This window comes from Acanthochromis polyacanthus, chromosome 5 (genome assembly GCF_021347895.1).
Source record: "Acanthochromis polyacanthus isolate Apoly-LR-REF ecotype Palm Island chromosome 5, KAUST_Apoly_ChrSc, whole genome shotgun sequence".
NCBI lineage: Eukaryota > Metazoa > Chordata > Actinopteri > Pomacentridae > Acanthochromis > Acanthochromis polyacanthus.
Genome location: NC_067117.1, coordinates 14,806,713 through 14,950,891, shown reverse-complemented (window position 1 = coordinate 14,950,891; position 144,179 = coordinate 14,806,713). Strand labels below are relative to the sequence as shown.

At 41.1% G+C, this 144,179-nt stretch overlaps 2 protein-coding genes and 1 non-coding gene across 3 annotated transcripts; all 3 read right to left on the bottom strand.

The window, feature by feature from the left end:
- Nucleotides 1-9,108: 9,108 nt before the first annotated feature.
- On the bottom strand, nt 9,109-9,181 carry trnaf-gaa (transfer RNA phenylalanine (anticodon GAA)). Its single transcript has one exon. It is a non-coding gene; the product is annotated as a tRNA-Phe (tRNA).
- Nucleotides 9,182-14,823: 5,642 nt separating this feature from the next.
- On the bottom strand, nt 14,824-30,002 carry LOC110949170 (G-protein coupled receptor 22-like). The gene is made up of 2 exons (XM_022191062.2): nt 29,533-30,002; nt 14,824-15,959 (listed from the first exon to the last, which is right to left on the bottom strand). The coding sequence occupies exon 2, from the start codon at nt 15,833-15,835 to the stop codon at nt 14,948-14,950; it is 888 nt and encodes a 295-aa protein (XP_022046754.2). The 5' UTR covers nt 15,836-15,959; nt 29,533-30,002; the 3' UTR covers nt 14,824-14,947.
- A 17,698-nt stretch (nt 30,003-47,700) lies between these two features.
- Nucleotides 47,701-124,174, bottom strand: col7a1 (collagen, type VII, alpha 1). Its single transcript, XM_051948548.1, has 119 exons — nt 123,684-124,174; nt 115,026-115,098; nt 114,726-114,906; nt 114,490-114,646; nt 114,300-114,393; nt 114,050-114,208; nt 113,600-113,757; nt 113,109-113,238; nt 112,886-113,005; nt 111,796-111,951; nt 111,490-111,609; nt 111,236-111,385; nt 106,904-107,020; nt 105,926-106,072; nt 105,713-105,838; nt 105,467-105,613; nt 105,063-105,185; nt 102,784-103,050; nt 102,527-102,670; nt 102,306-102,437; nt 102,044-102,190; nt 100,764-100,889; nt 100,519-100,668; nt 100,294-100,430; nt 100,042-100,168; nt 99,773-99,916; nt 98,589-98,758; nt 98,296-98,337; nt 98,070-98,096; nt 97,937-97,981; nt 97,638-97,757; nt 97,494-97,565; nt 97,368-97,403; nt 97,222-97,275; nt 97,018-97,092; nt 96,618-96,731; nt 94,803-94,829; nt 94,658-94,711; nt 94,469-94,540; nt 94,326-94,385; nt 93,136-93,171; nt 93,008-93,052; nt 92,187-92,222; nt 92,061-92,105; nt 91,920-91,955; nt 91,743-91,778; nt 91,575-91,607; nt 91,415-91,486; nt 91,255-91,314; nt 91,032-91,067; nt 90,863-90,943; nt 89,875-89,910; nt 89,656-89,700; nt 89,496-89,567; nt 89,314-89,358; nt 89,190-89,225; nt 88,991-89,032; nt 88,696-88,776; nt 88,498-88,533; nt 88,337-88,372; nt 87,947-88,027; nt 87,808-87,843; nt 86,068-86,139; nt 85,878-85,922; nt 85,451-85,486; nt 85,058-85,093; nt 84,432-84,536; nt 84,293-84,352; nt 82,369-82,404; nt 82,248-82,283; nt 82,108-82,155; nt 81,966-82,001; nt 80,961-81,086; nt 80,584-80,793; nt 80,461-80,496; nt 80,327-80,371; nt 80,097-80,213; nt 79,936-80,007; nt 78,481-78,525; nt 77,604-77,639; nt 76,246-76,281; nt 76,098-76,142; nt 75,977-76,009; nt 75,799-75,865; nt 75,634-75,668; nt 74,904-74,984; nt 74,718-74,786; nt 68,156-68,191; nt 68,002-68,061; nt 67,844-67,888; nt 67,724-67,759; nt 63,001-63,036; nt 62,857-62,916; nt 62,621-62,746; nt 62,450-62,521; nt 62,157-62,192; nt 62,002-62,061; nt 61,856-61,893; nt 61,366-61,408; nt 61,187-61,222; nt 60,798-60,854; nt 60,626-60,697; nt 60,123-60,194; nt 59,977-60,012; nt 59,790-59,870; nt 57,768-57,821; nt 57,464-57,517; nt 57,294-57,356; nt 57,142-57,204; nt 56,880-56,996; nt 55,414-55,491; nt 54,928-54,981; nt 54,744-54,792; nt 54,511-54,519; nt 53,398-53,481; nt 52,907-53,032; nt 51,058-51,207; nt 50,447-50,629; nt 47,701-50,364 (listed from the first exon to the last, which is right to left on the bottom strand). Exons 2-119 carry the CDS (start codon nt 115,087-115,089, stop codon nt 50,336-50,338), a joined length of 9,231 nt encoding a protein of 3,076 aa, XP_051804508.1. The 5' UTR covers nt 115,090-115,098; nt 123,684-124,174; the 3' UTR covers nt 47,701-50,335.
- Nucleotides 124,175-144,179: the final 20,005 nt, after the last annotated feature.

Genomic DNA, 144,179 nt, shown 5'->3' with positions numbered 1-144,179 from the left:
ACCATAGTCTGCACTCAATAATAACACATTTGAAAGGAACAGTATCTGTGTCTAGCTCTTTTTGTATGCCTGTCTGTCACTTTCTCTGTTTTCACTTTGTGTGTTACTCTGAGGCACCAGTCCTCTTGTTTCTTACTCAAGCTCAATGGCACTGTGTGTTCTTCTACTGACAGTTTCAGCAGGACAATCTGACATCTGAAAAGAGGAAGTACACTTGGGAGTGGGCTGTGTAAATACAGGAAGTGGGCCTATTCTGAGTATCTGCACAGCAGAACATGACACTCATCCTGTCCTCTATCAGTGCTGACATACAAATATAACAAAACTGCTGAGTGGAATATTCCCATGTCTTCATCACTTGGCTGGACAAACAAATTTTTTGTTAAGGAGGGAAAAGCACAGGTGCAATTAATAACTGTTAACAATGCCTTCACCCAGTCTACCTCAGAGGTCAGACATTATAAAATTGAACTTTCTAAGTTCTGAGTTCGAAAATTTTCCATGCTTCAATGTCTGTGTAGATTCCCATTCACCCAAGTCATGGTAATCCTAGGAGCTTCAGAAAAAAGCATAACAATCTGTAAACAATCAGGCTGACAATGTTAGCACACCGTGTTAGCAGAACCTAACTGAAGATATAATCGGATACACTAAGGAAATAAAGGGTAAGATAAGAGTCTGTTACAGATAATACATGTTGGTTTAGTCAGAATATTACACACAATAGAATGTAGCACTAATGTTGCTTGTTTCAGACAGTCCATGATGTTTTAACATAGCTTTTCATGGCTCAGTCACATGTACATGTGAGAACCTCCCTTTGAAACTGTTAGTCTTTCTAGTGCTTATAAATGGAAGGAGAGTGACCTCCCATACTGCAATGGAAAAGTGAAAGTGTAGTCCAGCATTTAGCTGGTGCCCTAAAACCCCAAATATCTTAAAAACAAAGTATTTTATTTATGTTACTGACCTAATGTATGTGCACTTGTGTCATTCCAGCTCAGTGTCAGTCTCTAGTATTGTTTTGAGGCTCTGGTGTCTGATCCACTCCGGAATTTATGTGTCTGTTTCCACACATAGCTACCAGTTCATCCGCAAGTGGACATGTTGGCTCCACAGGTCTGTTTCAGTGTGACAGACCATGGAAACAGAAACACAAGGAGTGGAGCAGACAGGAGTGAAGATGAGTGATGTGTAAAGTTAAGATAACATTACTGGGGTTGACACCTTGCTATGGCCATGCAACGTATTTTACAGTGCCAGTGTGGGCTGATGTATGTGGCTCAATTATTTTCTGTTCGCTCTCCTGTTAACAACCTTTCTTGTTGTTAATGGAAGTGACGGGAGTGGGTAGCAGACTTGTCCATTTGTTTCTGGTCTGAGATGCTGGGCTTGTAGCGACATCCAGTGGTTCTGAAAGGCTGAACACAGAATGTTTGAACTGGCTTGAGTATCACAGTCTGACTTAAACTTTTCTAAGCTGTCGATCAGAAGTGTTTGAGCTCCAAGTTATCTCGACTGCAGCATCATCTAATGCATTTTTTGGCATGCTGGTCTCTTTGGCACTGCTTCTGACCCACTTTATTGAAACTGAGTCATCATTGCTGTAATTAGTCACACCTCTGCTTTACCTGCCACGACCTGTGACTATTTCTGGTGTGGGAAGGCCGAGGCCAGAAATCACTACTGTGAACTTGCTTTGTACTCCCTTAACACTCAAGCAGTGCAGATGATTACTGATCTGACTCATTCACACACACATTAACAAAGAAATCTACACAAAGTCTATTCAAAATCTTTAGCTGACCACAAGGAATGAAAAAAGGTGAGTTGTACAGCATCTGCATCATCAGTTATTAAACTCAAGAAGGATTTGTAAGGAAACTTAAAGAGTAAATCCAGGTGACGTACTTGTGAGAGATCACATCACGTTACCTGGACCACAGCCTCACTTGTCAATGCAATAATTAGATGATTATAGGTTAGCACAAATCCTGCATTTTTTTTCATGTTTTCCTACATCGTTGGGAAACATCATGGGTTGTGGTGATTGCCTGCCAGGTTTTCGCAACTACTCCTTAATGACAGTTGCCTTCATATTACCACTAAAGCTGAATTTAAAAACTTCTATATAGATATTCAACTATTTCTGTATCATTCATGTGCTGTTGCTTCTTTAGTCTGCATGTCAGGGAGGTATTAACACAAAACATATAACTTAAAACTCTGAATAATAAGAAATAATAAAGTCTGAGGTTGTGTTTTTAAAATGTCTGTTAAACACTGAAAAAAACATTTTTCTGCGGATCACAAACAAGTTGAAACACACCCTCTCCTGTCCGCTTCACGAACACACCGACGTAAAACAACTACATCACGTGTCATGTTCAGAGTGCAGTGGGTTCGGTCTTCCCTGGGAAAGGTGTGTATAAATAAACTGATGAGGTGTCGCTGCTGTTGAACTATCACAAGGAAAGAAACAGGTTTGGGAAATATGTAAACACTGAGAGAGAAGTGAATGTGATTAGATAGTTTCATGTTGCTGTGCACAAAGATCAACACACGGACAAGTGTAGGAGATGGAAGGCAAGTATAGAAATGAATATGAAGTTTGTTATTAAAGTTCTGTTGTGAAAAATAGACATTGAATTAAAAATGGTCAGTAATTTGTCACGATATAACCGTCACTATGTAAAAAAAATACACACATTGTATATATTTTTGTAAAATGTAGGTTGATGTTGTCATAAAATATCTTTCAGGTTCTTTGAAATTTTAAAACCCACCACAAATACCCTGCTGTAACATCACATCAGCACTTCTGTACGGAGACAATGAGTCAGAGAGATGGTAAACAGAGATTGGTGCTGGATGTAGGAGGACTGTCAGGTTGCTGCTGGGGAGGAGAGTGTCATTTGTAAAACATATCTAAGTTAAGGACAAGTCATAATGGAGCCTGTCTTGGTTGTTGTCGATCCATTTAGGATTGCTCTTATTTTCACTTGAGCTCAGTTTACAGTTACACTGACGCACCTTCAGGCATATGACTAAATTGAGTTACTATACAAAACAGGAATCAGAAACTGTATAAAACAATACACAAAAGACTTGCAGACTTGTACTACAAGATTCAACAACATGTTGGAACTAATTCCAGATTCCTCCTCAGTAGCAGTGAGTAGTGGTGAATTCCCATTATCTAACCTTCGCTGAGTGATGTCATACATGTGTCACTGATCACGTGGCTGTTCTGTGAGTGCTTGGTTTTGCTCTTAACTGCTGAAAGGTGGGGATACAATCACCAAAATGTGGGGACAACTATCCACTATCTGCTCATTCACGTGGTCGAGTTATTCTAGAGTAGAAAAGATGTCCAGTTTGAAGGCCATTTAAAGACTTCAGAGGCAGGAAAAAATGTCTACACAAATGTTATAAGATATTCTAATGCTTCTATGCAGGTGAACCATACTGCCTGTCCAAACTAGTTGTTCCAGTTATACTGTACGGGGGGGCGCTGCACAGTGGGGTAGTGATTAGCACTTTCACCTTGCAGCAAGAAGATCCCCAGTTCAAATCCTGGCCTGGGCCTGGGATCTTTCTGCATGGAGTTTGCATGTTCTCCCTGTGCATGCGTGGGTTTTCTCCGGGCACTCCAGCTTCCTCCCACAGTCCAAAAATATGCTGAGGTTAATTGATTACTCTAAATTGCCTGTAGATGTGAATGCGAGTGTGATTGTGTGTCTGTATATGTAGCCCTGCAACAGACTGGCGACCTGTCCAGGGTGTCCCTTGCCTTCGCCCGAGTCAGCTGGGATAGGCTTCAGCACCCCCTGCGACTCTAATGAGGATAAAGGGGTGTATAGAGAATGGATGGATGGACGTTCCCTGGGGTTATTGCAGCAAGTAAGCCAGCTGTGTTGTTACACTGCTCTGTATTTTATATTGGACATCTTTGAACACAGCCCTGTGAACAAGTAACCTCTGAGTTATGATACAGATTTTTATGAGGTGCTAAATACCATGCACTGTCCCGAGCAAGCAGGCAAGTCTTAGAAAGAGAATTTCTTAATTTCCACATCATGTCTTAATGCCTTTGTATGTATTATTAGTACTAATGAAAGGTGGTATACAAATAGACTGACCTTGCCTAAAAACTGTATGTAAAAATAAGAGATGCTACAGTTCCCTCCTACTTTTGTGTCTGATGTTTAGTATTGCATGAAAGGGCCTTTTAAGCTTACATTGTGGCTCATATGTTCATGTACAGGAATCTTTGAAGCACTTGTGTTACTCTGTGTTAAAACCAAGATGTTCTGTGGAACATATCTATCTATCTATCTATCTATCTATGTATCTATGTATCTATCTATCTATCTATGTATCTATCTATCTATCTATCTATCTATCTATCTATCTATCTATCTATCTATCTGTCTGTCTGTCTGTCTGTCTGTCTCTCTCTCTTTATATATATATATATATATATATATATATATATATATATATATATATATATATATATATATATATATATATATATCCAGACCATTTGATTATACACACACACACACACACACACACACACACACACACACACACACACACACACACACACACACACACACACACACACACACACACACACATATATACATATATATATAAAATCAAATGGTCTGATTCAGAAGGTATACTTATTATAAAGTAATATTATAAAGTATGTCAAGTATGTCACCTTTATGGAAAATATAATTTTTCACTATAAACAAAGCCTACATCTCAATTTTACAACTGATTATCTGTGTAAACTTGACAAATTAGCCCAGTTAAGTACCCTGAGATGAACTAGGTTTGTTACGAACCTTCCACAAGGTTTGTTCCTGAGTGATTTCATGTACAAGATCGCCTCCTGGCGAAAATTCCCTGGAACTGCTTTCTTTTTATTTGTAAGCCTTGGAGCTGATCTGCATGCATGCTTGGTACGACTTAGTTTTCGTATCAGGTTCAAGTCTGAATGTATTTTTGAGTATGCACACGTTTTGCACTTTGTATTCCATCGTTTATTATTTGTAAGTGCAATAAATTGCTCTGTTCTAACTATAATTAGAATTTAATGCAGTCCAAAAATATTTCAATTGCTACGTTTACACCATAACAACAGACATTTAAAAATGGCAACAAATATAAGCCACCTTTACTCAATAAAATATGACATTTTTACGTTTTTAAAGCAGTGTTTATTGTACGAGTGATGATGGTGTATTTAACCATTTATGGCACTTGTTAAATTATAGAATTACACTGACCATGCCATTCGTAGCATCAGTGGCAGATCTTCTGTGGGGGTGGGGGTGGGGCGGTGGGGGGGGCTCCCAAAATTCATCCATCCATTCTCTATACATCGCTTTATCCTCACTAGGGTCGCGGGGGGTGCTGGAGCCTATCTCAGCTGACTCGGTCGAAGGCAGGGGACACCCTGGACAGGTCGCCAGTCTGGAGATGATTAGTAAACAGAACCCTATGATGTTTCTGGTTTACAGCTGAGAACTAGTTGCTTAAAGCAGTGGTTCTCAACCCTGTTCCTCAGGACCCACTGTCCTGCATGTTTTAGATGCTTCCCTGCTCCAACACACCTGACTCAAATGATCAGCTCGTTATCAGGCTTCTGCAGAAGCCTGATAACGAGCTGATCAGGCTTGAGAACCACTGGCTTAAAGTACAGAATATTATTTCTTATTTTAGGTGTGATGATTGTCAGTAAACATTATAAGAAGTGGAAATTGACAGGGTTGTATATAGTACTGTTCTTGTACCATATCTGTCACTTAATTGCCCTCAGGATACGGTCGTTGAGCTTATTAGTTTTACACAACAGGCAGATGCCGCAGCTAATGATGCTGTAATTCACACAAACAAGGAAACAAGTCCATCATAATTTGAATGTTAACAGTCCAAAATGAAAAGGTCATATAAAGCTTTCCTATTGGGTTAAAGAGCCAAAAAAACCAAACATGAAAAATCTGAAAGGGAGAGGTCGGCTGCAGCTTTCATTTTTTCTTACAATTTTTCAGTGGCCCCCAAAATATCTGTTGTACCCCCCTGTGCCCCCCACTAAAATTCATCTGGATCCGCCCCTGCTGAGCATTTATCTTTTGTTAGCTTAACATTTCACTGCTAACACATACTTCAAGTTAGGCATTGCTTTGAGGAAAACACGTGTTTTTGAACATGTGCCAGCTGCTCCATTAGAGTTTGTTGTAGTTAATGAATAAAAAACTTCATTGCAGAGGAGTTTGCTGTAACATAATTGTGTTTTCAGCGTCAGCGTGTGAGTTTTGAGGGTGGGAGGCCGCTCGTCCGCACACGGGGGGCCAATCGCGTCGCCGAATTCATCTTTTCCCGACCACTCGCGTCACCCGGCCTTCCTTTTGAAAACCACTCACATCGCCTGTTCAGTCGTTTGTGGACAAATCAGAGCCGCCCGATCATCTTTTGATAGAGAAGTACAGAGAAGGTCAGAAGGAGCTGCATTGTGTCTTTGTAGATCTGGAGAAAGCTTATGACAGGGTGCCCAGAGAGGAACTGTGGTTTTGTATGAGGAAGTCTGGAGTGGCAGAGAAGTATGTTAGAGTGGTGCAGGACATGTATGAGGACTGTAAGACAGTGGTGAGGTGTGCTGTAGGTGTGACAGAGGAGTTCAAGGTGGAGGTGGGACTAAATCAGGGATCAGCTCTGAGCCCCTTCTTGTTTGCTATGGTGATGGACAGGATGACAGACAAGGTTAGACAGGAGTCTCCATGGACTATGATGTTTGCAGATGATATTGTGATCTGTAGTGAGAGCAGGGAACAGGTGGAGGAGAAGCTAGAGGTGTGGAGGTTTGACCTGGAAAGAAGAGGAATGAAGGTTAGCCGCAGCAAGACGGAGTATCTGTGTGTGAATGAGAGGGACCCAAGTGGAAGAGTGAGGTTACAGGGAGAAGAGATCAAGAAGGTGGAGGATTTTAAGTACTTAGGGTCAACAGTCCAGAGCAATGGAGAGTGTGGAAAAGAGGTGAAGAAGCGTGTACAGGCAGACTGGAACAGCTGGAGAAAAGTGTCAGGTGTGATGTGTGATAGAAGAGTTTCAGCTAAAATGAAAGGAAAGTTTTACAAAACTGTAGTGAGACCAGCCATGTTGTTTGGTCTGGAGACAGTGTCCCTGAAGAAAAGACAGGAGGCAGAGCTGGAGGTAGCAGAACTGAAGATGCTGAGGTTCTCTTTGGGAGTGACCAGGATGGATAGGATCAGGAATGAGTACATCAGAGGGACAGCACATGTTAGAGGCTTTGGAGATAAAGTCAGAGAGGCCAGACTGAGATGGTTCGGACATGTCCAGAGGAGAGAGAGTGAATATACTGGTAGAAGGATGCTGAGTTTCCCACTGCCAGGCAGGAGGCCTAGAGGAAGACCAAAGAGGAGGTTTATGGATGTGGTTAGGGAGGACATGAAGGTAGTTGGTGTGAGAGAAGAGGATGCAGAATACAGGGTTAGATGGAGGCAATTGATTTGCTGTGGTGACCCCTGAAGGGAAAAGCCGAAAGGAAAAGAAGACTTTAAATAATGACACATTTTTGTGTTCAATTACTATCTTCTTCAACTAATTGCTTAGGATCCCTTGCAGTTTTATGTATTCATGCAGAACACATTTATTTATGTCTGAAAAATTGAGAAATACTTAACCACCAGTACTTAGTATACATGGCACACATTTTGACAAGTATAAGTCGGGAAAGCACAGGTCTAGGTAATCGTAGGTCGAACTAATTATAGCACACTAACGCAATATTTTAAAAAAAATATCTGATTAAATAGTTATGCAGCAGCCACTAACTGCTACTAACCAGGCCCACAGGCTGCTAGTATTGTGCTTTTAAATTCACCAGTGAATTATGCTTTACATCCATCAATTGTTGAAATGTGTTAACTGATTCACACCGAACACATAACTTGAGTTGCACGTACATGCACCCTGCAAATGTTGACTATTGTGCCTCCTGTGACATCACAGGTTCCTCTTGCTCCTGGTGCTTCATCCACTGCCACTGGCCAGAGCTTGCATTCATCCACCAGTGATGTGTCGAGTCCAGCACACACTTCATCTGTGGTACATTTCACCTTCAAATACTTGTGGGAAGTGCTAACAGTTTCGCACACAAGAGACTGGTCATAGTCAGTATAAGGGCAAAATATATTGCCCAAATACTGAGACTGTAAGCAAGGAACAATGATTGAACATGATGAGGCAGAAAATAAAGCCACTGAACCTCTAATCATTCTGTTGTTGTTTGCCTCTGAGGATTGGCGCTGTGAAGGAAAAGAAGAATACTTCAGGATTTGTAAAGGTATAGTTAGTTAAACCTTCACAAATCCTTAAGTTTTCTTTTTTTTCCCCTTTAATGATGTGCATATGTTAATGTTTCTTTGAGTGTTAGCAGTTTTATTTACAAGGAAGTATCATTATTGTAATTTTTTGCAACTTTTTTATTGTTGTTGTAAAATATGTCCAGTTATGTGAAATTTCAGTAACATCTAGTTTCAAATACATCTAGTTGCATACACTGGTGTGTCATCTCTCTTCTTTGTTGAAACTTTAATGGCATTAAATGTCATAATGTCAACAACAAATGTAAATCTGATGACATAATACAGACAGCATTTGGATGACTTTAGGTACATTACAACAATTAAATCATCGACATTCTTTATTATAGTTCTACATTGTTAGTTGTAGTTGTAAGAATAAGCAAGTTATGAGTGTTTAAAGTTTTAAGTCACTGAGAAAACTTGGAATTCAACACCTAAACACAAATTGCAATTATTATCCATATGGTTATGAGTAGGATTCGAACTCACATCAGGGTTTTTTTCTTCCCCCTTTTCCCCCTTTTCCCCCTTCTTCCCCATCTTATACGGACAATTGTCCGGAAAAGACTGAACAGGCGATGTGAGTGGTTTTCAAAAGAAAGGCCGGGTGACGCGAGTGGTCGGGAAAAGATGATTTGGGCGACGCGATTGGCCCCCCGTGTGCGGACGAGCGGCCTCCAGGTACAAAACCAACGACCTCCGCTGCCGAAACCCGGGATCGAACCAGGGACCTTTAGATCTTCAGTCTAACGCTCTCCCAACTGAGCTATTTCGGCGCGTCTGTGTATACAAGGATATCAAAACAGACATATAGCTATCACGTTATAATAACTGGATATGACGCTATTTGTAGTATCGACGTTTTCTTCTATCGGTCAACATCGATGTAGCTAACCGTACCTTGCTAGCTACCTTACAACTCTGCTAACACCACACGTCGTCTTCAACAGGTCGAGGAGACCGCCTGACGTTTGTTGACCAGCAATGGGACACAGAAAGAAACGATGACATTGCTGTTACTACTAGCACAGTAGACCTGACGAAGTAAAAATAAACGAATTAATAAATAAGTGAATAAAACATTGGAGAAAGATAAGCTAATGCTACAGTTTAGCCGTTTTAAACTTATGCTGTTCCAACACAAGATGGCGCCATTGATCATAAAACGCTGGTCGATGTGTTCACTCACTGCAGAGGTCTGTCCTGAAAATAACAATGGGGTTATAATGAAATCCCACCGGGCCTGTTTTATATGGAAATTCAGTGTCGTAATGAACTTTAACTGCTCATTCTGCTGGTCACTTCAGCATAATCGAGACAGAATATCGACCTAAGCCTCTACTTTTATCAATGTTTACTTTGAAAAGAATTAAACTTTAGATAATTCGTTCAGCTGGAATAACGTTTAATTTATGCGAAATCAGCGCATTTTTCTACAGTCTAATAATCATTGGTTTCCATAAAGTAGATAATCTTATCACATTTCCTGCTGCATCACTTTCTTATTTGTGTCATATGTTCATGTGTATGCATCCTGGTGAGTTTTATGCCCTTAAAAGTGCAGTGTGGCGTGCAGTACTGCACATAACTGCATACAGTACAGTGCATTACTTTTCTGTTACTTATGTTTTGTAAGTCTATGAACAATCAGCTTTCAGTTCTAGCCACTTGTGATGCTTACATTTCACCATACATGGTCTGGAAATGCTTTAAACAGATGACATTCTCTACCAGTCACATATGAAGATCTCAGTTTAAAGCCTGGGACAGCAGATACACCCATCAAAGCACTCAGTTTTTTTTTGTGGCTTTGTTCGTATACATTACCGAGTTCAGGCGGCGGCCAGATTTGTCATAGTTGCTGCTGGCTGAATGTTTGGTCATAAATCATACCTTGTTGTTGACTATTCTGAAAACAAGTAAGTAAGACTTGTATGTTTTTGGATGAAATCCAAATGTGAAGACACTGCCATTAAATTATAGGCAGGCACAATATTGCTGGACTCTACTTCTTTCTCCTGGAAGAAAACAGTAAAGCCTGCTCATCTTATCATTCTGCACTTAGTGTTTGTCTTTCTGTTTTTTTCTAATATGGTTCTGCAGTGATGCAGTACTGTCCCTTTATTAGTCATATGATGTCCCGATGCCAGTTTCTGTGCCTCCCTTCTCTTCTCTCTTTTCCCCCTAATCTCCCCTCCATACTGCCTGTCATTCGCTCTCTCTCTCTCTCTCTCTCTCTACATCGCTCTCTCACGTTTTTGTTCTTCTGTCATCCCCCAAGGTGACTTTCCTTCCTTCACAGACACTGCAGCTGTTCCTCGCTTTTGTTCTGGAAGGCCTGAGTGTGGATAAGAGATGAGAGAGATGCAGACCGGCGGAATAAAGAGGAGAACCAAGGGAGAAAATGAAAGTGTGAAAGAGGAGGGGACTGATGAGATTATCAAGCAGGGTGGAGGAATCCACAGTTTTGATTCACTGCACAAATCAGTAAGGCAACAAACACGCAGACACGCACCACATGTGCAGACAGATTTGTTCTGGTAAATAAAAAAATGAAGCGTCAACACTCAGAGATTGAGCTGCCTCGACAGATGCTTACCTTACTAATGCGTTTCATCTTCATTAGTACTGGTGATTAGCACAGTTGTCACATCACAGTGAGGCAGTGAGGGTTCACTACAGTCAGCACTAAATACTGCAAGTATCTGGGACAGAATTTCTAAATTAGGGATCAGAGAAACAGGAAGTGGAAACAGGAGAAGTAGAAAGGGAGGGACAGCTGAAAAGAGAGAGACAGATTTGGACAGTAATGTCCAGAGGATAAGGGATGGAGGAATTCCCAAGTTGTCCTGAGCCTGCTGATTCCAAGCAGCTCTGTGGTGAAACTGCACATAAAGAGCTGCAATTATGATGGAGCCCAACCACATTTTCAGCTGTCTTTTAAAGAAGGCTTTTACTCATAATGAGAGTGACATAAATGTTATCTTTCATGCTTCCATTTACATATCATATCCATTGTCAATTGTTAAATTGTGGCATGATTTCAAAGGCTTGACTACATGCAAAAATGGACTGACCTTTCAGTCTCTGTAATGAGTCTGGTGAATGATATGGATTATTTCAGGGATTGTTCAGTTTCTTTGAAGTGGGGTTATATGAGGTACTTGTCCGTACTCTGTCTACTACTGGCAGCAGACAGCTAAAAAAATATGTTTTGTTGCTGACGTCTTCCACAGCAGTTCATTGCTTCGCTTCTGTGCCACTTCTTCTGTCTGTTTCTTCAAACTGGGGGATCTACTGTAGGTAAAACACTGACTACTGATTAGAGAACCTCACACAACCCCATTTCCAAGATATCGAACTGTCTCTTTAAGTCTGCAATTGCTCCATGTTGTAAAAGAGTTCCAGATTGTTCGCTTATAACACATATACCATTTCTTCTAAATCTATGCAATTTCTTCTGTATTGCTTTAGTTTCCACTTTACTTTCTACTACCTGAAACAGAAACAGAGGACATACATACACATTTGATTATTTAAAATATAGCAGTTAAAATACATCTCCGCAAACATGTATGAAATAAATCCATATAATAGGCTTTTCAATGTGATTACATTTCTGATAAAAAAAAGTTTAGCATTTGAAAATACACAGCAACCACACATTAACTGACACAGAGAACTGAAATAAATAAATTCTTATATCACCGTTTTAATACAGATTTTGTTCTGTTCTATACAATAACATATATTATAAATCTTATACAATACTAATAGTTCTCTATACACGTATTCATAAATGTACAGTACAGTGTACACACAGTATTAACACAAGTTCACTTACATGTATCTTCTCTTTACAGTAACTTTCCAACACGCTAAGAGTTTATCACAATGGCTGATTTTCTGTCCGGCAGATGATTGTGGCCAAAAAAAAGGCTTTTGACTAATACCCAAATCACACACTTAGTATTTACATCCCTGAAAATGTACATAAATACACAAGAATTATTGTCTTCTGTCTGGCTCACAAATAGTGTAAAAGGAGTGAAGATGAAAGAGGAGACAGCCCAAAGCCCAAGGAGCCCTCCGAGTCTCGAGTCCATATAAAGTTAAAAGTGTTCTCTATCTACTTAGTGACATAATCTTTACTTACTGTAACACCCATAATACAACAGCTGATTGAGGGTTGGTTTATTGTTTTTTGTCCAGCAAGTTTGGAAATGAGACATAAGCCCTGAGGAGAAAGAGAGACACAAGATATAGTGTAACATGTCCAGGACTCGGTCCAGAGGCTGTTTGTCTCTGTAGTCATTCAACATGCTGTCCAAAAGCAGTGACTCTGCCATCCAGAGAAACAAGCAACTAACACAAGGAGATGTCCCACGTCAGTGGTTGTTTTTCCATGTTGGGATTCTAATTTAGGATGCTAGTTAACCTGCAGTGACTTCAGAGACGTTTATAATGAAGTTTTCACAAAATATTGCCCTTTAATTCCCACCTAAAACTGAAGTGATACAATTTCAGTGGTATTACAGTGACCTGTCATATACACATAGTTACAACTGCTCTGTATGATTTGCTTTCTTGTTATGTCCAGCAGCCTCCTGTTGTGAATCAGAACATTAAGTCCTCCCCAACAATCCTGTGTTCACATTCTCTTTGTTCACATCCTAGGGGTCATTGCTTTGCTCATGATTATTGCACATAATAATGGATACGCACACACATTTGTTCATTTACACAACCACACATTTGTTGCATACACACAAACACACACGCAGCCACGCATGCGTACATGCACACGTGCAAACATACAAACACAATCACACAAATGTCCTCCATCATCATGACCAATAAAGTTGATTTTTTTAAAGAGTCATGCCTTTTAGCTTTAACTTGCACACATTCTTCTACAATATGGTGCATGTTGGAAATTAAATCTGAATCTTTTTTTTTTTTTTTGCAGTTTTCTGGGAATTTCATGTGAGCCTGTAAACTTTGAATCTGAATGCTTGCATTTATCCGCCTTTAATTTGTCATATACCATATAAAGTATGTGCAAACACTCTATGTTGATACATTGTTGTAAACATACAGCAGGACATTCAGCACCATGAGAATATACTAATAACTCAATTAAGGCATGAAAAAAGGGAAACAAAGACAAATATAGACTTCCATTAATATTTATCTCACTGAGAATATCTGTGCAGGTAGATAGTGGTGTGCTTTCACAGATAATGACTAAATATAAATCAGTGTGCATTAAGTGTGTGTGTGTGTGTGTGTGTATGTGTCCATTCTGTGCATATTTACATGCACATGCAAATTGAAAGTGCACGCAGGAGCAATATCATATTGTATGCTTCGCAGGTATTTATCCCTTACCCTACACGTGGGGAGTACACTAGTATTTTCAGTAGTCATGGCTGTGGTGTTGTCATAATGCGTGGCTAGTGTTGCCAGGAGACACACTGGCCACCTTGTCAGCCAGAAGTGGTCTAATAACAGCCCTATGTAAGGAGAGTGGAAAGCAAGCTCTACTTAGAGCTCAAGGCTCACCTGTCTCCACGTCTGTGTGGAACCAGAGGCCATGGGATTTGTCCTGACCTTTGTAAACTAACTGGTTCTCATTTTCCTCACACTCATGCACAAATAAACCCAATCCATCTCCATCAACTTGGTAAGATACTTACAGTTCTTCACACACACACTCAGACATGCAAGCATACTCTGAAGACCAGCCTCATTCTCTTACTGCCTCTGTAAGGCATCGATCAGTGCCATCACTGGCCTCTACCCTTGGCTTGCGACTCTTTCTCTGACCTCCTCCCTCCACCCAAGAGTTATGAATAACTGTCCCCCACTGGGGATGGGTCTACCTGCAGAAGCGACACAACCCTTTCTTCACACGTGTTTTGAGGGCACGGCGCAGTTTCTGTCTGGTGAAAGCGTAGAGCAGAGGATGAAAGATAGTGGTTCCATAAGCCATCGCTAAGAAGCACAGACGGAGCCGGACCAAGCTGTCACTGGGACCCATACACAGGATCAGAACATTGACTGCAGACAGAGGGGCCCAGCAGCCCAGGAAAGTGGAAATGATGATTAGGGACATTTTTAAGACACGGCGCTGACGTTCCGACGGTCTCTGTGCCTGCGCACAGCCCGCCTTAAAGCAATGATAGCAGAAACCGAGGCCTGTACACCCATGGAGGAGGCAGGCAGAGGTGTGTTGGCATGGGTCTGAGCTGAAACTGAAGGTGGGGTTGGAGAAGCCGGGGTGGCTGGTGTGGTTGCAATGGGGGTGGTGGCAGCAGTACTGACAGTAGTGACTGTTGCTCCACTGTCAGACATCCCTTGGGGCATTGAGGAGAGCGGTGGGGGTGATGTGGAGTAGGGTGGGAGAAGGAATGAGTGGAGGATGGTTGAGGTTCTGGTTCTGGTTGGGGACACTACCTCTGTGGGCAGGCTCAGGTCCTTCTTCCTCTGCCTCAAGCAGCGTATCCTGCAGGTGGTGTCTTTTGCACGTGTACTCCTCATCACGTGAGAGCCAATTCGGATGTTGAGGGCTTGTAGGATCCTGGAGTAGGTGAACAACATGACTGCCACAGCGATGAAGAAGCAGGGCACTTGGAGTAACAAGTGGTAATACATAGCCAGGCCTGTGTAATACCCTTGCCCTCCAACACACAGCAGTGTCCTGTTTTGCCATACTGGAGGCAGGTGGTGTGAAGGGGAGGAGGGATGAGTGGAGGGTAATAAAGACGGTGAGAAGGACGAAAAATGGGGGTCACTCCAGTGGTGTGGTCAGAGTCATTGTTCTGTCTTTGCGGCTCCTCATCCTCACTGTCCTCAGCACTTGAAGAGAAAAAGTCCCCCTCGAGGAAGGGCAGGAAGAAAACAGCCAGAGATACAGCCCACACTGCTGCCAGGAGCAGTGCAGCACGCCTGGGGGTCAGCAAGCGACTGGCTGGACGCACTGAGATGTCATATCGGTCCAAACTGATTACTAACACATTTACTGCTGTGGCCACACTGGTGAATGTGACACAGGCCTCGTGAAAGCAGCAGAGTGTTGCCAGGCTGCCCACTCCACTTTCATTAGATGGTAGCAGGATCACGGCCACAGTCAGCGGCAGACACAGCACACAGACCAGTATGTCGAGCACATGAAGGTTGACTGTTACCAGGTTGCTGACTGAATCCACCAGGTTGGACTGAGCACAGTAGAGCACAAGTACGGTCAGGTTGCTGCTGAAGCCCAACACAAGCTCCAGCATGAGCACAGTGGTCAGAGACACCTGGAAGCCCAGAGGGTAGGGTGTGCTCCAGCCCTCCTCCACACCCACCTCTCCCCCTCCATCCAGCAGGCCTACCCCCTGACCATCACTGGTCTCCAGGAGGTCTCGATAGCCTTCGGTCTCCATTGATGCCACAGCAGTCCTTCACACATAGCAACAGTAGCCCCCACACCAGATCATGTTCTATGTCCCCTTTCCTCTGGCTCAAATGAGACAGCGATGAAGATGGCGTCCAGATGTATGGTTGTATCTATGAAAATAAAAAGAGACATAGGAAGGATAAAATGAGAGAAAGACAGACAGGGGACAGAGAATGATCAAGCAGTTTAGAAGTCAGCTTGCCTCAAATTCACTCAAAAGTAACGCTGTGCTACAAGTACAAATCAAACTTGTCAGATTTCACAAGAGAAGTGAGTTGGCGACCGAAGTGAAAGTGATCATGGCTGTCGATTGGAAGCATATGGGTGCTGTTCAAGCTGCTGCTGATGACCCGTGATGCCTCACTGGACTCAGCAGTTAGACATCAGCATACTTCATGCAGACAATGGTAGCAGTTCAGACAGGATTCTGAGCAGGATGTCTCTTTGGGACATTTGCCTGTATGAGTGCTTACACAGCAAAGGTTCCCTGAACTGTCTCGAGTTTAGCAAACATATGAGGATTTATTTCTGTGCTGTGCTTACAGTTCCTATATTATGCTGAATTCTGTTGCACATATGTAAGCTTCTCTCATGAGCATGAGTGGGTGGATGTTTGATTCATTCTTGTGTAACATACATTATATAGGTCAGAAACAAAGCTTGCAGGATGAGGCATGTGCAAACAAACATGAGTCAACCAGTACACCTGTGGTACAAGGTGTCGTACATACTGCATGTTTTCTGTACCTGTTCCTCATCATCAACCACCAATGCTGTGTAGATAACTCAAGCCTGTGCAGATCTGTGAAATGTCATTGTTAAATCTACTGTCTTGTGTTTTCAACAAGCTGTACAAAATTGCCAGCTTCTACCTCCAAGAGAAGAGGTGGCAGGGACATTGGTAGACAGAGAGAGACCGTGCAGTGCATGTCAACATAGCAGGCACCCAACTGAGGGTGGCAGCAGTTAACAGTTCTCACAGGGGGACGTAATGAAGACGAATGGATCAATGATCCACAGACAGTGCCACATAAACAATGCTATCAGAGAAAGACCAGCTCCCCTGGCATCCTCGCTCCACACCCCCTCTTTCTCCTTCTCTCTCCTACATCCTTCACATCCCTTCCTACTCTGTCCCCTTTTCAGTTTACTGGCTGAGACAGACTATTTTGCATGTAGAACATGTTATTCATGGCTGGCTGGATGCTCTCCTATGCATAGGGAGGAATCAAACAAAGTGTCGGTAGGTTCAAGGGGAGACGCCTCCTTGATATGCAGTAAGAAACAGAACTATTCCCTGATTGTCTAAATGAAGAAGAGCTCCATGTGTGCCCTACCAGCAGCATTGACCCCAGCTTTTGCTATCAGCCTTTCCTCTGCCACTTCTTTTGTTCTCACCCTCTTGTTTTGCCCTTTCCCTTTGTTTTATTTCACAGTTTTTCCTCCCATTTGTCATGTGGAAAGGACCTGCAGGCAGAAAAGGACTCAGTGTGGAACAGTGGTCTACCTTAATTCACTAATGGGTTTCATGGGGTTTGCGGTGGTGCTGGAACACTGATTTAAAGCATCATCGATCTGCCAATTTAACAAGCCTGAGGCAAGGGAGCACATAAACACACTCCCAATCACATCCTCTCACAGGTACCTGCTGTCTCATTTTGACTGCTGAATAAAGTAGTTGAGTTCAATTCCTCTCTTTAAACACCAACAACAGTTGAAGCATTGTTTTTGTTCTGTAGTTTTACCTAATTTCATGACCTAATTATTACTTTTACCCAATTCACTGAATCATATATAGTGAGCATAAGAACTGGTTTAAAAAATGCATCTTTTGGAAATGATAGTGTTTCCCCGGGCCCAAAAAATAAACATTAAACAGACTCTGACCTCATAATGTCATCAATATCAATTGTGTTTGTCTTTGTTCAGTATTGTTCACAACATATTGACAACATAGACTTACATCAATCAGAGAAAAAACATACATGTCAATACTGCATCAACCAAGCAGTGTCTTTCAGCTCATGTAAGGGTTGATTGCAGCGCTATGGTCAAGAACTGTGTGTTTGATAGCATATAAGAAGCATAAAATAAAAGGAAGCATAACACCTATTCATTATCTGTACACGGCTTAAACCTCATTAGAGGTGTCGGGGGCTGGAGTCCATCCCAGATGACATTAAGTGAAGGCAGGGGGCACCCTGGACAGATCACCAGTCTATCACAGGACTACATAGAGAGAAAAACAATCACACTGACATTCACACCTATGGACAATTTAGAATTATCAATTAACATCAGCATGCTTTTGGACTGTGAAAGGAAGCTGGAGAACCTGGTGAAAACCCATGCATGCACAGGTGTAGGTGCAAGGCGACAGTGCTAAGCACCAAGCCACTGTGCAGCCCAGAAGTGTAACATGATTGACAAAAATTGAATGGTATAATGCAACAGTCAGCGCTGATCGAAATGTTGCTATTAACAGATACTGTGACAGCAAAACAGAGACAAAAGAGTTTTTGACAAGAGTAAAATTAGCCACAGTATATTGCAGTATCTGAGTCGATTGGTCTCATCAAACATCAGGCGATCATCTGTTTCTCTTAACGCTCTTGCCAATAATTACACGAGAATGATTGTGTGCAAGGCAGGCAATGAGGAGCCAGAATAGCTTTCAACAAGAGTAATTTATGCTATTCTATGACAAAGAAACAATGAACCACAATCAGTCCCATGATAATGGATACTTTGTGCTCTGCGATGAACTGGTAAGAATTACAAAGGAACACAGAGAAGAGAGTGGAAAACGTCTATGTTAGCATGTGGTTGCTCCCAGCAAGACAAAATGTCAGAAGCCCGTTCTATCAACAGCTGTGACTCTGACCTGCGGGCAGCAAAAGCCGCAATGATCTAGTTTTTACATGGACAGAGGGAAGAATAAAATTAAAATGTGTAGACAGGGTGGTGAACTTTGGTTAGATGTCTAATAATCACCACTCTTTCTGTCAGTCAGTGGGAACTGTAAATACAGAAGTTAATTTGAGGTTGCAGATCAATTTTAGGCAATTTGTGGTCCTGCTTAACAGAGAGACAAGCTGCAGAGAAGTCCCTGCTCTGCAGTCTGCAGTAATACCAGTCTTTTTTTCTTTGCTCTGACAAGTGCATTGTGTTACTGTGCCATGCTTGTTGTAATCAGCCACAGTGTTCGGGTGTGTATTTGCAAAGAAGTTGATGCACTGTTGAGTCAGTAGTGGAAACAGAAAATGGCTGGAAACAAAGTGAAATTTTGGTGCTATAAACGACATCCAGCTTGTGATTGACAAGTCAGACAGAAGGGAGAGGGGACAGGGGGAAGCTTATGACTTGCAAAAAGTGTTATATTAGGAAATGACCTAAAGAAACTGCCATTAAAATTAAAATAATGTTAGTTTCAAATGATTCCCAGTCGACCTGTCCAGGGTGTCCCCTGCCTTCGCCTGAGTCAGCTGGGATAGACTCCAGCCCCTCCGCGACCCAAGTGAGGATTAAGCGGTGTATAGAGAATGGAAGGATGGATGGATGATCCGCAGTTCACATGATTCCCAGTCCAGGCCTGGGCCTGGGATCTTTCTGCATGGAATTTGCATGTTCTCCCTGTGCATGTGTGGGTTTTCTGCGGTTACTCCGGCTTCTTCCCACAGTCCAAAAACATGCTCATGTTAATTGGTGATTCTAAATTGTCTGTAGGTGTGAATGTGAGTGTGACTGTTTATCTCTATTTGTAGCCCTGTTATATGCTGGGGACCTGTCCAGAATGTTCCCTGCCTTCAGTTAAAGTCATGTGGGATAGGCTCCAGCCCACTGTGTCCCTCACGAGGATTAGGCGATGTATAGACAATAGATGGATGGATAATTTAAAATGTGTTCTATCCGCTCTGCTTTGGCAGTTAAACCTGAAGACAAACAAATATAAAGCATATTTTTCAAATAAGGACCACTGTTACACTTTTTTAAGTGAGCATAATAGAGAATGACTATTTGAGTCACATAGTTTTAAATTGTTTTGGTAATCCAATGGTTCCTCTCGCAACAGAATAATTCACAGTCTTGCTGAAAGATAAGTGGCGTATTGGGTCAGTATGGAAACCAAAGTCTCATCTAAAGATTTTACTTAGGCTTTGCAGATATTTTCATCACATCTGGTGTACCATTTAGTGCAGATTCTATGATTTCCTCCAAAACAACAAACTGACAGTGTCCTAGGCTGCACAGCTTCCTGGACCCTGCTGTCAGGTTATTATAGGTGTTGGGTAGGAGATGACAGGTTGTCAAGCCTCTTTTCACAACATCAGAGGGTAAATACTGAAGCTGATCCTCCTGTCAGAATGAAAAGTTCAGCTTCTCAGTTTCTTATTTAACGCTTTTTGTAATCTCTTGAAATCTTGCGTTCACTCTCACACACACCTACACACAAGCCATCCATGTATTTAATTTGTACTCTTGAAACACGATTCCTGCCAGAGGCTTAATTACGTCTTCCCAGCACAAAGACAAACAGTGGGCATGCTTTCATCCTAGGCGCCATCTAAAGCAACATAGTGTGAAGTATTTCTTGGCATATTTGCTATATGTCTTTGTAAAATATCACAGAACATTACTAGCTTGAGAGGATGAATCAGAAGAAGAGGACTTCCAACAATGCTGAAACTAATAGTGATGTGCTAGCATGCACTTGTCTTCCAAGAAAAGAACACTGACAAAAAAGATGAAAATAACAAATAATTAAATTGAAAGTACAGGGCTGCACAGTGGATTGGTGGTTAGCACTTTTGTCTTGCAGCTGAAAGATCCCCGGTTTGCGTCCCCACCTTCCTGGGATCTTTCTGCATGGAGTTTCTTCCTGTGCATGTGTGGGTTTTTCCGGCTTCTCCAGCTTCCTCCCAAAGTCCAAAAACATGCTGAGGTTAATTGTTAACTCTAAATTGTACGTAGGTGAGAATGCGAGTGTGATTGTTTGTCTCAAAATGTAGCTCTGTGACAGATTGGTGACCTCTCCAGGATGTCCCTTGCCTTCGCCCTAAGTCGAAGTGATAGGCTTCTAAGTGATAGGCTCCAGCCCCTCATGACGCTAATGAAGATTAAGCAGTACATAGATAAGGGATGGAGGGATGGATGGATAAAAATTACAATCCACTGTTCTTGTTGCTGGCCATCAGGGAGCTGACAAAATCTACTTTACAGAAGTAGCTCAGTGGAAGTCAAAATCTAATTCAAGTTTTAAGTTAATGGTGCAAGTCTTTGTCTCTTGTCAGGCGTATATTTATATTATTATTGATCTCTTTTCATTCAACGACCAGTGAGTAGTTTCCACACAAAAATTTAGAGAATGAAACGCACAAACTTGCAAATGCACTATAATGTCATTTCTTTAATCCTACTTTAACTGACAGATGCACACTTAACTTGACAGGGAAACTGCCCTTCAAGGCCAGTACACCTCTCTGATAAACAACAACACACACATTTCCCAGGCACATCTGAAATGAGGTGGAAACAGTTGATTAAATCTGGCCCTGTGTGTCACGACTGCTGTCCATCGTGCTGCTGAGTGTCAGGGTTTCTACCCGCTGCTCTTGAAAGTGCTGATCCGGGCCTGAGAGCACGCTTCCATTTTCACCTCAGTGCTTGGAAATCTAGACACGACAGTGGCTGGTACATGTGAACTTTGTGACAGTGTGCTTATTATTTAGGTATAAACACTGCCTGCAACCTGTATAGAGAGCTATATGCGTTCAAACTGAAAATCTCTGATGGAGCTGAACTTTTCATAGAAGACCTCCTTGCTGAATCTGCACACAGTGATTTCTGTACAGTGTTTGTAAGTTTGGTTTGTTTCTAGTTTGTGGTTTGTTTTTCTTGGATGATTTGATTGATTATCCCTGTATGGCTGTAAGGTCCATTAGATGTCCAAAAACTTGAAAAGGAAGTGTGAGGACTTCAGAATGACTGATATGCAGCTAAGACTTTCTTTCACACAGTAAATTGTCCTCTGCTCTTTATTATTAGAGCATCCTTTCTTCAGACTTTGACTAAGTACTACAATGAACCCCTCTAAGTTAGTCTGGTTAGTCTGTTTCTGTTGCAACAAACTCTTAATTTTAACCAGTATTTCTTTTGCTGTTGTTATTTACTGCTGTTGGAATCTATCCAGCTCCTCTGAGTCTCTGCTCATGGGTCCACCACAGGGATGGAGACTGGCAGCACTGTTTACATGAGGACAAGAATAGCTAAAGTTAATGTGCATCCATTTACAAAAAAAGGTGTGATTGGATAAAACAGCACTCTGGTAGCAAGCAGTGTTAAGACGACACAGTGTCTGACTACCAAAATGGAAATGTAGCTGCATTGTGTTATGGTTTGTTTTGCTACTATCTAGTAGGAAGCTATCTTTTTCTTCCTTGATGGATGTTTCCTTGTGAAAGTGTAAATGTCAGTACAAAAGGGTGAGATGATAAAGTAGGCTTTGCTCTTTGATTCTGTGAGACTGTCACAAAAAAGTTGACATTTAGGGAAGAAAGGGAATCATAAGCCAGAGATACGGGAAGAAGAGGAGTGAATGAGATGAAGAGGGAAAAGAGAAAAAGCAAACAGGATGATGGCGCATGCAGCACGCTGACTCATGGCTGTCTTAGGTATTCCTAATGTCCGCAGTGAGACAATCGATCAAAGGCTTAATTTTCCCACTCAATTCATCCAGCAGCGCTAACAGCAAGCAGCCACCAGCTGGGCAGCAGCATCCCTGGCAGGCTCCCAACAAACCAGCCTGGACAGGCCAGCAACACATCCAGCTCAGTGAGAGCAGCAGCAACCCAACCTTTCTAATGCGTGTCTGATCAGGAACTTCAGGAAGAAATACAGTTTAAAAGGCACCACCACACACAAAAAACAAACTGAATACTGTACATTTATGCACAAGTATTAACAACAGTGCTGCCAAACACTGTAGTTAACGCTGTAAAATTTTAAAACAGGTTATCATAAATCCTGCTGAGCTTGCCAAAGACATACAAGTACATCATGTAGTCAGCAATGTATTGCTAACTGCCGCCCACCCACACAGCCACCCACTGCCAGTCCACGTCTTTGCACACACTCCCTGCCCGTATGCTCTCCGCAGATACAGCGGAAGATGGATCGCTATCTGAGGTGAATGGCACGTTGTGTGCTCAAGAATTTGCTGAATCCCAACCGCACTTTTGCTGGAGACGAGTTAGGGGGAAAGGGACGGGGGCAACAGGAGGAAAGATGAAATCAGAAGGTAGGTGCGGTAAGGAGTGATGGATTGGAGGGAAGCTTAGGGGTGTGCAGATGGATGCTGAGTCGTGTGCTCGCTGGAGGGGAATGTGTGTTCCCTGCTCACTACCACTATCCATCTCTCTTTTGAATAGTCCCAGTTGCGCCGCCTTGCCTCCACTCTTTGCCATCCATCTTACGACCAGCACATGGCTCTTTGCTTTTATACTGTACAATATCTTTGTGTAATCCCCCAGAATGTCTGGATAGACTATTCTGTGATATTTTTAATATCAGACTAGCGCTTCATAATGCAGCAAGCACAAGTAGCCTCTCTCAGATTGCTGTAACTACATCAGAGACTGTGCAGGTAAAATAAAAACTTGTATTCCAAGCCACTCTATTTCTTTATTTCTGACAGGTTGATGCAAGAACATCGATAAGGAAGCTATTCTAGGCAGGATAATTATCACAGTCTGCAATCTATAGGTACAGCTCTATATAGAAATAAGCCCTCGGTCCCTAGGGTGTGAGGCATCATTACCACCTGACAGTGTGTTCGATGGATTTCATTTGGCTCCACCATTCATTAAAGGCACTCCTCTGTATCCTCTTTCCAACTATGATATCCTAAGCCCGTAATTTTGCCATTACATGCGCCGCCCCTCAATAAGCCCTTATCAAGGCTGCCGTGCAATCACCGCTCTTTAAAACAAGAAGAAATCAAATTCAAGCATGAAAGCAGGCAAATGTAAGTAAAAGTGAGTCAACGCACACAGAGACTTAGCTTCAGGAGGCTGTTCACGGCCCCATTGAACAGAATAGCAATGATTAGCAATGATGTAAGACAATAAAACAGGATGGAATGGAGACATATCAGTGTTCATTATATTTCTATGACACCAATAATTGCGCTTATATTCCTTATGTGCTCTCAAGTGATTGTTTATGATTAGAATTGTCTCCCCTCCATTTCAATAGCACTTGCCATCGGTTGTAAATGGACCGTCCGAATGCAGTCATCAACCTGAAGCAGCCTGCGCGCTGTATCCACCTGTGTTGGTTTATATTCTATTGGAGAGCTGGGAATAAATAGTCAAGTCACAGTGGTATGTGGCCACTTAAATGGTGGACCGGTGACATATCAGCAGTTGTGTGGAAACAGCTCTATGGCTCTCCACGTGTTCAGCAAGAAGCAGCTTTGACCCATGCTCGTGTGCACACAACCTATATTCCTACAATGACCACATCCATACACAAACTCAGAAGATCTCCAACAAAAAAGTGACGCTAACCCAAGATAGTGGAATAAATTGACTTTCTTTACCATTTTTATCCCACAAAGAAAGGGATGTTCTGCTTATTTTGCATGTGAAAATTGAATAAACTCGTACTACACAACTTGTGAAAGCATTTTCAAAATATTAACTCAGGAAGGAGCTTTTATAAATTCTGTAAAATCAGAAATTGGCACTTTGCCTCTTAATAAAGATGCTGTTGAGTTGTCTTGTCTTGTGGTAAATTTCTTCGAGATTTACCACTTGCTTTTTCCTCTTTCATCTTGTGACTCTCCCAACTATTTGAGAAAGCCATACTAAATTGCTGGAACACCACAAGCTGCTTTATACTAGTAAAGCAACCAACATCTTGACAAGTGCATTAGTTTGGACTGCCTTCTTGACCCTTTTATATGTTTACCCATAAAAGCTAATTTCCATATATGACTCTAAAGGCAGCAGATTGTAAAAAAAAAAAAATTTAAAAAGATGAAGTATATGTGAAAAATAGAGTACCCCCATAAATTGCATATACCCAATTAATGTCTAGTAGATTCCCAGTCATGCAAGCCATGGCAAGTGGTTCAGTAGAAAGCAATTAGACTTCTTTTTTGGTTCTTGGAAATGTTTTACCTCTAAGAGATTTCCTCAGCTTGAACTGAGCACTTCATTTAGAATCTAACACATCGATCAGAGATGCAGCGATGGTCTGTTTGATTAAATCTATAGACAGCAATGGAGGGTGTTACTTTGATTTCTTTTCATTTACCGTGTGGGAAGTTGAAACCATTTCATTGTGCTCTGTGGAGTTGTCAACAAACAAAGCTTCTTTATAAATTTAATGTTTCTTACTAAATCACACTGTTTATATCCTTCAGGCATAACAAATATGCTCAATTTGTTTCCCTGCACTTGTCGGCACATTGCTGCGTTTCTTGCCAGATTAGCGTTGTAGTTTAGTGGAACGGTGTGAAACCTTTTTGCAGGAACATTTATAACGGTGCCCTCATGTTTGTGTATGGACTCCTCAGGACACACAAAACGAGAGCTCACTCAAAAAAAACATTGCTTTTTAAAACCACTGTTTGTCAGAACCTTCGATGTGACCCAGTAAAATGTTGCGGCCCCTAGCAGAGTGCTGATTTTAAAAAAAATCCCCCCTAATCAGGACAATTTTGCACTCTTGTAGCGCTTCACCTTCAGCTTACATTTAATCAGACCTTTGTTTCGATTAGTGCCTGCAGAGAGAGAAATCTCTCTGTGCACCAGTTCTCTGAAACAGACTCACATTCACTGTCCATAAATGATTGAGCTTAAGAGAATCGGAGAGCAGATAAAAAAAAAGCTGTGAAAACTTTTTTAAAAATGGCAATAGAGAAAAGGCAGAGGAGTAAATGAAACTGATGAAAAGAAAAGAAGAAAAAGACTGAAGCTGTCTGCACCAGGTTAAAATGATTAAGCTCTTTCACTCTAGAAGGCAATTAGATCTCAATTAATGCCATTTATCGCCTGCAGACAGGACATCATTGGCCAAGAGGGGAGAGCACCACTCACACAGAGACGTAACCTAAGGGAGGAAAGACCAACACATATGCAAATACATGCATATGCACAACAAAAAAATTTATTTTATTTTGCCACATGCGGAGGTTTCATGAGAAAACCACTAGGAGGGGCAATATAAAGTAGACACATGCTATACTTAGGGTGTAAGTCAGACAGCATTTCTACATCCACTGTATATCTGTCAGCTTATAGCTAATGTGTGAGCAGCATTAAAATGTACTTGTAACTATAAAAATCATCTCTAAATATGTCATGTACAACTCAAGCAAGAAAGCAGCTCTTCTCCAGATAAATAACCACACCAGGTCTTTGTACATGGATCTTGTCATCCATGTTCCTTCAGTGTCTCCTCTCTTGATGGAATTTTCCCTCATAATCTCTGCACTTTGCTCTGATGTATTGTTCCATCTCCTCTCTCTTTTTGGCCTTCGTGTGTTGTGCTTTTGACAATCATCCTCCTCCTTTTTGCTCCCACATCGAGAGCTCAGATGCCGCCTTCACCTGTCTTCTTCCCTGCACTCATGTACATCAAGGAACACTGTTATTCACTGTTTTAGGTTTGGGAATTAGGCTTGTTCTGCTGTAAATTTAACACTGTGAACATTGCTTACCAGAAAGGATGAGCAATCAAATCCATTCGTAATCAATACATCCATGGATGAAACCTTCACTGGCGTTTATTACATTTTTACTTTTCTCTGTTCCACTAGTTCTGAGGCTGCTTTTTTTATTTTGTATACTCTATGATTTTCCACAAGGATGTTTGCAATTTTATGTTTAATGATGTGTGGCTTGGGTCAACTGGGCCAATTAAAAAGGATATGGCCAATCTAGTCAAAATATTGTTCTAATTAGGAAAGGTACAAATTTAGACATTGTTCGATTCCCCTAACTAAAGATGTCCTTAAATACAGCTGCTATTAAAGCCTGTTGCTGGAGGCTTTCACAGCAGTAAATGAGGCTGTTAGTGACTACAGAGAGATTTGGCACACATTCAACATCTGCCATACTTGTAAACGGAAAACAAAAAGATTTATGAACATAACAGGTGAAGAATTGAAACTATCATTGAAAAACACAATGTTGGAATTGTTACAACATTCTCATTCCTTCAAAATGCCCGCAAATGAGAGATGTTGTGCTGTCTTTTATCTGTAATAAAAACCTAACATGGTCATTTTCAAAAGTAAGAAAATCTTCAAACCTATAAATTATGTTCAAAATAGATCCGGCACGTACAGAACGTTTTAGGACGTTTTTATGACAATGAATAAAATAATAAATAGTCTCTGCTTTTCACTCTGGTGTTGTCCTACAAAACCTTCAACAAGACTCTCCACTTTAGTGTTGTTATATGAAAGGTAAATAAGATGTCTCAATCAGCGTGTTGGCAGTACCGTACTCCATTGCTCTTTGTGCCGAAACAATGTGTGACAGCTTCCCAGCACCTAACTGGAGACTGACACGTGTGGTGGAATATTTTTCCACCAGCAGCATCAAAGCTTCTCTATAAATACATGAATAGACCCAAACACACAATGACCCATATGCAAAGCAAACACACAAACTGCCACCGTGAGAGTGAAGGGAAATGGGAAACATTAGAACAACCGTCCCTTTGGGATTCGCAGCAGGGTTTCAAACACTCACACGTGTGAGGAGAGACAAACACACAGGCAGCAGACATTACAGGAGATGTATGTTCAAACTCACAGCTTTTAATCTTCTGAATGTTTGTATTCCCTCTCATTAAAAACATCCTAAAGGGTGCTACTTAATATCAGGAGACAGCACTTTTGTGGAGCTTGTTATGACATATTTTTAGAGTGGTTAATTAACCGCAGAGCGAGTAATAATTCCCCGCAAAAGTATGTGTGCAGTGTTTTTGTTACCTTATTCCCCTTTCAAGCTGTATTTTAAACATTTAATTGAGTTTTAACCATCACCGACAGTGAAACCAAAATCATACCCTTATTACATAACCACACTTGCTCAGAAATAACGCTGCATGAGTATTTAAGGTTGAGTTGAGAGTAAAATTTAATTAGCTGGCACATTATTGTTGCATACACAGAGCAGGGGGTTACAAGAGAATACAGTGACATTGAGAATTCATAAAGTATGTGAAAGTGGAATGCAATGCAATAAGGCAACTGAATTTAATAAGTGTTGCAGGGCAGTGGTGCTTGGTACATATTATGAAGGAAAGTAAAGAGAGTAAACCAGAAAGTTATTATCAAAGAAATGTCAAAAGACATAAAATCCTTTGATAAATAAAATAACACATGGCAAAAATACCATGCAATGAAAGAAAATTTTCATGTGCCACACAATTCCTAAGATACTGACTTGTAGTTAATAGTGAAAAACACTTTTACTTCATTCTAATGATGCAGACAGGCAGCAGTTTGACATGAAACCTATTTAAATCAAAACTGTCAGAGAAAATGCTGCTTTGCTGTTGCAAAGTTGATCGGCATGGAATTACAGAAGACCTGCTGTGCCAACATGCTCCCATTTCACATCTCATCAACAGGAGAGCAGCGTTCAGAACAGTCCAGCACTGCTGCACTTTAAAGCAGGTAATGAGACCATCGGATACTAACTAAATAAGAGTGTAAACTTCAGAGCAATTTTCCAATTTTGTCCTCCAGGATACTGAAGGTAGAAATAGAGAGCTTAATGAATACCGCTGTGCACACAGACACCAATCATATATCAGATTTAAAATGCACATAAAAGCACGGGGGAGGCGGGGTAAATGCAAATACGCTATCTCACAATATATCTGTACTATATGATGACAGCAGGCCTTTCTAATGAAGGTATGCAGAGGAGCCCTGATAAACAATCCTTTGAAAGCCCGGTCTCAAGGGTTTATGACAGTTCAAGATCAGCTAATAATGTGCATTGCGGAATAAATGCATCTCATTAAAACATTAAATGTCAAAACATGAGTTTGTGAGCTGAGACATTTGCTCTTACAATGATCAAACGGGCCACGCTCATGTCAAGCGTGGCGCATGCATGTGACTGAAGCACATCAACAATCACTGGGTCCCTGGAAAATGGAAGACAGTTACTATCGGCTCCATATGGATCAAAACTAATCCCTGTGGGTTTTTTTTAACCTTCCAGCTAATATATTTAGATTTTTTGATTGTCAGTGCACAGGACAATAAAGCCAAAACGGCCAGGAAGGATTTCTGTCCCACTGATCAGTCACTTCATATCCGAAAACGCAAACATGAGCCGATTAAAACGAGCCGGTGACAAGTCCTATTCTGATTTCAGGCCCCTTTTAAGTGCTGGTCTTGACGGTGAGCTGATTTGTTATTGTTGTCTGCAATCAGAAGAGCTTTGGACTGCCTTACACCCACCGTTTGTTTCATTTTGCAGAAGACAGTATCCATCTGAAAGCCTTTTTCCATTTCCAGTTGCCTCTATTTAAATGCACATGCAGTCTTTGTCAATGCAGAAATCTTAATTGAATATTTGCCTGAAATTAATAACACAAACGACTCTCATGAGGGGGAGAAAAAAAAAGTGCGCTAAGTGTTAAACTTACCAGTTTGGCTTGTGGGAATTCCCTTTACATCCTACTGCAGGTGTCGGTGCGCTGCGCTTTCTCCAAGCTCTGGACCCCGATCCACTCCAGCGCTCTCCAGGACAGCCGGCTGTCAGCCAAAAACGTGACCAGAATAATTCGCCTCCGTTTTGTCATAAATATTACAGCGGGAGGGGGGAAAGCCCTCCACGGCTGCAGATACGGAGCGCGGCAGTGGCTCCTGTCCGCTCACACACCAGGTACTATCACAGTGTTTGGGCGTTTTTTCTCTCTCCCTGTCTTTTTAATTCCTCACTCAGCACGGTGCGCCTCACCTGTCCACTTTTTTTTTTTACGCCGCGGACTTGTAGCTACAGCAGCATCCCACACACGCACCGGCCAAACGCATGATCATGCGCTAAACAGCTCGCTGGAGCGCAGTCGCTCCATCCCAGCGACCAATACGGTGATCTGCAAGCAGAGGGAGGAAGGGAGGGAGGGAAAGAGGGAGAGAGTTTTTTCGAAGGGGGAGGAGACAGGGATGCAGGAGGAGTGGGGGGCTGTGGTGTGCGTGTGCGATGGGTAGCCTCTCACAAGGACGACCTGAAATTCCTCAAGGGTGAACGCTCCTCTGTAGTAATTCAACGAGATTTACAAATTACTTGCATCTCCTTCCTTCCCTCCCTCCAAACATATTATGCACACTTCACCTGATCTGCCTCAAAGCCAAAAAAAAAATTACTGGATATGAGCTTGACTTGATAATGTCCGTCTTCCTGCACTGTGGAGGAGGCTGTTGTGGGCTCCTGTCTTTGCTGCTCACTGGGGGATATACAACGAGCTCATGTCAGTCAAAATTTCCATGTGGCATCTTCATCGCAGCTGGAGGACGAGCTGGTTTAAAGAGCAGCTTCACGAGCTTTGAAGCCGTATTTTACCTGGGATTACCATCCCATTGTACCGCACATCCTTCCATCTGCTGCACTGTGAGCGCTCTGTCATGAGCCGTGTAGAGGGATCAAGGTCACTGATTGGTAAATTTGTGACCTTGAGCACACAATAAATATAGTGGTCCCTGTCGCTGCACTTCTCACGCTGATTTACAGACGGTTGTTTGAGGCGTAAATGACTGTGCAAGAGAGCATGTGAGATAATGTGCAGAGAGGGATTTCGATAAGAAGGTGTGAACACCTGGAGTCTCTGAGGAGAGTCGGGGAAGCTGATGTCAGCTGTTCACCCTTCAGAGACTCTCATGGTGGAATGCGAGCGAAAAATAGGAAGAATCCACCAGTAAGGCAGTAAGAAAAGTGGCCACTGAATATTACACTTACATTGAATTAGTAAATTTTCCTTGAACCTGTTACACCTGCATCTGAAATTTCTGTGTTGGACTCTCGCATGCTAATCAGCAGATGGTGGAAGAATTTTAGTATATAACCTTGAACATGAAGCATTTAATCGATCAAAAAATAAATTAAATCAAAGTAGACCTCCTTGAACCTCCATTCACCCCCCGAGGTATTAATTTTTCTTTCTAATCTCAATGGTGCATTATTCTTTGTCAAGCCAGTGCTATCACAACTGTCATCATTTAAAAGCCTGTATCCTTCGATTTCATCTACACGATGTATTATTTCTACCTTCTGCACCTTTACTATCAAGATTGAAGATAAGATTTGTACAAATATGGCTGCAGCCTAATATATTGCCAAAAAGACTGGCCAGACCAACCACTGTGCATCAAACTATAGCTTCATATGCATCGAAAAGTGCATGAAGAGACTACATTTGCAGAGGAAGAGTGCTGTGATTGTAGGATGAAAAGTCAGCTGAACTACTTTGTGTGATTTTTCCCAGATTGTACCAAACACCTCACGGCCTCAGCGGAAGGATCTTTAGCACAGTTTATCTGCACCATTGCCACCCTCTTCTTCCAACTCACTTCTCCCCAATCCCCTCTGTAGCACACCTTTTTCCTTTCACTGCACCACACACATTGCAGGACACCGAGGGCACCTGTGAGCGCACAGCAGCAACTTGGTTTTTTCTTTTTTTCAGCAAACGCGAAAACTGTAAATTGCCCTTGCTACCGATCTGAATCTCCTGTGAAAAGAGTCACATACAAATGCAAAGCTGGCCAGCGATTAGGAGCATCTGCCAAACACCCACATACCATATGCCTGTGTCACTTAGCCAAGGAAAAATATCTAAACATGCACGCACAAAACTAGCAAGCGAATAAAATACCTATAATGTCAAAAGTGGCAACTCAGAAACAGACACATGCACAGAAACACTCACATAATACTGCTTAGATACAGTGGGTACAGAAAGTATTCAGACCTCTTGAAATGTTTCATCTCTGTGTCATTGCAGCCATTTGCCAAAATCAAAAAAAGTTCATTTTATTTCTCATTAATGTTCACTCAGCACCCCATCTTGACAGAAAAAAACAGAAAGGTAGAAATTTTTGCAAATTTATTAAAAAAGAAAAACTAAAATATCACATGGTCAGAAGTATTCAGACCCTTTGCAGTGACATTCATATTTAACTCACATGCTGTCCATTTCTTCTGATCCTCCTCGAGATGGTTCTGCTTCTTTATTGGAGTCCAGCTGTGTTTAATTAAATTGATTGGACTTGATTAGGAAAGGCACACACCTGTCTATATAAGACCTTACAGCTCACAGTGCATGTCAGAGCAAATGAGAATCATGAGGTCGAAGGAACTGCCCAAGGAGCTCAGAGACAGAATTGTGGCAAGACACAGATCTGGCCAAGGTTACAAAAGAATTTCTGCAGCACTCAAGGTTCCTAAGAGCACAGTGGTCTCCATAACCCTCAAATGGAAGAAGTTTGGGACGACTACAACTCTTCCTAGACCTGGCCGTCCAGCCAAACTGAGCAATGGTGGGAGAAGAGCCTTGGTGGGAGAGGTAAAGAAGAACCCAAAGATCACTGTGGCTGAGCTCCAGAGATGCAGTCAGGAGATAGGAGAAAGTTCCACAAAGTCAACTATCACTGCAGCCCTCCACCAGTCGGGGCTTTATGGAAGAGTGGCCCGACGGAAGCCTCTCCTCAGTGCAAGATACATGAAAGCCCGCACAGAGTTTGCCAAAACACACATGAAGGACTCTCAGACTATGAGAAATAAGATTCTCTGGTCTGATGAGAGCAAGATTGAACTTTTTGGTGTTAATTCTAAGCGGTATGTGTGGAGAAAACCGGGCAATGCTCATCACCTGCCCAATACAATCCCTACAGTGAAACACGGTGGTGGGAGCATCATGTTGTGGGGGTGTTTTTCAGCTGCAGGGACAGGACGACTGGTTGCAATTGAAGGAAGGATGAATGCGGCCAAGTACAGAGATATCCTGGAGGAAAACCTCTTCCAGAGTGCTCAGGACCTCAGACTGGGCCCAAGGTTCACCTTTCAACAGGACAATGACCCTAAGCACACAGCTAAAATAACAAAGGAGTGGCTTCAGAACAACTCTGTGACCGTTCTTGACTGGCCCAGCCAGAGCCCTGACCTAAACCCAATTGAGCATCTCTGGAGAGACCTCAAAATGACTGTCCACCAACGTTCACCATCCTACCTGACAGAACTGCAGAGGATCTGCAAGGAAGAATGGCAGAGGATCCCCAAATCCAGGTGTCAAAAACTTGTTGCGTCATTCCCAAGAAGACTCATGGCTGTACAAGCTGAAAAGGGTGCTTCTACTCAATACTGAGCACAGGGTCTGAATACTTCTGACCATGTGAAATTTCAGTTTTTCCTTTTTTTTAATAAATTTGCAAAAATTTCTACATTTCTGTTTTTTTCTGTCAAGATGGGGTGCTGAGTGTACATTAATGAGAAATAAAATAAACTTTATTGATTTTGGCAAATGACTGCAATGACACAGAGTGAAAAATTTCAAGGGGTCTGAATACTTTTCATACCCACTGTATACTGCAGCTCATACAATCATATGCCACTGTGACAATTGCAGGGCCCAGAATCAACCACCAATGTAAAGAAAATTTGCTTCATTAAATTATATCATACATTTGTAAGAATCAGGGCTTGGAAGCTTTTCTGATAAACTGCATGTATTTTCTACTCTGATGTATCTAGCTTCTCTTGCATCTGCTGTGTGTACTCCATCAGCTCCTCTATTTTACTGATATTTATATTTCCCACAATGCCTTTCAAGAACACTGAGACAAGGAGCATGAAGTTCCTGAACGCAATGGCGGATTGAGGAGGAGCAGCAAAAGCAGGACAGAATCAGATCTTCCCGTTAAGAAACTCAAAGCATAATATGAGATTTAGTCTACAGACTTACATATCTCTGCTTTACCGACAAAAGATTTTTTTTCCTTATGGCCAATAAATGTCAGTGCAAAAATGATAAGGCCAAAAAGAAACCCCTGTGACTTTGATTTTAAGGGCTGATATCAAAATATGACATCGTTCTCTGATATAAACCAGCATGTAAGCTTTCTGTCACGCCTCATTGTAGCTACCCTGGAAAGATATCAGTAGGAATTTTATTAATTCTCCACAGGAATGAGGGGAAAAAAGTACCACAAAATCACAAGATGCTTGTTAATTCTGATCTTTAGTCTATAAAGCCTGAAGCCTCCAAAGAATGAATCTCAGGATTCAAGGATGCTGCCAGTAATGTATAGTGACCTCCAGGTTGAACCCCCGGAGAAAGATTTCTCCCTACAGGCATCAATAAGGCACCAGATCATTTTCTCTTCCCTGTGGCTTTATTTTTTATTTACAAGGCAGTGGCTGTAAACTATCTGTGTTCACGTTTTCCATAGCAATGTGGAAAGGAAACAGTTATTGGGCTGATCATATGTATTAGGTCGTGTGTTTACTGATGCCTCTGTGGTGTGGATTATTGAGTACATTGCTGTGTCCTGTCTGGCAGCAGGCGGGGCACTGAGGGGGTCTATGTCTCCGTCTGTCCTGCACAGCATCAAAGACTCTGGCTCAACCTCTGGTAAATCTGGACACAAGTCAAGAGCTGGAGCTTAGACTGGCTGCAGCCCCAGTAATGGTAAACGGAGAGAGAAGGTGGGCCTGGTCCTGCTAAACATTGTGGTGCCTCTTGTGGATATAATGGGGATCACCAAAGTCACCATGGTTTATCCTCTGTGGACCATAAATGTCTGTTCAAACTCAATCTCATAGTTTGAGATATTTCAGTCTTGCCTTCTCAAAACTCTGGAAGTAGTTGTTTTGGTTTGACTTACGTTTTTAGCACACCAGAAGCTGAATAGCACTTGTGAGAAGAGGCCAGCTGTCGGCATTCTTGATGATATTATATAGAATTAATTTAATTAAACTTAGCCTCTTTTGTTACTTTTCTCCCCTTGTGCTAATGTAATCCTTTATTGCCCTCCAAAACACAAAGAACTTCTATTAAAGACCAGAGGGCTCGCAGCAGGGATAATCAACACTTTTCTCAAGGTTTTAAGACAGATTTTTTTAAGTGCTTAGAATAATGCTCAATATATTGTAATAACTGAGACATGTTTAAGCACCCATTTATTTTCAGACACAACTGGATGTGCCCTTGAATGTAGAAGAAGCACGCTGTGGACACAACCATATAGCTGACCTTATTATGCTTATAGCAGAAAAGACGGCCAGCTGGAGCATCCCATAAAACTGAGTCTGTGCAAATTAAAATATCACGATGTCTCACCATGTCACCTACTGACTCAGCTACACTTCCTGCTCAGATGATAGGCTAGGCACTCGAACATGAGAGGCAAGATTGATCAGATAGAACTCCGAGGAGAAGAAACAATAAAACCAGTGCGATTAAGGGAGTTCACATTCAGTGAATTTCAACTAATACAGCAAAGCAGAGTGAAGGTGCAGACACATTTAAAAAAAAAAAAAATAGGCACAGGAGTTGAGACAATATTGATACAAAAGAGGAGAAAATGAACCATCCAGCTGTCTGACTTGATAACTGTATGAATAAGATGGTAAAAAGAAGAAAGAGAGGCTGATTAAAGAGAAGACACACTGCAATGAAAACCCTCTGCCACTGTGGCTTGACAAAATGACCTTGAGCTGAGGTTTGAGTGAGGCAAATGCTGAGCCAGGGGCATGGGGCAGACGGAGAGGATTATGGGTGAGGTGGAGTGAGAAAGACAGCCAATAAAAAGAACTGAAAAGAAACAGAGAGGGGGAGCAAAATAGATAAAAGCTGGTGAGAGAACGAAAGGAGAGAGGAGGACAATAACCAAGAAGATCCGCTGCAGCCATTTGATCGGAGTCCAGCCAATTACAGTCCTGCATTATGAATGAGGAGAAACAAATTTACCTTTTGCCTGCATAACGAAGGGGAAGCAGGGCACAGAGAGGTGGTTCAGTAAATGCCACCTCTGAAGTATATTTGTATAAGCTCATGGTGTCCTGCCTAAGGAGGGGGTAGACTGACGGCTTGATTTACCCTCTCATTAGTGTATCCAGGAAGTAGCCCTGGACCTGCACAGTGGGGCTAATATCGACTGTGTGACCCACCACAGCCAGCCAATCATCTTTAGCTGGTATTTGGTGGCACTGTAAACCATAATTTTCTTGACGCTATATGCCCACTGTGAGTCTACTGGCTGCTGCTTTTCAAATAAGTCTAATGGGCTGTGAAATTAGTTTTATCTCTGCACACAATATGGCTATGGAACAATTCTGGACTATCAAGTCCCCCAAAGGCCGGGTCTGGAAAATGCATTTTCACCCTAAATTACATACAGTGCAGCCATTACAAAGACACTCACGTTCTAAATTTACATATACATGGCTCAGTTCTGAGGAAATAGGACGTTTGAAGAGTATTTTTAACTTTCAGTGAGACAGAAACATGTCTTTTCATTTGATTGGAAGATATTTTAGTCTGGTATGCACAAATGGGCACAGGTGTCTGCATGACTACATATTCACCTGTGCTCCTGCAGTCAAATTCAGTCAAGACATTTCTGGTTTGATTGAACCACAAGGGGACTGTGTGATGGATGGAAGATGAGACGTGCACTGACCTGTCACTTCAATCCCCCTGCTTCCTCTGCCAGACCCTTCTTTTCCTGACCCCCGGCCTGTGTGGTTTGCTCTCCCTGTGCGCTGTCTGACATCCACAGTCCTGTCTTCATCCCAGCCCTCCTGTTCCTCGTCCACACGTACAGCCTGTCACTTCCCTCCCGTCCACACTTGACTTCTCCAGCGCAGCAGCACCAGTGGGCTCTCCTGTACCCCACCTGCATGCACAAACTTGATAATGGCTTGTGGTCATTTCGAGCATTTTATACAAGCTGCCACTTCTACAAGCTAGTATCTGTGCTTGCTGTGCTTTTTTTTTTAATACGTGAGAGCCTAAGGGTGCCATTTGATTCAGAGTGAAGATATCACTTGAAGCCTGCCAGATAGAAGGTGCTGAATGAGAGAGAAGGAGCCCTGGAGCCCAGTAATCCAAACTGATACATCCTCTCAGACAGCTCCCATACATCCATCTACACAGACAAGGAGGAAGTAATCTGCTGCCTCACCTCACCAGTTGTCTCCCGTCTCAAATAAATGACAGTTTCTCTGCATCAGTGTCTTCCTTTTCTCTGCTTTGTCCGATGCAACGTCACAATTTTCAGTCAGTGAGGGGCTTAAATGTAGACACATTTTAATTAATCAATAGGCAATTACTCAGGGAAGCTGTAATGGTCACATGAGGTCGGTTAAGAAGCAGAGACTGCTGAAGTCATTCAGGTAATGATCTGGGTCCGGAGCAACGGCACCATTTGAGTAATTAAAGGAATGCATTGAACATTATGTCATTTGAAAGCCATTAGCCCAAATGCATAAAGGAGTGTGGTAGAATTAAAAACTGAGGACAAACTATTTAAAATCAGAACTAAAATGTGAGTTGCAGTTGCAAGTTGCAGCAGGTTCTCACTGACAAGGATGTCTGACAACTGAGGCTTGTGGCTAAAAGGGGTCAGTTAAGTCAACAGGCTGCCCTTATGGCTAAGAGTGTAGGTGACATTGCTCGTACCATAAACAAACGGAGAGAGGGAAGGGTTGTTGGATGAAAAGGATAGGATTACAGCTTTTTGAGTCCTTAGTAAGGTGTCCATGTGAACAATAAAGAAACTGGCTGCTGTGCTCAATCCCTTTATAAAAAGGGCAATCAAACAGTGAAGTGTTAAGAACTTTTTTGGACACTCAAAGCGCTTCACAATGGATCCATTATTCATTCATTCACACATTCTCACTCTGGTGTTGGTAAGCTACATTTGTAGCCACAGCTGCCCTGGGGCAGACTGAAGGAAGCGTGGCTGCCAATCCGTGGCTACGGCCCCTCCGACCACCACCAACATTCACACACCAGTGTGAGAGCAGCACTGGAGGCAAGGCGGGTAAAGTGTCTTGCCCAAGGACACAACAGCACATGACTAGGCGAGAGCGGGAATCGAACCGCCGATGATTGGACGACCCACTCTACTACCTGAGCCACAGCCGCCCTAATACGTTTGGGATCATGAGCCGATCCTTTCTTTCTCCAAACTTCTCTCCATAAAACTTTGTCCCACAATTTTTGAGGCTCATCTCAGTACATTGTGGCAAATTCCAGCCTGGCCTTCCTGTTCTTCTTGCTAATGAGTGGTTTGCACCTTCTGGTATAACCTCTGTACTTTTCGTTCATGAGGTCTTCTGTCAACAGTAGATTGTGATACCTTCACTCCTGCCCTCTGAGGGTCATTGTTGATGTCACTAACAGTTGTTTTAGGGTCTGGACATTCGTTACTTAGTATACCAGTGGTTTCTTTCTTCCTCAGGACATTGCACAGGCAAATGCCAAATCTGAAGCTGAACATAGACATTGAACGCCATTTATTGTTTGAATAATCGGTGTAATAGGACACACCAGGCAACAATACACACCCGTCAGTCACATTTTCCAGTACTTTTGCTCACATGAAAACTGAATGGGTTGAAACAAAAGGTGCTGTCTTCTAAGTTGTGTTTCAGAGCCAAATGTAAATACCTGGAAATAAAAGCTGAAATGTTGATCTCTTGTCTCATATTCATTGTTTGATGTCAAACCCAAAATGTTTTCAGTCTACAGCAAAAATAATGGAAGTGGCCTCACTGTTCCAATACTTTTGGAAGCGAGTGTATCTACTGGGGCATCTCTGTTGTGACGGCAAAGTCTTCTTTCAGCTCAGTGCTGAAAACTTTAGGGAGACATGAATGGACTGGTTTTATTTTTGAACTGAGAATGAACAAGCAAAGCAGCTGAGAAGACTGAAAAGTGAAGTTCAGACAGGTGAGTGTAACCAAAAACTCAGTGACTGTTGTAACTCAACATTCAGTGAAGAATGTCAATAATCTCTCCACTGTAGCCCAACACAGCATTGTGTGTGTGTGTGTGCAGTAAAATGTGTGTAAAAGCGGCCCAAGCCTACTATGCTTTCATAAGCCGGCAGACTTGGCATTTATATTGTCTGTACATGTGTGTGACGTCTGTCATAGTGAGGCTTTTATTCTGCTGTTAATTTAATAGAAGTGGGACATTATTAGATTTATGTAGATTAATATTGGCAGTCTATAGACACATGGCAATTGTAGAGAGGAAGGCGGTAGCAGAGTTAGAGGCCTCTAAATGAGGCTGTGGTTATCACCAGGGAACTGAGTGATGATTTTTCAACATACTGTAATGTATAGAGATATTTCAATACACTTTTTTGTGGGCTAAATGTGTCTTTTTTCCTTTTTTTTAAAAATAATCTGATAGTTTCACTATACAGCTTTTTGACTATTTAACATTTTTACCCCTTGTTACGGCCACCAGTATTGGTGTGCCGTTTGGTTTCTGGGTTGTTATCTGTTGGGCCTTTGTGTGGGGAAAATTGCAAGTGTGGGTTCAGCTGTGGCTGTGCCTGAGTTTCTCCAGGATCCCCAGCTGCCAGCCATTCCAGCCAACGAGCCAGGAGTTGACGACCTGCACTGCAGCCCTTCTGACATCTCTGATTGGGCCACTCTCCAGCTCCCCTCCTCCTAACCAATCGGACCAGCCATCACCACACCTGCAGAGTGTATATATCTGCCACCATGTTCTCGGTCTGGGCGGCTGGTATTTGTGACCCGTCTGTCCTGGTGCCTCTTTGTGTGTCAGGTTGTTATTTGTGGGAGATGTGTCTGTAGGTACATGTGGTTGGGCTGGTGGGTACCAGAGACACTTTGGTCTGTAGACACTATGAGTGAGTGCTACAGACGGCTTGGGCTTAGTGAAGAAGCCATTCGTTTTGAGTGTTCGTGACCTATGTGGTCAAATGTCTGTGTGAGGCACCAGGTTTGTTGAGTTCGTTTTGTATACACTTTGTATTGGTTTTTGTGACTGGTGGTGGGTGTTGCTGATGTAGTTATGTTTTGCTATGAAGTTCAGTTGTTTTGGGTTTAGGATGCTTTTGGGATAATTTGGGAACTCTGTTAGCCTTCGTTTTGTTTTATTCTGATCTTTGATTTAGCAACACTCACCAGTCTTGTGTTCATTGTCGCTTTTATGTTCCCTTTGCCACGAAGCAATAAATCCCTTCACCTAAACCAGTTACATCTGGTTTTGTTGCATCCAGCCAACCCCTAGAGGTTGGATCGTAACACCCCTTCTCCTGATTTTTAATCCATCAGTGTCATGTTCTCAAAATACTTTTTCACTTTTCATGTTTATCCTAGCACATTTTAGACAAATAATTTTCTTTAAACTCGCATAAACTCAACTTACGGCAATTTTTAATTTTTCATATGAACTCTACCTTAGCATGATTACAATTTTTCAGTTGTCTTTCCACCCCTGCTATCATTCTTGTAGATTGATGCACAGCAACTCATTTTGAGCTAAATACTAACATCTTTATATGGACAGAAATATGTGCGCCTACAAATTGAACTTGAATCACATAATTTGAATTGCTTAACTTGAATCAACTGATTACATTTAAAAAAAAAAAGAACTTGAATTGTAGAAAATAAAAACTCATTTAAATTTCAATCTCATAAGTCAATTTGAAAACATGAGTTAAATGATATTTTTTAAAACCATTTTTCTATGGACAGCAATTTGTGCCCCTAGAAACAGAATTTGAAACACAATTTTAATTTTTGTAAATAAAGAATTCATGTATTTTAATGCTTAACTTGAATAATTAAATAAAACTTAATTGCATTATTTTAAATGTAATTATTTAGAATAAAATTGAATTCAGTTACACATCTTTTTTCAAAATTCAACTGAAATTTTTATTGCAATTGTTTAAGTTCAGCAATATAAATTTTATAATTCAAATGTAGTTTAATGTGGCACATATTTTACATGAGCTTGTTAGCTCCGCATGTAGTTTTGTGTGTTAGCATACTATTTGCTAATGAGCACTAAACGTCAAGTACAGCAGAATGTAATGGAAATATCATTAGTCTTGCAGAGTTTCAATCCTATAACTATGTCAATATTGTACAAACTGCACAAAATGTAATTTTAATGGCAATCCACCCAGTGTGATCCAAAACAGCTCAGCATGTCTGTCTGTAAATACAAGGTTGGTCAACTTGCCTCAGCATAAATGCTTGAACCAGTGACAAACCGTGTTGCTATGTGAATTTTATTACATTTGGATAGAGCCAGGCTCGTAGTTTTCTTGTTTCCAGTTTTTTGTGCTATATTCATAGCCTAGCCGCGCTAGACCCATGCTCTGAAGACGCAAGGGTCTAGGCACGCTCGACAGGGAGGGAGGCGGGCTAAAATGTTGTCTATCAAATGACTCTGCAGCAATTGGGTAGGCATACAACCAATCAGCGCAACGAATAGGCTCCGAGAGCGCCTGAAATCAGAGGATGCGGTAGTTCGATGAAGCCTTATTTATTTATACAGTCAATGGGTGAAGCTCAAGTATTACAGACATGTTAATAGAAAGATTATTCAGAGTCGGTGCTAATGGAGCTCAACGACTGTTGTCGTTTTTGTTGTCGACCCAGGCAGAGAATTAAATTCGTTGCCGTGGGTTGTCTAGCGCGGCTAGGCTAGTTGTTTCCGGTTGTTTCTGTCAAAATCGTCGCGCTTCTGTCGTCACTTAGTTACGCCCGCCTTCTGACTCTACACTTCATGGTGATTCGTCCGGCCAGTTTTAGGAGCATCCAACCTCAAACCTTATGGAGGGTAACTAGACCCACCCTGGCAGAGAATTAAATTCGTTGCCGTGGGTTGTCTAGCGCGGCTAGGCTACTATATTCATATATTTAGCAGACAAATATTTGGCATCAGTTCTCACACCCAACTTCTGGTCAGAAAGTGATAATGCATGTTTCCAAAAATATAGTATTCATGTCTGAGTTTGCTGCTCCAATTCTTTGAGAGATTCCTGAAACTGAAATTGCATAGCTATTCATGACACTGTAAATGGTTTTTGACATAGGTGTCTGTGACAAAAATGGCTGCATATGAAAACTTTAAATTGGAAGGCCTGCACTGCAGGGGCAAACAGTGGTTACCTGAACCCATCTTGCCTCACTACTGCACCTCACTATCAGGAATAGGTCTAGGTGTTATACCAGTTCAAATAAATAGGAAGTGCCTTACAGGATCCTATCTTATTGCCATCTCCCCAACTGTTCCAGTAACTAACAATTTCCACCACTCTTTGCTTCCTAGTCAGCTGCAAAATTACAGATTACAGATTTGCTTAGAGTGAAGAGAGGGAAGTGGATTGCTGGAGGAAAGAGAGAGATTGAAGGAGGGAGGGAGACAATAATGGATAGGGAGAGCTCGGAAACTAAAAAAAAATATCTCAGGCCATCGGTAGTTTAAACGTAAACCGAAATGGGCTTCTGAATGACAGCATGGAAAGATGAGAAATGGCATATGCTAATTTAGGCTTAAATGCCTGAGGTATCCCATGAGGGCCTTTTAATAATGCTGAGGCATTGTGACACTCAGGTGGCCTGTGCTCATCACTGCCATAATGAAGAGAATATGCTAATAGCTGACTCATCTGCTGGAAGAAAAATTTTACAAAGTAAACAACACCTTGCTGTTCTATGTTTATGCAGGAGATGGACAGGAGAGGCAACGTGAGAAGGAGGCAGAGAGGGAGACAGATCAGCACTTTGGAAGGAGGCGGCTCTGTGCAACACTACCAGTTGTTCCACGCAAAATCACAGAAATTGGACACAGTTAATACACAGCTTATCCTGGTATGACCTTCATTTTGTATTTTTAAAGGTCTCTTTACAGATTGATTCATTTTTGATACACATCATTAGGCACAAATCTGTAACGCATAAAAATATACACTTGGCACCAGTGAAGGCAGGAGGTGAACAAAGAGAAGATCGTGTGCAATACCCATTCCTAAATGAAACAGCTTTGTGTGAAAGTTCTCAGTACAGTCAGGATTATACAGAGGTTGACCCGAATGCTCAGATCAATAGACAGAATAAATGCTTAGACTGGCACTACTCTGAGTGCTCAAGTGAAAGACTTACAGGACAGAAAGAACTTCTGATGCCCAGTCCACACTCCAGGAGATAAAGCAGATAAAACATGGGGTCAAAGGATCAAGGGAACCTGCCAAGAACAGCACACATAAGCTTTACAGTAATCCCACAGTGTACACTTTAAAAAAAAAATCTTTCAAATTTCTCCTGACACTCACGCATGTGCGTATACACGAGCGAGTGCCAATGCAACTAAGCAGTACCCACACATACAAACAAATGGCTCCTCTGTTTTGCCCGATGAGCAATATGCGCAGGCAAGTAGGATAGAAATAAAGATAGAAATGATATGGATCATATGCTAATATGGCTGAGAGGGTAAAAGTGAGATTGAGCACATTTCTAGCATGTTTCATTGCTATAGCAACAGCCTTTGTACTTGTGGAGGGAAGTGGGTGGCAGAAAAAAGAGCAAGAGTGAGAGGAGTGACGGAGAGAGAGCGCGATAGAGGGAGAGAGACTTTGGCTTGCTCCGCTCTCTTGGCGAGGTTCTACCAATCCAGCTCTCTGCCAACCCAAGACCCTGGGGCTTTAAACAGTCAAGGTCACTGAAAAGGAAAAATGAACAACTCCTAAACACATTTCTGCATACTTCTCATCCAAGAGAGACAATAAAGAGCAGTTCTGTCTCACACAGGCAGAGGGAGCCACTATTGTGTACACGACTTGTACATGATTGTCCTCCCTTGTGCTGGAAGGAAGTAGACCCACTTCATCATGGTGGCTCAGGGTCACGGATCAAAAGGCTAAACAAAACAATCCAATCCCAATTGGACTATAATTGGAAGGCACTGTCTTAAAAGATTTCCAGTTGTATAGGGAGAAGAATCAAACCACCCACTTCTTCTCTACATACTTAAACAGTTCAAATATGAGCAGACTGACTCCTATTCTGTATGCAGAGATTCATAATTTCAATAATATTCCATTACGAGTTCAACTTTTGTCCCAGCAGTACAGCTGCTACAGTGGGAATTACAGCATCAATATGGCGGAACACATAAATGCAGTGCAGCAGGCACTTGGTTGATATTACATTAGAGTTATATCCTACATTCACACTCACACACACATTAGCATAAGTCTGTGAAGGACAACCTTGAGACACAAAATCAGAGTGTGTATATCTGTTTGTGCTCAGTGATGGAGCCCTCAGGGCCCCCAGAGGTAGTAGAGAGAATATCAAATTTGTTATGGTTATTAAACCCTCCCTTGTCTTATGAGGTCACAATTTTGCAGTCAATCTTCTACAACCAAGCTCTGCTATACACACACACACACACACACACACAGTCAGACATACAGACAGCTACTATCTTCACATGTCCTTTCAAAGGCTTGTGAGACTGCTCTAAAGGCTTTGGTGTCTTGTGTAAAGCTGACTGGTTACGGTTGCTGAAATCAGCAATTGCTGCTATTTTTAGGATATGTGAAATGTATCTGTAGCACACGAATCATGATGAAATACACGTGTGTGTGTGTGTGTGTGTGTGTGTGTGTGTGTGTGTGTGTGTGTGTGTGTGTGTTCTTGTACTTGCTACATTGTGAGAACCATTTTCTGCATTTAACTATCAAAGTGAGGACATTTTTACAAAGTGAGGACATTTTGGCCGGTCCTCACTTTGAAACAGCCATGTTTGAGGGTGAAGACTTGTTTTTAGAGAACAGGTATGAATTGAGGTAAGGTTAGGGTAAGGCTCTAGGAAATGCATTACGCCTATGGATGTCCTCACTAAGATAGAAGTACAAACGTGTGTGTGTGTGTGTGTGTGTGTGTGTGTGTGTGTGTGTGTGTGTGTGTGTGTGTGTGTGCCAGTGAGCGTTCACACACACACAGCCATGCACAGAACAGAGAGGAGGAATTGAGCAGAGTGAGGCAAAAGCACAGAGCAGATTTAATGGCAGAAGTATATATTTAAATCCATATGACTGCTGCTTGTGGTGTTCAATTTCCATGCTTTGAGTGAAACAAATCTTTCCCTAAAACCTGACAGCAGAACACAGGTCAGTCATCCAACTGTCTATTACATAAGTTGGCTTGGACCAAGCTTCAGTGCTTTAGGTAACTTACTGTGGGCATTTTCAAATTGTGGTATCATTGGATGCTAATGCTCTGAAACTGAAAAGTATTCAAGGATATTTTCATTTCAATATCACAGACACAGTGAGAGTTTTCTGGTCTTTCTTGGCACATATAGCAGTCTTCTGCAGAACCTGTTTTAAAAACAGCCTTAATTTGAAAATCAATTCACTCATGTGGACTTTATATATAATTTTATGTACTTTGGGGTTTGGGTTAAGCGTACTTACCACAATAGGAAGTCAAAATGCGAAAAGGCTGAGAGTAAGTAAACTTAACCCATTAAGATAAGATAAGATAAGATAATCCTTTATTGATCCCCAGAGGGAAAATTCATGTATTGCAGCAGCACAGGGCAAGTACAAGGATACAAGGGTAGTATCATGCATTGGGTTCAAGAATTACACATAGTTTTAGGACAAACCAAGGGTGACATATAATAAACAAAACAAAATGGGGAAACAATAAACTGACCAGTAGCAGCAAACAGTGTGAGGTATTCACAATGTCGAAAAAGTGTCATCCAGGACAACTGAGCCATGCAGTGCAGTGAAGTAAAGTGACATTACTCTCTTTCAGTACAGTTTTGAGATATTAGTTGTATTTTAATGTCACACTACATTTTGCTTCTTTGCATCTCAGAGATGACGTCTGTAGTATCTGATCTGAGACATGTATTACTTAATAAGCTAGTAGAATAGAATTTGTTTGGCTGTTCTAGTATCTGATAGGAGTTGGTATCTGGGTGACACAAATGTGGCCTAGTAGAATGGAATGTGTTCTCCTGTATGAGGACTCCTTATAAGGGTTCTTCTGTCCAAAACATTGATTTAGGGGCTCTTCAGGAGCTGTAGAGTTTGGGGGGTTGGTTGACAACACTCCCTGCTTCCCTATATGGTAGGCAACAGAGAACCATATGTTGTGACCCCCCCTATATGTTGAAAACCTATAAAAACTGGTCGCTGGCCATTGTTCAGCGGGGAATCAATTGGCAGTCTCCTTCCAGACAACTTCTGTCTGTACTGATGCTGTTCTTTCTTTTAAAAAAACACTTATACAGAAAGTCAGTATCACGGACATTTCTCCTTCACCTGCACATCACGGACATCAGAGAGAAACTATGACACGTCATTTTGGCAACTTCGGTGAATAGTTTCTTTTCCAGTTATGTGAAAATTCTGCTTACATTTTAAGTCATTGGCGCCAACATTTCAGAAATATATATGACATAACATTGTAAAAGGGGTTCTGTAGCGCATTTTGCTGGTAATTCTTTTATACGTGTTCTTAAGTACAACTTTGATTGCAAGACTTTTTAATATTTTCATATCAGAATATAGATTCTCTACTAACACTAACATACAGAGCACAGTGACACAATTATAAGTCAACAGTTTGTGGAAGACCTTTACATTACAACATGACAACCACTGTGCACAAAGTGTGCACAAGAAATGGTTCTATGAGTTTGGTATGGAAGAACTCAGCTGGAATAAATCGCTATAGCTTTTCAGAAAACTGATTGCAGGACCACATACAACTGTAATGCTCTGGTCCTCACATAGTGGATTTTGCACAGATTTTCTTCTTCCTTCAGACTCCAAAGTTTAGAAGCTTTTGAGCTTTGAGAGACTAATTGGAAAGGTTACAATTACAATTGCAAAGCAGCTTTGACATCATTATTCAACTAAATTCAATACTGAAAACCTGAAAATCAAACAATACCAGCCTCCAAATAAAAGGCCAACATGACTTCTCTCATAAAAATAGATAGTGGCAGTTCGGTGTGACAGGCCAACAGCGGCCTGTCTTTGTCCATCGACCGAATGATTTGAAGCCTTTTCCATCTACTCATCTTTACATCTGCAATCACTGTCAGCGTGTCACGATCACGTCTTTGCCACGGTGTGCATAATTTGTTTAAGCTGTCACAGCTCCTGCCAACACATGGGAGCCTACAGCATGATGAAGAGCTGACGGAGCTAACTTTTTTTAAATGAAGCCAGGCAGAGGAAGAGGACATGGAGTCCACAAAGCTGCGTGAGGCCAGCTGAATGGAGTGTGATGGAGATGATATGGAGTCGGCGAGTCTCCAACCAGGGGAAATCAACCGAGAGCAGAGAGCATGGAAAAACCAAGAGAGGAGGAGCCGTGGCCAACGAGCAGAAAATCCTCTCATTAATAAAATCTGCTGATGAAATTAGAACATCTAATCAGTCACACACATCTACACTTGCGCGCACACACACACACACACGCGCGCACACACACACACACACAAATTCCTCATCTCCTCCATTGAAACATTATGTAGTGAATTTCCTTGACTGGGAATATTTTATTCCTGTACGCAGACACAGATTATATCAAGAAAGAGAATGTCAACATTACTCAAATCAAACAGACACCTTATCAGATCTTAGCTGTCAGTGTGTCTACTTATGAGAAGGTCACACAATCAAAAGTCGTGTGGTTTTTTGAAGCATTGACTCTCAAGTATGAAAACCTGCTAACGTCGCAAAATGGAAAAAAACACACAATAACAGTTTTTTTTACTCAAACATTTGATTTTTTAGAAATGTTTAATAAAATGTTCCATAGTAATACAGTTTGTACTGCACAAGCGTACGCCTTCAACACACAGTATAAAAATACCTTTTAAAAATAGCACCTTTTCTCTGGCAGGTAAACATGCAGTCATTAACAGCAACACAACTTCCCCCAAATAATAACATTATGTACAAAATATTGGCAGAATATTGTGCTTGATACTTCATATTCAGTACAAATGACAAAACTATATCCAGAATAATAACCCGATATACTTGTGCCTGCAAAGTTATTTCTGTGTGGAGAAGCGTGAGGAGTTATTTTGGGGATCTGAAGGAAACAGTTCCATTCATCTTTTGCGTAGACAGCATCAGGAAACTTACAGTTAGAGTACCTTGGCAGTTCGGATAGGCATAGATGTCTCTTGCTTGATTAAAGTAATGAATTTCCACTATGCTGAGAAGGGAAAAGGACCAGAACATGCACACAAAAACTTGGGGAGAGAAGTCTGTTTGGAGGGTCACTGCAGTGAGAAAACAGACACTCTCATAACTTAAAGCTCTTGTTAAAGACTGAAGCTAGGTGCATAAATTATATATTTTTTATCCTCATATGGTGTATGTTTACATACATTTATCTAGCTTTATATATACTCTGTACTGTTTACATGAAATATGTCATCTCCTTCTTCTTTAGCAGAAGTCAGCAAGTGCTTGTTTTAAAGGAATATTTGGATTTGTTGTGTTTCTATACTGACAGTCAATAGAAACTTTGAGGTAGAAATGTATGCAGAATTCTACTTGTAGGGGGGGTTGTAATTATTCATTGTGGATTTACTGATTATCTAGTGCCCTGGTAGTTGAGATAATGATCAGTTGTCATTTTGTCATGATTCATTGCACATGGGTTGGTCACTTTGCAAAAGTGAACCGAATACACACCAAGCAATACTCAGTATCTGCACAATTTGAGAATGGGTTTTGAAGGCCTATATAAAGGCCCAAAAAAGGCCACCATTGTTAGTCCAGAGAACAGCATCATGCCACGTCTATCACATGAACAACGTCTCTGGGCACTGGCTATGGTGGAGGCCGGTTTGAGCTACAGTGATGTAGCCAGGCGTATGGGCTGTTCCCAACCCATAATCAGAAGCCTGGTCCAAAGCATGCGCCGACGGATTGCTGCCTGCATCGAAGCAAATGGAGGCCATACTCGGTAATGACTGTTGTGACTTTGTGTTTGGCAGGTGTCATTTTCTTTTGTGAAATTCTTTATTTTGAAATCATTCTTGAAACTTTAGATTTTTGTTTCTGTATGCCAATATGCTAAACAAATGATTCATATGAAGAAAATCCAGTTTCGGGCTTCAAAATAAAAAATATGCTGAAAAATATGGTCTCAAAGTTTTTACTGACTGTCAGTGTATTATTAAAATTGCAGTGTGTGCCCCAAAGAAAAACAGAATTTTATGAAAATCTTTTCTAGAGAAGTGCTTAAAGATAAATGTTAAGCTTTGTAGATATAATTGACTGTTATTAAAGTCTAAAGTTGATTAACCGTCAGAGTTTACTGAACCGATTTCCACCTCTAGATCCTGTCTTTTTCTTAACAATTACTGTAGCCGCCACTTATTAAATACAACAGTATTTAGCACCATTTTCCAAATTGACTAAAAGACAATTTCTTAGAAAGAAGTTCATATAATAAGATAAAATATTACTTCTTGATGCAGTTGACTCATATAAGATAATTACTAGAAGAAAACTTTAAAATGTTCATTTAGCACAGTTGGAAAAAATAGAACCCACAACCCTGTCTACATTTATTATTTACTGAGCTCAACAGTAACTAATAGGTCAGTGATTGTCATAAAAGATGCAGTTTGTCCTGTGCAAAGACAACTTTCATGTATTTAGTTATTATTTTCTAGATCTCCTTTGACCCATTACTGCATGAAAGAATGAAATGGATGACTAATAATGCTGTGTATTTTCTCTTTTCTCAATGCTTTTTAAAGTTTTACTTCTAAGAAATCCATTGTATTTGTAGGCCCCGTATGTCTGTGTTTGGGTGGGCAGTTCAGTTTAGAAACGGGCCACATACATTATATCTCCATATCTACAATTTTATCTAATAAACAAAAAATATATATATGTTTTTTTGATAAAAAAATGTAACCCTCACTTCCAAACAGATGTTATTTTTTCAGTTTTGTTGAATTATTAGACTAAACTCTTGATAAGTGAAATAACAGGATCCCTGTAAAACACACTGTACTGACTGACTGAACTAAAGAAGCTCAAGTACCACAAAACTGTTTCAATGTCACACTTAACAAAATCAGGGTGAAGCTAGAAAACAAGCCACAAGGCACTCTTCTTCAGTGTGCAAATGTTAAATAATATTTTTTTTTACTACTGCATATAAAGAAAATATTTTAAACCTAATAAACACAGTTTTGTCTTTTTTGCAAGAGTAACCGAGGAGCATTCTCGTATCCCCTGATGAAGAGGAGTAAGTGATTGGGCTTAAAAAAACAACAACAAAAGAACATAGACAAACAAAACCACAGACATTTCACAACATGATAATCCATAAAAGTTATATAAAGTCGAACATTCCTGCGGCAGAGGAGGATTTGGCCACAATCATCGTGCTGTCTTTAAAGGACGAGGACCTGCAGAGCAGACCATTTGTTAGTTTGCAAACATTAAACATCTGACTGAAACCAGTGTGTATGTGCGTGTTTCTTTTTGTACCTTCAGCCTCCCCAAGGCAGACCTCCTCACACTCCTCCAGGTGGAGAAAGCGGTTGTCATTTCCTTCGCAACCGCTGTAGATGAAAGGCCTGCAGGCCTGAGCCTGACTGTTAAAGTACCAGCGCAGAGTGTATCCCCCACAGCTCCCCTCCTCCATGGGCAGCAGGCACAGGTCTGCTGGAGCTGCAGCACACATACACGCACGTGAAAAGTTTGCATGTATAGACACGAAGAGAAGGAGAAAAGGGCAGGCCAGGCAAAAAAGGAGCAACGGCAAGGCAGCGATAAGGAGCAGCAGCCTTATTGCGTGCTTCTTACCCAAAAACAAGCACGAAGGGGCACCGAGATCCTCAAACCAACCAGCTATTCTAACATTTTTATGCCAAATAACAGGACTACTATATTATTCTTTTCGTCTTATTTTGCTGCATGCATGCCTGCCTTTCATAACACTAAAAATAACCATAACAGCTTCATTTCACAAGGAAGTGAACGGCTAGTCAGCTAATGCAGCCCGAAACATGCAGAGAGCCAGACACCAGACGGGCAGGACGGCACAATTAACCCCAAATAAATCCCAGAACAGGTCGACAGCACACAAACTGCTTTACCTTCCCCTTTGACTCTCCTCTTGGACCTGACTGATCTGGCCTTGACTGTTTTCTGACCACCAACTGTTGCCGTTTTCTGAGCGACACCACTTGCTGATTTGTTTGGTTCAAATCTGACTGTTTTCTTAGATTCCTTATTGTCGACCTCACCTGGCGACACACATAGAAACACGAAAACATTCACACACAAGCGCAAAACAGACACGTACACACGCACACACACACACACACTAACCAATCAGCCGAGTTGTAGTTACATCCATATATGTACAGACTCATAAATATATGTAGTGAATATTGTGTATGTGTGCAAAATATATGCAAGTTCAAAGGAAAAAAACACAAAGTTTGAGCCATGACCGTGGATATTGCCTCAAATATAGAGGCTACAAACATTGCAAAGTGGGTGCTTCACAAACATTTTCAACCCAGCAGCAACATAAATTCCACACAATCAGCACCCAATGTCACCAACCCTTTACCTGACCACATGTGAAACATGATCACAATTTCCTTTTCTGTTTCTGATTTATGCCTTTCAATAATGTCCAAAAAAAAGCATAATAGCTCATTTTTGCACAATAATATGTCATGGTGAAGTTGACCTTTAACTTTTAGGATACAAAATGTCATCATTTCATCTTCTTATTATGTGAGATATTTGTCTGCAACTCTATCATATTCCTGCGTGACCTTCAATGACCTTTGATCACTGAATATAAATCAGTTCATTCTGGAGTCAAAGTGTACATATGTGCCAGATATATTGAAATTCCCTCCAGGTAGCCCTATTAAGTCATTCCCTATTAAGTACTTATTTTCAAATCTTACCATCAGTTTATTTTGTTATGTGTATTCCACTGTACTTCTATATCTCTCGTACATTTAGTGTATTTACTTGTATGTAGTGTATGTAAGCTGTATATTTTACCAAATTTGTGTATGTGAAAGGCCAACAAGGAACAAAGATTGAAAACCAGCAATAGCTATAACCTCTGAGTAGCTCAGCTTCATGCTATGTATCGCTATTTGCTATCAAATAAAAAGAATTCAGTTCCTTCATATTTTGTGTTTGCAACAATGTGAGGAACATGAGACCACAGGGACATTGACCTTTGATGTTTGGCCTTCAAAATTGTATCACGTAACACTTGACTCTTAGTGAACATTTGTGGAAAATTTGAAGAAATTCCCCCCAGAGATTCCTGAGATGCCACATGGGATGGACGAACAACCCCAAAACATCATGTCTGTTGCCAGGGCAGACGTATAAAAAAATGAGAGAAAAACATTAACATGATAACAGGCTGTTAAAGATCGGCAGTCTACACTATCGGCATGAAAGGTCACAGACTCAGGATGTTGCGTGCTTCTAGTAGGCTGTGAGAAAAATACTCAAGGCCAACACAGTGTCTTTTTTATGAAATGAGCACAAATTGAAAAGGAGATGTTTAAGACTGAAACACTCGACTGGTACAAACTGGTTAATGTAACATAATTGACCGTCATTTCAGTTTATCACTTGAAACAGAAAAATGTGCAGGACATAGAAAATCCAGATCATTTAAAATATTTCAAAGGGACAGCCTGGTTCTTATCCTCATATTTTTGTCCATTGTTGCTTCTTCATAGCAACATTTTGCTCGACATCTGTATTTAAGATAGATGTATTTAGTCATAATGTAAAAAAAAGAAGAAGAAATAAACACCCTGGCTGATGAGTTTTAAAGTTGAGGATAAAGATTAAGTCAAAGTTAAGCTTCAAGTAGAAAAAGACATACAGGTTTTAAGACAGGCTATGCTGCTTCACTGCATGACAGCACTGGACACAATATGAAACACACAGTACCGTCACTTTGGTTGGCAGACGGAGGCAGATAAAGCAGCTCATTCACAGGGTCGTCGTACGCCTCGATGGAGTAGATGTGCTCGTAGTCCGGATCATTTGTGTTCACCACAACACGCAGCTCCCGGCCTGAAAGGAGAGCAGCATCACACAGGTAGAAGATCCTGCACTCGAATCCTCAAACCCTCACATAGAAGAAAGAACCTTGACAATATTTGCTCAACACAAAAAGCCCCCAAATTACAGGTCCAGAAAAGTCACCTAAATAGAGCCCAAACCCTCTCACTGAATTTGTCTTGATATAATCAGAGTGATATTTAGTTTGTCGGTGGGACACAAATGGAGTTCTCTGTTTTCTTGATGAGAAAACCACCCAATGGTCAGAGGTCTCCAAATGCAGCACCACCAGTCGCACCTGTTTGTAAGGGGACGGACACACAGACAGACAAACGGGACTGAGGTCAACAGGCAGAGCGACGGGAGGAAACACTCACCCTCCTCACCCTTCAGTACCAGTTGCTGCTCGGATGCAGGCCGAGCCCTGACGGTGGGCTTGGACCGAATGTTGGGGCCTGAACCTGAGAGAGCCGGATAGGACAGGGAGCAAACAGGGACACCGAAAGAGCAAAGACGGGATTTAGAGAGCAAGAGGGACCAGGTAGGTGTTACAGGGGGGGAATTTGGAGAGGCAAAATGAAGAAAAATAAAGCAAGGACAGAACATTCCAGTAGTAAAACATTCAGACACATGAGCCAACAACAAGCCCAAAGCACCACAAACATCATTCCGCCATTCCAACACAGACACCAGCTACAAGGATCCACCAGGTTTTTGCAAGTCCGATCAAAATGATTCAGCCTTCCAGAAACTGGCTGTGATCCTTTAAAGATTTAAATCGCTGCTATATAGATTTGAGTCACTCGAGCCAAACGTTTTTTGACTTGACTCCAAGTGAAATCTGGGCTGATTCGATGGAGGACAGCAGACTACAAAACATCAGAGCCGTTCATTATGAAGCTCGTAGCTATTTCTTAGGTAATAGTAAATAAATTAAACATGAGTGAAATTTTGCTTTGGCCTCATTATCTGTAATGCTGCATATTTATTAGCAGCCTGCCTCACCAACGCTTATCTCATGCTGCTGCAACTGCTACTTCATAACACTCATGTGGTCGTGCATTGATTAACAGCTCAAAAAAAAAACCCAAACACATTATGTAAAGCTGTGGGAAAGATGAGGTTTCCACTCATTTCTGTTCTATTAATTTACTTTAGCGTATTCCATATTATTTAACATTCCAGTAAATAATTGGTAGTAACTGAACAAAGACCCCAAACATTTATAAAAAAAAGAGTCTGGTGAATCTCAGTTGTTTTACTCCAGCTACCAACTGAAGGATTTTAAGACTCTATTTTGTTTGTGTGCATGAGTTCAACTGCATGTCACTCATTCAAATCAAACACAAACAAAGGGAAATGTGTATCAACCTATCCAAATGTCACTACAGACTGTGTAGCGGCATATGTGGTATAGTATACTGCTGTGACTCATGCTAAATCACAGCCCTTCTGTCCACTTTTCTGCTGCAGTTGAGTGGCTCACTCACCTCCGCACGCTGAGGATCAGACAGATGGACAGGAAGGAAGCAGAAAGAGAGGGAATAATAAAGGTCAGTTTAAAGAGTCACGGCATTACTGTCATCCTCTCAGGCTTCTCTTCAATTATACTTCCATAGAGTTTAGCTGAGGCTGTGACTCATGTGCTGTGATTACCATCTGAAGTTCAACTCGAGGACAGCACTCTTACAAATTAGCAATGCAAGCCGCATGAAAGACTCACCACAGTGCTGACTCATTTCGGAGCGAACGTACTCTCTGATCTCATCCTCCTGAGTTCAAAATAAAGAGGGGAACAGGGCAAAACACACTGATAAACACAGCCCTGGTATCAACTCGGTGTAAATATGTGTGTGTAACATTTGGTGTCTTCAGATTGAGCCCCGCGGTAAGGATCAAGCACTGACCGTCATGCCTGGCTCTCCTCGGTCTCCCTTGGTTCCATCTGGGCCCATCTCTCCCTGCAACATGGACAGGTATTAGGACACAGACGACCCACAGAGAGGCTCGCAGTGCGTCAATTCATGAGGCCGAGACCAGGTGCAGCATATAAAATACCAGCACAATTGAAGAGGAAGGTTGAAGTAACAATAGAAACTTGGCAATGTCCTTGCATGGGATTACTATAAGTCCTAACGAACGGCAAACAAAACCTTAGTAATATCTGCTGTGGTCCATAAAAATTAAGCTGCAACAGCAATGACAAAAGAAAGCGTTGCCTTCTCCAAAAACCTATTGGCATATTAAAACATGCTGCTCAGTGCTACAGCATGATTTTTGGTTGCTTTTAATGAGGGACACTGGAATTTCCTGACCACAGGTAGCAGTTTCCATCCAATACCATTGGCCAAGAAAAGAGCCAAGAGACATAAGAAGACAGGTGCAACACTGACCTGCTCTCCTCGTTCTCCCGGGATCCCTGGGATGCCTCTTGGACCGACCATGGCTGGACCGATAGGGCCTCTCTCTCCCTGACACATAGGCAAAGCAACATTGTAAAACACAACACGTCTATGGTGGCCCTGTCTCACTGCATCTGCACAGGTCATCTCTGGATGTGTGGGATTTGATTGGCTACTTGTGAAAGCAAACAAAGATAGCAATTAATGTTGCATTATTTATACTCTGTTTTCCAAATAAGCTTCTATTAACTGTATTTATACTTCAAATTTCACTGCTCTCTCATATTCTAATATCCTCCTGAGACCTGGCCCATTCATTAATGTCCTCTGTAGTGGGCATTTGTTTTTGATCAATATCTTTTGACTCATTTGAGCTACCCTATTAAATCCCGATGTGCTCCGTAGAGGACATCCCAGCATTTCCAATCATATCTCGTGATGGAGTGGGATGAAGGGCACTTTATCCTAAGACAAAACACAGGCTTTCTGACTGCTGAGAGTTTAATTTATGTTCATGTTTTGTTTAATTAATTTTCTTAACCCTCCTGTTAGGTTAATTTCTGAGGAACAGCGAAACTGTTCCTGGGTCATGTTTAATTACCCAAAGGTTTCAGGAAACAACAAATCTAAAATAAAAATATTTTTATATTGTGAGTTGCCCCAAAAAGGCAGGAAATCCCCCAAAATGTAAACTGAAAGATGTTTTTTTTTCCCCTCGGTTCTCAGGAGGATATAGTATTACACTGACATTCTTAGATGTTTACAGGTTTTGCCTTATTTTATGGTATGGCTTTTCAATCATCTTATCAGCTCTGTAGTCTGCACCAAATAGAAATATCAGTACTCTGGTATAAAATAATGGCACATCCTAAATCAGGAGTGCCTCAGACTGAACAAAAAGGAGCATCCATCGGAGACACTTGATGCGGCCCTGCTCTCCTGTCACCAGCTTTCTTTATTTACTTGATGATGAAGCAGACAAGCCAGTCAAACACAGGGCCCATCAAACTGTCAATCACCATGAAGCAATACACAGCAATAAAAAAAAAAGAGGCAGGTGAAGAAGAAAGAGGAGAACAAAGTAGATGGAACTGAAATAAAAGAAGAAGACAAAAAGACTGTATTCTTTTTATACAAGTCTTACATCATGCTCTTCGTGTCAAAACTGTCAAAAGTTTTTTATCTTTGTTGCCACCACATGGCTCAGACACCTGACTGCTGCTGCTATGTATTCATGTTGACATAATTGATACTTTTGTCTATTCTTGTTTCTATTGCACAGATTATTTTTGCTGCATCACTATATAATGTGAGCACAGTCATAACTGATGCTGCATTCAAATACTGGTGTGACAGGGGACTGCTGGACTGTCACTATCTTATCTGACTCTCTTCTTAAAAGGCCTGTGACCCAAGTGTGGAATTAGCAGCCATAAAGTCTAAGTTAGGATTGTTACCTTCTGTCCCTGGAGCCCCTCGGGGCCTTTAGCACCAGCTGGTCCTTGTGGGCCGGTCAAGCCGGAAGCCCCGTCCACTCCTCTGGGACCCGGAGGTCCAGGCACACCAGGAGGACCCTGCATGAGGCACAGAGGCTGTTAATTGTGGATTTCAAGCTTCCTGTAGTTTTGGGGATGATCACAGAGATCGGGTACAGCATGTAGAATATTTAGAATATAATAGACTTTACTGCAATTCCAGCAGCTTAAGTTAGAAACTCACCCTTTCACCTTTCTCTCCCTGAGATCCTTTGGATCCTGCAACCCCATCAAACCCACGGTCTCCCTGAACCCACAGAGACAAATTGTCACACACCTGGGCAGTTTTTGGAATATAAAATGAATAAACAAATAAGAACCTTCTACTACACATACCTTAGGACCAACTAGTCCCTCTTTTCCAGGGGACCCAGAGGCTCCAGGTGGTCCGACGTCCCCCTGGAAAACACAGAAAGCATTACCAGGCTATGATCAGTCACAAAGAAGCAGACAAAGACACCTAAAACACCTCAGAGAGAGTGTTCTTCTGCAGATATTAGTCATACCTGTTCACCCTTTCGCCCTGGTAATCCTGACCGTCCATGAATGCCAGCATCCCCCTGAACACATACACATTTAGTTTTATTTACCACACAATGCATGACTCATACAAGTGTGACTCAGCTTATTTAAATTTAATATTGGCTTTTATTTTATTGACCAGTAACCTTGCACACATTTCAGTCTGTTGACTCACTACATAAAAACCCCACAGTATCTGAATGAAATGATCACAGAACAAATTGTTCATTCATGCCTATTTCTGTGTCTCTTCCTCCCACTGTTCCTCTGTCTGTTTTACTATCCCACCTTTTCTCCCTTGGGCCCGTCGCCTCCACAAACCCCCTTGGGTCCTCTGTCACCCTGGAAACACAGAAGTTCATCATTGAGAGACACACATAAAGAGGTTTGTGAGTCACAAAATGGCAACAACAAAAAAAAAAAACCCACTAAATCACGCAGACAGAGCCCATACAGCTCTTCTACCTATCACTTGAGCTGAAGCACTGTGCACTTAAACAGATACTTAAACAAATGGTGAACACTTGTGCTGCAGGTCGCCGAAAACAACAGATATGATGAAGGACCAGATGCTATTATGTTCCAATTATAGTCGCAGTAAGATTTGTAGCACAAAACATGTAATGGTGGTAGAAACTGGTGAAGGACCTTAAGAAAAACTATATTTGTAACATTTGAATAGAAAATCAATGTAAATTTGACCATCATCTGTAGTTAATTATGGAGGTGTCTTGTCTTCCAACTCTGCTTCTTTGCAACTTCACGCAGTTTGATTCTGTGTTTCATTCCAGCTGTGCTGCACATTATATGAAAAACTAGGTTAGAATTGCTAGAGGAACTGCAAAATCTGTAGGACCTCACAAAGATGGAAAAGGACACAGGAAAATCTATGACCAACTAAAAATCAGTAAAAATACAGCTGCGGCAGGAATCAAGGCACAGAACAAGGCAAAGTACCACTAATCAGAGCTGCAATTGCCCTCCTAAAATGATGCCATCGACAGTACTTGCACAACCTATTTCTGGCAAAAAGATGGGAAAATGCTTCCTACTTGGCACAGGGGTTAAAATAAGTTTCTGTGTCAGCTCAGATCATGTGAAGGACATTGGGTAGTGTTGGCGTTTATGAATGGCGTGCAAGAAAAAAACATTTGCGTGCTCTTTGCCACATAGCTGCGAAATAAAACTTTGCTAACCAACATTAAACGAAACATAAAAGAAAATAAGCACATTCTATGATCAGATGAGACAAAGATAAATTTGTTGACGGGTGCAGTGTGTTTAGCAAAAATCAGGACTACCACAGTGAATGCATAGTCCTGAAAGTGAAACACACAGGTGGTAGTGGGATGATACTGACCTGCAAGTGTGAAGCAAATGTTGGTATTTAGAATTGGCCTTTATAGAAGTTATCTGGCTTTGTTTCTGATTCAGTATCTAGGTATACATCCTTTATATGTGACTGACTTTGTAAAATCACAGTATTAAAGAGCTTATATTATGCTCATTTACAGGTTCAGATTTGTATTTTTGGGTGTCTGCTCAAAAATGTTCAGATGCTTTAATATTAAAGCATCTGGGGGGGGGGGGGGGGGGGGGGGGGGCACTAAAAAGCAACAAACAAATTACTTATTGGAAGAAGAAAATAGGAACAACCGAAAGAATGCTACTGATGGGTGGGCAAAACTGAATTCATGACTTTAGATTTTAAAAAAAATTGTTAACCATCTCTCAAGTAGTACTATTCAGAAAATCTATAAGTTGTCTCCACATCCTTTCAAAGTCCTCAGATTTCCCCATTAATGCAAGTGCTAGTGTCTGACAGTCCTTGCAGTAAACAACAGTGTCTCTGAAATACCTTCATTATATTGTGGTTGCTGTGTTTCTTCTGTGCTTTGCATGTATTTCTCCCGCTTTATTCAGGTCTCTCTTGGAGAATAAAGGATTACATAAACGTGATAATAACAAAAAGGAAAAGTCTGCCTCCTCACCTCTGCATCACTGCCCACTGTGAGATTTGATTGGTTCAGTGACTCAGATAGATGAATAGATAAATGAATAAGGTGAAAAGATGATGCGAGCAAATCTCCATTTTCAGAACGTAATCATAACAATATTGGGTTGAAAGCAAATATTCGGCATGTATATGTATGACACAATTTGTATTAATCCTCTCCAATTTTATGCTATTATGGAGTTGTGACTGTCATCACCCACCCCTGAAAAACACTGCAAGGTTGAAGCCACAACGCTGTATCTTTAACATTCTCTTCCACACACGCACACACATACACAGCGAGAGAAAATTACCTTGATTCCTCTCATTCCTATGATACCAATCTCTCCCTTATCCCCCTTCCACCCTGGCAGTCCATCTTTTCCTGCTAAACCCTGGAAGAAAATTAGACACAGAAATCATCCCTCCATCCGTCCACTAACAACTGGAAGCAACATACAGGACATGAAGAAGCTGTATTTGGATGGAAGCAACACGGACCGATTCCCCAGGTACTCCAGGTTGGCCTGCCTCTCCCTGCAGAGAGAAAACTGTATTTATAGCGGGAAAATTACTGCCTATGCTGACTACTGACCGGCTTTGTGATTAATTGTGATACTATTTTATCCATGAACAGTGTTGCTTGCCTTCTGTCCACCAGGGCCTCGGGCACCCGGGAATCCAGTGGATCCTCGTTCTCCAGGTTCTCCCCTCAGACCCTGACATCAAACACACAGAACACAGAAATGGATATTGATAATAAATACAATGACATTTTATCTTGGGTTCTGGTTACTGTGATATCATCAAATTGAATCTTTCTGAGGTTGCATTACAGTTGATGATTTCAGATAAATAACTAATCAATGCTTCAGTCTGCATAGCCAGATACGCTTCAGTAATGATTTTAGATTAATCATAAATCATTGTCAGACTAAAATGAAAAAAAAAGAAGATTTCTGCTTCTCAAATGCATCAACATCAAGTTGGTTTCCCTGTTTGATAGCTATGTTCTTGAGTATCTTTGCATATTAGAGTGTTGGTCGGATAAAATCACCAGTAAAAATTTTGGCTTTTGGAAATTCTGATGACCTTCACTATTTTCTAATACCAAACAGTTAAGAAATGAAACTGCAATTATCAAATTCACCTGCTCTCCTGCTGGACCTTCTTGACCTTTCACCCCTTTTTCTCCCTGTACACCTTTGGGTCCTCTGTCACCCTGGATGAAACAATAAAATCAAAAACGAGAAAAAACTAATACACGCTGTCAGAATAAAAATAAATATTTAACAGCGTGACACATGTAGTTGTTTACTGACCGTTTCTCCTTTGTTGCCCTTTTCTCCAGGAGGTCCTCCCACCAGGACAGTGTCTCCCTGCAGGTGACAGCACAACTCTGAACAACTGGTTTCACCTCAAAGGCCCCCCAAAAAAATCAACACCTGAGGCTTTATCCTCTTGTCTTTTTTTACAGACTATGTGATCGAAACATCACAGCTCATTAGCATTGTATGTATTCATATATTCATCATACACATTACACAGTCTCACTGTCAGCAGAATAAGCCGCTGCTGACACAATACGTCTTATTTTCCCTCTTGTCTTCAATTTTGTGTCTGTCGTCTTTACGAATATAAACACACACACATGCAGGAGACAGACAGAGTGAGCGGCGGTAGTGCATATTAGATATTAAAATGCACACACCTTCTCTCCTTTGTCACCTGGTAGCCCAGCGTCTCCCTGGGGGGAAGAAAAAAGATTGAGAGGAAAACATTTCATTCAACCATGTCAATTTAATTCACTATTTTACATGAGCAGAGAGCTCAGGGGACGCAGCTCGCATGATGACAGTTAAAAATGAGAATGAGACTGCTAGTATTCACCTTCTCTCCTCGAACCCCGCGGATCCCGGGGGACCCTGATGGATACAAACACACACCCCATTATAAAAAACATCGATGCATGTTTCTGCCCCTAAGATTGTAATTTTTTTCCTATTGGTCAGACCACAAATTGCATGAAATGATATGGAATTCCAATAATGTCATTACTCTTTAGAGCTCATAGTTTAATTAAACAGCGATCTCAGATAAGAGATTTGTAACCCTTTAAAAGTGTAACACTGAAAAAAAAAAGAGACTTCTGGATTCATGCATGTACAGTCCAGGAAATGCATTGTGCAGCTGTGACAAAGGTGTAACGACCAGACTTTCAAAAATAACTAAGATTAATTCCCTGAAACATGTGTGTCTTGTGGTTTGAATAAAAACCCGTGAAGGAGATCTTCAAAGCTCTGTTTGAAAGGCTCTATATGTGAACATTTTGCATCTGAGTGAAGGATAAAAGAGGAAACACTGGATATTTACTGTTGCTCCTCTCTCCCCGTCTAAGCCAGCTCGACCCTCCTCGCCCTAAGACATGACAGACGAAAGATGTGCAAATATACCAATGTTAGCTTCCATTCTTTGAAGGGCAATTCATAATAGATCAGTGAGACAGCGGTGTAAATGGTGTCTTACTCTGGGCCCTGAATCTCCTCTCTCTCCTCTGGGACCAGGAACGCCAACACCAACTTCCCCCTGGCAACAGAAATAATATCTATACCCTTCAAAAAAGTCCATTAACATTTAAGCAGCAGCACAGAAACACTGTATGCGTTGGCCTAAATAGTCACCTTGTCCCCTTTGACCCCAGCAGCTCCAGGAGAACCCTAGAAAACAATATTAATCATGTAAATCACAAATTCCTTTTCTCGTTACCGGTCGCTGCCTTCTCTCTCTTCCTCATTCAGATCTATTTTTGGAACTAAATTTAACCAAGAGAGCGCACAGAAAAGAAGAACCTTTTTGTCTGCAAGCAGCTATAAAAAACAAATCAGGAATCCTGTACAATCAACAGTCATGCCGATACAGAAGCTCTCAGGAGAACTTAGCTAATTATCACAGTGTAATAAGATCAGGAACTCACTGCCTGTCCAGCAGGACCAGCAGGACCAGGAGGTCCAACATTTCCTGCACGCCCTGCAAAGCCTTGGAGACCCTGAAAAAAGACCACAATAGTTGGAAACTGTACCAGAGGGATGAAGGGTAAAATTATGCTCCCCCCCCCCCCCCCCCCCTTATCAGCGGATGCACCGACCCTCTCTCCCGGAGGCCCTTGAGGTCCTGGTTGTCCGTTTTCTCCTCTCACACCAGGCTGCCCAGTGTTCCCAGACTTTCCCTGTGGTCCTGGAGGACCTGTTGGACCAGGAAGCCCTGGATCTCCCTGCAATGCAGTCACAGATTTTATCCTGTGGGCCGTCTGATAGACCATTATCAGCTGATTGGAGAGATAAAAAAAGATTGTCTTGTGTTGCAGCACATGTTGTTACCCACCTTTAAACCTGCAGGCCCATCCCGACCAGGAGGACCTGCCAGCCCGATGCCCTTCTCTCCCTGCAACACACATTTTGTCATTACATTCAGAGAGAAATTGGTTTGACTTCAGGCATATGAACAAAACACGTGACAAAAGCTCACCTTATCTCCTTTCGGTCCAGGAGATCCCTGTACACCCTGCATGAAAAACAAACAAAAAGGTGCGAAAGGCATCATTCATGTGGATTTTTGAATATATGAACCAATAAGAAATGACCGGAAAGAAAACAGGCAAACATTAACAACTGAATTACTGCTTTTTTGTTAGCATGAATAAAAAAAAAATCTGATTTTGCAGCTTGTTAAAACAGTGCTTCACATTTTGCATGCCTCCTAAATATCACTTCAGCATTCATTTTACTGATAAAGACACGTTCCATCAGAATTGGTATGCACTGTATGCACGGTTGTCATTACAAGTAACAAGCCTCGTTAACCTCAGGGATGACAAATAATCAAAACCTCTGACATCAGAGAAGATTTGGCTCAGTTACAGCTGACATTTTAGGACAGAAAGTTGACACTGCCGCAGAAATACAGTCAAGTGAAGCAAGATTAAATAATTGGACTGAAAAAAAATAGTTCTGGTTTAACATGTGCGGTGGAAAAAGGCCTCCCAGCACAAAAGCACAGACAATAGTAGTCAGACCATCGTCCTGACACTTGCTGCCAAATGCTCTGTCAGTGGTTGACATCCCCGGGGTCTGTCCTCTTATCAGTGTGGTTCTGCTATCAAAATGAAGAATTTATTCATCAGGCTTGGACTGCTAAATAACCCTGGGACTTCATTCTGGCTTTGCTCTACAGCATCACATACTTCACACATTCCCAAGTTAATCTAATCAGTATGTAGCATCTATCCGCTCACCAGCCACAATTGTAGCCCACAAGACCTCACAGAGTGCTTTTAGAATCCAATCTGACAAATTCTCTCACAAGATCTAATCTTCGAATTAACAGCCGAGAAGAAGGAGACAGCCTTGTAAACACCCAACTACTTGTAGATCAAAGCAAGACATTAATTGTGCAAATGTCATTTTTAGCATTAGCATTCATGTTCAAAACTTTCTGAAACCTGGATGATGTGGACACACCAGCAGCTCTTACAGAAACTGACCTGCAAATTGTTAATGTTTCCTACTGCAGAGGGGCAGAAGAACAGTTACCAGATACACTGATGCTGAGGTAAAAGAGTATACACCGACCACTGGCAAGTGAAATGAATAATATTGGTCATCTTGTTACAATGCAGTGTTCTGGTGGGAAACCTTGAGTCCTGACACTCATGTAGATGTCTGACATGTACACCCACCTAAACACTGCAGGTCAAGCAACCCCCCAGCACTCCTTGATGCCAGTTGCCACCCTCAGCAGGACAATGCACCCCGACACTGGGTTCCAGACGCCCCAGATCCAGATCTAATTTAGCATCATCTATGTGATGTACCAGGATAATCTGATCTAGGTAGGTACACCCTGCAACCCACAGAATTCACTGCCACAGGACATCCCCAGAGGTTCTGTGTCCATGCCCCACTGGATCAGAGGAGGTTTAGCAGCATAAAGAGTACCAACACAATATTAGGTAGGTGGTCATAATGATATGCCTGATCGGTGTATTTTTAGATCATTTGAGTATCAGACAGTTACAGTGAAATGTTCAGTACCATTCTTGCAGTTATTGTCCATAGACGCCCAAAGAAGTGCCAAAGTTTCTTGTCTTTTCTATCATTAGTTTAAAAAAAAAAAATCACAATATAATCCTTATTGGTGACTCTAATGTACACATTCACACTAACAGAGGTAAAAAGACTTCTGACATTTCACGTTTATTGGAGGATCAACCAGTTGCCTCACTGGGGACAAAAAAGGAAGCTTCATCTATGCTACTGAACTGATTCATAGCTGGGATTATACCATTAATCTCATCATCACATAGAGACTAAGACTTTTCATCAGGTAAAGATGTGAGTCTGATCAGTGGTCAGATCACCGTTCAACTCAATCCTCAGTCTCTCTTCATATGTTACATTGTACAAAGACAACCTTGCATCTGAAATCAAATTTCTTTTTATCTTGCATATACATAATGTCTTTGACTAGTCTCTTTTCATCTGTTTATGATCTAGTGGATAAATTAATGCAAAACTATAATCAGCTATTGACCATATCCATACCTAATCATATCTAAAACATTCCTCAAAAAACCACAGCAGAGTAAACAGAGAATCAACCAAATCAAAAGAAACACTGTTAGAGCTGGAGACAAAACTTAAGGTCCAATACGTAATCATAAAAGAACCTCAAAAAGAACACAATGCAGCTTTCAGAAACACAGAACGATCTAACTTCTATGACAGTCCTAAGGTTCATAGACTCTGCTGCTAATCTTAACTCTGATCAAATCAATGTTGCTCAAAACATCTAATTTTCTGAGTGTTTTAGACAGGGGAGCCATCAGAATAAATCTCATTCAGTAAAGGCTTCTGAATGTTCCAGAAAATGTGCAAAACTTGAATTACAGACTAATCTCCAAACTGCCTTTTCTCAGTAAGAGAAACAGGCAAACATTTCCTCTGTGACAACCCTGTTCCTAGTAGTCTGGTTTCAGGAACAAGCACAGTACAGCCGGAGCTCAGGATTAACACTGACGACAAAAAGCTCTCCTTGTTTGTCCTGTTAGGTCTCAGTTCTGCATTTGATACTATAGATGACATTATTGTACTGTGTAAACTTTAATACTGATGAAGGAATAACGCACTCGATGCACAGCTATTTATCTCTGTAAGCTCAACTGATTACAGTTCCATCAATGTCTTGATTCCACATATAACTGTCAAGTCTGTGGATGACTCAACTTTTTACAGCAAAAATCTAAAGAGAACTGAAATCTTCTCCTGAGAGAGGAAAACTGTGGGACCACCTTAACTTATCTGCACTGAACACAAAGGACAGGACAAAAACTTCGGTGTTATCACCGTCTTTTTAATGTCAAGAAATGTGACTAAAGGATCCTTCTATTATTTAGGGAATATTGCCAGAATCAGAATTTCAGATGTCTTTCTTGACACAGAAAAGGTGACGTCTGCTTTTATCTCCAGCAGGTTTGGCGTTTGACTATCGGCTGAACAAAGTAGTTTGGCTTCACAGCTGTTGTTTTGAACGTGCTAAATAAATAATGGTGACTTGATTTTACTTATGCTCTTCTGTCCTGTGTGAGTAATTTAGAAAGCTACTGGTTAAATACAGTTTGCACAGGACTCTAAATGACCCTCAGGGGCTCTGAATCTGTCGACACTTTCAAACAAAATCTTTTTATTGTTGCTTTCTGCTGCTTTAGTGTTTCTACCCGACTGTTGCCTCATCCTGCAGTTTTAATTCATTTTTATTTTCCTTACTTTTATCATAAATTGTACTCCCCTTGCTTCCTCTATCTATTTTATTTATATACCACTTTTGCACGTCATAAACTTTGTGTTTTTTTCTCCCCTGTAGTTTGTGTTTTGTCCTCTCTGTCCTCTGCCTCCCTGTACGTCTCTGCAGGTATCTCTGGCTCTGGAGCTGCACGATCTGATCTGCAGTTACTAGCCTCTCAGTGTTTACTGTTATATTGCTTGTTGTTTCTCTCATCTTGTCTCTCTCTGCTTTCCCCTCAAACCAGCCAGTGGAGGCAAATTGTTGGATTTGGTCCTACACTATTTAAATGTCTTGTCATTCTGATGTAAAGTGCATTAAAATGACATGTTGTGATTTGGCGATGCAGGTCAGTTTAAACTAATTACCTGCTTTTATGTTCAGTACATTTATACATGAATTGTACAATAGAAATATTTTTTTATATAGTACTTATCTTAATGTTACAGAGCATGCAAGATCCTGCAAACGGCAAAAAGAAAATAAAGGTATAAAGCCACTAACCACTAAAAATCAAAATAGCAAAACCCATTAAAAGAATAACAGCTAGAATCAGATCCAGTCTGGGGTGGTTTGAGAAAAGAATGTTTTAAGTTTAGATTCAAAAGAACCCACTGACTGAGTCTTTTGTATTTGCTCGTGCAGGTTACTCCATAGCACTGGGGCTGTTATTTGAAAAGCTCGGTTCCTCCTTTGTCTTCAGCTGAGACTCTGGAGCAGATAGAAGGCCCCTGTACAGGGATCTCACAGTGCGGACAGGGTTGTACAAGGATGAAAGATCTGAGATATAGCGAGGAGTCTGACCATGGCATGCCCTGAATCTTAAACGGACTTCAAAATGATGATAAAATGTCCTGGAATCCAGTTAAGAGTCTGAAACTATGGTGGTGTGTTCAAAGCTATTCACTCTGGTAGAGCTCGGGAGACTGAAAGTTCTGCAGTTTAATTATTTACGAAGGCAAAAACTCTGTAATAATAGTGGAAAGTTTATTAATGAAAAGATCACTTTTACATATTTTCCTGTATACCATCTGGACCTTTGATTGAAATCTAATTAACATAAATGTCATGCCACTAAAAAAAGAAGTCTAAGTGGATGTGGTTCTAAAAGCTGTGGAGCAATTGATCTTTTATGACTGTAGTAGCACAATCAGCTCACAAACTAACATTTACCAAGAACATTAAATACAAACTGTAAAGAGGAAACCATTATTTTATCCTATTGGGTTAGTGAACAACAAAATGTGATTAGTAGTTAAAGAACCGATGTTCTAATGGTGGTAGTAAATCTTCCCTTTACAGCAGCACTCAAGAGATGTATTGTATGTCTACACAGCACGAGTCCATTTAAAAAACTGATTGCACACACTAAATCCAGACAATACACAGCTAGTGGAAGCTGATTACTTACATCTTCTCCAGGATCTCCTTGTTCACCAACTGCTCCCTGGGATGATGACAGATCACATGTGAACATGTTGCTACGGTTACATTAAGTATGCACGCTGCTCCGCGTCATGATGGTACTCACTCTTTCTCCTTTGGTGCCAGGAGCACCTTTGTCTCCTCTGTTTCCCTGAATGGCAGTAGTTACACAGTCAGTCATACAGTGTTAATGAAAAAGCACTTAACATCTTCAGCCTGTTTTGTGTTACTGACTGAGAGAGAGTCTTTGGTTTGGTCACTCACCTTTTCGCCAGACAGACCCCTCTCTCCAGCTATGCCTGGCAGCGTTTGACCAGGAAGACCCTGCATCAATCAGAACCAGGAGAGTGCTGTCAGCTGCATTCAGCAACTCTGTTCTACTTTGTCAAAGCAGAAACAGCCAATAACGATGACTCACCCGCTCTCCTTTGGGTCCTTGGGGTCCAGCCACAGACTGGAAGAGAAAAATGGAGATAATAATAGTTATGTGAAACACAGTATAGACTAGTGTTGAAAAAAATGTCAATGTGTATTAAAATACAATTTTTGGGGGGATCAAATCAGCCCTATCAGTGTCTTTTCTGGCTCTTGAGCATTAAGAGCCTTAATGTCCTCAGCAATGACAGAAAACAAAGACAGTCACACTGTTCAGCCACTGCACTGCACTGAGTCTCAAAATCTCCCAAACTTTACTGGAAAAAGTCAAACACCCACTGCTTTAGGAGACAAGACTGTGATATGAATCACATATCTATTGAATGGTATTTTGCAGTTGGTTTAAAAAAAAAAAAAAAAAAGCACCGGGCAGTCTGCATTAATTTAAAGAATGCTGATGTTCCCATTCAGGAGTTACTTCGTGTTCAAGTCAGTTCTCAGTGTACAAACATTCTTCTGCCTAGTCTTGACAAATGAAGCAAAGGAGCAGCCCACCTCTCTCACTCTGAAAAACAAACATCACAAAATGCTTGAAGGTGTATTTTAGAAAGTTTCAAACATTTTTGTCCCAAAGTCTTTCCATTTTTGTGAGAGCATGTGTGTCAGGTATGTTGTGGGGATGTCCCGGTGTCTACATTATCACACTGTGTGAAGAGTTTGTTTCAGGTTAGGTGTGGTTTAAGATTAGGATAAAGGGCAGGGGGAAAATAGTAGTTATGGTTAGGACAAGGGTAAATCCTTCAGGAAATGAGTGTAAGTCAGTGTACTGTCCTCTGAAGTGATGGAAACACACTTATTTGTGTGTGTGTGACAGCAAATGCTGGTGAGCAGATGGAAAAGTGTCGCCTGGTTATTTATCAAACTGCTGTACTCACTGACAGTGTCACAGTGACTCTGTCCGAGGTGCTGAACCTGAGGCTGTCAGCGGTGGGGGAGCTGTTCAAGACACTCGTCACGATTCATGTCAACATTACCAACAGCAGCACTGGAGCTGAATAGTGAGTAACTCACAAACAACAAGCATCTCTGTCTTTTTCTCCAGACAAGAAAACACAATTCTAGCAAAAAGGAGCTCCAGAAAATAATGAGTTAAAAACTGCACACAGAACAGAAATCTGTTAATACATGTTGTTTTACTTGTCGTTTCTTACAGTAAATGCTTCTTCCTCAGGGTCCAATATCATACAGAAAATCTACTACTGATTATTTATTATTATTAATAATAATAATAATAATAATAATAATAATAATTATAATTCATATTTATACACACACTACTGGTCAAAAGTTTTAGAATGCCACAAAGTTTCCCAGTTTTTTTAAATTGAAATTCAAGTAGTTCAAGTCCAATGTATAGCTTGAAATGGTACAAAGGTAAGTGGTAAACTGCAAGAGGTTAAAAAAAATAAAAAAGGTAAGGTTCCCCAAAATTGAAAAACATGTGCATTTCAGAATTATACAAAAAGGCCTTTTTCAGGGAACAAGAAACAAGTCAACAACTGAAAGCTGTTCTGCAGCAATGGAGGTTGGTCAGGCCTTGAAGGTTGGTGCTACCAAATCCTACAGGTGTCCCAACTTTTCTTGATTATTTACAACCTCCTCTGTCTGCATAAAAGTAGTGTTGGATCACACCGAGTCACCAAACCATCCAGAGCATTATTTGAACAGTATTGTATTGCAGAAAGTAGTGTGTGGCTATAAAAATGGTGAGGAAAAGATATATGTGTGTGTGTGTGTGTGTGTGTGTGTGTGTGTGTGTGTGTGTGTTTATAATTCTAATATGGTTTTAAATAACTCAAGCAAGTTTAAAGTCTCTGGGCATTAAGTTTTAATGCCATAACTGCTTGAAAAGTAAGAAATAAATTCAGTTTAGAGGTTTTTTAAATACTACAGCACACTTGGAAAAACACAGCATTTTAGCCTAAAAACTATCTAGTAATTGAATAACGGTTTGCAGGACTTGGTCGTGTTGAATGTTTACATATGTCTCTTTATTCCAGTCATCATAAACATACCATAATATGCTTCTGCCGTTTCTTAATGTAAAATATAACACTGGCACACTTTTTCAAAATAAATTTCTCTCCCCTTTTCACTTTGCCACTGAATAGCTTGACAGGCCGTGTACGCCCGGAGGTGTATCTGTTACTAAATATATATTCATTGCTATCAGAAGGAGAGTGGTGTGTCAGCTAGGAAAATTAATATTTTGTGGTTTGTAAATAGTATCAGTACCGCTCTGGCACTAACCAAATATACATGACCACATTATAAACAGATTTATAATTAGACATGAAATATAAAGAAACATGCGCTGAAATATTACATAAATACTTGTGAAGTTAAATTTTAAAAGGAAAGAAGCAGCAAATAGCAGCATGGTGTCAGATTAGCCTCTCTAGTACAGCATGTAAAAACGAGAGAGCAGCCATCTGTTCTATACATTTTATTACACAGTCATCATGTAAAGGAATATTTGATGTTTTAAATGCATACATTTCCAGGTAGTAAATGTGCTTGAGCAACAAGCACAACTGGAAGCAATAAAGACGTGAGAGAAAGTCTCTCTAGATGTAAACAAAGCGAAGCCGACAGAGTAAATGCTGAGGCTTGTTTTTGTTGCAGATGGCTCTTTTAAGTGGCTGAAAAAAAATGTGTGCTTTGGATGCTAAACCGAACAGCTCGAGCCTTGCAACATGTTGCTAAACTGACATTTCATCTCCGAAATAGCTGTTCCACATCTGTGCTGGATAAGTTGCTAAACTCCATGGCTCACAAGACACTGCAGCTGAGCGTTAACAGCGAGTAAATGGGGCTGCTACTGTAGGTCATTATAAAATCTGGCAGCAGACCTGATGGACTTGCTTTGCATTACAAAAAGCAACGCTCCAGGCTAAAAAGTTTGATGGCTTGTGGCTCAGACAAAGAAGAATCTGCTGTGTCGGCACTGGAAGGAAAAAAGCATCAGTTTAATAAAAGGTTGTGTGATAACACAAAGCAGATTGGGTTTGGAGTCAACAAATACTCGGTGACGTTTTATCTGCAGTATAAATAAAAACACTGCAGCAGAGAAAATGAAAGTATGGGAGAAAACGTTATGTTACTGACCTTCTCTGTCATTTTCAGTCTTATTGAGCTGAAATTTGGCTTGATAGAGATTCTCACTGGCAGAACTGGCACAATATTTGCCAAACCAATACAAGCCAATCGTGATAAACAGATGTCTGCAATCATTCCAAAACAGTCGACTGTAGGGATTAAATCATAGCTCAGGGTCAGAGGGGAGGCGGTTTCTATTTAAGGGCCAAGTAACACTGACAGATCACAGTTGAGCAGAGGTGGTGGTTTTTGTACAGCGTTCATTTAACAATTAGTTTTCCCAAGCGTCTTTTGACAATTTAAGCAATAATTTGCAGAAACTGAAGTCACTGATGTCTTAACTGTCTTCAGCATGGCAGCAGTTAACTGGAACATTCAGTTAACTCTGACTTGTCAATTCACACTACAGCATTTTCTTTATGATGACAAATTACGAGGACAGAGGCTAAACACACACAGAAACAAAAAACTCATCATGCTGTCTGGCATGTATGTGCACATGCTACCCTGTCAACAATCAAGAGAAAACTTTATGACCACAACCTCAAAGGATTCACCACAAGAGCTAAAGTCCAGGTGACTCTCATACACAGAAAGGTAATCAGTTCTGTACCACAAAGCACGATTAACAGATTAGTGACGTAAGTTCACTGTTTTCAGTGTCAATGTAGGTGGCTCTCTATTAACCTGCCAGATCACCATGGCAACCGATGCTGCACACCCAACGTGTTCTAGAGGACGTTCTGTTCAGGGTTTAGGATTTTATATCAGCTGTAAGAAGGACCACTCTTTAATTAATTCCTGTCCTGATGGGATTCTCTGTGAGGGACGAAGATTCTCAGTTGACAGAATGTGTAATGTCTGTAAACCTGTTACACCACATGTTAGCAATCACCATGTTTCCATGGGAACCTACATGGATGCAGTTGGTAATGTGGAAAATGCTTAAATATGTTCCACAATCAAATAACATGTAGAGGTTAATTGGTTATTCTAAATTATTCGTAGGCGTGCATGTGAGTGTGCTTGGTTGTTTGTCTCTATGTGTAGCCCTGTGATAGACCGGCGATGTGTCCAGGGCCTTCACCATAAGTCAGCTGGGATGGACTCCACCCCCTCCTTGCAATGCTAATGAGGACCAAGTTGTGCATAGATAATGGATGGATGGATGTTTTTATGCTTCATGCTGATTTCCATTTTGCTGGGACTACAGTTGATATAATACAGATTAGACAACTGAACACAGAAAATATTCAACTAATAACATTAATTTTACTGACTGACCAAATACTTCAAAGATTTCCACGTATCCTTTATCATGGGACAGTGTCAAACCTAAATGCACTTCTTGAGTACCATGTTAAAATGTATGAAGTTTAAGCGCTCTAATGTTCAGCTGTGATAATAGAATTAAGTAGCAGTCATTAAGTGTGATAAAATAAAAATATTAAATAGCACGATTGACCGTTGTTTCACCAGCATTTCCTCTCTTGCCTTATTTGCTTTCTGCTGGAATAAATTTTTCATACCTTTCAAAGCTCTCTGTTATAACAACCTGTTTCTAGTCGCAGAAATAGGCGGCACGCCATCAGTCCATTTGTGCAGAGGAAGAATCAAATGATGTGTCAAACGCTCCTTTAATAGCAGCACACAGAACCCAAAATCTGGTTAACAAAGACAGTTGATAACCGCTGAAGCGATAGAGGTTCTAGATTCGGTCAAGCCAAACATATGCAAAGGAAGCCTTATTGCGTCAAACTTACTTCGGAGTGAACCCCTAAGGTTTCAGATGACAAAAACATACAACATAAACCCTAAACAGTAAAGTCTCAGGACAAAGATTTATGGAGCAATAGAACACAAATTCAACCTTTATCAAAGTGATGGAGAGAAAAAAAAAGACCCAACATATCTGATAGCATCTGTCAAACATGGCAGTTCTATCATAGTCTGGGCATATATGAATGTATAGCTGCCGATGGAACTGACAGACTGGCATTTGTAAATGATTTCAAACCTGGCAGAAGCAACAGCACGTACGCAGAGATATACAGGATCATTCAGTGTGCTAAAATATACCAACAACCCCAAAACATGTGGACCAACCAACCGCAGAACTGGCCTGTATGTGTCCAGAATGTCACCTAGACTGGGACAGTGTTGAAGCTGTTTACACCTCATCCACTACAACTTACCTTTAAATGAATACAAGGCAATCCAGAGCAGCCTGTGCTATTTGCAGACTGACAGGCTGGCAGAGTGCTTAATAGAACACTCATGGCAATTATTTATGCATGGATTTAGCTGAAATTCATATTCATGGTTGGTCCCTTTTTCATTTTGAGAGAGGGAGGCCTCCGCAGGGCTTTCCCCAATTTAGCCACAATTAAAAAAAAAAAGAAAAGAATCCACGGCTGTACTGCAAAAGATAATCTCTGTCTGCAACCGACATGTGAAAACTAATTTTCTCGCTTAGCTAGTGCCAGAGAATTTGTTCTTTGAATGTCAATCAATAACAGTCATGTAACAGAGAGAGACCACTGAGACAGCTTGCAAAGGAAGATGAACTTCTCAAATTACCACTAAATCCCACCTCAAAACACTCTCCAAATTGCAAGGAATAGCTATGGTGCATATTTGCTGTAAAAAATCTACAAAACAGGCTACATACAGTGCAGCAGGCGTGGTGCACAAACAGAGCGAGAAATTAATCAAGACCAAATATTCACAAAAGATTTTACTTCCAACAGCCCAGACAGCAGCTCTACCTGTGGTACTGCGTTACCACATGGACATGCATCATAAATGCACCGCTAAACATTTCCCAGGTTAGAAGGGCATCTCTGAGCCATCATTTGAACATGCAGAGGCAGAATGAGAGCAGGTCCACAGTTTACTCCTTTACAGAGCTACGGGAGTGTGTTCAACTATGCTTATCACAATTTCCAAGCTGAATAACTCACAACTGCAGCATTTCCCCGGCAGTGTAATGACTATGGATGAGAGTGGAAGATTTAGTTGCCTTCTGTTTTGCAGCTCTGGCCCCATTACTACAGCTCACACTGCTGCAGCCAACTAAGCTTTATCGGCGTACAAACATCAGAGTTTGTAGTGTCAGCTCACTGCAACACATAAACCCCAAACAGTGGGACTCCTGGACAGCTTTAAGAGGAGTGGAAATTGTACGGGAATTTATCTGGAGCACCATTTGGTGTAAAGGCAACAGCAGTCTGACCACGGCCCTTGAAGGAAGATTTGGATTAGGGACCGCCTAGTGCCATGCATCAGATCAAAACTCTTACTAGAAAGAGCAGCACAGAAATGTGTTATTACTCCATACAGCAAATCATTCTGCGGCTGGGATCACATCCAAAAAAGGCACAAAGCAAACTGCATTTACTGTCCTTTTAGCCAGAGGCCACTCAGTAGACACAGCATGTTCTCACCTTCCCTGGAGGGCCGCTATCTCCCTGCTCCCCTTTTAAGCCGGCCTGGCCTGGAGGTCCAGCAATGCCCTGAGGAAGAAATTACACAGCGTTACCACAGAGGATGACTTAATAGGAACAACACAGTTTATGCCGCATGTACACACAACACAGCATAAACACAAGCACACACTGAGACACACATACCTGCTTTCCTGGTAATCCAGGTATTCCTTCTTTCCCAGGGACCCCATCCCTTCCAGGAACGCCCGGTTTACCTGCCTCACCCTGAGGAGCAAGACCAGCTTTGTTACATGTAATATTTAATAACAATGATGTGCAGCCATATTTATACATGCAAAACTGTCTTTAGTTACATGTACAATCCACCTGAAACACTCCCCATGAACAACCAATGAGTGATGGTGAAAAAAGTAAATAAAAGGAATGTTCTTTTGTAATGTAGTTTCTTGTAATTTTGCCAGATTTTCTGAATGCTGAAATACAATTTTCATACATTTTCAGCTCATAAGTATCTTAATATGCGAGACCTTCAACAGTTATGTTATAGTTAATGCATTTGTTCTATAATAATGACAGTACAATACCAGTCAATAATTTATGTAATAGATCAGAGTGCAAATCAAAAAAGTGGTGGTACAATTCTTTGTTGTCGTGGTTATTCTTACGAAAAAGCAGATTTGGTGTTGCACATGCTGTAAAACCTGCTACAAAAAAAAAAGTACAAAATGTAGTGGAAGGTGCCATTTATCAACAAAAGATTGGTGGATGTTTGGGCATTTTTTATTTAATTACCTTCCTATTTTCAGTAACAACTGAAATGCCTCAGGGTCAAAACATTTTGTCAATTTTACACTCCCTCACTGCGCTCCACAGCAGAGCAGCAGCAGCAGCCACATTAGGGTTGTGTACTCACCACCTGTCCTGAGAGTCCTGGGGGCCCTGTGGACCCTGCAGAGGAAAATAAATACAGTGGTAAGAAGGAACACATTCTGATACACACCATGAGACTTTCAGTGAATTTCATGCGAAAACATGAAGGCAGTTTTCCCAGAGGAGAAACTGTGATTTATGGGAACACATACTACAGCTCCTGGAGGGCCTGGAGGTCCTGGCAGACCTGTGCTCCCCTGGGCACCCGGAGGACCCTGCAGAGAGGAGCAGCAACCTCACAGACTGCATAACTGTTGTGCATCTCCACTGTTACATGAGAATAATTCTTGTCTAAAAGTTGGAAAATACCACTGTTGTCAATTTACCTGGACACCAATTCCTGCGTCTCCTTGATTACCCTGTAAGAAACAGACTTTTTATGAGTGTGGCCAGCAAGCAACAAATAACTGGCAGCACACGGAGATAACGAAAATGCAGCGAACTCACCTTGACACCTGGTGGACCAGGCAACCCGTTTGGACCCATGGGACCCTGATTAAAACACACGGCACCGATGTACATAACTTGCAGCTGGTTATAGTTAATAAGAGTCTTTCATTGTGTGCGCACACGATTTCATGCACGTCATACTTACAGTTGGCCCTCTAATGCCTGGCTCTCCTGGGTTTCCCTATAAGCAAAATATGGCCACATGTAGTATACAATAAAACAAGAAAAGAAAAGAAACCTGAAGTTGTGTACAGGCCACATTTCAAAGGACCATTTTGGAAAAGCTCATTGGCTTTCTTGTTCAGAGTTAGATGAGATTATCACTGATGTTTTTGTCCTTAAAACTAATTTCTTGCTGGTGTTTCCTCTGGTATCAATTGTACAAAGATGACAAAACTCCAGGATGTTCCCGGGATAAAAAAAAAAAAAAAACATTCTCCTTCATAAAACCAAAATAAGATGTTGTTACATGCAAGTCTGTACAGATTAAACTAATGAGATGTCACATGTTGATTAGTGACATTTAAATTGTGGATTTTTTCACATTTTGACAGCTAAACTAAGTTGCTGCAGGCAGTAACTAACACATATTAGTGATCTTTTCATTTAACTCTTGGCAAGAAAGTTTATAACTGCTTAACATTTCCCAAAATGTAAAACTATCCCTTTAAGCAACATATTTATGCATAAATATGTTTAGAAAAATTGAGTACTGTAAACTGTATGTATTTTTATGTACTCAATAATGAATGACGCGGAATTGTGACATAAATGTTGTCATTCACAGACAGACAGGAGCTTGTCTGTAGTAAAAATTAATATACAACCATGTTAACGTGTGACTGACTCAGGACAACAGGTAGGACAATACAAACAGAGGATCAACAATGTCAACAAAGATACACTTGCATGGTAAGCTCTGGAAAAAAAAAAAAAAAAATCAGTGCTGTGCAAGGGATAAGCGCACATCCGACACCAGGCACAGCTGCATGCACGATAAGCAGACTCAGGCGAATCGGCAACAGTGCTTTTTGGAGTCCACCCAATTTAATATCCCCCCCTACTATTGTGCACCAGATCCTGGCGAGAGCTCCAGCTCAGGTTGTCAGTCGGCTTCCTTTCATCTCCCCTAATGACTTTGTGGTGTTTTATACATTTAAAACTGTAACTTCGAACTTCAGCTCTTGAGTTTGACACGGATGCTTTGGGGACATTTCACTGGGAACCGATCAAGGTTGCAGATGGATGTTTCCAATACAAACGAATTAAGATTAAAGCGGAGAAATTTGCCTGGGAGGTACATGACAGCATGTGCATCCTGATAAGTTGTTCTCCTGTTGTTAAATCCAGATACATCTTTCAAGCTACCTGCTGTCTAAGCTATAGCCCACTCGCATCTCATCGACTTTGGTCCACTCCCACTTGTATCTGATATCACAGGGACAGGTCCCAACCCTCCCTCCTCCAGAGCTCAAGCATGCCAGCCAGCAGCAGAGAACCTACCGGTCTGCCTAGAACTCCTGGGAACCCAGGCAAGCCCTGGAGAGGATGAAAGTCAAAGGAAAGTGGATGACAGGAGGGGGGAGGGGCAGGTGGGCGGGGAACAGTGTTGGAACGGGGGGGAAACAAACAACATAGAAAAGGAAATGGACAGAAATGAGACACATGAGGAGAGAGAGACAGTTAGAGAGTGAGGTGTTAGCCGCACAGCAAAAGCCTACTATTCAAGGATCTATGAAGCCTCGGCCCAAGGAGGGGGGAAAAAAGAGCTCCGTTGGCTTTGTGCTCACAGCCGACCCAGTAAATTATCTCTGCAGTTCAAGCCTAAAAGCAGACTGGGTTACTGGTTACTCACTGGTTGGCCTCGAATACCAGCAGGCCCTGCTGTACCCTGCTCAGACATTTAGGGAAGGAAAATAAAGAGCGTGAGGAAAAGCTACATATCTCTCCTCCTCTTCTCTCCTTACATTTAATTACACCCACACAAGCAATCGAGACTTACAGAATTGTGTGTGTTCGGGCGTTTACTGATCAATGTGAATTGTAAAGAAAAAAAATACATCTTTAGTGAGTCCTTTGATGGGACCTGGAATTATTCTGACTTCATATTGTCAGTAAGGTAAGAATTTGCAGTATGTCTGTGGATTGATAACTGTACAATGAAATACACAAACCACATATGAAGCTAACTAGCAGATTATATCATTAACTCTATATGATTGCTTTCATAAGAAATCAAAGCATACTTACCAAGTTTGCTGAAACAAATTTTCACTCAGTATTCACACAAGTAATTACAACATCATACTCTTCATGAAAATGTAAAATTCTGAAGTACAGTACCTTTAACATCAATTTCACCTTCAGAATTAGAACTTACCGGTTTCCCATCCTGACCAGGTTTTCCCGGTTCTCCTGGTATTCCCTGAAATCACAGATCATAATTGAATATAAAAGAAATAATAAAAAAGATCAGCACATAAGAATTAAATGCCACCTGAAAACCTAACTGATACAGATGTTAATTCGAAGCTGCTGCATTGTAATTCTTTATCATCAGGATGTTCCGATAACTCTCTGAAAAACCTCCTGCTGATCCAAAATGCTGTAGCCAGAGTGCTGACAGGAATTAGCAAGAGAGATCAGATTCCTTCCATATTCGCTTCTCCTTTATTGGCTCTCCGTAATATCTAGAATATAACATAAAATCCTTCTCCTCACATACAAAGCCCTTTATGACCCAGCTCCACTGAAATCGATCATATCTATAGAACTCACTTTTAATGCATATTGTCCCAGTTGAGCACCTTATTCTCAGATCCTTCAGCTACAAGGCTTGTCTGTTGTAGAATCAGATCCCAGTTTGGGTCCAGGAGGCAAACACACACCATCTACGGTTAGACCTAAATCATTCTTTTTTTTGGTGAAGCTAATAAATAAGACTGACTGAAACATCCCTCAGTGCTGCTGCTAAAGGTTTAGACTGCTGGAGCACTTCCCATGATGCACCAAGCACCTCTCCCCTACCCTCATCTCTCTCAATCTTCATGCATTTATTTGACAATATTGCATGCCATGAACTTCATGTAATGGCCTCACTGAGCAGCCCAGTGTTTCTCATTCTACTGTTTGTTGTTGCTGTTTTTTACTGTGGTACTTTCCTCTCTCCAATTGAACCTTCATGAACCTGGCTCTGCTGAACCTTTTCCCTCATAAGAGTTTTTCCTGCTACTGTTGCCAGGGGAATCTGATTTTGTTGAGTGTCTGCTATAATATCGTGAGGTCTTGGCCTTGTGAGGTCTTGATCAATTATGTTGTGAATTGGCACTATGTAAATAAAACAGAACATATATGAAAAGCATTCAGATAGCGCTGTACTCCGTCATTATCAGAAATGCAGCATTTTTTTTGTAGAAATGCAGTTATTGATGATCAAAAAACACAGCAACATAGAAAGTGGCCATTTAAATATAGATGCACCCACAAACAAATTGACCTTGCATGGAGCACAGACATGTGTACATTATGTACAGATACAGAATCGTATGACTACTTTTGAGGTGCTTTCGACAAACTTCATTAGTATTAGACAGAGCATGTCTAGCCGTTTCCCCCGTGCTTACAGTCAATATGCTCAGCGAAGCTAGCAGGCAGTTTGCCATCGATTAATACTAGACAGATATGAGTCGATTAAATCTTATCTTCAAATTCTTAAGAAAAAAATAAATGTATTTTCAAAAGAAAAAGACAGGCTTGTAGCAGCAAACCCATTTTCCCTTCAGGAGTTCGTAATCATTACAATTTCTAATTCTCACTCGTCTGAAAGCCATCTCACCGGTGAGCCATCACGTCCCTTTTCTCCAGTCTCTCCTCTGTCTCCTTTATCACCTCGAGATCCCACAAAACCCTATAAGGCAATTTCAAAACGGCTTACTTGTATTAAGAAACCCATGACATGGTACTGATGTTTGACTTTGCACTAAGTGTAAATCTTACCCGTTCTCCTTTGGGTCCTGTTAGTCCTGGAACACCAGGCTCTCCTTTCTGACCCGCTAGTCCTGGGAGACCTCTGGCACCAGGGGAACCGACCAGCACTGAGTCAGCAGATGCTCCCTACAGTACATATACACACAGATGTCTTTGAAATCCAACCTTATTCTGGATTTACAAAGTTTTGTATCACAAGCTTTATACTACATCAACACCAGTAATTACAAGGAATTCACCTTTTGACCTGGTGGGCCGGCTGGTCCTGTTAGTCCGATTTTGCCCTGATTGACAGAAAAAATTCTCAGCTGACTGTGAAAATGTTTTGCTGAAACATAAAAGTCAACTACAATAATCTAACGTAACCACTTACAGCATCTCCCTTGTCACCTCTCTCTCCTCTCTCCCCCTGAAACACAGATATGCATATTATCATCAGAATTCATGTTGATTCCGTGATAAAATCCTCATTTGTTCATTCGACTCCACTCTGCACCTTTTCTCCTGGTCTTCCAGCCTCCCCCAGTTCTCCAGCTCGCCCAGGAACCCCTGGTATTCCTGGCTTGCCTGGCTCTCCAGCAGGCCCCGGGGGTCCCTCTGGCCCTCGTTCTCCAATGGCTCTTCCCGGAGGCCCAGTTGGTCCTGCAGGTCCTCGTTCTCCTTGATCTCCTTTAGCTCCTCTCTCTCCTGGAAAACCACGACTGCCCTGGTGCACAAAAGGAAATTAAAAAGGTTTAGAATACAATTGAATCAAGTAAATATACACTGTAGTACAAATCTAAATAAAGTTTCCTTTCTGGCCTTGCTACGAAGCCTTCATCAAATCTGTTTATTTTTACCCTCAGCTTTCAAGATGCGCTTAGTCACACTTACATCTGCACCAGATGGTCCTCTCTGTCCAGCTTCCCCCCTGTCTCCCTTTTCACCTCTCTCTGGCTTTTGCGCTGGAGCTGCAACGAGTGCGTCCTTCCTGTCCACAACCACCTTCAGATCAGACACCTGCGTGGAGGGCAGAAATCAGAAAGGGAGCAGCTTCAAAGCGTTCAGCAGCAGATGCCTGTGTTTGGAATGCTTCAGACTTCACATAAAGTCCAGGCATTTAGAAATCGTCAGAATCAGATTTATAAGCGAGTACATTTACATACAAGGAATTTAACTGTTTTATTTGCTCTTAAAATACCCACATGAGGTAGGTGACAACAGTGCAGTGGAACAAAAAGCAGTGTTGCTGGGATAACATGTAGACAGGCATGCAAAATACAGCATATAGAGCGTATCAGGATTGAGATATAAAATGAGTTATTAATCAGAGGGATGGTCTGCCAAAAGAAAATCATCTCAGCTGCTTTATAATTGCTCGTAATCAGTGCCCTTTGTCTCCCTTTCATCAGCTGAGTCCAAAAATGTAAGGTCTGATGAACATAATTCCATTTGGCCAGAAATTCTGAAATTCTTAAGTACACAGGTATTCAGGTCAGAATCTGTCGTACAATTGACCATGGCAACCCTGTAATCCTCTTTTACTGGATTGATGACATTTTTATTTTCAGACTAATTGAGGTCTTTAAGCCAGAACAAAGAAACTACAGCTGTAAATGGTATTGTGACATTTACAAGGAGAAACGGACAGAAATACTTACATAAATTCTAGGAAAATTGCCACTGACAAGACCATTTTGCTACAAGAGTTACCCATATAGTCTTAATGATGAGAAAGAATTGAAAGTATCCATCGATCTATCTAGAGCGTCTACCCATACATCCATGAAACTTGAAAGAGACCTTGATTTCAAATGCTACCACCACATTAAAATCCTATACATCTCTTCACATAACACAAGTAAAGCATAAAATTATAATTAGGTGAAGCCCACATACCTGAATACCAAGGCCTGCCAGCGCTTTCTGTACATCCTGGTAAAAGGCGGTGGTAAAACAGAAGCATCATTAAATGTAAACGCAGCAAATAAAAATATGGACAATGACAGATTTCACGGCAAACGATGTGGGGACGTCTTACCACTGCTGTCCCTGGTTTCCCCGGTGCTCCATCCTCACCCGGGTCTCCCTACCAATAAGAAGACATCAAAGGGTCAAAACAAAACACATGAAACCTCATTGTTTCACTTGCACTATAATAAGGATGAAAGTTTAACTTACAGCGTCACCTTTAAGGCCAGGCTGACCTCTGTCCCCCTGGAACAAACAAAATGTTCAAAATTAAGTTCAGCGGTCACTGATCTAAAGCAAACTGAGGTCAGCAAAGACAACAAGTACTTACTCTGGCTCCTACAGCTCCTGGGATTCCAGGTACACCCTGAAGGACAGAGCAAAGACGATAAAAACACCAGAAACTGTCGGAGGGATGCACTAGCATACACAAATAAGTATAGATAAAACACACATCACTGCTGCTGTGTGTGAAACACTGATGCTACTGGAAAATACACAAATACATATTCTTTTGTACAAAAAAAATATGTTTTGCTCTGCTGTCTTTATTTCTGTAAAATTTTCTTTCCCGGCATAACAGGGTAAAGGAGTCATACTTGTATGAAAACATGCCACGTCTACGTGCAAAACTGGAATAATAAAAATGCCAAGAAACTCAACCAGTGCCATGACAGGTGCAGCTACCTTCCCTGCAGCGTTTAAGCACCGGGCAGCAGCAAACCCAGGCAGTGAGGAGTCAAAGCTGAAGACAATATTCACCACTGCTTAGAATACAGGCAAAGAAGAGAGGCCTTTCACTAACTGTAAGTTCCAAATCATTCCTACGAAAAATACCAGGTGAAATCTGCAAAACATTTATCTGCACCTTAATTCAAGATAAGATAAGATAAGATAGACTTTATTGATCTCACAAAGGAGAAATTTACTGTTACAGGGCTCTTAGGAACAAAAAACAGAGGAGTGCAAAAGTCACGAAAGTGCAAGAACAAGATAATAAATATTGCACATAATAACAACTACACAGTATTCCTGTTTACAATCTCTAATGAAATGGCCTAAGGAACTAAAAATGTTTACGAAAATGAAAAAAAAAGCAATTTTAACATTGATGTCGTAGGAAACACAGTGAGACTTTGTACTTTCACTCAAAAGACAAGTCTTTGTGAGATCCGAGTCATCTGACTAAAGCCTTATTTAAGGACTTATTACAAACTTATAATGATTAATTGCAATCTTGCTTTACTTTCCTTTTTTCCCCATGTTGATGATTTTTTCTATTGTTCCTGTATTTATATTTGTTACCTCAGTCTGCATGAGTAAATGTAAGTAATCAGTGTGTCTGAATGACTATAAACAGAGTAATCACAGCACTATGTAGAGACACCGTAAAGTAAGAATCTCATTGTACTAATATTTATTGCTGCATATGACAACAGGAAAAGCAATCAGAGCACAGTACTCTGCCAAGGCTGCTCAGTCCTATCATTTCTGACGGCTGAAATCTTGAAAGAATTCGAGGCAGAAATCACGGCACTATAGAATATGGTCATTTAATATAGATGTACCCACAAACAAAATGACATGCGCTGAGCACAGGCGTGTGTTATGCATGTTTACGTAAAGTACGGACACCGAATCACGCGACCTAAATATGTAGCGGGCGGCGGGAATTGATGGGACTCACAAACACCTTCACAATTTAATCAGTTGCTCCTTGTATCATTTCTGATGGATAAATCCCAATAAGTGCACAATGGATCATGTGATCGTCAGCAGGTAGCTGACGTAGTGTTCATTTGTCATCGTTACAGTGACGCCATGCCACTATCTAGCAATGATACAGAAATCTTTAACAAATCCGTGGATCCAGACTATAAGCTGCATCACTGCCAGAATCTAAATCACTTGGTTCTTGTGTCATCTCTGACCTTCCCTGAAAATTTCATCCAAATCGTTAATCCATTTTTGAGGAGTGTTGAAAACAAAAAGCCAGACAGACAAACGAGTTATGTTACTCCGCCAAGGAGTAATAAAACTGCTTGGCGGAGTAATAAAACCTTTGAATTCTTCACTATTTGGTGCCAAAATGCATATTCAAAATTTGAGGTGCACCTAAATTACTTGCTGGCACACCTAAATAAAAAGTTTGTTCATTTTGGAAAAAGCATAAATGAGCACATTAACATGCAATAGGCCTTTCAAGACTGTAATTCAGAACAAAATCAGAATGCTGAGAAGTGATGCACACTCACAGGCGTTCCTGGAGGCCCCTGTGGACCTGGGATTGGTGTGGCTCCTTTTACATACACAACCTGAGAGACAGTAACAGCATGTTTGAGTAAAAACAATAAATGACCTGTGCTATTTTTCAGATGTTTACGTCACTCGCACCTGTCCAGGGGGACCAATGCTGCCAGGCACTCCAGGAGCTCCCGGGGGACCAGAAGGGCCTACAAGTCCAGCTAGACCCCGGTCCCCTTTAGGTCCATCACGGCCCTGAAATGCACACAACCAAGACTCATTTGACACAGGGTTACATCCTCCTGCACTATACGAGAAGCAGAACTATAAAATCAAAGCAGGTGGCCGCTGCCACCCCTCCACTGATGTTCTGGAGATAATTAATATGAATTTGCACATGAAAACAGCACTCTGACATTTGGCGCCCCTCTGGATTCCTCTCAGAAGTGCCTCCCCCTTAAAGGCTAAGCTTGATCATTAGAGGCTAGTGAATTTATATAGCTTCTTCTGAGAAGCGTATTGATTCAGCAGTGAGCGAGAGTGTGATGTCAATGTCAAATCGAATACGGTTGATAAATATGCATTTAAGGGGGAAAGTGATGAGTCGAAAAGAAAGGAGGAGAGCTGATGTGCAATGAAGTCAAGGAAGACATGATCAAAACAGGAAGGTGGGGTGCAAGAGGGTAGGTTGAGACACGGAGGATACAGTGTAGAAACAAACTGACTACACCACATATTAGAAGAATAATGATATGAAGAAGGTTTGGAAAACTGACATCTCTTCCAGCTGCTCCAGATTCTCCTTTGTCACCCTGTAGATTAGAAACAGCAGTGTCAGGCTCCCAGTGAAATATAGACTTAAGAAGCACAATTTTCAAAAATAACCCTGTCTATTTAAACGGATGACTTTGTAAACAATTTTTAGGCATATCATGTACAAATCAAAACACCTAGAAATCAATGTCTAAAGATGCTGCATTTTAAATGCCAATTATGCATGAAACCCCTCATAATAGGATATCTAAAAAATAAATGAATTTTCATATCAATTTGTTTGCAAAAATCTTGTCATGGCTCCCCTGAAATTACTTCGATTGAGTAGAACACTAAACACTACAACATTAAAACTCTTCCTGTTGGTAGCAGGGTACTGATAAACAGCCACCGACCTTTCTCCCATCTTCACCTGGTACTCCATCCTCACCCTGTGAGTCAAAACAAAACGCATTACAAACTCTGCAGGAACAAGCTGAATAATGGCCAGTTCGCTGCAGGAGCACTTAGTGCCACTGCTTTAGAGACTCACTTAAGACAGCCATTATGCAGCAGACCCTGAAATAAATGCCTGCACTGCTTTTGATCAGTAAACATCATTGACTGGAAACAGTATGTCAGGGCCATTACCAATTAGAGAATAACATGGGCACATGCAGAGAGAAAAACACACTACCCACAGTATTCATACTCTTACTGGGCAGAATCTATATCAAAATTTGTCACTCACATCACTATTAAAATGTGCAATCTGTCATTGTGGAGTATGTCAGAAAATATGGATACTATAGTTGGGCTAAGAAGAGTTATAGTCAGTGTTACCATTTTGCCAGGAGGTCCAGGTTTGCCATCTTCACCTGCTTTACCCTGAAAAATAACAGCAAAGCTTGTGAAACATTTGGGAAAACATGGTTGAAAACAATAGGAGAGAGAAGAGAAATAAGCCTATAATGGTAATGGAGAGAGATGCCAATATCAGACATTAAAGGTTGTGAGGATGGTGTGTACTCACAGGTGTCCCTGAATTGCCTGGAGGCCCAACAGGCCCTGGAGGACCCTGCTCCCCTCTTAGTCCTGGTAAACCCTAGTAGATCAGACCAACACACACCAGAGTGAATGGATCAGTTCATGATAATCTTAAGAACTTAAATAGGAAGTGTAACAGTGTATATGTGGTAAATAATTGCTGTAATTTGGTTGTATTTATTGTTGTTGGCTTAATAATGGTGGCATACCGTCAGTTCCTGAGATGCGTGCTCGAGGTAGGTCAGAGAGCACAGCACGGGCTCACAAATGGTTACTTTCTTGTTGTCTTTTGTTTATTTTATCAGCATATGTACACTATGATCTATCCATATGTTGATTGGAGGGTGATGACATATGCTGAATGTTTTTATTTGTATAAATATGTAATTAGAGAGTTTGGGACACTCCATGAGCTAGCTATCTACCGAGCATTAGCCTAATGAATGTGCTGCTCTCTTTTTAGTGTGCTGTGCCCGAGACACCTGAGCCTACTGACCAGAGGTTTTCTTACATTTATCAGAATAAATGGCACAAAGCAGAGGTCTCATCCTTCCGACTTCTTTATATAAAAAAATTACACAACACAGAGTCGAGGGGTTTTGAACCAGCCAGTGACAGTGTGACGATGCATGGTTACAAAAGCAACTGAACTTCTCTTTTTTTATGGTTCTGTAAGACATTTCATCATCTTCCAAGAGGCCCATTAAACAACAAATCACGTGCTTTAAGGAACGGATGGTTGACGACTGTCATAGATGACTCAAGGTGTTCATGGTGGTGACACTCTCCGAGGAGAGATCTCAAGACTGCATTGTTGGAGATGGATGTTCCAGTTCGACATAGATATCTTCCTTGACTCCTCTCAAGCCATCTGTCTTCTCTGATCAGAATGTAAACATGAGTGTTTCTTAGCCAGGAGATTATTTTAAGGATGATAATGTTCACATTCTGGACAGAGAAGAAATATGCTTGATAGAGGAACGAAAGTCATTTTAAATGAAGAGGTATTCTCAGCACCACTTATTGGGTACTTATAATGCAGTCTTGAGATCCTTTCCAGGAAAGTTTCACCACCATTGATACCATGCCTGATTTAGCAGTTTCCATTCTTTTTGCCTGGAGGTGTGTGAGTCTTGGGCCATTCAATGCGTCATTAGCCATGTGAGTTGGAGATGAAGATATATGTCTGTGTGCTGTTAGTCAGCCTTCAAAAAAACTAAACAAGCCCTGATGCCTTCTACTGAAACTTTTATTGTTACAGATCAAAAATGTCATGAACAATTCAATTTTATTGTAACCAGTACCTGCAGAGCCGCATCTGTGCTATAAGACGGGAATTAATCTCTTTAACTAAACTCTGAGTTTAGAGCAGTTCTGGCCTTTTATCATTATTATGGTCAATATTACATAATAATCTCCTGTGAAAGGGGACTGGCCTAGAGACATCATTCCCTACAGTTGGCTTATGCAACTGGCCATAGGAGTAAAAACTACACTTTAACACCTCCACAGTGCCCTCTGCAGCACATACACCTCAACTGCTTGTGGTCTGTGACAGCAACTGTGCTTGATACAGAATCCTAAATGATCAATGTCAGAAAACAAAACCGTATCTAAGTAAATATGACCGACAAAAATAATGGCATTTATTATGAAGTGTTTACTGCTAACTATTTGTTGTTCTCTCTATAAACAACTACATCCTAATGGGAAAAAGAACACTTACATCTCTCCCTGAGTCTCCCTGTTTCCCAGGATCACCCTGTAACACAAAGATAAAAACAAATACAGTATGTCACATATATAGAAAGGCTCTATGCACAATAAAGTTTCACAGTGGTAAAAGGTGGTTGAAACTGAAGTACCCTCTGTCCAGGTGGTCCAGCAGCACCTGGTTTACCATCCAGACCAGGACGTCCATCCAAGCCAGATGCTCCTCTCTCCCCCTGATCACACAGAGATTTAAAGTCATTAGACTGCAGTCGTATTACAGTCACAAGCAGTGAGTCGACAGTTCAAGTGATTTGATTCAACTTTTTTGACATGAAGCTTTCTGCTGCCCCTCTGCACTTCATCCCGCTGGGAATCTGCTGCACGGGAAACAGAATCCAATGAAATAAAAAGGCGAGATCTGTCACTCACCAGAAAGCCGTGAAATCTTTCAAGTTTTTTTTTCCAGTCTTGACAAAATTACACAGGTCAGTAGATACAGTGGGTGAAACTGTGCACAGCAGTCACACTGATGGATTGCAAACCTTTTCTCCAGGTGTTCCTCTTTCTCCTGCGTCACCCTGGAAACGTTACAAAGAGAAAGCAAGGTAAATAAATTTGAAAGCCAACAAGAAAAAAAACTTACAGATATCTAGTGTGGTTATGCGAATTGAAGTAGAGAAGCAGTGACATAAAGCACACTCACTCTTGTGCCTGCAGGCCCTCGTTGTCCCTCTGGACCCTTTATAGACAGCAGGGAGAGAAGAAGTAGTCACAGAGGATCATCAGTCATGCATATCAAATCTACAGGGAAAGGAGTCGATGTGCATGACGATGCATATGTAGCGGCCTATCGGATGCTCAGGGAAGCATTTACAAAGTGCAAGAATGAGGCAAAACTCACTCGCAGTCCTGCAGCTCCAGGAATCCCTGATTCACCTTTCTGACCTTTCTGGCCGTGCTCCCCTGGGTCACCGGCATCACCCTGGGAAACACAGTGATGTATCACAGTGATGTAAAGGCTCTTTAGACGCTGTGCTACATGCTTTTTAATCCAATTAACTTACATTTTATGTGGACTTCAAAGCTTTACTTAGGTATCTTAGCATCAGCCATAATTACTAACTCAAAATGAGGATACTTTATCATGTATAGATACAATTTTTTAGAGCTTACAAATGCACACACTGGTCAAATACCTTCTCGCCTCTTTCTCCTCTCAGCTGGCCCTTGATATCAGTCTGTTGACCAAAAAACACTAAAGATTACATGCAGTTCTGCTTTCTCTGTTGTATCAGAAGTGAAATGGAAGTATTTGGTGATAACAAGATGCTGGAAACGGTAGTTTTCCCAACTCAACATTTCTCTTTAAAATACAGTGCTATGTGACACACTTACCACTTTTCCAGGTGGTCCTGCAGGCCCTTGAATTCCCTTGCAGAAGAGAGTGAAGAGGGTGAGTCCACCACCGGCAGATATCAAGATATATTATCGGTCTGTCAAAAAAAAGCAGATGACATACCTGTTCGCCTTTCTCTCCTCTTGGTCCAGCAGGTCCAGGGCTGCCCTGCGATCGAACACAGATCAATAAAGATGCTGAGCAGCTCCCCTTCCTCCCCATTTCCTCTCTCAAGGTCTCGGTGGAATAGCGCAAGAGCATATTGAAAAGCTGTCTGCATGATGATACATAAATATGTGTCTCACATTTCGTCCGTTCTCTCCAGGGTCTCCCATGTCTCCTTTCTCTCCTGGTCTTCCTGGCTGACCGGCCAGTCCCTGAGTGTGCAGTCAGTAAAAAGGTCTGTTGAGTAAACTTTCAATTGATGTTATTTCTAATTATCAATATTAAAGCACTTTGTCCTACCCTCAGTCCTCTTTCTCCTGACTTCCCTGGAAGTCCAGACTCCCCCTGATGGAAAATAAAAGCAAAATATGACACAGACAGACACTGACTGTCACATCTATAATTTAAATGATTTTTCTTTATGAAAATATATAAAGTAAATGGCATCAATAAATATTCTTGTCAAGTAAGATATAAAAAGAAAAATGGACAGTATATGAGAACAGAGATCATACTCACAGGAGTGCCTTCATCCCCTTTATCTCCTTTCGCTCCCTATAAATACACGTTAAATAATTTATTTCAATGGGAATGAAGGTTTGAGGCATAAAATTTTAAAAAATCTGCATTAACATCATATATACAGAAGAGAAAAAATGCAGTAGACATGGAGGACATACAGAAAGTGTATTTGTTTTTACCTCTAAATTGTCATCTTTAGAAAGAGATGCATAGTGGAGGAAACAGAAGAAGGTTTAAGAGGCTGTTGATATTTGATCACAGCACTGACAGCAACAGACTATGTTTACATCAGAGTATGCTGTACTGTGTTCACTGAGTGAAGAAGGACAGTTACAGCTGTGTGGTGTAGTGTGGTTTATGACATGAATAGGAGAATATGGTTTACATCACTGTGAGGATATTAATGTGGAGGTTTTCTAATGTAACCATCAGGTATATCATTGTTTGGACAGAAAGTTGCCCTTTAGGCATTGCAATTCAAAGATAGTTATTTAATAGATATTCTGTCAATGCTATTTAATAATCATCTGGTCTTATAAACTAAGAGTATTTGCTAATAATTAATTAAAAATGTTCATCGTAATTTCCCAGAGCCTGAAGTTGATAACGTCAAAAATTAGTTTTGTCCAGCCATGAAACTGACCAAAACTGACTTGACAGTGATGTAAAGCAAATCCGCACATCAGAGAAGTTGGAAACAGCCAGCAAATATATTATCATTTCGTCATTAAAATAATTGTTGGCAAATCTCTGTCAATCAGCTCTTCCATAAATTGGTACATGATTTCATCTCCAAAGGTCACACCAACTCAATATGATTCAGCTGAAAGTCAAATGACAGTAAAATTGTACCATCAGATGCCAGCTCTACTCACAAGTGGATGTAAATATATATTTTTTAAAAACTCTTGATGAAAGTACTGAAAAGGCCACAATGATACAAAACTGTCACTACAAGCCAACAGATCTGATGAACCGCTCTGACCTCTTTTCCAGGAGAACCGGGTTTTCCTGGGATTCCTGGGCGTCCGTTCTCTCCCCTCTCTCCTGGTTCACCCAGATCTCCCTGACAAAACAGTTAACAAGACTAGCTTCACAGTCAAATAGACACAAACAAACAAAGGAAGCTAAAGAAGCCAGAGCAGGCCTCTCACCTTGGCACCCGGTCTTCCACTAATACCAGCAAGGCCCTGAGGGGAAGAGCACATGCATTATGCATTTTCAGTTTGACTGCCACCAACAGGTGGCAACAAGGGAATGTTTTGTGAATAATGGATGCCATTGTCAGGAATTTATCACAGCAGCTGTAAACATTGTGACTGCGCCATTTGCAGTTCTGATAAAAGAGCCGTTCCAGTCTCCTCAGCGTGAACTTACTCGCTCTCCTGGCTCTCCTTTCGGTCCGAGAACACCCGATCCCCCTGAACCTGAAGCCCCCTTGACAAAATGACAGAAGCATTTGGACACGTGCCAGATTCTGAGGGAACACACTCACAATACACAATTAACTACATATTTTCCAAAACACTCGGCTCACTTTCTCTCCTCTCTGTCCTGGTTCTCCCTTTTCTCCCCTCGTGCCCTCAGCACCAGGCAGGCCTCGCTCCCCCTGTGGCAAAACACCAAACAAAGGGAACCCATGAACTCCCAGTGAACTCCACTAAAATTGAAAGTTGTTTGAGAACACAATACCTCACCTGTTCTCCTTTCTTCCCTGGGAAACCTGGAGTCTGGATGATTTAAATAACACATAAAGATTTGTCATCATACGCAAACCCATCTGCCATCGACATTAAGTATATATCCAGAATCAAATTAGAAATAAATGAATATATGCCATGATGTCCTCATGACTGATTGCTCACGCTTCTGCCAGGTTCCCCTCGTGCGCCTTCATTTCCCTGGAAACAGATACGTTCACTTATTCTTTCATCTTTGCTTGGAAATTCATTACATTAGATTATGAAACGTTCAGCGATGGAATCACGTTCATATCGACCCGCTGTTTCATGTGTGATTGCTCTTAATTGAATCAGTGTCACCTTTTCTCCTGCAGGTCCACTGGGTCCCAGTAAACCCTGATGATATATGGAATCAATCATGAGACTCTTATGCAACAAATACATAACAAAAAAGGCACACGGATGTCATTGGCCAACACTCAACAACAGTGTGTCACTCACTCTTGGCCCTTGTATCCCTGGGAGGCCTGCTTTGCCTGGGTCCCCCTGAGAAGAAACACTCAGTCAGGAAATTGCCCCAAACCAAGGCGAAAACTAAATTAACCAAACCGGTACTGTTGTACTCACTCTCTCTCCAGTTTCACCAGCCGGTCCCCTGTCCCCCTACAAAACACAAATGTTCACATTTAGCAACTGCTTTTTAGGTTTAAAAAAAAGCATATTATTCTCCTTAAAACTACAGAACCTGTTATTGCCCCATGTAAATTTTAGCTTAAGTTATGGAAGAAAGGCTACTTCTTTGTTTTAACTTGATGTCAACAATGCCTGCATCGTATTGACTGTGAAACTGCTTTTAGATTGTGCAGATACTGTATCTATCTATACATAACGAACACCTACGCATTTGATTGACGCAGTCTGCTATTACCAGCTGTTAGAGCTTTCCAACTTGCATAAATAACTAATAACTACATGGGAAAACCAGAAAATGTGACGTGTTGTTCTGACACAAAAAGGAAGTCCTGGTTTTGGCAGCCATTGCCAGTTTTCAACTCAGTGCAACTATGACCATAATCTAACACAAAAATACACCTCCACTTCATCAAAAACAGAACGAAATTAAGAATAATGAGACCCGGGAACCAACGTTGAAGCTGCTGTTCAGCTCATGTGGAAACACGATCTTTGCAGCAAATTCATATTGGATCGAGTGTCTGCTCTGTCTCCTCCCTTTTCTATCCAACATTTTAAAATTATATGAACCTGATGAGATGCACACCTGGCTCAGAGAGGGAGGTAATAATAATTTTCTTTTTCTCTTCCGCCTAGTAAAATGAATGACTAAACCTGGTGCTGTCTGTGAATGTGGACCACAGTCATTGTTTCTTGGCATTCACGTGCACACACATCCACAGTCAGGTCTATACTTGACTGATCCTGTGACTCACCCTGTCTCCCTGTGATCCAGGCTCACCTGGCTGTCCTCTGTCACCCTGTCAGGACAGAAACAGTAAAAGTAGTCAGTCTTTTAATCACACCTTATACCAGAGGTTATATTTCTTACTCTTTAGCTTACCTTGCTGCCAATTTCTCCAGGAGGCCCACGAGGACCCTGAAAAACACGAGCAAAATGCTTCAACTCAAATCTTTATCAAAGTGGTTGTGGTTCTGCTAAATTGTGTTGATTTAATGTGTTTGTCTGGTAGCAGGGAACTTCAAAACGGACAAATGCGATTCAGTTTCTGGAAAGTGAAACTATGAACCACAATACAACTGACAGTCTCGATTGTGGGAAAAAAATATGCGGCCATTCCTAAGGCATACGTCTGCTCAACTCCTTAATTGTTGGGCACAGAAACATATGTTTTACTTTTCTTTGCTTAACATATATTCACCATCTGTGGGAGATGGTTTTGTGATATATACTCATTTTATTTAGTGAAAAAATATGATAATGTATGACCTTCAAAGTTATGAACCAGATTGTTACACTGTTAGACTATATAGCTGGTATGACAAAAGTTAAAATCTTGAACTCACTGTGTAACTGGAGCTAGAGATGGGTGACAAATTAAAAGAAAAACATGAATCCTTCACTACTAAAGTAAAGACAGGTCTGGAGGTTCTGTTATGCTGTCAGGGGCATGTGGTGAAGCATTTCTATCCTGATGAACGCGGTCAGCAGGACAATGCCTCCATCCATAGCGCATGAGGAGTCACTGAATGGTTTCATGAAAATGATGTGAATCATTTGCAATTACCAGATCTCAACCCCACTGAAGGACTTATGTTAGATTTTTGGCCGTCATGTTAGACAGAGCTCTCCACCTCCATCATTAAAACACCAAGTGATGGAATATAAAGGGTGGTGTTCCATCTCTCCAGTACAATTCAGAAACTTGGAGAATCAATGCCAAGGAGCACTGAAGCTGCAATCATGACTAATATGTTACTAAGATATTTTATGTGGTGTTTCATACATTTCGTCACCTGTATGCATATTTTAGAATCCTTTAAAACTGATGTTTTTTAGCCTGTAGGTGGCGCTACAATCTAATGATGAATTAAAATGAACATTTATCGATAGGCTCCAGCACCCCCGCGACCCTAGTGAGGATAAAGTGGTGTATACAGAATGGATGGATGGATGCTTGCCTCACTTGAAATTTTGCACAAATCATCCTCGTACTGTTTAAACTGTTCTAAATGCAGATCAGCATCTTTACCATCAGCCGTCCTTTAAAAGCTGCTTTAAGTCTGACCTACCCTGTCCCCAGGCTCTCCTTGTTTGCCTGCAGGTCCAGGCTGCCCGTCAGCCCCATCGCCCTGGAAAACAACCACAGGTCATTTCTTTAAATAAACTCCTCACATCGCCCATCCTGTCATAAACTGAATCCGTCTGCAGCTACCTTGTCTCCTTTTCTGCCCTCTGGTCCTGTTGGCCCTCTAGGACCCTGAGCCCCTGGAGGCCCTGCAGTACCCTGATATTTATTTTAAAAAAAAAAGAAATTAGTAAATGCAAAACATGCCCCATGTGCACACAGAGTTCACCTGCAAACTTAATGTCAGCACATTGCCAGCTGATTGGCAGCGCTTACTGGGGAGCCCTTGTCGCCCTTCACAGCCACCCCGCTGCCGACTCCTGGAGGTCCCTGTCAGCAAAGTGAGATAAGAGCTGAGAATCATTATGCTCCTTAGGATATTTCTGCAGTAAAAGGACAAGTCGGTGATGGTGTGACTCACCCTCTCTCCTGGGCTGCCCTTATCTCCCTGTAGAAAAAAAGAAGAAGAGACAGACAGATTGAGAAACAGAGAGAAAAGGCAAGGCGATTCTGAACATTGATTTTAGGGAAAAAAATTCTATGATATTCTGCCCAATAGATTGATATGCACCATGTGTATACCCATACTCGCAGGTTGTTGCATACACAAAGAACCCACCTCTCAGCTGTATCTCATTATTAAAGCAGTCTGACAAAAGAAATCCCAATGACAACATGGTACACAGAAGAAAATAAATTGACTGAAATAACAGAACTGATAAAATCCTTTCAAATTTACAAACCCATCATTATTGAGCTATTATGAGTTGATGCAATGCTAGTTTTGCTGGGAATGAGACTAAATACTGTGATAAATGGTCTGATTCACGTGAGTATCCAGAGAAACTGTCAAATATGCACAAGAAATGCCCTCAGTATCTGTCTCAGACATTAAAAATCAGTAGAGGTTTGTGGATGTACCGGGAAATACAGAAAGATTTAGGTTTTCACAAATTCGCAAGGAAAAAACATGAATAAAATCTGTGACTTCTATGTAAAAACATACACATCTAAAACTAAAAACACACATTAGAGATGACTCCACGTAATAAAAATTATCCCTAAATTTTCTGGCAAGCAGAGTTCATGATTCAGGCTTCACCGAAGAAAAATGTAGACGGCTCAATGCTACCACCATGTGTGTGAGTCTGACAATAACAGTTTCATCACTGAGCCACACGCCCAAGGACTCCATAAAGAATTCATTAGGATGCAGTGTAACCACGGCCCACTCATGTTAGCCATAATAAAGATATATTTTTATATCCTACCGCAGTCTAAAGCAGCAAAAATATTGTTTTTTTATATAAAAAGTGTAAAATGTGTCCTGTGCATAAAATGTCTTAACACAGTTTTAATACAATTCTTAATTTGTGACCTGACCTGGGAAAAGATGTGATCTCCTATGAGACAACGGAGTTCTCTAACCCCATGAATCCCAAGCAATTGCTGTTCTGCTCCTGTCACATTTTTACTCACCGTGGCTCCCCTTTTCACTGCAATAAGTCCTGCAACTCTAAAGAAACAGTCGAAACATTGCTAGATATTTGATAACTGAGACAGATACTTGGAGCATAATATAATAATAATGTCCATAATCATGAAAGGTTGAATTTCTTTTTAGAATTTATGCTACAAAAATGGCAAAAACCAGGAATCAACTTTTCCAAGTGCCCCGACAAGAATGGAGACTCTACATAATATAGATATTTACTATTTTCATTTTTCATTTGTTGCCATACCAGTCTGAAACTGTTCTGTAGTTAAACCCAGTTTAGTTGAAAAGTTTCAGAATTTTTGTGATCTGACTGTTGATCACAGCAGAGTTACTGAGAACCACACAATTTTTTGCTCTTTGCAGAATTTGGACAGAATAAGCATTTTAATTTTTCAAAGATTTTTAAAATGAGACATGGACAATAAAGCAATTTTAGTGAAATATGATTTTAAGCTTGGATTTGATTACAGAAACAGTATAGTACAGGTGAGTAGTTCAGTCTGTCCAAAAGTTAAGAATAAAATGCTGTGTTCCATTTAATAAATACTGCAATTTTGATTTAAAAAAAAAAAAAAAGATAACATGCATTTTAAGCTTTGGGACTCAGAGGAACAAAATAACAATCATCCTAGTGTAGATTTGAATAAACTGATTTTGAACTTACAAGCTCTGATATCAATATCTTTCATTGACAGATCTTGTGTTTTATGCAGCAGAGAAGAAGCAGTGGAGGCAAACCTTGATGGAAAGTCCTGGTGTTCCTGGTATTCCAGGACGACCATCCTGACCTGGTGTCCCTGGAACTCCTGGGGCTCCTTTAGCCCCGTCACTGCCCGGCCGGCCTGGAGTTCCCTTAATACACAACACAAACTGGTCAGTACAGAAAAAAGCAAAGCTGCAGATTCTTTATTAAGTACATCCAAAACATTGTGGACAACTACACCAGACCATGTCTATTGTACATGTGTACATTAGGGCCACTGTGGGATTTAGAATTATCGTGACCATTTAAAAGTAGTTAAAGAAGGCTGTGAAAGTCATGTTCTTATCCTCTGATTGTATGTATCTTGACAATGTGGCCATTTCATTGTTGTTTAAGTATTAACAGTCTGGACTTGCTTTCTACTTTCTTTCTTACCGGTATTCCTGGGATGCCTGGTTCTCCTTTCCGCCCTGGAAAACCACCTCCAGGTACAGATGGGCCAGGTTCACCCTACAACATCAGCAGAGTACAGTAAACAAACACGTCATGTTTCCGTGTCTCTTTCAAAGTGGCACAAACACATTTCTACACACACAGTTGTGGGTTTGAAAAAAAAAAAAAAAAAGAGTTTCAACTCACCCTTTCACCTTTATCACCCTTCGACCCTTGAGGGCCCGTTCCTCCTGGTTCACCCTAGAACAGAAAAAAAAAAGCCTTTAGAAGCACCGTCCTTCATATTCAGACTGTCGCAAAGCAAATCTGCAAGTCAGGAGGAAGTTACTCACCGGGTTTCCTCTGATACCAGGTAGGCCCTGTGATCCCTGTGGGGCAAATACAAGTGTTCTATAACTTCAATGCTTTAACAACAACAAAATTAAACTGGGTCTGTAGATTCTAGTCTCTGTACTTACTGGGACACCTGCATTTCCGGGAGCACCTGGTCGTCCTGGCAACCCTGGATTTCCATCAATACCAGGAAAACCCTAAAAAAAAATGCCAGTTACTCTGAGTTTGTCTCGTTTGTGTTATGTTGGTATGACCTTCGCTCTACTTACTCTCTCCCCCTTTTCTCCTTTCACCCCCAGTGAAGGGCCAGTAGGGATGGACTGGCCTGGTGGACCTGGGCGTCCTTCAGGGCCTCTGGGGCCGTCCCTCCCAGGAATACCATCTCGACCCTACATCACATATGCATAAACAGACACAGTATAGTATAAATATTGGTTTGAAAAAACTGTGCATTCTATTTTTTATGTGGTTCAACTTTAATGCACAGACTCTTGAAGCTGGAGTAACATCCAGTAATTGCTATAGTGCCACACAGAGAGGTCAAGTTCTGTATTTATGAATGACTCACAGGCTCTCCCTTGCGTCCATCTATCCCATCTCTGCCTCTCTCGCCCTGTGGAGTGAAAAAATGAAACCTTATCAACTGAAACTACAAATCACAAGAAGAGTAGTGAAAATATTGTGCAGCTGCAGCACTGTACCCTTTCTCCGCGTTCTCCCTTTTCACCCTAAAAGAAATGGGAAAGATTAAACATATGTAGAAATTACAGTAAGAAGAAAGGCAGGGGGAGAGGAATAAAACACCTGTTTCTAGCAGTGATACAATTTTATTCGTCAGGGTTGGAGATGAGTCTGCCCGATAAACTGAACCTGTGATGACAGTTTATAAACGTCTGTGATACAACATGACAATGTAGAATTACTTACCCGAGGGCACTGAATGGTGCACTGGTCCGGACCTGGAGCTACCTGAACAACACGGTGATAGAAGCACACCTTGCTGAGATCAAAGATGTTTTTCATCTTATATCACTTGAGTAATTCAATTCCATCATAAATACCACCAAAAACTGAACTGACAGTCACAGCATTGCATTAGCACAATAATGGAAAAATGTGTTGTTGTTCTCTGTCAGCTGTGTTCAGATCACACCAAGCTTAGCTCGAATTTGAAAAACAAGAGTGTGAAGCAAACATTGTTTTTCCAGATTTCTTCTCACCTCCGGTATTCTGGCAATACCACAGAGCAAGTCTGCCAGCTCTGAATGCAGTGTGTTGAGCTGAGCAGCATCGCGGGTGTACAGGATGTTCTGGGTGCTGCCGTCCGTCACCGCCCGACGCAGCTCCTCACTGTCTGCCTGGTCTACACCCACTGCTAGCACCGTCACACCTGGCAAACACATATTGGTTTAATCGAGCAGACAGAGTATTGGGATTTGTGTGTATCGTGTACACAGGGCTGTGCTGTACAAAGGTCATATTAGATGTTTCGGTTCTTATCGATCATACTGCATAATCAATGCATCCTGCAGCATGAAACGACCCCAAACATACAGCCAGAATCATAGTAAACTATAATCATATGATGCACAATAATGCCCTAACAGACAGAAGACTGAATTGAAATCCACAATGTAACAAATGATTTAACTGTATGTGACAACTGTCTGATGTGAAGAAAAGTACAGTTAGATTTGTTAGATCCTGACCGATCCTGTCTTAACGTTGGAGATAAATTTAACTTATAAGTAAATAATGGCATTATGTGTGTAAATATGTGCACCTCTCTTGCTTTGGATCCTGCTGCTGCAGTTTGTTGCTGCAGGTAGTCAATAAACTCACAGAAAAATTCCTACAAACAGCTGAAAGCAACAAACTGAACTTTAGCTCCTGTTAACATTTTGTCAAAACCTGGATTACATCCATTATTAGCAATTTTAAGCTTTTAGGCTCTGTTTTTATCTTGATAGATTTAAACTATGGACAATTCAGCTTATAACAAAAGAAAGTTCAAAAGGTCGTTTGCATTTTCTGTGATGGCTTTGTACCAATATTGGTGCTGAAATGTGACAAAAGCCTTCCTTGCATGGCTTAACATAACTCAAAGTATCTTGTAATCTTGCGTGTGCCTCTCTGTCAATGAAATCGCATGAAGTTTAGAAAGAGAAATCTCAATGTTACTAGGTCTGACCTAGTTAGTTTGCCGTCTCAACTATCAGGGACAATTGACCAGGGTGCGCATTTAGACACAAAACCAACAGGTTCAGCTGCCGTCATTAATGGAAAGGAGCTCATGTCGTCCCAATTCGGCCAACTATACTGATCTGGTAGGGTCTGCTAGTTACATCCATCCACATTCATGTAACCCACAGTGTCAGTCAGAGTGTTTGCTGGTCTGCTTCACCTGTAGCTCTGAGGTTGTTGGCTGCCAGGGTGAGGTTATCAGCAGATCTTCTGTCAGCAATGATAACAACAGCACCAGGTACTGTTGGTCTCTGTCCGGCTGAGGGGGTCAGGAGGTACTGTCTGGTGAAAGTCACGGCCTCACCTGCAGAGGGAGACGAACAGGACCACAGCTGTCACAACGCAACACCAAGCAGCTACAGAGATGATGCTCAGTCAGAGCAGAAAAAGAGTCAGAGAAGACAGAGGAAAAAATACTAAAATACTGACCAATGTTATTGCCTGGACTTTCATCAAAGGGTGTGGCCTGGATCTCTTGGAGCAGTGTGTCAGATCTACTGTGGCGATTGAGCAGGAACCATATTTTGGGTCTAAATCCATATACTACAACCCCCACCTGAAACAGGTAAAAATATTCAAAATGTTAGCAGTAGACAGCTAAAAAAGTGACCATGAGAGCAGGTTTTTAGAGCTCCTTGTACCTTTCCAAATTCTGTTTAGGATTTATTTGTGAAAAGGCACCTGTGAGTCACGGGGTCCAATATTGGTAAGTGACCCTGCTGCACTGGTCACGAGTTCCCGCAGAGCTCTTGCAAGGTTGATCCGATCAGTCGATGCCGGCACCAGGAACACCACATCCAGTCGACCGCCCACACACACTGCAGATAGGGAAGTTTGTAACTGTGAGTAAGATAAAGTGTTTAAAGGTAATGTGAGAAGAGAATATAGGACGTGTTAATGTGTTACCAGTGCGTTCATCCACAAAGCTCTCTCTTCCCAGCCCACTAGCAAAGGAGGGCTGCACGGTGAATCTGTATTGACGGCCCAGACGTAGTCCAGAGACCTGGTAGAAGCTGGATGAGGAAGGCAGCGTAACGGACAGTCCTGGACCAGAATCTGAGAAATGAGGACAGTTCAAATGATATGCTCACTTCAACAGAGCAGGCATATAAGAGTTAAACAATAAAAACACCTGTGACAGCATGTCTCACCTGTCTCATCTTTCCAGCGAACAAGATATCCTGTGGCACCGGGTAGAGGAGTCCAGCCGAGCCGCACAGAATTCTGGGTAATCTCTGCCACTCGCAAATTTGTTGTAGGTTGCGGAGTTTCACCAGCTGTGTACATGGAAATATCCAATGTCTTCGTCAAAATATAAGATTTGGTATATGGTGCAGTACTAAAATATGGCAAACAACAACGACAGTGTTCCCATGATCACTTACACAACAGGTTTAACCCTCTGAACCCCAAGCGTTTTCTAGGCATGTTTAGTTCCTGTCAAGTTTTTACTCACTGTGGCCTCATTTTAGGTGCAACATAAAGTCCTGCACATCTATGGAAAGAGCACAACCATAGCTAGAAGCAGACCGAGCTCAAACATGTCCTCTGTGGAGTGTGAAACTAATATAATGAAATAAGTCAGAAAAAATAAAAAGAAGTTCAATTTCATTGAATATATATATATTTTGAAAATGAAAAAAACTTTAATCAACATGTACAGCAGTTTTCCTAAGTGTCCAAAGGTGTTACCAATACTCAGGGGAAATGGTGACTTTGCATATTGTAGATACATTGTAGATACATTATTACCTATACTTTGATTTTGTTTCCATGCTTTTCTCCAGTCTGCTCTGTGTAAACACATCCTGCAGTTCTGCTGAAAAGTCTAAGAATTTTGTCATGACTGCTGGCTGCAGCTGAGTCCCTAATGACTTCATATTTGCTTTTTACACTGTGTGGTGAGAGCAAATGGTTTATTTCATGCTTATTCTAAAATGAGACATGTAGAAAAATGTGATTTAAAAAAAAAAAATCACGGTTTTAAGCTTAGATTTGGTTAATTTTCCCAACAAAACACCACGTCACACATGAAAAGTTCAAAGACCAAGGGAAACTTTAAAAGATGATAGTTTCTGTTTTCCATTTGTCTGGGTCCAATAAATGCTGCAATTCATGTGATTTTTAAAAAAGAAAACATACCTTTCAGACCTGCCAGTGGGTTTGAAGTTCAGAGGGTTAAAGGATTCTCAGTGACTTTCATGGTTTTGTTGAGTGACAGCATATTGGGATGTTTCAGGGTAAAACTTGACATTAGCTGTTACTCAGGCCAACAATGCTAATATGTAGCATTTGATCACTCCCTTTTAAGAAGACTTTTACGGATTTTCAGTAATTTTTTTATTTTCTCCAGCCTACACAATTTCAAAGATTTTAACAAAACTGTTGGGAACCTTGAAATAACGTCTGAATGCAGGCAAACAGGACTCACGTGTGGTGACTCTGACAGACACTGGAGTTCCTTCTCGATTTTGAACCAGAGCCATGACCTGCACCTCATACTGCGCTCCGGGGTCCAGCCGGTCTAAATCCACCGCGGTCACGTCTCCACCCACCAGCTGACTCCTCTCTTGACCACCTACAGCAGAACAACAGGCACAATAGTAGGAAGGGAAGGACACACTGGCACACAGATCTATGCAACTATGTGAGAGAATTCTGCTAAGAAAGAATGACAAACCAGCAAAACCCACCATCAGTTCTCCTCCATGACACTCGATAAGATGTCGCCCCTTGCACACCGACCCAAGTGACTCGGACAACCTCCCCACGGGTCTCCTGGACTTGCAGTGACGTTACCGTTCCAACCACAGACTGATCTGACTCTGACAGTCAGGACAGGAAAACATCAGGCATTACCCAACTACAGCTGTATTCTGTGCAATTTGTTCAAGGTTTTCTCTTTTCTCTATACCTGTTCTGATATTTAGAGTAGATGGACTTCCTTCTCGAGACCCAGTCAGTGCAGAAACCTGCACGCTGTAGGCCGAATTCGACTGTAATCCATCAATGGTGTATGAAGAGACGTCAGCACCCACGTTACGAGTTGTTACAACCCCTGCACCCAGCAGAACAGTGATAAAACACTAAGCTTTCACCCCGCTATTCATTCTATTACCCTCTTAATATAATGCATGTTTGAATGTATATTAAGTGCAAATCATTCCTCACCATCATCACGACGCCAAGTGATCTTATAACCAGTTGCCCTCGCGGTAGGTGACCATACAATGCGTATCCTCTGAGATGTGATGTCAACGATGCGCAGTCCAGACAGTCCTCCGCTGTGGGGATTAGTCCGAGCAGACAGCGTGGCCACCTCTCCAACGCGCTGCCCTACAACAGCTGCTACACCAATTACCAGCCCCTCATCTGGCTGCAGGCTGTCGATAGTGAAAGTCGTGGCCTCTGCTCCCAGCACACGGGACTGTTCTGCACCTGCAAGAAAGTGCAGAAGGTTAGAAAACAAAACAGACAAAAACAAGAAAAATAGAGAATAAAAAAATAGAAGGTATGAACTCTGAAAGATCTACTGCTGTTTAAGTGGAGACACTGCGGCAATAGACTTTTTTTTCTTTTTTTTTATTGAATGGTCAATTTTCTGATTTTAGGATTTTTGATTGCATTTTTTAAAGAGTAATGAAAGAAAACATCAAAAATACACATTTGAGTCTTTATTTTCCCACACTTTCTCTATTCGCATCTGCAGATATCAGTTACAATACATATCTTTAAAGGGCTGTTTTCTCAGAATGAGTTTTTTTTCCATATTAACATTCACCAAACTCTCTAGTTTTAGTCCTCTCTATACTGTTAAGGTTATATCAGAATATATCATATATCATTTATTGCCTGATTTATAAAATGTTACCCTCTTCAACACATTGTTAAAATAGATTTGTTTTGGCTGTCGACAGTATTTTGCTGTTTATGAAGTGATAACAAAAGACCTCAGTAAAAAAATTTGACACTAATGTGTCAACAAAATAAAACAAGAATTTTGAACATAGCTTTAGCCAATTTGTATTTGCATATTTACCTCCGCCAGGAGGTTATGTAATCACCGGAGTTTGTTTGTCTGTCCGTCTGTGTGTCCGTGTGTCTGTTTGTCTGTTAACAGCATAACTCAAAAAGTCATAGACGGATTTTCACCAAATTTTTACAGGATGTCCGGAAGAGCAAGAGTAAGAATCGACATCCTGTAAAAATTTGGTGAAAATCCGTCCATGACTTTTTGAGTTATGCTGTTAACAGACAAACAGACACACGGACACACACACACACACAGACGGACAGACAAACGGCATGGTGGAGGTATGCGCTCTCCGAGTGCCTTTCTAGTTAAACATGCAATGCGTAACACCAAAAATTTTTAGTTTTTTTAAATCGGCTAAGGACATCTCTTCATCTCTTCTGTTGAGCAAATACATCGCGAGGTGCATTTCCTTTAAAACGACCGATTCGTGGATCATATACCGACTTCAAGACATGTTCTGGACAAAATAGTTTACTGGCTTGTGTCATCTGGATGTCCAAGGTTAGATTATGGCCGTTTTTTGTGGAATATTTTCATCTGTGTGTAATAATGAACCCGGAAATGTGAGTCGCGCTGTGTACGTTGAAGCCGTGTACAGAGAACGGATGGATGAATATTTGTTGTTTGTCGGACAAATGTGTTTATATTATCCGCTGTGGTAATCACATCTGAAAGTGGTTTATACCGGCGGATTCATGAGAATCTAAGCTTTCCATCGGCGTATAATGTTTATATAATCACGTTTGCAGCCTTCGGACATTCTTTAAATTCCTATGCAAATTAGTAAGTGTACCGCCGGCGGTACCTGAAATTTAACGGGTTAAAAATGCTCGAGTTTGCAGCGCAAACTCCCAGCGCAAACTATATACTCCCAGTCCCGCTTGACTTCTCGCTCAGCTTTTGCCTCCAGCATAAGCCCCGGCCACAAAAAACGTCACAATGTTTGTAAACAAATAAAGGGTCTATTGTCCCCATCAGACGCCATGGTCTCTCCGACGGGCAGCTTCACTCTTCAGCCCAATGACACGGTGAAGTATAACGCTGTGCGGACGCGTTCATATGATTGGCTGAACAGTACACCCACCCCCACGTGGGGTGAGTTTTTGTGATTGGCTGAAAGGAGGGAGACATCTGATTGGCTACAGAAACTTCCGTGTTGAAAAAAATGCATTTGTGGATCGAGCTGACGGCAGAGCAGTCTCAAAAAAGATTCACACACAAAAGCAGTTTGTGAATGCAGAAATACATTTGTGAACTTTCTTAATTTATTTGTGGATTGCAGTTTAGATTTGTGAACCCCAGTTCACATGTGTGAATTCTTCTGTGTGCATTTGTGAATTATGAGACTGTTCTAACTCCATAGTACAGCAGTCAAAATAACACATTTTCAAATATTTTACAATATAACACTTACTGTTGCCTTGTCTCCAAGTCACCCTGTATCCCGTTGCCCCGCTGACACCAGTCCAGGCAATTCGCAACCTTCGACTGTTTGCATTTGTAACTCTGAGATTGGTCACTCTCCCAGCACCTTGTTCTGCAATAAAGAAAGCTTACAGACTACAATTTCATAAAAAATAAATATTTCTAATCCAAGAAGAGCATGACAGAGTCTGAGTATTCCAATAGGGCACAAACAGGAAAAGAAGAAAGACTGTGCTCCAGGACTTTCTAGCCGTTTCTAGATGTTTATAATGCCTGTGTTTGGTCATGTTGCCTTAATTAAAATACCCAGAGAAAACACAAATGGACATAGAGTTGAACAGTTGAGTCGCCTTTAACTTGCTGCCAATTGTTGCATGTCCCTGCTCAACTCACCTGGTTTGATGTAGACAGTAACTGGGTCTCCTTCATTTTCTCCCACCAGCGCTGTCACACTGACGCCATACGACACTCCAACGATGAGGTCTCTGAGGTCAAGGGTCGTCTGGTTTCCAGGGATAACTTGGATTTCCTCTGTTCCCACTTACATCACATGAAGTATGCAGATCCACGGTCAGGTTTTCATTCATATTTGGGCAACAGAAATTAAAACAAGCAGCATAATGAATACAATCCGTATACCTTCTGCACTTAGGATAATGATTCGGTACTGTGTGGCCCCGGCTACACCCGTCCAGCCGAGTCTGACAGTGCTGCCCAGAGACTCCACCACTCGCAGGTTGGACACCCTTCCCACCGGCTGTTCCTCTGCAACATCAGAGAAAAATCTGATGTAAGCACAAGTAAGAAAATCCTACATCAGCACATTTATGAAGTTCAGAGCCCCTGACAGACCTCTGGATGTGGTGGAGACAGGAGTGGCCTCCTCACGGCCTTCGTACAGGGTGTACAGTCTGATGACATATTCTGTGTTGGGTTGAAGGCCTGTCAGCTCATGGCTGGTGGTGCTTCTAGGGAAGGACAGGCTCTGGACACGACCTCCTGGAGAATACAATAATGCTCCAAGATCAGTGGGTTTATATCACCTGTATATATCTGCTGTTTCTTCTATTTTTAAAGTGGAGTTGGGATATTAACAATCTGAATTCTGTCACACCAATTCAGTCATCATGATGTACCTTGTTTTTTTTTGGCATGATATTGTTAATAGACAATATTACATATAAAAATTTGTGTTATAACAATGACTTTGTCCATATTTCCCTGCCCGCTTTAAAAGATGCAGTATATTTTAGCCTCACTGTCAGGTTTGATAACAGAAATAATGATTGAATTTTTAGTTTGCCAACAGTCCTTGAACCAATTACCAGTGTCATGCCACCAGGAAAACTAGAGAACTAACAAAATCTAAGCTTGAAATTGTGATATATCATCAAAATCACTTTATTCTACATGTCTCATTTAAAGATTTGCCAAAAATAAACCATTTTCTATAGCCAGTTCGGCAAAAAAGACAACATTCTGTCTGGTAGGAGGCAAATATAGAAACAAATTAAAAACAAAAGTCGTAAAATATCCATAGATTGTGGAGCCATGTTTTAACTAGTATTGTTAACACCTGTGGGCAGTTTGCAAAATATGTACACATTGATTTCATTTTTATGAAGTAAATAATAAAATTAAACTTATATTGCATTCTTGTTTGTGATGATTAATGATATTATAACTTTGCAATCCTGCACAAAAGACATTTCTGAGTAACTTCCAGCCTAACCGTTTCCACAAAGGTGGACAGAGAGTTTAAACAAAACTATTTGTGTTTATGAGGATGAGAATGACTGTTTGAGCATCCATGTGGCATGCACAGCTGACCTTCCCCCTCCCTCCACTCCAGACGATACCCTTGAGAGGACTGGATGTATCTCCAGGTGAGGCGGATAGATGAGGGCCCGGTGGTAGCTGCTCTGAGGACCTGCTGCTCCTGACGCTCTGAAGGAAAAACACATATAATAATATTTACATGATATGTCAGGAGTAAAGCTTCCATCAAGCATAACGTTGAAAGCTAGGTTTACATTTTTCAAATTTCTCTCACAGCAACACTGAAATGCCTGTATGGACACTGAATGGTTTGTTGCTCTGTCCTAAAATTACTTCAGAGTTAGCGACTGAAGACCATATCGGCTTTTAAGGTGCATTTACAGTGTTTTCTGCCGTACATTTTCCTATGAAGTTTGAATTGTATGTAAGAAATCACAACCTCAGAACCTCAAAATGTCACATCTTAACACATCTAACTTAGTTCAGCGAGTCTTAGACAGATTCAGACAAAATCTTTGAGATGTGTAGAGAAATATAACAACATTAAGTGGCAAAGTGTGTCAGTTTTTCTGTTGAGCAAAGTGGTGTTCTGATTGATTCCAATGCAACAGTGATCATGAATGTACAGGACACTGAAACCCTTCTGAACTCAACCTGCAGGAATCTATCAACACTGCAGACATAATACCGTACCTGTGACATACCTGTCAAGAATCAGCATTTGAAAATAGGGACAATTTTCCTATGTCTCACTCCATGTTGTGCAAGGACCAGGTCAACTAGTTCTGGAGCTGTCCTAACCTTCAAGGAGGTTTAAAGTTCTGCCAAGGGGTCCTCCTACCTGAAGTGTGAACCATTTGCCATATAGTCACCTGACAACCCAGTGCTCCCTCTATTATCATCCTTCATTTAAAACATTTTATTCCATGTGTTGGTCTAACAATCAGTAGATCTATATTGTCAACCCACTGTTTTGCATCTTACATTAGTACCCAGCTGTAACTAAACCTTGACTGAGGCAGCACACTTTCCTTATCTTGCTTCAAAATTATGTCCAACTATGAGGAGTGCAGTAAAACCCATATACTGTCCGTTTCCCAAGGAGGTTGCTGCTGGAAGTCTTTGAGTCTCATTTTATACACATGAATGCATATTCACCCACAATATGGTTTCTTTTCTGAGCTGAAGTTTACAAACACCTTCGCACATAGCCATTTATAAAACACAATAATTAGCTGCAATTCACTCATTTTCGTCAGGCATTAAGTCACAGAATACAGAGCCAAAAATGGCTTCAAGCACACAAGACATAGCCTAGCCGCGCTAGACAACCCACGGCAACGAATTTAATTCTCTGCCAGGGTGGGTCTAGTTACCCTCCATAAGGCTCGAGGCTGGATTCTCCTAAAACTGGCTGGACCAATCACCATGAAGTGTAGAGTCAGAAGGCGGGCGTAACGAAGTGACGACAGAGGCGTGACGATTCTGACAGAAACAACCGGCGCACAATAAACAGTTATCTTTCGACTCTGCTTTGGCCACAGCCCTTAAATATTTGAAGCTAAAATTCAACTTGAAAGATAAACAAAGGACAGCACTTAAGTGTTTCATTGAGAAGAAAGACGTATTTGGACTTATGCCGACGGGATATGGCAAATCCTTGATATACCAGTTGGCTCCACGGCTCCGCTGGTTGGGAAGCTAATGGGACTTAGCCACAATCCGCCGGTGCTCTCGGCACTGTTGCCAACTCCTCAGTAAGGAAAGTCGCTGTTGGCTGTCCTAAAAGTCGCTAGAAGTCGCTAAATGACGTCATCGCCTAATTTGCATATTTCCCCGTTTGCATGTAATTGTAATCAACGTTGTAGGAGAGAGGAATAACGTTGTGGAAGAGACCAAAAAGTGAATATAAAACAATCAAAATATGTTACTGTACTAGAGGCTAAATGCTGTGGTTTATTTTAGCATGACAGTGAAGAAACATTTTCGTTTATATGGCTCTGTAAGTCTGGATGGGATCTGTAGGGACTGCGCATGCGCGATTCATCTATCGTCTGGCCACGGAGTGATGTGGGTCTCCCCCTCCCCTCACTGAGACTGCTGCGGGGTTACTGGACTGACAGCCTGTGCTCTGGGAGGGGGAGAAGCTCACAGCAGCACCTGCTGCTAGTTGAGGACAGTAACTGCAGAATGAGCCGAGCTTTCCTATTAGAGTCTCCAAAATGGCAGAAAAAGTCGCTAGATTTGTCGCTAGTCGCTTTTGACAAAAAAAAAAAAAAAAGTCGCTAGGAGCTTTGAAAAGTCGCTAGATTTAGCGAGAAAGTCGCTAAGTTGGCAACACTGGCTCTCGGAACTACGTCAGCCTATTCGTTGCGTTGATTGGTTGTATACCTATCCAATTGCTGCAGAGGGATTTGATAGACAACCTTTTAGCCCGCCTCCCTCCCTGTCGAGCTTCCCTAGACCCTTGTGCCGTCAGAAACATGGGTGTAGCATGGCTAGGCTACACAAGACACAGACAAACCAACAAATGTCCGGCTCAGCTCTGTCAGGAAGACAGACTAGAGAGGGATGGACAATGAGCTACCACGTCATTTTAATGTTGTTGTTATATTTCTTTTATCAGACTTGAAGAGGAAAGAACACGTCTCTCAGATTGCTGCGGACAACAAATCACCATCCGGATTAGCTCCTCGAGACAAACACCTGCTTCTTTATGCTGTATGTGAGTGGAGGCCTTTTTCTCGTGACTGAGATGCACATTCATCAAATAAAAAGTGTCAGCTGTTTCCCCCAGGGGTTCACAGGTCAAAGAACAAAAAGACAAGATCACAAGAGCAGGCTAGTGGCTGCCTGACGGTAAACTGATAGAATAAGAGTTAAGATTGTACAGTAATGAATTCAAAAATGAATTCCATTATTGTATTTTCTTTAGTAATATAGTGCCATTGACTGATAGTTATATAGAGCTATGAAAGTAGTTGGGAATGTGGAAATTAATAAACATTTAAACACCCATCTGTAAATCTATTTAGAGTTTAAATAGATTTTAAGATGTCCCACAATGTTTAATGTATTATTTAACATTTTACAAATTGCTTTAGTCTTCTGAACCCCCAAAGCTGCATGCAGATTGGAAAGGCACGGTTTCTATTATAAAATGTCGAAATTGCACTATATATATATATATATAATTACACTATAAAGAATTGTCAGATTTTTATTTTTCCAATGGTCGCTGAACTCATCCTGTGTGACATTCCAATCCTTCGAAACACTTTACCAAATCTAAGAATAATATCGTAATTATATTATCAAAATCATTTTATTGTACATTTCTCATTGAAAGATTTACCAAAAAAATAAACACCAGTTCAGGGACTCTTAGACTGAATTGCAGGTTGTGTCTGCCTAGACAACACAGGAGATAATAAATTAGAAATATAAGTAGTGAAATAGTTGTATGTATCATCTGTTTTCTGGCTTTGTAACTTGGTTATACAGCACAAAAGACATTTTGTAATTACATCTACTTCTAGTGACGGTTATGCTGTTTCCATAGAGGTGCAGGACTTTGTTACAGTGAAAAATGAGCCCAAAGTAATTAAAAATGTGACTGTCAAATGAGCAAAAAACACCCAGAAACGACTTGGACTTGAGACAGTTAATAACTGTCAGTGGTGTACTAATGTATTTGGAAATAAATATAAGCCCTTCATCCAATGTGGCCCTCGCTTAAAACCCAGAAGTCAACATTTTCTACATCTTTTCATGATTAGAAGCGACGGACTTGTAAATCACAAACCACACACGCAAACACAACAAAGAGTTGCAACTTTACTGTTTTACAGAGGAATAAACAAGTCGGAGACACGCTCATCCAAAGTTGAAGTTACCGTGGCGTACCATATGTAAAGGACCATATACATCTCACTTCTTTGATCGCAGAATGAAGCCACACAGGTTTTCATTCCTGCCAGCTATCCGTTCATCTATTCAAATAACACGGGTCCAACTGAAGTGACACCATATGGGCATTACTCACGAAAGACAGATGGCGCGCGCATGTGTGTGTGTGAGTATAGTATGTGTGTAGGTGTGCCAGAAATGTTCCCTAAACAGACCTAAACAGTAACATGTGGAGGCTCTTTAGGAGAGACAAACAGCAGGGAAAATTTCTGGCCATCTTTTCTACCTCTGTTTTTTGTTCCCTCTGCTTCCTGTCTCTGTTCTTGGCAGGACACAACAGAGAGCAAGAACATTTTTAAAGATCTTTCTTTTACTACAGTTGCTAATTTAAGAAACACAACAGGACACTAAAATATAATCACATTTAGCAATGAGATGTTTGGTGTAGTGGTGAACTAATGAACGCAGACCTACCGATCTTGAACCTAGCTGTTGCAACGGGGCCCTCAGTGTTGCCTTCATACAGCGGGATGATGGTGACGATGTACTCGGTGTCCGGCTGCAGCCTGGTCAAAGTGTAGAACTCACCGTCACCGGCAACCTCCACGGTCTCGACGTTACGACCTTAGAGAGCAGAAAAACAGAAGCATGAGATACTTGTGCTCGATTGTGCCGATAAATGCGATAAGAAATGAAAGATGTTGCTCGATGCTGTCCTTTGTCCTGACCTGTAAAAGGTCCCCAGACCAGACGGTAGGCTCGGGCACCGCTGACACCTCTCCATCGCACTCGAACGCTGCCCTCTGACACCGTCTCCACTGACAACTGCTGCACGGCCTCGAGGCGCACTGACACATGCAAAAACACGAACACAGACACATGCGGACAATATGTGAAGTCATTTGTTAATTCCCACCACAAGGAGACAGTATCACAAATATGTATGTATCAAGTACAAATACTGGGTCAATCCCTTACCACTACATTTTGTGCAGAACCAAAGGTAATAATAGCAAACCACAGGATGGACTCACATGTGCGGGCGTTCAGGACAGATGGGGATGCAGAGTTTCGGGGGAACAGCGGGTACAGGCTGATCACATACTCTGTGTCAGGCTGAAGTGACTCCAAGGTGACAGATGTGGAGTCTGCAGACAGTGACTGCTCCAGCAGCTGAGTGGCTGGTTGACCTACTCATGCAGCCAAGCAACAGAGAGGACAAACAAACAGGGAGGACATGCACAAGACCAATTAGTATCTAAGAGCAAGTATGAAGTTTGAGAGGAATAGCTGACAGCAAGGTGCAGAAATTTGTTCACAATTTTATAAACTGTCTTCAAATGCAATTAGCTTGATAAGTCTTGAGCTTTGAGAGACCGCGCAGTTTGTGTGCATGCACGTCCTGTATGCAGGTGTTTGAATTATCTGTGCCAAACGTGCACAGTTCGCTGGACCTGGAAGGCACAGAAACGGGTAGAAACATCACACCTGTCATTACAGGATATACACTGTCCTCATTTAAATACTCTCTCTTACACGTGGCAGCCTAACTAGTCAAAGAGGAACTCAGTGTTAGAACAGAGACTGGCACTCCTGCCTCATGTTCGTTGGCAGAGATCTACATCTATACCAGCCCTCAGGGGCCACTTTTCTTCTCTTGAATCATGGCACACGCACCCAGACCTCCCGACACACCCTGTCTCGAGAAGCGTACGGACAAAATTAAAAATCCATGACATACTGTAAGTAAAGGTTTTCTTGGTCTGCCTAATTTCACAACCAGTGATGATAAAACGTATTTTATATTTTAGGTAGTGATTGGGCAATAAAAATCTTTACTGACAGCATATGCCTGGGGGAAGTTAGGTGTTACAGAGGTTTATGTTCATCATGCTCAACTTAAACTGCTACACATTCCTGGCATGGTTCCAACTTGCCACCAACAAGTTAAATGTCAGAGTAGCTTCTTTTCACACTTCATCTTCATTGTAATCCTTCACTCTGCTAATAGTAGCTGATGTTGTACTTTGATTTTCTGTAAAGAGAATATTGTGCGCATGTCCTGTACTAAACCAGAAAGTCAGACACACAGAAAATAGGAACAGAGATGTTGGTGTGCCTGACCTCGTGGGCCATACGTGAGTCTGTAGCCCTGGACAGGAGAAGAAGGCTCATCCCAGCCCACAGACAGAGAGAAGAAGCCTGCCTGGACCAACCGTAGACTGGAGACACCTGGCAATGACCCTACATAAGGGAAAAAACAAGACATTGTAGATGGGCGAGACTGCATTAGCGCTCTTTTTAAATGTCTCTCAGCTGACATTGAAGTCTATCACTTTTTACTAACTGGTTCGTTGTTTGGCAGAAGCAGACTCTCCCACGCTGTTAGGATACTGTGCGATGACAGTTACCAAGTAGTCTGTTCCTGACCTCAATTCTCGTGCAGTGAAGGTCCTCTGACTAGAAGAAACAGTCTCCTGCAGAACAGGTCAGAGGTTGTCTTTGTAAAGAGTCATACCTAAAACAAGTATTTGCAAAGTCTGCAACTGAAAATATAGTTAAGCTACGGGATTCTTCTATCTTTCTTGTGCCTGCCAGTGTGCACAGAAAGGAATTTCAGTCTTTGCTTTGCCACACTTTAATCTCTACAGTGTCTACATGAAGAAGATCCACCCACTGAACATGTTTATACTCAGCCTGAATCCACATGTTTCTCTAGCAAAGTGAGGTTGATTTTGGCTCCCACAACTGCAATTAACTACTTCAGTGTAGGTTATATGAAAGTGCTGCAGTGCATTTCCATCTGTGAAAACGATATCCTGCAATGCCTGGACTCACCTGGCGTAGCTCTGTTGTGATTGGCTGACCAAGGCCAGAGAGCGGCACATACTGGACCACATAACCACTGACACGTCCACCTGCTGCACTCCAGCGAAATCTCAGAGAGTCGGACGTCTGCCCTGTGAACTGTATGTTGGATGGACCAGAGAAGGCCTCTGAGGAGAGGAGAGGAGAGGAGAGGAGAGGAGAGGAGAGGAGAGGAGAGGAGAGGAGAGGAGAGGAGAGGAGAGGAGAGGAGAGGAGAGGAGAGGAGAGGAGAGGAGAGGAGAGGAGAGGAGAGGAGAGGAGAGGAGAGGAGAGGAGAGGAGAGGAGAGGAGAGGAGAGGAGAGGAGAGGAGCAGAATGAGACATGGAAAAAATGAAATGCACCTTTACAGTCTAAAATATCAGTTGCACACAGTTGTGACTGTGTAATCTTTATTATACTGATATTAAGTCGAAACATACCATCACTGGCGTAGACTCCTCCTGCTTTTGAACACACTCGAGGGCTCACAAGAGGAAGAAGTGTGTTCAACAGTTTGAAGTCTCCAACAAACGAGGTGAAATCATCGCTGGGCTGGGAGGAGATCTGGGCCAATTCATTCCTGTCTGCACTCTTAATGCCTAACAAACACAAATCACACTGGTTCATAAGCAAGTCTAAAATAATTCCAAACTACTCTGAGTAAAGAGAAACTGTAGACAGGATGCCTACCGACTGCAAACACATGCACTCCCTGACTCCGTAGCTTCTGTGCTGGTTCCTGCACACTGTCCTGTGACTTCCCATCTGTGATCAGGATGGTGATCTGAAAGTTAAAGAACCACAAGATGAATTATCAACATGTATATTAACTACGCTGTAGTATTATTATTAAATATGTGAAAATGGCTGTTCCTTAGACCTTTGGGACATCCCGACTGGATGTGGGGTTGAAGAAGTTGTCAGCGACAAACTTGAGTCCAGCACCAGTTCGTGTGTTTCCCCCTTTATAGTTTAGATTCTGTACAGCGTTGACTAATTCAGTGCCATTCAGGTAGGTAGTGAAGGTGAACTCAACCCTGGAGACAAAGCAAAGTGCATTAACAGACTTTAATTGTGATCCTGCAGTAAAGAGGGAAATATTGTTTTGTCATTTACCTTGAGGTGTCACTGTACTGTATGGCCCCGAACCGTATCCCTGAATCGCTGACAGAGCCGGCAAATGGCTTTATAATTCCAGCCATGAAGCCCTTCACCTGCAGGAAGTTTGCTCGGCCGATACTGGAGGATCCATCCACCAGGAAGACAATATCTGCTGCCTGTACATTATTACACCTGCCTGCATAGGGAGCACACAAAGAACAGAGATACTTTTTGCGCATTAACAGAACCACAAAACGTTTGGTATATTGTGGTGGTGTGATAGTAGAGGGACAATGACAGAAACATGCATTTTACCCTGAGCTTTAGCCTGTTTGATGGAGGAAAACAGGACAGTCACGGTGAAAACCCAGCGCCACATCTTCACAACCTGGACACACAAAGGCCATGCAAAACTGTTAACTCTTCTAACAAAAAAAATTACAAACTTAGGATGTCATGCAGCTTATTTTCCTGTTATTAGCTCTATCAGTCTATTAACCGGTAGTCAAATATAATTCCAATTATCTAGACACAATACTAAATGTAATATAGTAAGATATAAGAATTACAATGCACGACATACGTTCTAGCAGAATCTGTCGTCTTTGTTTAAACAACTCCTGCTTTTCCTCCTGTTGTATCTCCACTTCATATTAGTCTCTGTGCTCTAAACGTCTCTTGTTAGATTAAATGTTTCCATCCCTCTGCTACTTACTAGTCATCCCCAGTTTCTGCTGGTGGCATCTTCCTGTTCAGCTGCATCCAATTAGTCATTTGTTCCTCAGCATATTTTGAACTGACTTCAACCCTGTTATTTGTCAGACTCTCTCCGTTTCCTTGCAGTTCTAGTCATTGTTCTTGCCTGTACCTGTTCTGACCCACCTTGCATCTTTGATATCCTGCCTGCCAGCCTCATCACTTTCAACATGTTTGGTTGCTCTTAGTGAAGCCCCTTTTATTAGATCAGTCTGCTGCAGGTCTAAGTTCTGTTTGCATGCTACAGTTTCAGAGCTTTTAATTGTTTGCACTATAGCAGCACACCGAATAAATAATTCCTCAATAAGCATAATGACCAAACCTGAAGTCTGTAGTGCAAGTTAAACTGGAGGAAGAAACATTAAGTTATTAGAGCGTAGCCAATCTGAATGCCTTTCTAGATAATTGTGGTCAATTAAATGGTCCACACATGTATTTCTACAGCACTGGTTCTTCTGCTTACTATCTACTGCACTGTACTACCCATCACTTAGGCTTTTACTTAGTTTGATTTACTGCTGGTTAAACCACTCCAAATAGTCACCTCCATAAAGGTTAATTCAGTAATACTATTCTTATTATAAATGACCATTAAATCATAAAGTTTGTTATCGATGACTCGGGCCTGTCAGAAACATCAGTATCAGCATATATGTTGACTAATAAAGACAAAAAATGTTTGGGGTGATTTAGGAATGGTGCAATCCCGTAGTTATTCCCAGCAAAGCGGCTCTCACTCTGTTGTAAACAAAAGTGTACAGCACATGTAGCAGAGTATTTATGGTCATCAGATCCAAAAATCCAGCATCACTTGGGCTCCATCTATGACAGCATCATATGTTCACAAATGACACAGAAAAACGAGACAATTCACTCTAATCCCGGTTTTGCCCTTCCCGATATAAGATGGTTTTCAGATAATAAATTAGAAATCTGTCACGTGTTCCTCCCTAGTGATTTATGAGGCCTTAGTAGTGCCATGGATGATGATAACAGAGCTCATGCCAGATAAAATATCATCACAGTTATCATAATTATCATTAAACTATGTGTTAACAATCCACAAATCACTATCAGAATTTAAGGTAATAAACTACAATGTAACAACATATAATACATTTCTGGCAGTTATAATAGTCATAGCTTTCTCTTACTAAGTGGCTCTCTATTATTTATTCTCAATAGTTGTGATTTCAGGAGTTAAACCACAGATTGAGGTTTTTCTCTTTCACATTATATTAACGTGATTTGTGGTGAAACAAAAAAAGAGCTTAAAAGTGGTGAGCACAAGAGTGGGGTAAGAATAATGGCCACAAGGCTCACAAGATCTCATTGTAAGTTGATCTGATAAAACAGACAAACTTTAAACATCTCCTGAATGATAGAGATAAACTACGTATAATGCTAGACCTGAACCCTGCGTTAAAAACAGACTTTTTGTGTGTCATTTACACTAGACAGGGTTCCTTCATATGTTCTAGGCATGTGTGCTAGTGTGCATTGCCAGTCTATCTAAAAATCAATAAAAACACATTAATTGTCATTGTTACTGAGTACAAAGTGGGACTGAGTAAAATCTGGAGATACACTCTTTCTCTGTGTCACACCAACTGCTTTTACATTTTAAGGATAACAATGTTACACAAAGACTTAAATACATATTCAGAGAAACACAAACCAAGAATCCAGTGCTCTAGCAGGCTGTATCATTCATCAAATCTATCAGTCCTCTTTGCAGTCAAGAACAGACAAACAAAGGTGCTTTGGTCAGAAAGGCCTTTTCACTTCACAATACGCCCCCATTTCACCCTCAAACTTCACAACTCACAGTGTGTGAACATGAAGGATTTTGAAGTTCTGGTTTATCTGTATCTGTCTTTGGTTATTGTATGTGTGGAATACAGATGCCATATGAACAATATGTACCATTTTGAAATCGTGCAACAGGCCTTTGTTGTTCTTAAAGACAGAAAGCCTTTCTCTCTGAACAATATACTGTCAGCCCTATGCCACTCTGTCACCATGTTTTGCTCGCAACTTCTACCCACAACTACCAGTGTCAGATCATTGCAATGAGCTTTCATCAAGTGAAGAGAAAAAAAAATCCATTAGGGAAATCCAAATCACATTCACCTTTTAATAACAGCGATGCACGGACATGGACGCTACAGTAAATAGCCAACAGCTGCTTAGCCAAAGATCAAAACCTCTAACCTTCTCTGTAGGGCTACAGTGGTAGCCTAAATATACATATGCTATGAACAAAACCATAAGAAACCCTTTAGGTGGATGAAATCAAATGTACTTGGGGGATCAGCAAGGCAGCAACAGACAAGCTATTTTTGGAGCCTGTATAGGAATGTTAAGGAATCAACATCATATGGACTTTGGTAGTTTTCATTGTTGAACAGAAACCAGACAGTCAGCGAACTGCGTCAGAGCAAGACCACATGAAAGACAGCTGTTGTTGATACACGCTGACAGACCTGATAACTGTCACAGCAGACAGTAAACTACATTAAAGAGACCATATTCTTCACATTTACAGGTTTATTTATTCATTTACAATATTATTTCTAAAGTACATGTCTACATGCTTTCATGTTCCAAAAACACACTGTTTATTCGCATTCTGTACATAGCAGCAGCACCTTTTCCCATTGTCTGTCCAAAATGCTCTATTTTAGCGCCTGTCTTTTTAAGGCCAACCTCCAGAAAAGCCAAGTCTGCTCTGATTGGTCAGCTTGCCTGATGGAAGCGAGGCAACATTGGCTATCTACTGTATCCTCCATATCTATAAGAACAAACAGAAACATATAGCTCTAACACAAGCAGATCCAGAGACAAAATGAAGGCAGACAGAGGAAGCTGCTCATTCTTTAAAGGTCTGTCATCAGGCTGCTGTGTGTTACATGACGATGTCAACAAATAAAAGAAGAAAAGCCTGACCTACAATGCATCTGATAAAACTAAATTTGGCACAGAATAGGACTGCACAACATCTAGTTTTGTGATATTTTGTTTTTCTCCAAATGTATATTAAAAAACATCTCAGTGAATATGGCGTGAGTATGATTTACCAACTACAAGATACGGCCAGTGGACAAAGTACCACAGCCAGGTCCACCTACTCAAAGCAGAATCCATCATGTCCACTGAACTGTGACATTGTGGTCCTAAGCAGTCAATGCTCCTCTCATCCAGTATCACAGTATTTAACAGGAAGAGGCTCCACCTGGCGAAACAACCAGGTACTACTGCTAATCTAAAATACAGTTTCTGACAAGGAAACACACTAAAAACACAGAACATCCAATCCTCCTGATATGACATTTCAGACAGTGCTCTACTCGACATTACAAAAAGTTCATGACCATCTATATCACATAAAGAAGCAGCTTGAACATGATGCTTGTTTTCTAAATGCATCACAGAGCAATTCAGTTTTGAAGGGAAATACAGTGGGTTGACTTTAATAACAATGAAGTACTTTAAGTGCATATAATCAATGAGACTTGGTGTCAGCAGATACTAAATATTAGAAGATTCGGGTCAGACTGGGGCATAAAAACTTGACATCCCTACCAAGCAGCGACTTTTCTGTACTAAAATTCACAATGAGGCTTATGTAGGGCTCCAAAGTCTGGCTGGACCACAAGCCAGTTGTGACTACCTGATATTTCGCTTAGAACGGCTCTGTTTCAACTTGTGCCTTGCATTCTTGATATAGCTCTGGGATGGCAACTTGAGAAAAATAGGTGCTTGATGGTGTCAAATACAGCTTGTGTAGCAATCAGTCTTGACCTCTTTAGTAGCTGTATTAATTAGTATAATGCCTTTTGCAAAGTGAAACAATTAATTAGTTTAATCCCTATTAGTGAAACATCCCTGCCATTTACAATGTTTCTTAACTGATGTAACACTGGCAAAAGCAACACAGAGCTTTGTGACGCTGATTTAAACGGTCAAACAAATTAGTCGTGTTGCCTCATGTAGTGGCAACGATTGCCAGGCACTCCAAACAAAGGTCTTTTCTGTAGCTGAAATATTTCCATACAGCTGATGTTGTGTTTCTTTTTGCAATCACTTCTTCCTCATCGGTGTTTCTCTCCTGTTTCTCACCGTTTGGACAGTCTTCATGTCAAATGCTGTCTTTTACATAAAGTTGAGAAAAAACTGAAAATGAGAACCATGCTGCTTTTCTTTTCATATCAAGCAGCAAAAAAATGGTTCAAGGTATTATCCCTCAGTTCACATTGCACTTCCTGCATTGTGACTATTGCATATGATCACATTGCAATGCTAAAGTAGAAACAATAAATCATAAGGCTCTAGCGTGCACTCTACCTTCTCCACGCACAATAAGTAGTTGAATAATACACGGAAGCAAAAGGAAAAACTGAAAAAGTTTAATATGGGCTCTTTAAAGGTCTTCCACTTTGTTGTAGTACCAACTTCAAAGACCTAATTGCCTCTATAATAACTATTACAACCTCCACAATCATTATCCAACCTCTTTATCCATTGAATCTGGTGCCTTTTAAAGGAATATAAGCTTTCTAATTAATTGTGTGTCAGATAACATGGTCAATCTATTTTTTATGGCTGTTTATTAAGATTAAAAACAATACCAGCAACTGAAAGCCTAGCTTAGCATAAAGACTAGAAACTAAGACAAACACCTACTGTAGCCTGGAACTATCTGAAGGTAACAAAGTTCACCTACAAGCACCTCCAAAGCTCACGAGTTAGACATGTTATATCTTGTTGGTTTAATCAAGCACAGAGGTGTAAAAACATTATTCTAGACACTGTTACCATGATGCATCTGCTATACAGACACAAGGATCATTTTTTTCCTGTATTCGTGTTTGTCTGTTCTCATATATTTAAAACTGAGCACATACTGTGCATCAAAATTGTACAGAAATAAAATTGATGAATTGAACTCAAATCTAATTTAGAACTCTAACTAGATGCCAGAATTTAATGGTCTTGTCCTCTTTCAAACTTTCAGACACCGCCTGAAGCCAGAAGCTCATAATTACCCATAAATGCTTGTTCCCTCAGAAAGCTGTCGAGCCCACAAACCCAACAGTTTCAGCTTTTTTGTTGCAAACACGCAGTGCGGATATAAAGCTTAATACGTTCCAAATGTAAGCCCCCTTTCCCTTTTCAAGACTCAAAGGATATATTTTAAGATTCCTACACATATAAAATGAAATGATGTACAATTAATGCCTGACAAACCACACCAGCTTGCTTAACTTTCATGTTATTTTCCTCTTTCCTGTATGAAAGCTAATGAAACTATCTTTATTTCTGGTTACATAAGCCAGGTGTTGTGACCACAGTTTCTATCCTCAGCCATTTCTGAAGCAGTTGGTTAGCTTAACAGAATATAATTATAAGACATTAATGATCTGAGGGGCAAGAAAACACCAGCTGATAAAAGTGACTAAAAGTGGCAGTAAATTTTGAAAGCACTGGAAGTAAGTAATGAACTTCTATTCCTTTCTTCGTTTTCCTGTAACTTCCACAATGCACCCAGAAACCCAAAGCTATTTTAAGGCCTTCACCTAATCCGTGTGCACATATAGTCCTGATGGTATACATTCTCTCATAATTATTACCAGACCATGTGCCAAATGTGGGAGCGTCCCTGATAAACGCCCCTTTTTTTCTTACAGAATGAGGAAGTAAACATATTCATCAAGCCTACATTAAGTTAATTTATAGTCTGGCTGCCACACCTGGAATTTTATAAGTATGGGTAACTGGCTTACAGACATGACCACGCCTACTACAGGCCACCTGGGAAATGAAACCAGTGAAGTGGGTTAAAAGGTCAAAGCCACAATAGCAAAGTGATTGTCAAAGTCCTCTTAACAAGCATTCAAGTGAGGGCTTAATGGGACAAAAACAATAGGCATGCAAGGACATTGACAGAGGAAGAAAAAGACTTTAAAAGGGATGAAAAAGATTTCAAGACTCATCCCCAAACCTCTTGTGGGAGCTGTACAGAGGCTTGACTGTGCTTTCTAAAAGTTCAGCTCAGGCAGGATCACAGAGCTGTGGTTTGGTAGAGATGCCATTCTCCCAGGGGGGCAGCAGGCCACAGGCCACTGCAATGTGACAGAGTACAGGATTGTGTAAGAGCTGGGCTCCACCGCCATAACACTGGTCCAGGGGACAGAGAGAGAGCGACACGAGTGGACAAGGGGATGGAGGGGTCAAAGGAGGGCGAGATGTCACAGCAAATTACCTAAGCCGGCTGCAAAAATGCTCACACACCAGGATTTTGTGTACTTAGTTCGTACCCAAAAGCTGTTGCTTTCAAGAACAGAAAAGCCCTGTTCAGAGATCATACTGGGGTGTTAAATATGAGATTGATCCAATCACATTTGACCTCTCAGGACAAGTACATCTCTCACTTCTGAAACTAATGGTTTCCTCAAACCAACTAAACAACTACTAAAAAAACGGCACTGCCATGACCCCTTGTTGGAACAAGTTTCAAGCTGAGCTCTGATCTGATCTGATCCTCCTGTTTAAGTATTTCACAAGCTTTGTATGACTATTTACAGAAGCCAGACGGATTAAATCAAGGAAATGACTGCATTCATCATCAAAGAGTTATGCTCCTCATTGAATGAGGTGAATGGACAAAGACACGTCAGATTCTCCTGGCTTATAGCAGGTTTAGTCCAACAAAAACACAGATATAGAGCGACCTAATTTATTTTATTTATCTATCTAACCTTTATTTTACCAGTTCTCGTTTTCAATAGCGATCTGGTCAAGAGGCCACATACAACAAGATGCACATTTTACATATACAGCAAATCGAACAGTATTACAAAAACAAAACACACAAAGAAGTTTAAAAATAGAAAGGCTAAAAAGGACTGTTTTAAATAGAAAGGCTAAAAAGGTTAAAAACAGGTACAGTGGTCCTGAAGCGTTTCTCTAGCGGATTTTTTAAATTACGAGTGATATGTATGAGGAGAGTTGTAGGGACTTTTGTGGAGAGTTCCAGCTGTTAGCAGCAGAAAACTTTCAGGATGAGGAGGTGAATGAAACTGCTGGAACAAAGAGTACAGGTAGAGCTATGAATGGTAAGTAATGAGCATAGATAAGGTGGCGTTTTACCGAGGAGGGTTTTGCAGATGAAGAGAAACCAGTGTAATTGTCTACAGGAGTGAAGAGAGGGCCAGTTCACCAGTTTGTACAATCTGCAGTGGCGGGTGTTGTGCAAGTACTAATTGCTTAAAGCATCCCTCTTACAAGTATCTGAAAGTAATGTTCTCTTCTTAAACCTCAAATGTGGGCAACACAGAATGTTCCCCAGTAAACACATCAAACACGCACAGTAACCACCAGCAGCACCAGTCCTCCACAGACAACACAGAGTTCAGATCCATCCACCAACACTGTGGCACGCCACAAACTTCACCAAACAGGGCTGCAAGAGTGCAGTAAATCTGGGAATGTGGGAGGGTGAAGGTGAGGCAGAAAGGAAAAGTCGAATCAGTTATGCAAAATGATTGAGACATTTTTTTTTAAAATCACGATATTTCAGGGGATTTTTCCAGTGTTGTGTGAGCCAAACCACAGCAAAGACATGAATGCCTTCAGATGTTGAACAGACAATTTGAAACTAATCAAGACACAAAGGCAGAGGAGGAAGTGGAGGAGTGAGATTCTCTTCCTCTGTGCAGCATCATGGTGCAATAATGCTCACTCACTAAATAAGTTCAGCTGAGGTCAGTCATGTCCTGAAGACTAATGCAGAGAGGTTTTGCAAGGTTTTTTCCCCCTTTGACATTCTTTCATTCAAAAATGCAATGGTTTGTTTGTAGTCTAATCACCCTGAGTGATCTGATGCCAGATTTCATCTGAACCACTCAACAGCAGATTCTTTATTCCAGTTCCATTTCAGAAATAAGATGATGATGATTTTATTTTATTATTTTTTGCCTGGTCATGTTCAAGGTCAAGGTGTATTGCTGCAGGGAAAGTAATAATCCAAGGAGTGGTGCACTAGTTGGTCAGAGTTAGTGGATGTATATTCAAAGCTGATGGGCGCCCCGCAGATGGACACAACATTAAGAGGTGCAGATTGTGCAGCCTGCAATGCATCTTGCAAATTGCGCATTACTGTACCCTGATAAAGAGGCTCAATACTCTGATCAGCCCGCCTGAGCCTCATCCTACCTGCTGATCTCTGCTCCGTGCTCCTGGCCACAGCCTGCCGCTCCACACCTCTCCACCTGTGGCATATCCAGCCCAGACTCTCCGTGCAGTCAGCGGCCGCTCAGTCGCCGGAGTCCAGCGTCACAACTTGAAAAAGTACAAAGCAAACGCCACGGTCATCCGCTGCAGCTCAAACACCCAACTCCAGTCGCTGCATCCCTGCGGGGGTCTGAGAAGACTGGGAACGCTGTTTCTGCTTCCCCAGGCTGCCTCGGTTGGCGTTGGTGGAACACAAGCAGCAGCAGAACAGTCCAGACTTGTTCGGATGCCTGAAGGGGAGTCCTGAGCTCTCCGTTTCTGCTCGGGTTTTTTTTTTTCCAGCTTCACTCTGATTGCCTCTTGTCCCTCCCTGCTGCTGACTGCATGAAACCCATGATGTAACCACGTGAAGCTGAAACATCACGCTAATGTCTCTGTTGCATTCTCCAGGTGAGACAGGACACCTGGAGTCACGTGATTTTACGCAGCGTGACTATCTACGGCCGGATCACATGATTTATGGTGGCCGACTGGAGATTGACAACAACGACAAAAAACAGTAATGTGCACCAATCATCAGAAAAAGTTTCACACATTACGGCTATTTGCATTATCTAGGTCTATCTGTTGTTGTTTTGTGTGATTATTTATTTTTTCAAAATGCTGCAGCCACATCTTGAATTAATCCACCATGAATCAGCCTCTCAGCCTCAGAAATCGAACATTTCTTTATACTTGTTTGTCCAGTGCTACTACTTAGTAGAAGGTCAGTGAAAGAATGAACTACTGACCTATACTTTACTGCAGAGATAAGAGAATTTTTACTTATTCAGTGAATCAGTTTATTATTCCATTTATCAGTTGTTGTTGTTGGTGGTGGTGGTGGAACATTTGCATGCAGTTATATTGCACAACCCAAATCCTTGGCAAAACTTAAAGCTTTTAGTGTTGTAGTTGCTGGTTGGAGGCAGAGGAAGTGATTTTAAAAACAGTAGCATGTAGATAGTGGAAGTGGAGGAGAAAGCTGTGTGAAATGTGTAGCCAGTGTCAGTCTTATTTTTGCAGTCTTCATCCAGTGAGTCAGACTGCAATGAAAATGGCTTAAATACAGCTCTACACCTTTGCTTCCTTTATAATGTGCAGATCTAAGAAATCCTTAACTCTCTATCCTGTCCCTGTCATTGCACCTGCTGCAGCCAGGCACACCAGCTCACCTACCACTCTGCTCAAGCACTGTCAATGCTAAGGTATATTGGAGTAGTTTAGCCACATGTGCTCAATCTGGAAATTGATGATGAAGAATAAGAATGATACAGTCCACCCTGCAAGCTGACAGGACTGCTTCTTTAGGTTCATAAGATATGAAACCACCGAAGTCTGAATCAGTGTTTTTCAGGATTGTCACCCGAACACTGTGGTTTCGAGGCAGAAATGCTTAGTCATGCATTGACTGCTTATTTCACTCATAATGTGTCTTCTAGCACATGTAAACACTACAGAGAGGAAACAAGAAAAAGGAAAATGACTTTCACTGGAGGCGATCTTTAAACCAAAGACAACAGACTTCAGTGAGAAAACAGAGTATTTCTCGAACCTCCATGGGAGGCTTTCATTTTATTTTGCATCATCCTTTAAAAGCAAATTAAATAGCCTGACTTTATCTCATATCAGATAAATAATAATAAACTAGTAGCCCCAGGTCTTAACATATGAGTCACTGAAATACCTTCTGTTAAAAGCTATTAAATGTTGCCTGATCATCAGACTGCAGAGCCATTTTGTTTCACTGAGCAAATGAACAGATGTGAGCAGTAATTCAGAGAGCTGGAACCAATTAACACCAGAAACCAAATAATGGTAACACATATACACATCAGCAAGCGCAGGCTCCTAAAAATATTGTCTGTCATTTAGCTTTGTGAGAGCTCATGAAGGCAGCTTGGATAGGCACATTTAACTTCCTTACTGACACAAAATAATATCTCAGTGCATTCTGTTCAATGCGTGACATACCGATATAAACGAGCCACAGTCTTTCTTTTACTAAAACTTGTAGAAATGCCTCATGTGAAGAAACATGTTCTGTCAATGTCACACAGATGAAGCTGTCACTGGAGTCAGACTGGGGGTCAGAAATTGCAAAAAGGAAAAATTTCATGTGATCAAAGATGCCTGAATGGCTTTGACGAGACATCAGCAAATGTTAGAAAGAGGCTGGGTTTTATTATTGTCTTCTTATCCAAGACTCTGACTCCCTTCTCTTGGGTTTGGGATTGAATGCTCAGTAATAAACTTCATATTTGTACAGAAGACGGCAGGTGTCAGAAAAAAAACTACTGTCGCAAGATCAAGATGCTGCTTTAGTAGCGCAGACATGATTACACGTTGGAAGCAAAGAGTTTGAGGCAGGATCATAGCAGAGGGATTGCTCAAATGTGAACAAGAGATTAGGCCCAAGGCTTAACCAAATAGCGGGGAAAAAGCACATTTTCCCATGCTCTCAGAAATAGAACATCACAAAAAGTCCCCTGGCTATCCTCTGTTCCATTAGCATTTGAGTTATTAAAAGCATGCTAATGTCAAAAAATTATTATATGATTAGGTCTTACCACTCTTAGCAAGTAATGTACACAAAAATATTCTTGGTATGACAAATAAATTCCCAAAGCCTCAATGTTTCCTGAAATGTAAATTCAAATCTAAGTTAAAACTATTTTAATAATAATAATAATAATAATAATAATGGTTACATTTATATAGTGCTTTTCAAGACACCCAAAGCGCTTTACAATGAATCCATCATTATTCATTCACTCACACATTCTCACTCTGATGGTGGTAAGCTACATTTGTAGCCACAGCTGCCCTGGGGCAGACTGACGGAAGCGTGGCTGCCAATCTGTGCCTACGGCCCCTCCGACCACCACCACCATTCACACGCATTCATACACCAGTGTGAGAGCACTGGAGGCAAGGTGGGTTAAGTGTCTTGCCCAAGGACACAACAGCACATGACTAGGCGAGAGTGGGAATCGAACCGCCAACCCTTCGATCATTGGACGACCCGCTCTACCACCTGAGCTTTTAAATAAAGAGCAATTAAAGGAGCTTTAAAAAATTTTTTTAGCTTTGGTTCAGTAGCTGGACCACACCTCAATTATACGCCTCTGTCCTTCCCACTTCTTCATTCTCGCTTCTCGTGCCCCACCCACCCTCCCTATACTTCTACCTCCTTCTCCTGTCTTCTCCTTTTCCTCGGGGGTCCGTCGGCCTGGGAGCTGCAGCTGATTTCCTACTATCTTTCCCCCCCACACTGCATCAGCTCAACTCAGTCATCACCACCATAACAATCCTTTGCATCCAATAAGCAATCAAGCTTCAAATCAATGGTGCTGTCCTTGCTAGTGGACCTACCAATTTAATCAAAGCATCAGTTTTCTCAAAGGGTAAACATATCATTCAGAGTATATATTTGTTGTTCATAAAAATTAGCAGTCTACTTCACTATGTCAACACTTTAAGTCTATTATCTTCCTGCCAAAAACTGCCACCCCCATCTACCTTAACCTCTATAATTCACGTCAACACAAATTAAACTCAACTGTTCTTTACACAGCAGCGTCCCACTGTTACTTCTTATTAGTGGGTTCTTTACTGTTGCCATAGAAACACACGCACATCCAAACTCTATGCTACTAAAGCCGCAGTTATCTTCTGATTTCATGCATTTTATGTAGATAAACCACACTGCAACTTATCAACATGCACCTGAAAATCCAGAGTGAAGTTTGGCAATTTATATATATTAAAAATAATGTCTCAGGCTACGTCGTGTCTGTGTTGTGAGACTGTGTTCGCTGTAAGTTGTAAAGCTGTCTGCATCGGTATCACATAGACAAATTTCAGTGCATTTATTGGACTCTGGATTACATTTTGATACAAGCTGCCTCCCGAGCTCTTTCAGACCCCTCTAGCGCTGAGAGCAGAACACAGTGACATTATTACCAATTATTCATGTTGACTCTTGTTAGTGAAGGAATGGAAATAACATGCATATTCTCACCATTCAGTGGCATTTGTACGTGTTCTCAACATTTTTACGTCTTGGAAACACACTTGTTGTTCAGACGGGTGCTGTAATTATTCGCGTTCATTCTCTCCGTGACTCAGTTTCCTTTGTGCGTTTAGAGAGACGGACAAAGACGGAGGCTGGTGTAAACAGGCAGGCAGGAAGGCAGACAGAGGTCTAAAGAAATCTGTGCAAGGCAGATGTGTTGTGCAGCTCTGGATCTTTTGAAGCAGCCAACAAGACTGAAACCATAACCATGCTGCACTAATAAAAACACATTCCAGCAGTAGAATGTATATTCTCCTGACACTGCTTTTTAGCCCCCGCTGGTTAAAGGACAATCAAAACAAGATGGTTTGTGGTTTAAATTGCTACAGTTTGTACTTTGCACATGATTTCCCGCCTTAAAAATCATCTTCAAATAGCCTCGTGTGCATCCATCTGTCTTACTCACAACCAAGTTACAACGGTGAAAAGTTTTCACTGGAGGGCACAAGGTGAAATCCAAGAGCTGCTGAATTTCTCTGGCTAGAGCAGAACAGAGCAAGACAGTTAGACTCCAGCCTTTGTGATGAATTTCCTCTGCAGCCAGTGTCAATCATCTGCCAGATAGGATTTTACTGCTACTATAAGAGTATGTGAATACGAAACCTAAAAACCAACTTGCATCCTCAGCCAACCCACTTGAAAAAAATGGCAGAAAGATGAAGTGAATCCTGTTTGTAGAGGATCGTGTGTCTACACAGTACGATATCACTGATGTGCAGCCAAGTGAAGATGTCAGTGAGAGGATATTATAACATTTCCAACGTACTCTTCTGTGATCGGAGAGCAATTTCTGTCAATCCGTCACTCCTCATGGGAGCATTCAATCTGGAGAAGCAGGCAATAGGACCCATATGATAAAAATGCGATAGCGTTGGCAGGAATATTTTGAAATGAACTCCTACTAGCAGGCTGCTATCGACACGAGTGAACATGTTTTATGAGGGAATGGGTTGGAGCTGGGTATTTAAAAAAAGCTCCATCATCATTTCAATATGTGTCAAGTTCAGATATGACTTTTGGTTGCTTGTGGTACAACTATTTTCTGTTCAGTGTCTTAATTGGAAATTAATCTCCAAATGATTTTTTTCTTCCTCTGAATATAACCTTTGATAATCTCAAGAAAATATATCTATTTTTGAAGGTAACTTTTACCTCTTAATAGTGGATTGGAAGACTTTAAAACATTGTGCCCACTGTTTTTAAGTTCCTGTTGTTTGACAGATAAAGAGAGGTATGCAAAGGGACCGAATGATGACATGTGAGGTCTGTCTTCTGGGCTTTATTTCGTGATTGACACTGATCTCCCCTTTCTCTCTTCTCCGCCGCCAGTTGCTGCACATGCTAAGCTGATTTACCTGGATTTGAAGGAGAGTGACAGCATGGAGAACAGGAGAGATTACAGAGGAGTGTAACGTTTCTTCCTGTAAAGAGTCATTTTCCCTTTTACCTTTCTAAACATGCTATTGTGCGAGTGGATTTGGTGTTTTTTTTCTGTGACTGTGTATACATGTCTGAGTGCAGCCTGGTGACAAAAGACAAATCCGCTTATATTTGTGCTGTCTGAGACGGAGCCAAACTTCAGGGTTTGTGTTTGCTTAGAATTACCCTTAAGTACAATTTTGCCCTGAATCTGGCCATGGCACAGGGACATGAAGGGGGGAATGGCTTACCTCATCACAAGGCAGGAATTCGTGGGCTGTCTCACCTCCTTCTGGAGAGGAAGGAGGCGGATAAAGGGCCAGCCTCTCTTGTTTTGATCCTCAGTTGCCTGCAGCTTTCTCCTCAAATACCACCTGTCCAGGTGACAAATAGCACAGTGACCTGCTCTAAAACCTCCAGTACAGAGGAAGATTGATAGTAGAGAGTGGAGAAGAGCTGGTAATGGAACGTTATACATAAATTATGCTCAATAAAATCAAAACTGTTTATTAGGAAAATATTATAGGATCACATTAAATAATTTAACAAGAGAATCTGTGAGATCTGCAGCTGCATACAGACTGTGTGTGAATGGCCAAAGTCTGGTGGGCAGTTCTAGCTAACGAACGTCAAGATTCATCTCTGTAAAAACTTTAAATGTGTGCCATAAACAACCAAAGTCACAAGAAAAAATCATTTCTCTTTTTTCATACCGGAAATATCAACACAATGGTGGAAAATGAGGCAAAGATATGACGTTCCCCAAATCAGCAGGTTTCTCAGGGAGAGCTAATTCAGACACATAAATTTTGCAATAATTTGCCACACACTCATGGGAAAATGGTATGTAGGTATTGAGAATTCCATCCATCCATCCATCCTCTATACACCACTTTATCCTCACTAGGGTCATGGGGGGTGCTGGAGTCTATCCCAGCTGACTCGGGTGAAAGCAGGGGACACCCTGGACAGGTCGCCAGTCAGTCACAGGGCCACATATACAGAGAAACAATCACACTCGTATTGACAGTTCATTTTTCTATATTAATGTCTGCATTGGAGCTAATTGGAAAGGATGATCGATTTCATGCTTCAGGTCAGTCCAGGACCTTATGAAGTTTATGGTTCCAATCATAAAAAGTGACCACTACCCCAATAACAGCAGCTGTAAAACTGCAAGTCGTTGTTTTTACACTTTGGCTTTTGCACCAGTTAAAATAAAGAAACACAATGTGTGACTTTATGAGCTTTGCAGGTGCTGGTAGGAAGAACTTTTTTAATTTACCTTTGCTGAGAGCAAGTCTAGCTGCTCCTCCTTGTTTCTAGTCAACAGACTGCTGGTGTTCATTCATCCTTAAAACATACAGGCATACAGAGTGGTTCCAATCTGGACATGAAAGCCAAGAAGCGAATATCATAAAGTGTAGAAGAAACTCTGCAGTGCCAGCATATCTCATGTGTGTGAAATAAAACCAGCTGAGGGGCAACACTGCATGTGCATGATGTTACATATTCTACACACAAGCTGAACAGACACAAAATTGAAAATATCATGTACAGTGAAGCTGAATGACAACTTCTGGTTGATATAAAAACTATTTCACATTCACTTGCTGTGTGAGCAGGGAGCATATCTGAGTACAAAGGTTATAAGGCATAAATGACGTTTTAGGACAACTGGCTGAAGCTGCAGGAAAAGAAAAAACTTCTAAGTAGGGGTGAACCACTTCCTGTCTGCCAGCCAAACAAATGGGGACTGGCAAAGTCTGGTGCTTCGATTGTTACTGTGATATTCATGGATTACTCTCTTTTGCAAAAAAATATTCTATCTAGGAACACATCAGAACAGATCTGAGGTCAAATGCTCTGTTTTAGATGCATAAGAAAGCCTAAAGGGGACACTTTGGAGGAGTGAATGCAGTAAATCATTTTATAGTCCCTCCAAGGTGATTTATTCAACCCATAAAAACTCATCTCTGTGAACTGAAGTTACATATTTAGAATTTTTCACATGAAAATAACCCCTTCATGCCTTAACATGGCCTAAATGTAACTCCACACTATTGCTTCCTCTCTGTGCAGATTTATGAAGTCTTCTCCTCTCCATCCTGTCACCCTCTCACCAGAACACGAGCCCACCTTTGATTTTGTTCAGACTCTGTGAACCTATTCCAAGCTGCATAACAGCAAATTCTAATCTTGAAGTAATTTAGCTATTCATGTTCTAGCAATCATGAGGAAGAATAAATATACAAAAAAAAAATTCAGCCTGCACATTGCAACCATGCTTCCCAAAAATGGCATTCCTATCCATCTAGATTACATTCTTGTTCTCATTTTAAAAGAAACATAATTTTCTTTCCAGTTTGAAAGCACCACAAAGACACTGTAAGGACGTTGAAGATGTAAGTCAGCATCAGGACTTTTACCCTGAAGACCAGGATTCCTGACCCATGTGGAACAATTGCTGTAAGTTTTTGGTTTTTGCTCACTATTTTGCTACGTTTAAGCACTAAAAAAAAAGTTAAGTTTAGGTTTTGGGCTAAAATATGGTCATTTCACAACATGTCTAAAGCTTCAATTTCCTTTTCGGTGGTTACCACGGTGATGAATCCTGCCTCATCTGATATATGATTCTTGGGCTGAAATGGAGGAACAGTAAAGCAATAATATGAAGGGCAAAGATATGCTGATTCGAAAAGTATTTGTGATATGTCACAAACAAAAATAATAGGGCAAAAATATGTTTCCTCTCAGAAAATAATTATCACTGCACTTGGGTTGTATAGGGGTGTCATTTTTGGATGCAGGTTGATGAGACTGGTTCCTCAGGTTTGTTACCCCAGAAAACATCAGAATCGTGATCGATGTTTTTGAGGCTGTCATCAGTACACTCCAGTTTCAAGATGGTAAACACTCAAATATATGATGGCTACTTAATTTATTCGTAAAAAACGCTGAATGTTCAGAACGTAGAAAAGTAGATTTTCATCGCAGAGGGAGGTTAAAACATTAAAGAAGTTTTAGATAAACTGTGAACCAATAAATTATGATGGTAGTTTAGTCTATGTTCTTTTGGAATTACAGAAAATGTGACTACAACAGGTGAGCTGCTGCAGTTCTACTCTGCTGGCATTAGACTTGTGCACACAGGTCAAGACAAATCATGTTTTTATACCAGTGTGTTTTTCCATGTCCAACCTTAGAGTCGCATACATTCCAGTTGAATTAGAATAGTCACATAGAAGTTGAATGAGTCCTGGTCTGCAATTCGATTCAAGTTTTACTCTGTATCACCTCTGGTTTCCTTGTGTGTTTGTTTGTGTTTCTATTCCTTCCTGCTCCAGATCTTCTACAACTTTCAGCTCTCCTTCCAGCTGTCTGTAACCCACAGTTGTAGCCAAACACAATCCTAATGGTTTTCCCTGCACTAACAGCATTTCTTCTTTAGATTCTTCTCTATCCACTAGCCGGCCATCTCCCTGCTTTACTCATTTTCAGCCACACTTACAGCCAAATCCTCTGCCACCCACTCTATCACCTTTTCACCCTCCACTACCATCCCCTGCCAGCTCAGATACTGGATCCTCTCACCTGCTCTACCCTGCCTGCTCTCAGAGTTTTGAGCTCCTCTTCTCCTCTCTCAGGCCATCCATCTGCCATTCTTCAGCCTTTGAGTTTAAGTTCTGAAATGAAACCTTTTAAAACCCTCCCTGAGAACATCTGCTGCATTTGGGTCACCTCATTACTGAAGTTCAACAGCCAGCTTGAGAAAATATATAGAGTTTGATGCATGATTTCACTGTAAATAATGTCGAAAAATCTTTGATGTGAAGTCACGCAACACTGCTCAGTGGGAATTTAATCTCCTTTACTGTAGTGTGAAAATGAGAGGAATACATGTGCTGGACATTTGGATTTAAAAATAACATCTGCAGAAGAAACAACGTGTTCAGTGCATATTTTACACTAACATTATGAACGGATGAACAGAACTCACTTTTTGATCATTTGTTTGCAAAAGCATCAACTTCCAGCTCTTCATTGCTCTCTGATGTGTCATTGTTGACTCCAAATAAACATCATAATGCCTTACATGTTGTGTCTGCAGAATAGATATCCAGGAGATCCAGACTGTTTTTTTTTTTTTTTGGCTTTACTTTCACAGATCCCACTGACTTGCAAAGGAAACACTGTGAGGTGCAGACAGAAAGCTGCAGCTGATGGTAACACTGACTTTCTAATAACAGAGTGGTAACATGTCTGAACATACACATATAAACAATGGCAGAGTCTTTGATGATTCACCAGTCTGGCATGGATATTCATTTCCCCCATAATAGTACTGGTGGGCATCTTCGTTATTGGCTGGAAGATCTGACATGTTTTAAAAGATTTAAAAGCAAAACCTCAAGACTGAATAAATGTGTGAGTCATCTTCATGTCCTTAATTAAAAAAAAATAGGTGAAATCCCACAGCAGCTCTTTGACCACACTTCTCTTTAATCTTTTTATCTCGGAGCCTCCAGTATAGGTGGAGCAAAAGTTTGTACGTTTCGTATTTGGATGGTCTTGATATTGCTTGCAAATGCCGCCAAAGCTCAGACAAACACTTAGCAGCGTCATTTAGTCCTATTTCAGGAATTGCACATGATCATATTTTGGGTGTGGTCCTGTTTTCACTGGAGATTTAGCTTTTTGAAATAATACCACTTTACCTTTCCAGTCGTCCCATAAGTCTCTATAACAACAGGGTTCTGAGGCTTTAAAGAGAGTGTTCGCTCACAAATACCACAGTGATTGACTTTCAGAGAAGCGCTGCTCAACCTGCAAAGGTTACGTATGTGTGTGTGTGTTTGCGTGTGTGTGTGTCTGCGTGTGTGTGCAGACAGACATTAACCCTTTTCTTATCTTTTTAGATGATTTGTTCACCATGAAACAAAAAAGTCAGTTGAGTTTTGGGGCATTACAGTGTATCCTGCAATATTGTGCACTTTGATGAAATAATTGTTTTAAATTCATGGAAATACACTTTTTGGCTTTTTAATGAGTGGGATGAGAGAATCAATAGTACACATAAGACCCAGGTTAGTGTAAAGAATGGAAATCTACATGCATTCTGCAGCACAGAATAGTCCAGTTGCACCATTATCATTCTGCTATAAGAGACAAAGTGCTTTGACTTGTTTGTCATCATGGGTGGCGATAAGCCAAGGATGCAGCAATCATGTCCCCTCAAAATAGCGACAGGGAGAGAGAGTTGTTTTGGTGGAACATTTGTAAGCAGGGAGGCAAGCACTGTCACAAAAGTTAATCATTTACAGAAAATACAGAAAAACTGGCAGAGCTGCTTTACAGCACAACTTCTCATCAAACCTTAAAATTTTCAGTGCAGTTGGTTGCAAGCTTGAATGTGTGTGCAGTAGTGAAGGAGAGCTTGAAATTGGTAAGACACAGACAGCAAAGACGACTGAGTAAAATGAGCCTGTCCCTCTACATCAGAGTCAGACTAGTCTAAAGGCAACAAAATCTAGGGCTCACTAGTAAATTTAGATTGTCATTTGCTAAATGTGACTCCTACTCATACCCCACAATGATGAAAAAACACAACTGTTTGCTGCCTATAGGGCAGTATTTCTCTCTGCTGTATCTGGGCCAAGAACATCTCCCAAGTAAATCTGACACCATTGGAAGCTTTAAAGTTCAAATCAGTTATGGCATACATTCTGCAATAGCTAAAAAAGGCAAAATACAACAAAATATAGTATGTTCACAACATACTGTTGCACAAAGTTTATCGTCACGAGTTAATGTAGTGATGACCCATAGTTTCAAAAAAACATTCCCATATAACTGCCCATTTGCCATCTTATGCTTTACATCTTTTTCAGAGCACATGCATGTATCCATCACCGTCATCTGTTGGAACTTGTATCAACTGTATCCTTTTTAAATAAAAGGAAAAAATATTTTCTTTCCCTTGTCATCAGGATGTTGAGGATATCGACTGCATGTGGTAAACATAGACACAAATGTTGTAGATCAACATGTCGGATTTGAAGAACTCGAAGCAAAAGACTTCATTACAGCAGTAAAAAGAAAATAAACACTGATAGTCACGCTTTGGAAATGTTGAGGTTTAGTTTAAGACGTGCGTGTTGTGACTGTATAATCCCTGCCTTGACTTTCAGACAGATGACTAACAAAAGCCCCACGTTGTATTGTTCTGAACAGACGTTTGAAGGTTTTCTAGCAGACTCATCCGTCTCATTTTAATGGAACCGAGTGAAAACAAACGGTTTAACACAACAACTCTCTGAGGTCCTCTAGTGTTCCGAGCTGAAGGTACAAATTCTTTTTATTTATTAGAATATATCTGTTATTTACACGTTTCCCCAAAGGTCACTGAGTTCAGTGAGTGGATTGAAATTATTTTACTTTATTAATAGTGCATGTGTACAAGTGATAGAAAAGTGGTCAAATAAATGGAGGATATAATGAAAGACTTTAAGAGTTTAAGAGTTAAGACAGGCAACTTGGCCTCTAAATGTCCATTTTAGATACGGTTTACTGCTTTCAAATAAAAATATTTTGTGTTTAAGCTATTGTACATTTTCGAAAGGCCACTTGGTTGGTTTTCAACAATCCCCTATCATCTGCAGACAGCTGTGCAACGTATCAAATAAATATGCAACTTCATAATACTATACCCAACTTTTTATATCATCATCCTCATCATCGTCCCAAATTAATAAATATAGCCTTCTGTCAGTGCCAAGTATGATCCAGTATCACAGTATTACAACAAGATACAAGGTGATGGGTTATATTCAGTGAGGTATAGGAAGGAAATATGGAAATCATGGAAAAAAAACATAATAAAAGCCATCAAAACTTCAGAAAATGTGTTTGTTCTCTGGCCCATGGTCCATGGATTACTTGTTTTTTTAAACTTGTTGGGAAATATGCTGCACCACCAGCAGAGGGAACCACAGGACAACGACATTTTGTTTCAGCTTGAGTCCTAACTCATTAGTTTAAGAGTGTGATGGGCAGAAGTGTGACGTTGCTTCTTTTTTTCTTCACAATATGAACGTCATTATAGATGCTAAAAGCACCAAAGGAAATGCACTGGAATCATATAGAGGCTATTTTTCTTTGGAATCACCTAGTTTTTTGAATTACTTGTCATAAAATCATATACAATGTGCTCCCAGTCACACATAAAGGTGCTCCCTGGGCAAACTTCGGGTTAATAGTGATGCTCTATGCAACCAAACACCATGATCTGTTTAGCAGAGTCATGAATATAATCCTTCTATGAATGTATGAGGAAGGACGTGTTGTGTCTTTGGGGCCATCTTAGCTCTGCAACCACTTCTTGGTGAGAGCAACCACAAACCTAAATCAATTCATAAACATCTGACCTCTGTGAAGATTTCTCTGCAACCCTTTCACACTTAATGCAAATCAATTCTTCATAGCGGGTCTTCTGTTGAACAAAGCGTACTTCACATCAGCAGATGCTGCTCATTGCAAGTCAAAGTTGCTCTAACTCCTGACTCTAGCTAGGTTTTGTTGAGGTCATGGTGACTCACATAGTTTTATCAACCTACACTGTCTGTGTTTGAATAATGTTTTCATTTGGATGAGAACAATACAATGATTTGTGTGCAATTATACAGAAATGTAGATAATTCCAAAGGATTGTTCCTTTTCTTGTAACTGTAAATTGACAATTATCCCATTTTTGTTAACAGGCAATTAGTGTGGCAGCAGGATTAGAGATTAAATCCTGTCTGTAGAAAAGCTAAATATGCAGAAGTCCTAGTAATACTGCACTGGCCAAACCTCTGCATGATAACAAAGCAGAATTCTCCTGTTTAAAAACGTGTTGTGAAGCTATGTTGCCCCTAGAGAGCAGCAGAGATCCACCCAGGCACTGTGTCTTAAAGATTAACTCAGAAATCTACTGACATAGGTTTATGTTGATCAAACCAGCTCATTGTGACTAATAAAGGATGATCACATATTATATTACTAATGATATATTAAATGGGGCCCATGCAGAATGTCCAGGTGAGAAGTAATACTAAGTTCAGCTTCCATACAAAAGATTTAGGTACTTAAAGCACAGAGTCAAGCTTTATTTCACATCCAGGCAAAGGCAGGACCACATCCCCTTGTGAGTGTTTGTATAAAAATCTATCTGATCAGTTCACAATAATTGTCCTTTTAAGAAGTTACATCAATATTTAACATATAATATGCAGCCATATACTATCAGCTGCTCACACACAGTTTTTGTGTTTTCCACCTGGCTGGCTTTTGCCACCTTCATGTTCAGACCTGTCAGTTTGTGACACTGCAGAAAGTGGAGCAATAATAGAGCAAGGCGTGGATTAAGGAGTCCCTGTTCCTGCCCATCCTAATGTTTTTGTGCAACTCAGTCTGACTTTAATGAGGTATTGATACATCATTATGCTGCATGTTTACAGTAGTCAGACATACCCAGCTGGTAGCTTAGCCACTGCTGTGCTTTTATCGGACGTACGCGTTGTGAGAGCAGAAGAATACATATCCTTTCTCTTTGCACAGATTAATAATAAACAAACCCATTAAGATGTGTCTCTTTCACTCCTCTGATAAATGAGCTCTGCAGTAAATGGCGCACAATGATGCTTGAAGAAAAAATAAAAAAAGGCTTTGGGGATTCCTCATAATGTGTGAGAGGTCTTTTCTATTCGCAAGAGCCTTTTGAATAGACTCCAGCCTGGTCTTTTTTGTGCATAATATAATAACATAGACTTCCCCCTGCAGTCCTTTCAGTCCTGTTAGGGACGCACACACATAGACACACACACACGCACACACACACATATACACACACACACTGGTGCAACATACATTTCAGTGAAAAGCAGCTTTCATCCCACCACTGAAGTGATGGCTGGAGAAATGAACCCAAAGCAGTAGAGCTCTGGCTGATGGAGGGTTTATAATGCTGTGGGGCTTTGATACCTGTGGAGGTTGATGAGTTATGACTTCTTTATGAGCAGGGTGGGAAATGAACATTTTCGAATGTGAGCATCTACCAGTCAATGACAGACATATGCTGAAATTCACCAGTATCTCAGTAGTAAATAACTATTTTATGTCAGGAATCCACCACTGACCTTCAGTTCCATCAGATTTTGACTCACAGATCATGATAATTTCCTCCTTCTCCATGATTTATAATTGACAGTCTGAGTTGTCAGTGGTGATTTTTCTTACACCTGCAGTTGTCATTGCGTGTTACAATGTGTACATCTTTTAATAGTAAATCACTTTGGGGTCTTTGCTGGACTTTTGTTTTTAATCTTACAAAGGATTTTTCAGTGGCAGTCAGTGACGTGCAAACTGTGCATGCTGCTGAAAGAGGTTTCCAGATCTGATGTACCCTCACAGCCTTAGCACATGAGCTCAAATACCCCCACATTGACACCACCTGTCATGCCTCAAATGTGTTATTTAAATAGATTAAAACATGTTTAACACTTTTGATTACCTTATTTCAGTATTGTTATAATACGTCCAGTGATCCTGGAAGAATAACTGAATTTTTTAGAAGGTTTAGTCGACTTTATTTTCTTAATGTTGCCTGTGGGATAGCAGAACATGGCTGCGTTATCTAGTCACTGTTCCTTTTTACCATCCATTTTCTGCTCCAATTACTTTTCAGACCTTCTCAGTTGCAGCATGTGGCATCAAGGTGTTACAACAGACTCAAGCATGTCCTGTACAGTCTGCCAGTGATAGTCCAACTAATGTCATTATTACATAAATAATAAAGATCATTATGTGTGTTATTTATTCACTAAATCATGATTTCTATTTTAAACGCTGAAAGTCACTCATTTAAAACATGTTAAAAATGTCACACTGTCTGTTATTGGCTCTTAATCTGTATCCCATAACATGATTTAGAATATAATAATGAATGGGTTTGCAATGATGCTGTGGAAACCAGAGGAGAAATACAATATTTGCACTTATGTGCCACTTACTTTCAAAAGATGAGATCACATGACATGACACGAGATTATACTTTATTAACCCAGGGGGAAATTCTTTTGGCAAATATTGCTCAGAAAAAATCCATAACAAAACGTGATATTGAAATAAATATTGCACAAACCATTGAGGAAAACACGTGACAGAATATGGCAGGACTGTACACCTGGTGGAGGATTTTTCCAGGCATCATGTCCAGTCCTGCTGCTACTTTTGGCCCGCATTCTGACCGGCTGTGCTTTCACATTAAAACTACTGCCTCTTGATGTTTTATGGTACAGATAAAGAGGTGAGTTGGCTGTGCATTCCCTGATGTACTGACATGTGATGACAGAGGACTGGCAGCCTCTTCTCATCTGGAGGCTTCCCTCCTGGAGGCAGTCTGGCTGTCTGGTGGACTCGTATAACCCTGGCTCTTGGCCGACCACCATACATCTACAAATCACCATGTTCCTGGTTCTACATTTAAGCATGTTTGTGTCCCACTAGTTGTCTTTCAAAAACCTCACACAACTGAACTGCATTTATAGTGTGAAAGAAGTGTATTTTCTCCCTAAAAGGGAAAAGACAGGGCTGCTATGTTCTTATTTGTTTGTGTGTATTCTCCTGAACTTCTCCAGAGGTGTTGTTTTGTGGTTGGGAAGTGTCACAACAGCGATACTTCGCAGCTGTGGATGCGCATGCACAGATCATCCTCACCGCACGTTCAGACGTATAAAGTGGAGAATTCCAGGAAGAGTCATTTGATGCGTCACAGTTTCACTCTGTGTGTCTGTACTTGTCCTGAGGTGAATTAACAGCTCCAGTCATGTTCACCCCATCCCCACCTTTCTTTATCCTCTGCTTTACCTCCTGCCAGTCCTTCTCCTGCTCAGGAGCACTGTTAGTGTTGGTTGTGTGTTTTAGGCTATTCTTACTGAGCAAACATGCTCCATTTTCTTGAGTGAGCTTTTGTCACTTTGTCAGGGCTCCTGGCCTCAGCCTCACACAAACATAACCACATGTCCAAACACACAACTCAAACGAGTACAATCACACAGTTCAGCCAAATAACTTCAAAGCTGGAAGTCAATGTTTCCATATTAGCATCAGGTCAAAATGTTAAATCGGTGGGGATCATATGCAGCAATGGATCATGACTCAACATTGTAGCTTTTCCACTCATTGTTTTGGTTTTCTTAATTGTGATTCAATCTTGATGCTCTCATCTGCACCATTTTCAGCAGGAACAGCCAACTGATTTCAGAAAAAAGCTCTAAAAACCTCCCTACACACTGCCTGTTCTGCACTAAACAGACAAAGTTTGTGACTGCATCATGTTTTCTTCAGGATCTGGTGAGGACCAAAACAAAAAATTGAACATTAGAATTACACTCGTTGAATACTTCAGAAACATGACTCCAAGTGAATCTAATGTTAATATCATTGTGTATATTGCCTTATCACATTTAAGGGTAATAATTTTGCATGTCACAGTCGTACTCGCAGCTTGTTTCTCAGTTGGATTGTGGCAGCAGACGGCTTAGCACACCATTCCAGATGTCCCTCTCCCCCCATTTCCCAGCTTCTTCTGGGAAATGCTAAGGTGTTCCCAGGCCAGATGAGATAGGTAATCCCTCCAGTGAGTTCTGGGTCTACCCTGGGATATGCTTCTCGTTGGGCATGCCAGGAAAACCTTCAAAGAACTGTACAAAGGCGGCAGCTTAATCAGGTTTCTGAAACACCTCTGCTGGCTCCTTTTAATGCAAGGGAACAGCAACTCCATTTCATTTCCATTCATGGTCACTGCACAGAGCTCATGACCATGGGTGAGTTTTGGATTGTGGTAGTGAGAGGAAGACCATCTTACTTTTCGTTCACAAGTGTTATCTGTGTAGCTAAAGCTTGACATAGCATGTACAGTGCGTTTCTGGATCAGTCTGTGGCATTTAGTAGTTCAAATTTCCTTTTCATTCCTGTGTGAGTAGTATTTTCTTAACCCTATAGTGCCAGTTGCTAAAGTCAAAAGTTACAAAAACGAAACTGTACTGTATCTTTGTGGCTTGTTTTTAAAGACAAACACCTTGAATGGGACTAATAAGTGACTTTCAAAAGGACAAACTTTGACATAATGTTGGTTTCAGCATTTTCAAAGAGTTAGTTTATAATAATAAAAAATATGTATATATAGATTTAACGCATGCTTTCATATTTGACTCATAAATGTGTCATATTATTATGCTCTTCCAGCATTTATGTGATGTGGTATGGCCTCCAGGCAGAGCTCTGGGATCTGCTTATTGAGATAATGAAGGAGACAGACAGAGAAAGACAGACAGGCTGTGAGAGATGTATGTCTCTCAAGAGCGACTTTTGTAAACTTTGTAGCTCTGTGAGTCTGTATATATAAAAGCCTGTGAAACTGACCTGATGCATGTACCGGCTGCCTGCTCTGTCACTGACACTGGTGGGGTCTTGTGTTGTCTTTGTGTTGGGCTCCTGGGCCTGGCACCCATCACACACAGGAAACAGGCCCTGGCCCTGAGCTGCACATTAAACACACAGGAAATACACACAGGAAACCGTGTCTCGTGCACACTCCTCAATCCTACACTCCTCTCATCCAGATCCCAGAGAGCTGCTGGCAGCCAGACTCCTCCTGCACGCTCAGCTGACGACCTGTCTAATTTCTCTGCAGTGTGCGCAGTCTCCTCCGACCCCCACATTCCCCTCTGTAGACTCAGATCTGCCATGAACCCTCCAGCTAAATCAGGAGAGAGGGCAGAGTCCATCGCTATTTTTGTAGATGCAGGATTATTGCAATAAAGGGCAACAAAATGACACTTTTGAGAAATGCCCTAATAGTTAGATTCATATCTGCACATTTTTCCTCACATTCTCAGAACACTTAAGCATTATAAATTTAACAGTAATCCGATTTCTGATTCTGTTGCGAAATTCTTTCCTCCTGGTAACTTCTGTTAACATCTTACTCAACTTTCCACCTTGGGATAAATGCCGGATCATTTAAATTCAAATTAAAAAGAAGAATAAAGTAAATTTGTTTTGTTTTGTTTTACATTACTCCTAATGAATTTGAAAATAATTTAGTTATTAACAAAAACTTTTCCCAGTGTGAGCTCCCAAATGAATTGCTCACTACAGAGAAACTACCCAATATTAAGGTTAATCTGTAAATGTATCGGAATGTTGCACAATAATAAATTCATCCCTCTAATCTTTTTGGAGTTTCTATAGTTTCGTATGGGCTCCACTACAAGTCACGTTACCTGTACTTAACACACAATGACACAACACCAGTGCAAATAGAAAGAAACAAGTAAGAGCCAGACATGCAAACACCCTGACAATGAGTCTTTCTTGTCTGCTCGCCCACGCCGGCTAAAGTCGAGCCATCATTAAGTCCTTAAAGACTAAATAATGAAGACCCTGTCTGTCTGTTTCACTGATGATTAACCAATGCCACGTTCAGCTGTTTTGGAAGTAGCTCTCCTGTTTTGTTGGAATATTTGTTTCACTTTGGCGCCAAAAGCTGAAGGCATTTCATCAAACTGGGATAAATGTATTTGTTGTTTTTTACTAGCAATGTTTTTTAAGGGTCATCAGTATTATTTCTAAGAAAACAACATAGAAAAAGGACTGAATTTTGTTTTCTTTTGAAATGGTCATGCACTAGCAACATAGATGAGTAGTTGGTACGGTGAATATAGACGCTGAGGTGTATTCTGCTCACGGAATATCTGCTCTATAATAACCAATAGTGATGCTACTAATGTCCAAGGCAGGCTGTGGTGACTGAAGTTTACTATAAAGTGCTGCTGGCTTGTCTTGTGACCTCAGAGATGAAACACAGTGAACACATTCAAGCTTTCCTTCACTAAAGAGATTCTTAACTGACTCACTGTCACAAGATTTCTTCAGGTAATTGGTTGATTGAAAAATCTGTCTTGATCTCTCTCCAGCACTGTTTTTCTCCTTTTCAAAGGGATGTTTTAATGCAGGGTCACATTTTAACATATCATAGTATTTAGTGAATGCCCTTGTACTTATGAATTGAGCAAATGCTAAAATACCTTTGTGACTAAAAATAATATGTCCAAGACTCTATATGCGAAAAATCGACTTGCTGATTGAGAAAGAGAAGATCTAATGTGGATCCTTACTGCTCTTCTATTTATCTTCAGGGTCCTGTTTCAGAACTGATCCACCATCTGGTTTACATGTCTGAATATCCAATATGGAGGCATCCATCAGTGAGACAGACTGTCTCCTGAATATTCCCTCTCTCGTTCCTGTATTTCAGGATCTCTCTGTCAGTGTCTCTGTCTTCAAATCTGTCTTTGTGGGTTTCTTTCACTGCCCTCTTTCTGTTCATTAACACACACAGGAATATAAAACAGACAGTACGAGCACAGTAACATGTCGCCCAGATACTGAGGGGAAGAGTTCACTCTGGAGTATAACAAGGAGATGTAATGCAAACCAGGATACATTCCTCGCATGCTGCCAGGCCAAAAAAAAAATAACAATAGAATACAAACCAGATAAAACAGACAAGACAAATACAAGTGGCAAGAGGGAATACAGCAATTTGAACAGCAAAAACAATAAAAATGAATGATAAAATCATATAAACACTGGCCATAAATCTTTTTGAGCAAATTCCAGGCGTGTTTCAAGTTTTTGGCTGCTCTTCTAACTGCTCAGAGCATAAAGGCTGCAGAGTGCAGCAAGACCATGAAGTGCTTCAAAGACAAAAAGAAAGAGGCGACCAATGTAAAGTCTTTGAATAGGTGTCACTTATTCTTTCCTTCTGGTCCTAATCATCATTTGGGCAGCAGTTCTGACTTAAGTGTTAGAGATTTATAACAGTTTCAGGTGGCCCA

Excerpts from the sequence above, each read along its gene's own strand:
- LOC110949170 (XM_022191062.2), bottom strand. The coding sequence starts at position 15,835 with ATGGAGACCGAAGGCTATCGAGACCTCCTGGAGACCAGTGATGGTCAG.
- col7a1 (XM_051948548.1), bottom strand. The coding sequence starts at position 115,089 with ATGTGGCGCTGGGTTTTCACCGTGACTGTCCTGTTTTCCTCCATCAAA. Across the intron at positions 97,758-97,936 it reads ATGGACGCAAGGGAGAGCCT|GGTCGAGATGGTATTCCTGG; the intron begins GTGAGTCATTCA and ends TATGTGATGTAG. Across the intron at positions 84,353-84,431 it reads GCATTGGTCCCCCTGGACAG|GTTGTGTATGTAAAAGGAGC; the intron begins GTGCGAGTGACG and ends ACTGTCTCTCAG.